General features: G+C 58.8%; 2 protein-coding genes and 3 non-coding genes across 11 annotated transcripts; 1 reads left to right on the plus strand and 4 right to left on the minus strand.

Moving 5' to 3' along the window:
• Positions 1 to 24,814: 24,814 nt before the first annotated feature.
• Positions 24,815 to 81,629, minus strand: MPV17 (mitochondrial inner membrane protein MPV17). 5 transcript variants are annotated; one of them, XM_075126254.1, is made up of 9 exons: positions 81,467 to 81,623; positions 78,142 to 78,229; positions 45,675 to 45,790; positions 32,343 to 32,435; positions 31,502 to 31,597; positions 28,573 to 28,605; positions 28,067 to 28,119; positions 25,792 to 25,857; positions 24,815 to 25,053 (listed from the first exon to the last, which is right to left on the minus strand). In XM_075126254.1, exons 2-9 carry the CDS (start codon positions 78,212 to 78,214, stop codon positions 24,969 to 24,971), a joined length of 615 nt encoding a protein of 204 aa, XP_074982355.1. In that variant the 5' UTR covers positions 78,215 to 78,229; positions 81,467 to 81,623; the 3' UTR covers positions 24,815 to 24,968. The 5 variants fall into 5 exon arrangements, with proteins under 5 accessions (XP_074982355.1, XP_074982356.1, XP_048702112.2 ...); XM_075126255.1 differs by lacking the exon at positions 28,573 to 28,605 and having other exon boundaries at positions 81,467 to 81,629; XM_048846155.2 differs by lacking the exon at positions 25,792 to 25,857 and having other exon boundaries at positions 81,467 to 81,621.
• Positions 81,630 to 83,577: 1,948 nt separating this feature from the next.
• CAD (carbamoyl-phosphate synthetase 2, aspartate transcarbamylase, and dihydroorotase) lies at positions 83,578 to 117,870 on the minus strand. 3 transcript variants are annotated; one of them, XM_075126257.1, is made up of 44 exons: positions 117,819 to 117,870; positions 112,439 to 112,578; positions 111,421 to 111,550; positions 110,898 to 111,040; positions 109,116 to 109,257; positions 108,721 to 108,892; positions 108,008 to 108,193; positions 107,664 to 107,776; positions 106,898 to 107,040; positions 104,716 to 104,847; positions 104,275 to 104,508; positions 103,528 to 103,749; positions 103,013 to 103,201; positions 102,458 to 102,582; positions 101,800 to 101,933; positions 101,478 to 101,590; positions 101,037 to 101,287; positions 100,070 to 100,316; positions 99,875 to 99,973; positions 99,274 to 99,498; positions 98,822 to 99,004; positions 98,029 to 98,247; positions 97,293 to 97,460; positions 97,030 to 97,212; positions 95,695 to 95,799; positions 94,949 to 95,197; positions 93,719 to 93,800; positions 92,831 to 92,997; positions 92,242 to 92,406; positions 91,714 to 91,845; positions 90,022 to 90,223; positions 89,419 to 89,609; positions 88,883 to 89,023; positions 88,645 to 88,740; positions 88,208 to 88,349; positions 87,465 to 87,509; positions 86,874 to 87,028; positions 86,686 to 86,760; positions 86,211 to 86,423; positions 85,838 to 85,963; positions 85,447 to 85,602; positions 85,247 to 85,348; positions 84,637 to 84,731; positions 83,578 to 84,540 (listed from the first exon to the last, which is right to left on the minus strand). In XM_075126257.1, the coding sequence occupies exons 1-44, from the start codon at positions 117,853 to 117,855 to the stop codon at positions 84,438 to 84,440; spliced, it is 6,672 nt and encodes a 2,223-aa protein (XP_074982358.1). In that variant the 5' UTR covers positions 117,856 to 117,870; the 3' UTR covers positions 83,578 to 84,437. The 3 variants fall into 3 exon arrangements, with proteins under 3 accessions (XP_074982358.1, XP_048702100.2, XP_048702101.2); XM_048846143.2 differs by lacking the exon at positions 117,819 to 117,870 and adding an exon at positions 113,432 to 113,574; XM_048846144.2 differs by lacking the exons at positions 86,211 to 86,423; positions 117,819 to 117,870 and adding an exon at positions 113,432 to 113,574.
• A 14,193-nt stretch (positions 117,871 to 132,063) lies between these two features.
• On the minus strand, positions 132,064 to 132,227 carry LOC125635025 (U1 spliceosomal RNA). Its single transcript, XR_007356122.1, has one exon. It is a non-coding gene; the product is annotated as a U1 spliceosomal RNA (small nuclear RNA).
• Positions 132,228 to 133,503: 1,276 nt separating this feature from the next.
• Positions 133,504 to 133,696, minus strand: LOC125635020 (U2 spliceosomal RNA). Its single transcript, XR_007356119.1, has one exon. It is a non-coding gene; the product is annotated as a U2 spliceosomal RNA (small nuclear RNA).
• Positions 133,697 to 138,420: 4,724 nt separating this feature from the next.
• Positions 138,421 to 138,584, plus strand: LOC125635036 (U1 spliceosomal RNA). The gene has a single exon (XR_007356132.2). It is a non-coding gene; the product is annotated as a U1 spliceosomal RNA (small nuclear RNA).
• Positions 138,585 to 138,666: the final 82 nt, after the last annotated feature.

Raw genomic sequence — 138,666 nt, forward strand, 5'->3', positions numbered from 1 at the left:
GTTGATCAATGCAAAGTAATGCTCATTGGAAACATAATCCCAACTATCCATACAAAATAATGGGGTCTAGATTAGGTGTTACCACTCAAGAAAGAGATCTTGGAGTCACTGTGGAGAGTTCTCTGAAAACATCCACTCAATGTGCAGCGGCAGCCAAAAAAGCGAACAGAACGTTGGGAACCATTAGGAAAGGGATAAATAATAAGACAGAAAATGTCATGTTGCCTCTATATAAATCCATGGGACGTCCACAGCTTGAATGCTGCGTGCAGTTCTGGTTACCCCATCTCAAAAAAGATAGACTGGAATTGGAAAAAGTTCAGAGAAGGGCAACAAAAATGATTGTGGGGATGGAACAGCTGCCATACGAGGAGAGATTAAACAAATTGGGACTTTTCAGCTTGGGAAAGAGTTACCTGAGGGGGAATGTGATAGAGGCGTGGAGAATCATGTGGAGAAGTGAATTGGGAAGTGTTATTTACCCCTTCACTTAACACAAGAACCATGGGTCACCCAATGAAATTAACAGGCAGCAGGTTTAAAACAAACACAAGGAAGTATTTCGTCACAGAACGCACAGTCTGTCTGGGGAACTCTTTGTCAGCGGATGTTGTGAAGGCCAAAAGTATAACAAGGTTCAAAATTAGATAAATTCCTGAAGGATAGAGCCATTAATGGCTATTAGCCAAGACGGGCAGGGATGCAACCTCATCCTCTGGGTGTCCCTAAACCTCTGTTTGCCAGAAGCTGGGAATGGATCACTTGGTGATTCCCTGTTCTGTTCATTCCCTCTGGGGCACCTGGCACTGGCCGCTGTCGGAAGACAGGACACTGGGCTGGATGGACCTTTGGTCTGACCCAGTGTGGCCATTTTTAAGTTAAGCAAACAGATGTAAATGTGTTCATCTAGGAACAAAGGATGTGGCCATATGTACAGGATGGGGGACTCGATCCTGGGCAGCAGGGACTCTGGAAAAGCTTTGGTGTGCATGGCAGATAAACGTGAGCTCCCAGAGCAATGCTGCGGCCAAAACAGCTAACACAATCCTGGGACAGATAAATGGGAGTCTTGAGTCAGAGCCGAGAGGTTATTTGGTGCTGATGCACCTGCCCTGGGATCCTGCGTCCACGTCTGATGCCACAATTCTGGGAGGAGGCTGGTCACTTGGTGAGGGGTCAGAGAAGAGCCATGGACTATATGTGTCTACATGGGGAACAAATATTTGCTGTTGGGCTCTTCAATCTAGCAGAGGAAGATCTGACATGAGCCTAGGGCTGGAAGGTGAAGCCAGACAATTTCAGACGGTAAATACGGTGTAAATGTAACTGTGAGAGTAATTAGTCATTGGAACAGGGGCCAGCGGGGTTCTCCAGCACTGGCCGTTTTTCCGTCAAGACTGGATGTTTTCCTAACACATCTGTTCTGGGAATTATTTTGGGGAAGTTCCATGGCCTGTGTTGTGCTGGGTGGGGAGGGGAGGGGTCTGTGTGATGGGGAGGGGTCTGTGTGATGGGGCAGGGAGGGATCCGTGTGATGGGGAGGGATCTGTGTGATGGGGCAGGGAGGGGTCCGTGTGATGGGGTGGGGAGGGGTGTGGGACCCACACGACATGCCCTGGGGCGGTGGGTGTTGTGCCCAGGTTGTGCTCTGTGCTCTGGGACAAGCTCTGGGTTTGGAGGAGCCACCCATGCAGGACCCAGGACTCTCAGGACTCTGGAAAGGGTTTGGTGCCCCTGGGTGCATCGGGACCCCAGCGCCTCAGCTCTCCTGTGGGGTCTTCACCCAGGGTGTGCAGCGGCCAAGCCGGACGTGGCTGGAGGCTCTGAGGATCAGGACCATGGAAGCTCCCACTGCTGTTGCCAGGAACCACAGTGCTGCCTACGCGGCCAAGTCTGCATGGCCCGGCTCAGGCCTCAGCCGCTCTGCCGTGACATGCCTGCAGCTGGCTCTGGGGAGGGGGATCTCCCAGGGCCCTGCAGCTGCAGCCTGAGCGGAGGCTGCGGCATAACGGTCATTCCACCCTCCCATGTGGGCTCAGCTGCTCAGCCCATTCCTAGTCAGGAGCCCTGGAGGCCGTGGGTGAGCTGCGGGGGTCCTGTGACCCACAGAATGGCCTGGCCCAGTCCCACAGAGCCCCCTGCCCCCAGCTCATGCCATCAGCCCTGGTGAGTGAGAGGGGGAAGGGGGATGATGATTTACCCGCGTGAGAATCTGTCACACATACAAAACAAGGGGAACAAAGTTCTCAAACAGAACAGCTCAGCAAGGAAAGGGTTAATCATGGTCCCATGCCAGCCACAGCCTCGCCCCAGCAGGCCACGTGTGTGGGGCACAGGGCGTGGGGCGGAGGGGTCCACAAACAGCCTGCCCACTTCCCTGCTGCGAGACCCTCAAGCATTCCCCATAGGAGCCGCCCGCTCCCGCAGCACCAGCCTCACGCCCCTTGTGCCCAGACCTCCCGCCCCCTGCTCCCCTCTCCCCACAGCCTCTCCACGAAGTCATCCGCCTGCAGGAGCTGGTACCGCCCACCCGTCACCTCTGCCTGCCCCATTCTGCCCTCAGCTCAAGGAGCAGCTCCACTGCCAGCCCCCCAGCAGGCGTCGAGCAGCCGGGCTCCATGGCAGACAGGCTGCGATGCTGGGTGAGTGAATGCTGCCAGCGTTCGACAACTGCAGCAAATCGGGTACAGAGCGCATCACGGCCGGCGGCCCTGGAGAAGTTACGACTGGCTGAGTGCGAGTATCCTGCATGCAGCAGCTTGTAACCGAAGTGATGAGTATTGGCAATGCCCTGGCATCACACACGGGTTGGCTTCCGGGGTGAGACCCGATAGATTACAGCAAGGCCAGACAGCTGCCAGCCCATTAAGGACACATCACGCTCACCATGGGCCAGAAAAGAACATTGTCCTGCCCAGTGAGCCTTCCTGTGGGCACCTCAATGGGTAGCTGGGCAAGGGCTGCCCTGGGAGTCAGCAAAGCATGTAAAGACATGGAATTATGATGTGATTGGAATAACAGAGACTTGGTGGGATAACTCACATGACTGGAATACTGTCATGGATGGATATAAACTGTTCAGGAAGGACAGGCAGGGCAGAAGAGGTGGGGGAGTAGCACTGTATGTAAGGGAGCAGTATGACTGCTCAGAGCTCCGGTACGAAACTGCAGAAAAACCTGAGTGTCCCTGGATTAAGTTTAGAAGCCTGAGCAACAAGAGTGATGTCGTGGTGGGAGTCTGCTATAGACCACCGGACCAGGGGGATGAGGTGGACGAGGCTTTCTCCCGGCAACTCACGGAAGTTACTAGATCGCAGCCCTGGTTCTCATGGGAGACATCAATCACCCTGATATCTGCTGGGAGAGCAATACAGTGGTGCACAGACAATCCAGGAAGTTTTTGGAAAGTGTAGGGGACAATTTCCTGGTGCAAGTGCTGGAGGAACCAACTAGGGGCAGAGCCCTTCTTGACCTGCTGCTCACAAACCAGGAAGAATTAGTAGGGGAAGCTAAAGTGGATGGGAACCTGGGAGGCAGTGACCATGAGATGGTCGAGTTCAGGATCCTGAAGAAAGGGGAACAGCAGAATACGGACCCTGGACTTCAGAAAAGCAGACTTTGACTCCCTCAGGGAACTGATGGGCAAGATCCCCTGGGAGAATAACATGAGGGGGAAAGGAGTCCAGGAGAGCTGGCTGTATTTTAAAGAATCTTTATTGAGGTTACAGGGACAAACCAACCCGATGTGTAGAAAGAATAGTAAATATGGCAGGCGACCAGCTTGGCTTAACAGTGAAATCCTTGCTGTTCTTAAACACAAAAAAGAAGCTTACAAGAAGTGAAAGATTGGACAAATGACCAGGGATGAGTATAAAAATATTGCTCGGGCATGCAGGAGTGAAATCAGGAAGGCCAAATCCCACCTGGAGTTGCAGCTAGCAAGAGAGGTTAAGAGTAACAAGAAGGGTTTCTTCAGGTATGTTGGCAACAAGAAGAAAGTCAAGGAGCGTGTGGGACCCTTACTGAATGAGGGAGGCAACCTAGTGACAGAGGATGTGGAAAAAGCTAATGTACTCAATGCTTTTTTTGCCTCTGTCTTCACGAACAAGGTCAGCTCCCAGACTGCTGCACTGGGCAGCACAGCATGGGGAAGAGGTGATCAGCGCTCTGTGGAGAAATAAGTGGTTCGGGACTATTTAGAAAAGCTGGACGAGCACTAGTCCATGGGGCCGGATGTGCTGCATCCAAGAGTGCTAAAGGAGTTGGCAGATGTGATTGCAGAGCCATTGGCCATTATCTTTGAAAACTCATGGCAATTGGGGGAAGTCCTGGACGAATGGAAAAAGGCTAATGTACTGGCCATCTTTAAAAAAAGGGAAGAAGGAGAATCCGGGGAACTACAGGTCCGTCAGCCTCTCCTCAGTCCCTGGAAAAATCATGGAGCAGGTCCTCAAGGAATCAATTCTGAAGCACTTAGAGGAGAGGAAAGTGATCAGGAACAGTCAGCATGGATTCACGAAGGGCAAGTCAAGCCTGACTAATCTAATTGCCTTCTATGATGAGATAACTGGCTCTGTAGATGAGGGGAAAGCAGTGGACATGTTGTTCCTTGACTTTAGCAAAGCTTCTGACACGGTCTCCCACAGTAATCTTGTCAGCAAGTTAAAGAAGTATGGGCTGGATGAATGGACTATAAGGTGGGTAGAAAGCTGGCTAGATTGTTGGGTTCAACGGGTAGTGATCAATGGCTCCATGTCTAGTTGGCAGCCGGTATCAAGTGGAGTGCCCCAAGGGTTGGTCCTCTGGCTGGTTTTGTTCAATATCTTCATAAATGATCAGGGAGAATGGTGTGGACTGCACCCTCAGCAAGTTTGCAGATGACACTAAACTGGGACGAGTGGTAGATACGCTGGAGGGTAGGGATAGGATACAGAGGGACCTAGACAAATTGGAGGATTGGGCCAAAAGAAATCTGATGAGGTTCAAAAAGGACAAGTGCAGAGTCCTGCACTTAGGACGGAAGAACCCAATGCACAGCTACAGACTAGGGACCGAATGGCTAGGCAGCAGTTCTGCGGAAAAGGACCTAGGGGTGACAGTGGACGAGAAGCTGGATATGAGTCAACAGTGTGCCCTTGTTGCCAAGAGGGCCAATGGCATTTTGTATAAGTAGGGGCATTGCCAGCAGATCGAGGGATGTGATCGTTCCCCCCATTCGACATTGGTGAGGCCTCATCTGGAGTACTGTGTCCAGTTTTGGGCCCCACAGTACAAGAAGGATGTGGAAAAATTGGAGAGTCCAGCGGAGGGCAACAAAAATGATTAGGGGACTGGAGCACATGACTTATGAGGAGAGGCTAAGGGAACTGGGATTGTTTAGTCTGCGGAAGAGAAGAATGAGGGGGGATTTGATAGCTGCTTTCAACTACCTGAAAGGGGGTTCCAAAGAGGATGGATCTTGACTGTTCTCAGTGGTAGCAGATGACAGAACGAGGAGTAATGGTCTCAGGTTGCAGTGGGGGAGGTTTAGGTTGGATATTAGGAAAAACTATTTCACTAGGAGGGTGGTGAAACAGTGGAATGGTTCTTCCTTAGAAGTTTTTAAGGTCAGGCTGGGATGATTTAGTTGGGGATTGGTCCTGCTTTGAGCAGGGGGTTGGACTAGATGATCTCCTGAGGTCCCTTCCAACCCTGATATTCTATGATTCTATGATGTGCCCATGTGGCCCTGGACTCCAGCTTGGGCCAGTAACCTTTCATGCCCCTGGGCTGTGGGCTTGTTTGAGACAGTGAATTTCCAGGCACATGGCAGAGGGTATGAAAGACCCCTAAGAGATCTCCGTTTGGCCCCATTTACTGCCCTAATTCTCTGGACTGTGGATTTACAGCTAAATGGAGCATTTTGAACTACAGTCTGAGGACCTTCTCATCTTTTGGGAGATAGTGGGACATTACCAGCCGGCAGGCTATTCCATCACTGCTGCAAGGACTTTGCAATGATGGGCTTTATAGCATGTTAACTATTAGCAGCGCTCTTCTTGCATTTTATATTAACCCTGTAGCATTTAGTGACTACAGGCGTGGCAGCAGTGTGGTTACTGGGGCAGATCTGAGCTATCTATTGACCTGGCTCAGTGGCTGCTCTCTTGGGATTAGAGGCCCCTATATGTGATGAAACTGGTTTCAGTAACAGTTCATCATAGAGTCCAGTGTCTGGTGGTGAGCACCTGCATGTCTGACTTCCCATTATCCCATGCGGTGAGACAGCATGGGTCTGAATGAATGCTCCCCTGACAGCTAGCTGGCCACTCATTCACCAGCCGCGACCTCTGCACATCCATCTCTTAGTGATTTTTGGCTCTTTGCAGGTGGGGCAGAGACATGGCCCCATCTCAAGTGATTTCAGCTCTCAGTGATGGAGCATTTAAAATAACAAAAGAGGCTCCCAATGAAACTTATTTAGCTCTGTCTTTGAACAGTGGAGGGGGGACAGATCAAACCAGCCTGGGCACCCCAGGCAGAGGCCAGCCACTAACCTCCCAGCTGGGACATCTGTTCCCACTCTCTTATTTTCACAGTACGCTGGCATTCGAGCCCCTGGCTTAACGAGGTCCTTTCAGCTGAAGGTGACCCCCTTCAGTTGGGACAGATTAAGCACAGTTCTGCTTCTCTACAATAATTACAACGTTTTGGTAACAGCATTTCACTCCCCTGCATTCAGTAATAAAATGATTTGTACCCAACACAGGCCAAAACTGATCACTTTGACAGCACTGTCTCTGCTGAATATATAAGTAGAGCAGGAGCAAACTGTATTTACATAAACACACCCAAAGTCTCTCCCCCTCCCAGCTAGCTATCAGGGGAGTGTTCATTCAGGCCTTGTCTACACTGGCAAGTTTCTGAGCAGTAAAGCAGTTTTCTGTGGTGTAACTGCACAGTTGTAGTGCTGTAAAAAAACCACCCAACGAGAGGCGGACAGCTTTCTGCACTGGGGGTTCAGTGCCGCACTGCTAGTGTAGACACCCTGGTCGATTACAGTGCTGTGATTGGCCTCCGGGTAGGTGTCCCACAGTGCCTGTTCTTGCCTCTCTGGTCATTGGTTGAACTCTACTGCCCTGCCCTCATGTGACCAATCATCATCCCCACCCTGTAAATTCCTTGAGAATTTTGGAAGTCCCCTTCCTGTTTGCTTGGTGACACATGCAGTGGTCTCAGTGCATCTTTCCAGGTGGCCACGCCTGCTCCATGCACCAGGCGATCCCCCGCTTGGAGCAATGCCGAGCTGCTGGACCTCGTCAGCATTTGGGGAGAGGAGGCTGTCCAGTCCCCGCTGCGCTCCAGCCGTCAGAATTAGGATACCTACAGACAGATTTCACGATGCATGACAGAAAGGGGCTATGACCGGGACATGCTGCAGTGCAGGGTCTAAGTGAAGGAGCTGCAGAATGCCTACCACAATGCGTAGGAGGCAAACCGCCGCTCCGGTGCTGCGCCCATGAGCTGCCAGTTCTACAAAGAGCTGGACGGGATACTCGGTGGTGACCCCACCTCCACTGCGAAAGCGCCTGTGGATAATTTGGTGGTTCACATGCCAGCTGAGAGTGGACCGAGCCAGGAGGAGGAAATCTTGGACGAGGATGTGGAGGGGGAGGGGGACCAGAGGCAGAGGACGACTCGGAGGTCAGAGATGCATGCAGCCAGGACCTCTTCTCTTCCCTGGAGGAGGCTAGCTAGTCACAGCCATCGGGGCTTGGCAAAGAGCAAACAGGAGAGGAGGCCCCCGGTAAGTGGATCTGATTTTGGAAATCACCGAAGCAAGTTGTTGGGGACAGGTGGGTTGCAGAAAGCAGGCTTGTGTCTGTCTGATGCGCATACCACCACATGCCTAGTCTGAGTGGTGGAACAGGCTGTTGATTGAATCCCTCACTTCATGGGAATCTCCCTCAGAGATCTCCAGGAAACTCTCATGGAGATACTGGGCAATCTGCTGCCGCAGGTTCTTTGGCAGAGCTGCTTTGTTTCTTGCCCCATTAAGGGTAACTTTCCTGCACCACTCTGCCATCACTGTTGGGGGGGACCATTGATGCACACTGGTGAGCCGCATAAGAGCCAAGGAGGAAGCCGCAGTCTTGGAGAAGACCCTCCATTGATTCCCTGCACACCCTCAGCAGCAAGATATCTTCCATAATGAACACAGCTTGTGGAAAATGTGGGGACAGGAATGATTTTAACCCCCCCCCCCAATACTGGCTCTCCCCAAGAGCCATGTGCCCAGTATACAGTATGGTCCTGGAACATTGATTTCCTCTGCCCCTGTGGTTACTCACCATTTTGGGGGTCTTATGGCCCATGTGTGGCTCATGTGTGCCTGGGGTCAGCCAGTTAGTGACAGCTATGTGACTAGTGGCTGTGTTTTAAATCACTGAATCAGTGGTCTCTGTGTTGCAAACAATACTGCTTCTGTAAAATGTTGCATTTTGGCTTCACAGAGATGACCTTAGGTGCCCAGCCTCCCTCTTTGTTATCGCCCAGCTGAGCGGCTGCACAGAATTAGAAAGTGGCCACGGAGGACCTTCTGTGTGATGTCGTGATGCACTCCACGGGCGGAAAACAGGAATTGAAGGAGTGGTGGGACAGTGAGAAGAGGGACTCAAAGGAGAACATGGCATGCCAGAACAAAGTCAAGGAGCGGCTCTTAAACATTATGGAGCGCCAAGCAGACCCACTCCAGGTGATACTAGCTCTGCAAACCAAGCAGTTCCGTGCCTGCCCTCCCCTACAGCCACTGTCACAAAACTTTTTTCTATGCACCCCCTATGCACACCGCCAACACTCTCTTACCAACCTACTGGCTCCAGTCTGTACCCGCTGCAGTCCACTCCTGCCCCATCACAGTCCAGCCCTGCAGACTCCCACTGCCCACTGCACTCAACATCCTTCCCTCTCCAGTTTAGTCCTGATGAAGTACAGACCCACTGCACTGTACTCCAAAGGAGAATGTTGGCTATGATACCTGGTCATACACAAATCTTTAACAGTCCCAGGACCCCCACCTCCTCCTGGGACTCTCCCTTTCTCCATCCCCCTCCCTGCTCATCTGCTCATGTGTTTTTTTGTTTGTCTCTCTCCTCCGGTTGTTGTTTTTTAATAAAAGAATTGTGTTGGTTTGAAAGCAAACTGAGCCCTGCAAAGCAACAGGCAATTTTCTTAAACCTTTCTAGTGCATCATCTGCACCAATCACAATCACCTCCTAGCATTACAAGCACTGCACTCCTGAGCATAGCGACAAATATCAGTGGCTATCAGCTTCAAATTGCTGCCTCAAGGCATCCCTGTTCCTTATGGCCCTGCTCTGTGCCCCTCTAATAGCCCTGGTCTCTGGCTGTTCAAACTCAGCCTCCAGGTGCTGAGACTCTGCAGTCCAGCCCTGAGTGAAAATTTCACCCTTCCCTTCACAAATATTATGGAGCATACAGCACACGGCTATAAGCATAGGAATGTTGTCATCAGCCAGCTCCAGCTTCCCATAGAGACAGCACCAGCGGGCCTTTAAATGGCCAAAAGCACACTCAACAGTCATTCTGCACTTGCTCAGCCTGTTGTTGAACCGCTCCTTGCTGCTATTAAGGTGCCCTGTGTATAGCTTCATAAGCGATGGCATTAAGGGGTAGGCGGGGTCTCCCAGGATCACAGTGGGCATTTCAACTTCCCCCATGGTGATCTTCTGGTGCGGGAAGAAAGTCCCTGCTTGCAGCTTCCTGAACAGGCCAGTGTTCCGAAAGATGCGTCATGCACCTTTCCGGACCAGCCTGCATTAATGTCCGTGAAATGCCCATGGTGAGCCACAAGCTCCTGGAGAAGCATTGAGAAATACCTCTTCTGATTAATATACTCAGAGGCTAGGTGGTCTGGTGTCAGAATTGGAATATGCATCCCATCTATCACCCCTCCGCAATTAGGGAAGCCCATTTGTCCAAAGCCATCGACAATGTCAAGCACATTGCCCAGAGTCACAGTCTTTCGGAGCAGGATGCGATTAATGGCCCTGCACACTTCCATCAACACGACTGATGATGACTGCGGATGATACTAAACTGGGAGGAGTGGTAGATACGCTGGAGGGGAAGGATAGGATACAGAAGGACCTAGACAAATTGGAGGATTGGGCCAAAAGAAATCTGATGAGGTTCAATAAGGATAAGTGCAGGGTCCTGCACTTAGGACGGAAGAACCCAATGCACACCTACAGACTAGGGACCGAATGGCTAGGCAGCAGTTCTGCGGAAAAGGACCTAGGGGTGACAGTGGACGAGAAGCTGGATATGAGTCAGCAGTGTGCCCTTGTTGCCAAGAAGGCCAATGGCATTTTGGGATGTATAAGTAGGGGCATAGCGAGCAGATCGAGGGACGTGATCATTCCCCTCTATTCGACATTGGTGAGGCCTCATCTGGAGTACTGTGTCCAGTTTTGGGCCCCACACTTCAAGAAGGATGTGGATAAATTGGAGAGAGTCCAGCGAAGGGCAACAAAAATGATTAGGGGTCTAGAACACATGACTTATGAGGAGAGGCTGAGGGAACTGGGATTGTTTAGCCTGCAGAAGAGAAGAATGAGGGGGGATTTGATAGCTGCTTTCAACTACCTGAGAGGTGGTTCCAAAGAGGATGGCTCTAGACTGTTCTCAGTGGTAGAAGAGGTCAGGACAAGGAGTAATGGTCTCAAGTTGCAGTGGGGGAGGTTTAGATTGGATATTAGGAAAAACTTTTTCACTAGGAGGGTGGTGAAACACTGGAATGCGTTACCTAGGGAGGTGGTAGAATCTCCTTCCTTAGAGGTTTTTAAGGTCAGGCTTGACAAAGCCCTGGCTGGGATGATTTAACTGGGAATTGGTCCTGCTTCGAGCAGGGAGTTGGACTAGATGACCTTCTGGGGTCCCTTCCAACCCTGATATTCTATGATTCTATGACTCTAAAGGTCGACTTTCCCACTCCGAATTGGTTAGCAACCGATCGGTAGCAGTCTGGCGTAGCCAGTTTCCACAGTGCAATCGCCACTGGGGCAAGCTCATTACACAGTCCCATGGATGTGGCTTTCCTCATGCAAAAGTTCTGCAGCCACTGCTGTTCTTAATGTTTCCTCTGAATATTGTGGGGGTGCCTCAGTTTCCCCTATGAAGTTCTTACGTATCTAGGGGGTGGGATAAGGGTGTATGATCATTGCAGAGCCCTAGAGGGCAGGTGTGTGCAGGGATCTGGACACAGAGAATGGCCGACACCCTGTTTCCTGGCAGCTGATGGCCTGGGCCCTTCCCCCTGCAAGGTGAGAGCTAAAGAGTTGGAGAACAAAGGAATCCGGTGACCTCCTGGCCCGGGAAAGGGACAAAGCCCAGAGGAGGAGGGGCTGGAGGGAATTTCAGTTTGTGGCTGGCTGGGACATGGAGTGAAGTGCAGACGTGGTTGTCTGGCTCACTGCCCCCCAAAATGGACCCAGCTGAGGGGTCCTGTTCTCTGCACCTACAAGCTCTGTATTAGACCATGTTCCTGTCATCTAATAAACCTTCTGTTTTACTGGCTGGCTGAGAGTCACGTCTGACTGTGGAGTTGGGGGGCAGGACCCTCTGGCTTCCCCAGGAGCCCCGCCTGAGCGGACTCACTGGGGGAAGTGCACAGAGGGGCAGAGGATGCTGAGTGCTCCGAGGTCAGACCCAGGAAGGTGGAAGCCGGGTGAGCTGTGTGTCCTGCAGACAGTCTACTCACAGAGAGGAGACTTCCCCAGAGTCCTGACTGGCTTCATGGGGAGCAGGTCCAGAGCATCGCCCGGGGACTCCGTGACAGTAATGTGCACCGCTTATTGCTTTGAGACATTGATGGTGATTTTAAATGAGTTTTAAGTGTGTTGGCTAGAGAACAGACAAAGTGTTTCCAGGTTATTTTCTGTTTGCTTATTTTGGGCAAGGGAAGTAGGAGCAGAAAAATGAGTGAAAGTGAAGCTACCAAAGAGCTGGAGCTCTACAGATTTCAGGAAAGAAAATGAAAAGATGCACCAGAGACAGGTGGAATTTAGACAATTGCAGATAAAAGAACAGGAAGCAGAAGAAGCCAGACAAAAAGCAGCCTGCAAGAGGGCCATGGAAGCCCAGAAGCCATGGAGCTACAAGCCAAAGAAGAAGCAGCCAGGCAAAAAGCTGCCCTGGAACTGCAAGCCAAAGAAATGAAGGAGAGGGAAAAAGTGAGACAGCATTGTGACATTCCTCTCTGGTGTTATCTGGACCAGTGATCTGCTAGGTCACTCCAATCCTTGACTCTGGGAGCCAGCCTGACCCTGCTCTGCTGTGAGACCCCCACTCCTGGGCTGTTCACGCACAGCCTCTGGCATGTAAGCTGCTCCTAGCTACTTGCAAGCAAATGACACTAGCCAATATCTCCGGTCCCAGACACAACCCTAGGAACCTCCATCTTGCAGTGTCCAGTTATGCCTCCTAGATGCAGCAAGCTTATATGACTTGGTCAATTTAACAAAGAAATTGATATGTACCAGGCTTGTTATCCCAAGGGGAGCCTCTGACACACTTCAAACCAAACACACTGCTTCAGGTAGAATAAAAAAAAATAATTTATTAACTATAAAGATAGATTTTAAGTGATTATATGTCCAAACCTAACAAGTCAGATCTGGTCAAATGAAATAAAAGCAAAACGCATTCTAAGCTGATCTTAACACTTTCAATGCCCTTACAAACTTAGATGCTTCTCACCACAGGCTGGCTGGTTGCCCTTCAGCCAGGCTCTCCCCTTTGATCAGCGCTTCAGTCACTTGGTGGTGGTGTCTGTAGATGTAGGTGGAAGCAAGAGAGAGCATGGCAAACGTCTCTCCCTTTTATCATGTTCTTTCTTCCCTCTTGGCTTTGCCCCCCACCCCACCCCTCAAAGTCAGGTGAGCATTACCTCATCACAGTCCCAAACTGACCAAGGGAAGGGGGGTGACTCCCTCGAGAGGCCAACAGATCCTTTATTGCTGCCTAGGCCAGTGTCCTTTGTTCCTGTGAGGTTGGGCTGAGTTTGTCCCATCCATGCCCTGATGAGGTGTGAACTGCCTCTCTGTTCTTGGAGAGTATTTGCCTGGGCTTGCTTTAAGCCATGAGGATACATTTTCAGCCTCATAACTACATACATGAAATTATAACCTATAACATCACTATAACAACAATGCTCAGTGCATCGTGAGCCTTCCAAAGACACCAGACATGACAAACCTTGCATTGGATACCAAACAATCATTTTACAAGGATGAACATGTGGTTGCTGGGTGTTCCCCCAAGGTACAGAGCATCACAAGCATGAACTGGCCTTGTGTGACAGAGTACGGAGTATTAACCTGGTAATGTTGCATGGGAGTTTTACTAGTTTACTGTCTGTATTAACACTAGATGGTGATGGGAAATAAGGGTCTGACTTCACTGAGGGGGTGACACTTGATGGCCAGCATCTAAAGGATGGTGGTTGCCCTGCGTAACCTGAGCCCAAGAGGGGGTTGGGGCCACGTGACACCTGGAGGAGGAGCTGGGGTGTGTGGCTGGGTGAGATGGCTGGAGGGAGTTTCAGTTTGGAGCTGGCTGGGGAGACGGGGGGAGGCCCAGAATCTGGGTCTGGGCTCCCCACCCCCCAGGATGGACCTGACCGAGGGGTCCTGTTTCCTGTACCTACAAGCTCTGTTTTAGACTGTGTTCCTGTCATCTAATAAACCTTCTGTTTTACTGGCTGGCTGAGAGTCACAGTGAATCTCAGGAAGTGTGGGGTGCAGGGCCCTGACTCCCCCCACACTCTGTGACTCCTTGATAGAGAAGCGGAACCAGAACCCAACACCAGGGGGCCCCAGCTCTCCAAAAATCCACAAGTGCGAGTGGGTGTGTCCTGCTTACAGCGAGTCTGGGGACATTGCTGAATATTTCATCACCTCTGAGAGGCTGTGTGCTCCATGAGATTATCATAGAATCAAAGAACTGGAAGGGACCTTGAGAGGTCATCTAGTCCCATCCCCTGCACTCATGGCAGGACTAAGTATTACCTGTTCTAGACCATCCCTGACAGGTGTTTGTCCAACTTGCTCTTAAAAATCCCCAATGGTGGAGATTCCACAACCTCCCTAGGCAATTTATTCCCGTGCTTAACCACCCTGACAGTTAGGAAGGTTTTCCTAATCTCCAACCTAAACTGCCCTCACTGCAATTTAAGCCCATTGCTTCTTGTCCTGTCCTCAGAGGTTAACGAGAACAATTTTTCTCCCTCCTCCTTGTAACAACCTTTTATGTACTTGAAAACTGTTATCATGTCCCCTCTCAGACTTCTTTTCTCCAGACTAAACAAACCCAGTTTTTTCAATCTTCCCTCATAGTCACGTTTTCTAGACCTTTAATCATTTTTGTTGCTCTTCTCTGGACTTTCTCCAGTTTGTCCACATCTTTCCTGAAATGTGGTGCCCAGAACTGGACGCAATACTCCAGTTGAGGCTTAATCAGCGCAGAGTAGAACGGAAGAATTACTTCTTGTGTCTTGCTTACAATACTCCTGCTAATACATCCCAGAATGATGTTTGCTTTTCTTGCAACAGTGTTACACTGTTGATTCATATTTAGCTTGTGATCCACTATGACCCCCAGATCCCTTCCCGCAGTACTCCTTCCTAGGCAGTCATTTCCCATTTTGTATGTATGCAACTGATTGTTCCTTCCTAAGTGGAGTACTTTGCATTTGTCCTTATTGAATTTCATCCCTTTAATTTCAGACCAATTCTCCAGTGTGTCAAGATCCTTTTGAATTTTAATCCTATCCTCCAAAGCACTTGCAACCTCTCCCAGTTTGGTATCATCTGCAGACTTTATAAGTGTACTCTCTGTGCCATTATCCAAATCATTTATGAAGATACTGAATAGACCCAGACCCAGGACAGATCCCTGTGGGACTCCACTTGATATGCTTTTCTAGCCTGACTGTGAACCACTAATAACTACTCCCTGGGAATGGTTTTCCAACCAGTTTTGCACCCACCTCATAGCTCTATCTAGGTTGTATTTCCCTGGTTTGTTTATGAAAAGGTCATGCAAGACAGTATCAAAAGCCTTACTAAAGTCAAGATATACCACATCTACCACTTCCTTCCATCTACAAGGCTTGTTACCCTGTCAAAGAAAGCTATCAGGTTGGTTTGACATGATTTGTTCTTGACAAATCCATGCTGACTGTTACTTATCATCTCATTATTTTCTAGGTGTTTACAAATTGATGGCTCAATTATTTGCTCCATTATCTTTCCAGGTACTGAAGTTAAGCTGACTGGTCTGTAATTCCCCGGTGTAACCATGCTGCTTCTGGTGGGACACAACTCAGAGTATTAATTCAGGACAAATTGCTTAGAGCAGGGCAGTTATAGCCCCAGGCTGAGTTTCCTTTACTATTAAGGCACACCCAACCAGCCAGACAGAGAGGACTTTGGTTTTACTCCACTGGGTAACCAGAAGTCATACAAGCAATTCCCTTAGACACCCATCCTCTCAGCCAGACATTCAGCTCCAGGATGCATCTGTCTCTGCTGTGGCCCCTATCCTTGACTGAAGATCACAGAGAACACTACCTGCGCTCCCAACTCCCTCACCCTTACTCCCAGAGCCCTGCAGTCCCTTTTGATCCGCTGGGGGTCAGACCTCACAGTATCATTAATGCCCACATGGATGAGTAGCAGGGTTAGTAGTCAGAAGGCTGGATGATCCTCGACAATCCCTCCGTAACATCTCGGATATGGGCCCTGGCAGGCAGCATACTTCCCGGGATGCCATGTCAGGGCAACAGATGAGTGCCTCCATCCCCCTCAGAAGAGAGTCACCAACCACCACTACCCTACGTTTCCTCCTGGGGGTGGCAGCTGTGATCCTCCCAGACTTGGGGGTACATGGCTTCTTCTCCTCCTCCTCCTCCGGGGGTGATTCCTCATCGCTCGTTGCCAGGGCAGCATAACAGTTCTCCCTCACCATGGGGGGTGGGTTGGGAGTAAGGGGGGAGCACGGGGAAGGGGTTGGAATGGGGGCTGGGAAGAGGTGGGGCAGGGGCGGGGCTAATGGAAGGGTGGTATCAGTGGAGTGGAGTGGTGGAAGGGCGGGGCTAATGGAAGGGTGGAGTGGGGGCAGGGCCAGGGCAGCAGGGGGGTGTCAGTGATGCGGCCCTCAGGCCAATGTACTAGTCCTCATGTGGCCCTCGTGGTCATTTGAGTTTGAGACCCCTGCTCTAGAATGCAGAGGGAGATGTGTCCTACAGAAAGCCCAAAGGAGGGTGGTGGAATCTAGAAACTTCCCTGGGCTCTGTACCCAGAGGCAGACCCAATTCGAAGAGGGAGGAGGGTACAGTGCTTACCAGTGAACGGACTGATCCAGCTGTTAGCTGTGAGCTCATGGCTGAGTAGGGGCTAAACCCCACTCTAAAGAGCACAGAGATGTGTGCCTTAGAGGGGGGCCCAGAGAAGGAAGTTAGCAAGGGATGTGAGCAAGTACTGGAATGTCTCCTCACTGATTACATGGGAGGGTTTACCCAGGAGAAATTTGCTGGATTGGCACCCATGCTCCCAGGCACCCTACCGGTGGCTCAGGTCTTCAGAGGGAACTGTGTAACTGACCTCCTGGAGGGGAGCCGTCACACAACAGACCTCTCAGGGACAGAGAGAAGAGTCTCAGAGAGTACTCCAATCCAGTTCCCACTTTTGCAAAATGCTGTTCCTGATGCATTTATGAAAACTAACTCTGTCTCTTTAAGGCAGGATGAGGGTCTTTCTAAGAAATGGTGTCAGTGAAAATGCTAATGACCCACCTGACAAAGGGGAGGAGGCAGCCATTTCCCGGGCAGGTAAACTCCTCCCAACAGCTAAGCATAGGTTGCTGAGTAATGGGAGTGAGAAACACAAAGACACACTGGGCGGGGGGATTCTTCTCATGGGTTTAGCCCTGGAGATGAAATGCAATTCCACAGGGGGAGGGCCAGTAACATGCAAGGTCTCCTTACACCCTTTCCTCACCAATGCCCCAAAGATATGCAAGAATTAAGAACCTGTACTAAAGGAAAGAGAAAACCTGTATCTGAACACATACAATGGTACAGGAAGAGGTTGGAAAATGCAATGAATGCTGAACAAACTGGACTGTCTAAACAGAAGCCATGGTATGATCATCAGACTTGGAAGTGCTGCCCTGTCATGAATTTACTGGTAATTTTATGCCTCTTCATTCATTATCTATGGGTTGAGACAAAGAATTTGGTAAATCCTTTAAAAATGTGTAACATGCATGATTTTTGGAAGAAACTTTTGTATGGGCTAGGAGTGGTAAGAAGGACATCCTGTAAGAATACTGCTTCTCAGCTAGTACCTGTGAACAGGCTTAGAGCTGGCACAGCAGAGAAAGCCTAACAAATCTAGACTGCTGGGTTGAAGGGAAAATGGAGGCACACCAGCTCATGGCATTGGTGGCTAAATGCCAAACACCTATGTTCTATAAGGTATTAATATCTACATTGTGTTAACAATTCTGTCCATTCAAAGGCTTTCAGGCAACTTGGAAAAAGAAACCCAGAACTTTGTAAAAACATCTGTACACTACATTTTTTGGTAAAACTAAGGGCTTGTCTACACTACCCGACCACCAGACCAGAAGTTACTAGATCGCAGGCCCTGGTTCTCATGGGAGTCCTCAATCACCCTGATATCTGCTGGGAGAGCAATACCGCGGTGCACAGACAATCCAGGAAGTTTTTGGAAAGTGTAGGGGACAATTTCCTGGTGCAAGTGCTGGAGGAACCAACTAGGGGCAGAGCTCTTCTTGACCTGCTGCTCACAAACCGGGAAGAATTATTAGGGGAAGCAAAAGTGGATGGGAACCTGGGAGGCAGTGACCATGAAATGGTCGAGTTCAGGATCCTGACACAGGGAAGAAAGGAGAGCAGCAGAATACGGACCCTGGACTTCAGAAAAGCAGACTTTGGCTCCCTCAGGGAACTGATGGGCAGGATTCCCCTAGGAGAATAACATGCGGGGGAAAGGAGTCCAGGAGAGCGGGCTGTATTTTAAAGAATCCTTGTTATCGTTACAGGGACAAACCATCCCGATGTGTAGAAAGAATAGTAAATATGGCAGGCGACCAGCTTGGCTTAACAGTGAAATCCTTGCTGATCTTAAACACAAAAAAGAAGCTTACAAGAAGTGGAAGATTGGACAAATGACCAGGGAAGAGTATAAAACTATTGCACAGGCATGGAGGAGTGAAATCAGGAAGGCCAAATCACACTTGGAGTTGCAGCTAGCAAGAGATGTTAAGAGTAACAAGAAGGGTTTCTTCAGGTATGTTGGCAACAAGAAGAAAGTCAAGGAGAGTGTGGGCCCCTTACTGAATGAGGGAGGCAAGCTAGTGACAGAGGATGTGGAAAAAGCTAATGTACTCAATGCTTTTTTTGCCTTTGTCTTCAAGAACAAGGTGTGACATTATTGATTTGAACTGGGATCGTATAGCACATGGTTGCAACCAAGGTCCTGTAGTGGCACCAAATCTTGTACAAAGGGGGGGCAAATAAGGTGTCTCAGACAAGGTTATGGTTTGCTGGTTATTATTATGCTGTCTATATGTGCGTATCATTTTTGTATTTAAAGTTATAAGTATTGGCTCTGTACTGTCTGAAGTTCAAACTTGTGCTATGCTTCTGGGTGACACCCCAGACAAGTCGGTGTCAGCTCTGCCGAGCCTGCTTGATGGCCCATTAAGATATAGAGGGACCTAGACAAATTGGAGGATTGGTCCAAAAGAAATCTGATGAAGTTCAACAAGGACAAGTGCAGAGTCCTGCACTTAGGATGGAAGAATCCCAGGCACCGCTACAGACTAGGGACCGAATGGCTCGGCAGCAGTTCTGCAGAAAAAGACCTAGGGGTGACAGTGGACTAGAAGTTGGATATGAGTCAACAGTGTTCCCTTGTTGCCGAGAAAGCTAACAGCATTTTGGGATGTATAAGTAGGAGCATTGACAGCAGATCGAGGGACGTGATCATTCCCCTCTATTCGACATTGGTGAGGCCTCATCTGGAGTACTGTGTCCAGTTTTGGGCCCCACACTACAAGAAGGATGTGGAAAAATTGGGAAACATCCAGCAGAGGGCAACAAAAATGATCAGGGGGCTGGGAACACATGACTTACGAGGAGAGGCTGAGGGAACTGGGATTGTTTAGTCTGCAGAAGAGAAGATTTGCGGATGATTTGCAGAAGATCAAATTTGCGGATGATACTAAACTGGGAGGAGTGGTAGATACGCTGGAGGGGAGGGATAGGATACAGAAGGACCTAGACAAATTGGAGGATTGGGCCAAAAGAAATCTGATGAGGTTCAATAAGGATAAGTGCAGGGTCCTGCACTTAGGACGGAAGAACCCAATGCACAGCTACAGACTAGGGACCGAATGGCTAGGCAGCAGTTCTGCGGAAAAGGATCTAGGGGTGACAGTGGACGAGAAGCTGGATATGAGTCAGCAGTGTGCCCTTGTTGCCAAGAAGGCCAATGGCATTTTGGGATGTATAAGTAGGGGCATAGCGAGCAGATCGAGGGACGTGATCGTTCCCCTCTATTCGACATTAGTGAGGCCTCATCTGGAGTACTGTGTCCAGTTTTGGGCCCCACACTTCAAGAAGGATGTGGATAAATTGGAGAGAGTCCAGCGAAGGGCAACAAAAATGATTAGGGGTCTGGAACACATGAGTTATGAGGAGAGGCTGAGGGAGCTGGGATTGTTTAGCCTGCAGAAGAGAAGAATGAGGGGGGATTTGATAGCTGCTTTCAACTACCTGAAAGGGGGTTCCAAAGAGGATGGCTCTAGACTGTTCTCAATGGTAGCAGATGACAGAACGAGGAGTAATGGTCTCAAGTTGCAGTGGGGGAGGTTTAGATTGGATATTAGGAAAAACTTTTTCACTAAGAGGGTGGTGAAACACTGGAATGCGTTACCTAGGGAGGTGGTAGAATCTCCTTCCTTAGAGGTTTTTAAGGTCAGGCTTGACAAAGCCCTGGCTGGGATGATTTAACTGGGAATTGGTCCTGCTTCGAGCAGGGGGTTGGACTAGATGACCTTCTGGGGTCCCTTCCAACCCTTATATTCTATGATTCTATGATTCTAAGAATGAGGGGGGATTTGGAAGCTGCTTTCAACTACCTGAAAGGGGGTTCCAAAGAGGATGGATCTAGACTGTTCTCAGTGGTAGCAGGTGACCGAACAAGGAGTAATGGTCTCAAGTTGCAGTGGGGAAGGTTTAGGTTAGATGTTAGGAAAAAATTTTTCACTAGGAAGGTGGTGATGCACTGGAATGCGTTACCTAGGGAGGTGATTGAATCTCCTTCCTTTGAGGTTTTTAAGGTCAGGCTTGACAAAGCCCTGGCTGGGATGATTTAGTTGGTCCTGCTTTGAGCAGGGGGTTGGATTAGATGACCTCCTGAGGTCCCTTCCAACCCTGATATTCTATGATTCTATGAACTGAGAGCAGGGCTCTGTCCTGGGGAGCTGACAGTCTGGCTCGGGCCCATACAGGGCCCCTGGCTCTGCTCTGAGGAGTCCATAAGAATGGCCACACTTAGTCAGACCAAAGGTCCATCCAGCCCAGTATCCTCTCTTCCGACAGTGGCCAATGCCAGGTGCCCCAGAGGGAATGAACAGAACAGGGAATCACCAAGTGATCCATCCCGTCACCCATTCCCAGCTCCTAGCAAACAGAGGCTAGGGACACCATCCCTGCCCATATATGCTAATGCTAATAGCCATTGATAGACAAATCCTCCATAAACTTATCTAGTTCTTTTTTGAACCCTGTTATAGTCTTGGCTTTCACAACATCCTCTGGCAAGGAGTTCCACAGGTTGACTGTGCATTGTGAGAAGAAATACTTCCTTTTGTTTGTTTTAAACCTACTGCCTACTAATTTCATTTGGTGGCCCCTAGTTCTTGTGTTATGAGAAGGAGTAAATAACACTTCCTTATTTACTTTCTCCACACCTGTCATGATTTTATAGACCTCAATCATATCCCCACTTAGTTGTCCCTTTTCCAACCTGAACACTCCCAGACTTATTAATCTCTCCTATATGGAAGCCGTTCCATACACCTAATAATTTTTGTTACCCTTTTCTGTACCTTTTCCAAATTCAATATATCTTTTTTGAGATGGGGCGACCACATCAGCATGCAGTATTCAAGGTGTGGGCATAGCATGGATTTATATAGAGGCAACATGATATTTTCTGTCTTATTATCTATCCCTTTCTTAATTATTCCCAACGTTCTGTTCGCTTTTTTGACTGCCGCTGCACATTGAGTGGATGTTTTCAGAGAACTATCCACAGTGACTCCAAGATCTCTTTCTTGAGTGGTAACGGCTAATTTAGACCCCATCACTGTATATATATAGGTGGGATTATGTTTTCCAATGTGCATTACTTTGCATTGATCAACATTAAATTTCATCTGCCATTTTGCTGCCCAGTCACCCAGTTTTGTGAGTCCCTTTGTAGCTCTTCACAGTCTGCCTGGGACTTAACTATCTTGAGTAGTTTTGTATCATCTGCAAATTTTACCACCTCACTGTTTACCCTTTTTTCCAGATAGTTTATGAATATGTTAAATAGGACTGGGCCCAGAACAGATCCCTGGGGAACACCACTATTTACCTCTCTCCAGTCTGAAAACTGACCATTTATTCCTACCCTTTGTTTCCTATCTTTTAACCACTTACCAATCCATGAGAGGACCTTCCTTCTTATCCCATGACAGCTTACTTTGCTTAAGAGCCTTTGGTGAGGGATCTTGTCAAAGGCTTTCTGAAAATCTATGTACACTATATGCACTGGATCCCCCTCGTCCACATGCTTACTGACCCCTCATAATCTGGCTGCACCCCATACAGAGCACACAGGGCCCCGGGCCCTGCCCTGAGGCCCTTGCAATGGGATACACTGGCTCCTGACTGTGTGGCATTGCCCTGGGTGGGAGTAGCCTCTCGCTCCCTGCCCACATCTGGCTCTATGCCCCAGACCTACCTATCCCTGGCCACCCCCCTCTAGGTCAGAGACTGCGCCCAGCCCCGTATGCAGAGCCACCCGCGGGTGGGAAGGCCAGGGCCTGGATTCCCTCTGGGAAGCTGTGACCAAGCGGGAATTTTTCATAATGTTTTGTATAGCTATTGTGTGGGCCTCAGTTTCCCCTATGGTTGGTGGTGGGAAAAGGTAGGGAGATCCAGGTGTGACTGATGCCTAGCTGCCTGGGATCCAGGCCCATGGACAGGCCCAGAAGACAATGGCCACTCATTGCCTGGACAGTTGGCACCCAACTAATGCCAGGGATGCCTCCCTCTGCTGGGCGCCAGCTGGGTGTGACCCACTGGACAATAACGAGCTAAGGAGGGGCCAGGTGACAGTGTTTGCCCAGGAACGAGGACAAAGGACCAAGGAGGGGCCAGGTGGGGTTGTTACATGGGGGCTGCTGGAAGAAGAGGCTTCTGGGTACTGGGACCACAGAGGGGCCAGAGGGATCTGGACTGACCCAGATGGACCAGGCGGTAACTTTCTGTTCTCCATGGTAACTAAGGACTTTCTACGCTATGGTCCAAACATCTAATAACTCTCCTGCTATTACCCCACTGGCTGGGAATCACTGCAGTATGTGATGAAGTGGGAACGTTCTCTGTGAATAGTGTGTGGGTGCCTCAGTTTCCCCTATGCCTTTCTTAAGTATCCAGGTGGGGGAGCAGGGGGTGAGATTGTGTCAGAACCCTAGAGGGCCAGTGTGATGCTGTCTGCACAGAGAATGGCTGACACCCCGTCTCCTGGCCACTGATGGCCTGGGGCCCTCCCCTGCAAGGTGCCAACTGAAGGAGTTGGGGAACAAAGAGATCAGGTGGCCTCCTGGCCCGGGAAAGAGACAAAGGAGAGGCGGGGCTAGAGAGTTTCAGTTTGGAGCTGGCTGGGGAAATGGAGGGAGGCCCAGATGGGGCTCTGGCCTCCCTGGCCCCCAAGACAGACCTGACTGTGGGGTCCTGTTCTCTGCACCTACAAGCTCTGTTTTAGACCATGTTCCTCTCGTCTACTAAACCTTCTGTGTTACTGGCTGGCTGAGAATCATGTCGGGCTGCGGAGCTGGCGGGCAGGACTCGCTGGCTTCCCCAGGACCCCGCCTGGGTGGACTCACTGTGGGAAGCGCACGGAGGGGCAGAGGATGCTGAATGCTCCGAGGTCAGACCCAGGAAGGTCGAAGCTGTGGAAGCTTCTTGCCCTGGAGACAGTCTGCTCCTAGAGAGGAGGCTCCCTCAGAGTCCAGGATGGCTTCAAATGGAGCAGTTCCAGAGCATCGCCTGGGGACTCCATGACACAGGGTACAGAATGTGGGGGTGCACTGCTCCTTCTGTGGGTACAAGTCTCCCTCGAGTCCAGCTCAGGTGGACTCGCTGCTGGGAGCTTGAGGCGTGACCCAGGGATGCTGAAGGCTCTGAGGTTTGGTCGTGGGAGGTGGGGAAGCCAAGGGTCTCACCCCAGTGAGTGTGTGACCCTGACGGGCTGACACACTGAAGGGGCCCTCCCAGGGACTAGGCCAGAGCCGTGCAAGGGCACCAGGCCTGGGGATCCGTGACAGACGTCCTTTGCCCCCGGGAGCTAGCAGGGCACGGAGGTAACATTCCTGCTGCAGTGTTGGCAGCAGCAGCGGGGCCCCGAGGGTTGGACCTGGCCCACTTGCCCCACACTCACCACGCCACCCATCAGGCCCACCTCCTGCCGGGATCCAGCTAATGCCACGTGCGAGCTGCCAGGCACCAGCTGCCGCAGCAGTGGTTCTGCAGACTCACCCACACACTGACATCCTGACGAGTTAACGCGCTCACTCTGCCCAGAGCGGAGAGGCCAGAGCGCAGCCTCTGCCCACGCGGGCACTGCCCAGGGCCGCTCCAGCTTAGCATCAGTAGTCCTGCTTCAGGGGGAAACTGAGGCACCCAGCAGAGATATGCTTTGCACGTCCCTGCCCAAGACCTTGTGCGTGGGGTGGGGGGAGGTGTAGCTCTCACACGGCACGGCTGGCCCCAGCCCAACCAGGCTGAGGGTAGCAGGGACTGGCGCCCTCCTGCTGGCGCGAACGGCACGAGCATAGCTAGCAATGAGAGCAGAGACGTGGGGCTCCAGCCTGGGCTGGCAACCAGCTGTCTGCCAAGGCTGGTACAGGGACCCAGGCTGCAATGCGAGATCCCCAAACCCGGAGGGACCCGCGTGGTCACCCGGGGTACATCCACACAGAGTTCACAGCCCGGGTTCTGGCTGCAGGGCTTCTTCACTGCGGGAGAGATGTTCGGGCACGAGCTGGAGCTCGGGCTCGAGGACCCTGTGAGGTGGGAGGGTCCCAGCGCTTAGAGCCGAGGGGGCTGGCTGGAAACCCCTTGGTGCAGCCCCTCAGGTCAGTGCTGCCCACGCGCAGGTGGAAGCGTGTGATGGGCCGGCCCAGGGGCATTGCCAGGTGGGCACTCTGTGATCTGGCCAAGGCCCCAGCTGCCCCGTGAGGAGCAGGCTCTGCAGGAAGGCTGCATCCCATCGGCCCTGCCTGCGCTGTGGGTTATGACCATGGGGACCTGCCAGTGCCAAGCCTGGTTGCCGGGGAGCAGCTCCTGTCAGCTGCCCTCGGCTCTTGCGGACCCCATCCCAGCCCCTGGAACAAGGTTCCCCCCAGGAGGCCCCAGCCCCATCCCCAACAGCAGGGCCACGGCAAGGCCAGTCACTGAGTTTATTTCTCCGGTTCCTTCCCAGCGTGTCTGGGCTCCATAGGCAGTGGCTCAGAGGGGCCCGTGCGGGCAGGGGCTTTCCAACCAGGGGTGTGGCTCAGTCTCCCCCCAGTGCCAGGAGTATCCATGGGGCATGGCTCAATCACCCCCCAGCACCGCAGGCATCCATGGGCATGGCTTGGTCTATCCCAGGGCCAGGGACCACCATGGGGCATGGCTCAGTCACCCTGTGGATAGCCATGGGGCAGGAATCAATCTCCCCCTTTGCTGGGGACAACCATGGGGCATGGCTCAGACCCCCCAGCACCATGTATCAGTGGTTCCCTTGCTGAGGCTGCCCAGGGGGGCCAGTTTGATGGTTGCTGTGTGATGTGGCCCCCTGGAGCTCCCCCAAAAGCCACTGCTGAGCCGGCCCCACAGCCATTCGCTATGGCAGTCACAGAGGAGGGTGCGACATGGGGGGGGCCCTGCAGCTGGGTAGGGGGAACGGGGCCAGCCCCATGGCCATTTCCGCAGTGGAGGTGTGGCGCGGGGGGCCCTGCGGCTGGGTAGGGGCAATGGGAAGGGGGTCCGGCTCCACGGCCATTCCCTATGGCAGTCACAGAGGAGGGTGCGGCATGGGGAGGGCCCTGAGGCTGGGTAGGGGGAACGGGGCCGGCCCCATGGCCATTTGCTATGGCAGTCGCAGTGGAGGGTGTGGCGGGGGGGGCTGCAGCTGAGTCAGGGGCATGGGAAGGGGATCTGGCCCCACGGCCATTCCCTATGGCAGTCGCAGAGGAGGGTGCGACATGGTGGGGGGGCCCTGCAGCTGGGTGGGGGGAACGGGGAGGGGGGCCGGCCCCACGGCCATTCGCTATGGCAGTCGCAGTGGAGGGTGTGGCGCGGGGGGGGGCAGGCTGGGTGGAGGGCTCGGGGAGACCGGGCTGGGTGGGGGGTTGGGAGGGGTGCCAGCCCCATGGCCTCACAGCTGGTTCGCCTTCCAGGACAGGTAGGAATTCCAGATGACAGCCACCACCTGCACGACAGCCAGCCTGGGACAGAGGCGGGAGCCGGGTCAGCGACGGGCTAGGCCTGACGTGCACATGGCACAGCAGCCAGGCGAGGCTCTGCCCCTTGCTGGGCAGCCCCCATGCCTCAGGCCACGCTGCCTTGCAGCTCCCATTAGCCTGGGGCGGAGCTGGGCCCTGTGTCCGGGGCTGGCTGGAGGCTCCTGGCCAGGCCCCTTCCTCCCTGGGCAGCGGCTGTGGCCCCAGCAGGGGAAACCCCAAGATGCACGCCCCACTCGGTGTCCCAGCCCCCCTGTGCCCCAGCACAGAGCCTCCCTGGGCTGGGACAGGTGCAGGCAGGGATATTGGGGCAGTTGGGAGGGATGGCACAGGTGTGGGGGGAAGGTGGGGACAGGGAACCAGAGCAGGTGGGGCAGGCAGTAGGGTGACCAGATGCCCTGATTTTATAGGTACAGTCCCGATATTCTGGGCTTTTTCTGATATAGGCGCCTATTGCTCCCCAGCCCCTCCCGATTTTTCACACTTCCTATCTGCAAAAAGAACAGGAGGACTCGTGGCACCTTAGAGACAAACACATTGATTAGAGCATAAGCTTTCGTGAGCTAGAGCTCTCTGCATCGGATGCATTCAGTGGAAAATACAGTGGGGAGATTTATATACACAGAGAACATGAAACAATGGGTGTTACCCTACACACTGTAACCAGAGTGATCACTTAAGCTGAGCTATTACCAGCAGGAGAGTGGGGGGAACCTTTTGTAGTGATAATCAAGGTGGGCCATTTCCAGCAGTTGACAAGAAGGTCTGAGGAACAGTGGGGGGTGGGGGAATAAACATGGGGAAATAGTTTTACTTTGTGTAATGACCCATCCACTCCCCGTCTCTATTCAAGCCTAAATTAATTGTATCCAGTTTGCAAATTAATTCCAATTCAGCAGTCTCTCCTTGGAGTCTGTTTTTGAAGTCTTTTTGTTGAAGAATTGCCACTTTTAGGTCTGTAATCAAGTAACCGGAGAGATTGAAGTGTTCTCCGGGTGGTTTTTGAATGTTATAATTCCTGATGTCAGATTTGTGTCGATTTATTCTTTTGCGTAGAGACTGTCCGGTTTGACCAATGTACATGGCAGAGGGGCATTGCTGGCCCATGATGGCATCTATCCCATTGGTAGAATTGCAGGGGAACGAGCCCCTGATAGGGTGGCTGATGTGATTAGGCCCTGTGATGGTGCCCCTTGAATAGATATGCGGACAGAGTTGGCACAGGGACTTGTTGCAAGGATAGGTTCCTGGGTTAGTGGTTCTGTTGTGTGGTGTGTGGTTGCTGGTGAGTATTTGCTTCAGGTTGGGGGGCTGTCTGTAAGCAGCGACTGGCCTGTCTCCCAAGATCTGTGAGAGTGATGGGTCGTCCTTCAGGATAGGTTGTAGATCCTTGATGATGCGTTGGAGAGGTTTTAGTTGGAGGCTGAAGGTGACGGCTAGTGGCGTTCTGTTATTTTCTTTGTTAGGCCTGTCCTGTAGTAGGTGACTTCTGGGTACTCTCCTGGCTCTGTCAGTCTGTTTCTTCACTTCAGCTGGTGGGTATTGTAGTTGTAAGAACGTTTGATAGAGATCTTGTAGGTGTTTGTCTCTGTCTGAGGGGTTGGAGCAAATGCGGTTGTATCGTAGAGCTTGGCTGTAGACAATGGATCGTGTGGTGTGGTCTGGGTGAAAGCTGGAGGCATGTAGGTAGGAATAGCGGTCAGTAGGTTTCCAGAAGTCACCTACTTCAGGACAGGCGTAACAAAGAAAATAACAGAACACCACTAGCCATCACCTTCAGCCCCAACTAAAACCTCTCCAACGCATCATCAAGGATCTACAACCTATCCTGAAGGACGATCCCTCATTCTCACAGACCTTGGGAGACAGGCCAGTCCTCGCTTACAGTCAATTTCCATGCATCCGATGAAGTGAGCTGTAGCTCACGAAAGCTCATGCTCAAATAAATTTGTTAGTCTCTAAGGTGCCACAAGTCCTCCTTTTCTTTTTGCAGATACAGACTAACATGGCTGCTCCTCTGAAACACTTCCTATCTGGTCACCCAACAGGCGGAGAGGGAGCAGGGCAGGGGTGGGGCAGATGGGAGCCATGGCACAGGCAGAGGACAGGGTAGGGGGGCACTGGGGCACCCAAGAGGGTGGGGGGCAGGTGGGGGTGGGGTCCCAGGGCAGTTGGGGGCAGGGCAGGGACTGACCTGTGGTTCAGGGGGATGAAGTAGAAGTTGGCAATCTGCACTGCTGGCCAGAGCTGAAAGAGAGAAGACAGGGCAGGGTGAGGGCCCCTTAGGCACATGCTGATGGGGACCCTACAGCACTGCCTCAGCCCTCCCCCCAGCCCCTGGCACTGGGGGCACCCACAGGGGTTGGGACACTTGGCTAACTAAAATTCACCCAAGTTCCTGGTGGGTCAATAGATAATAGGGGGAGGTGGAGCCCTGGGCAACCCCAGTCCCCCCTTGCCCCACGTGGGGCAGGAACGCTGGCTGGCCAGTTGGCAAGGCCCTGGTGCAGGGCACGGCCATGCAGACAGTGGGGTGGGGCCCCCACAGGAGATGCTCTGCCAGCCCATTAGCAAAGCGTGGGTGCGGGGCAGAGGGAAAGCCCCAGCCTGCAGGGCCGGCCCTGGAGCAGGTCTCTGGGTCAGGGACTCTGAGCGCCTTGGGGAACCGGCTCGTGGCGTTGGTGCAGCCCCTGCACTTACGTAATAGTTGGTGAGCAGGGCATCCGGGTAATCCTGCAGGGAGTGAACAAGGCCAGTTATTCACAGGGTGCCCCCAGCCAGGCATCAGGGGACATGGGCTGGGCACGCCCCCCTGCCTGGCCTGGGCACGTGGGCTGGGCACACCCCACTTCCCTGGCCTGGGCACGCAGGCTGGGCACACCCCACTTCCCTGGCCTGGGCACACGGGCTGGGCATGCCCCACTCTCCTGCCTGGGCACACCCCACTGCCCTGGCCTGGGCACACAGGCTGGACACACCCCACTCCCCTGGCCTGGGCACACAGGCTGCGCATGCCCCACTCTCCTGCCTGGGCACAAGGGCTGCGCACCCCACTCCCCTGGCCTGGGCACATGGGCTGGGCACACCCCACTGCCCTGGCCTGGGCATGTGGGCTGGGCACGCCCCACTGCCCTGGCCTGGGCAAGTGGGCTGGGCACGCCCCACTCCCCTGGCCTGGGCAAGTGGGCTGGGCACGCCCCACTCCCCTGGCCTGGGCACACGGGCTGGGCATGCCCCACTCTCCTGCCTGGGCACACCCCACTGCCCTGGCCTGGGCACACAGGCTGGACACACCCCACTCCCCTGGCCTGGGCACACAGGCTGCGCATGCCCCACTCTCCTGCCTGGGCACAAGGGCTGCGCACCCCACTCCCCTGGCCTGGGCACATGGGCTGGGCACACCCCACTGCCCTGGCCGGGGCATGTGGGCTGGGCATGCCCCACTGCCCTGGCCTGGGCAAGTGGGCTGGGCACGCCCCACTCCCCTGGCCTGGGCAAGTGGGCTGGGCACGCCCCACTCCCCTGGCCTGGGCACATGGGCTGGGCACGCCCCACTCCCCTGGCCTGGGCACATGGGCTGGGCACGCCCCACTGCCCTGGCCTGGGCAAGTGGGCTGGGCACGCCCCACTCCCCTGGCCTGGGCACACAGGCTGGGCACGCCCCACTGCCCTGGCCTGGGCACGCGGGCTGGGCACACCCCACTCTCCTGCCTGGGCACGCGGGCTGGGCACGCCCCACTCTTCTGCCTGGGCACGTGGGCTGGGCACGCCCCACTCCCCTGGCCTGGTACCCGTGTGCTCCCAGGTGACCTTTGGCGCGGGCTCAAGGAGAAGCGATGGCTGTGGAGCACGAAGCTGCTGATGTCACCCGGGCAGGGGGAGGTTCCGCTGTCACTTTTCTGGCTGGGCTTGGAGTGTATTTTTGTCAGGCTATTTATATCCCGGCGTGCGGGCACAGATCAGCCTCCTGCCCCTCGCTGGGCCACACCAGGCTCTGGAGCGGATCCCCCAGGGTGTGTGGGAGGCCGTGTGCCATGCCAGGGACCTGCCCAGTACTAGGCAGCATCGGGCTGTGCCCCTGCCAGGCCAGCAGCCAAGGCCGGTGCCCGCAAGGAGCTCTTCTGCCCTGGGCAGGGATGCCCAGCAGGGAGCAGTTATGGTCGTGCCAGCCAGGGGGGCCGCAAGCTCCCTGACACACACCAGAAAGCTTGCCCTGGCCCATGGCAACCAAAGGCCGGACCTCCACATGGGCCCGACGTGGCTGGAGTTCCCACCGAGCCGGGGTGCTGGGCGGCACAGCCAGGCGGCCAGTGAGGGGCCAGGGCAGGGTGAGCCCTGGGGCAAGGAAGGCTGTTTAGGGATGGATCCCCCTGGCCAGGCCCCCTCTGCACCCAGGCACGCTCACAGCACTGGGCACCGGGCATGCGGCTGCTGAGGGAATGTGCCAGCCAGCAGGAGCAGGGGCTGCAGGCTCAGAGCCCAGCCTGGGAGCGCTGGGAGGGGAGAGGGGTCCCCCGGTCCCCCCCACACGGAGCTTGGCTCCCTCCAGGCCTCTTTCAGCAACCTCGCCATTGCCGCAGAGGAGGGATGGGGCTCTGTGCCTGGGACCCAGGGCAAGCAGCAGGCACGTGGCCTGGTGCCCCCGGGGCAGCGACATGGATCAACAAGAAGCATTTGCTTCTGAAGGAGGAAACAGCCCGGGCAGAGTCTCCGTGTGCCCTCAGGGCTCCCTGCAGAGGGGCTGGGAGCCCTGCTGGGCCCCATATGCCGGGCAGAGGGGTCCCAGCGGCCCCGCTTGGCTCAGCCAAGAGCCGGAGCATGCTGCCAAGTGGGGGAGCAGCCCCTCCCCGGCGTGGCTGGCCCCGTTCCCGGCTGTGGTGACTCATGGAGGGGGCTGGGCTGCGTGCTGACTCACAGCCGGGGAGCGGCGCAGGGCGCTGGAGAAGGGCTGGGGCACCGGCTCGCCGGGTGATTCACACTCGGCCCTTGCTGACTCAGCCGCTTGCGCTGGTCTGAGACCACGGTGTGGACAAGCCACCTGCTAATGGCTTTAGGGAGCTGCCAACGCAGACAGGTTCCCCCACCCCCGCCCCGCCAACAGACGGGGTCTCGGCACCCTCGTGCCACATGGGCCCTCCGGGCGTCTTGCCAGGAGTCGGAGCCCAAAGGAGGTGCCTGCATTGCGCCCCAGCACCAGGGAGACAGGGACACATCCATGTGGGCTGCCCCTCCCCAGCCCAGGCCCCCCCTGCCTCAGCTTCCCCCGCCCGAGCAACTACCCCGTGACACCCGGCCCCCCAGCGAACCCCCCCGGCTCCTGCCGGGCGCCTCCAGTAACAGCCCCTCCCCCCAGCAACTCCCTCGGGGCTCCCGCCAGGGGGCTCCAGTAACGCCTGCTCCCCATGCTTCCCCGGCCCCCCAGAGAACCCCCCCGGCTCCTGCCGGGCGCCTCCAGTAACAGCCCCTCCTCCCCTGCTCCCCCACCCCCCAGCGACTCCTCCGGGGCTCCTGCCAGGCAGCACCCCCACAGTTTGGGACAGGAAGTGGCACAAGGGCATTGGGGAGCAAAACGCAGCACAAGCTGCAGTTCCCAGGGGCTGTATTGCCCCCGGAACAGCTTGGGACTCACCCGTCGGACCTTGGCCCAGCTCTCCTCGGTGGACAGGCCGTTGAGTGCCCCGGCAATGGCCAAGAAACAGCCCAGGAAGCAAGGTGCAAACCCCGCCTGAAAGGGAGCCAGGAGTGAGTGTCCTGCAGCACCCCCCTCAGGCAACTCTCTGCACCCAGGCTGGGCCCACTCGATAACTTGGCCTTGCTGAAAACCCGTGGCTCAGCCTGGCCAGTCCCTGGACAGGGGCCGGGGGCTCTGGCCTGAGTTCTGAGGGGGCAGGAGCTGAGGGGCTGCACCTCTTTGCCCAAATGCAGCTCCTTGGAGGGCTCCAGCCCAGCCTGCCCCCATCTCTGCAGCAGAACCGTCCCGGGAGACCCCAGCCCCAGCATGCAATGCAGGAGGGCTGCTCCGAGCATGGAACAATGCATGCTGGGACCCATTGTTCATGGCGCAGCCAAGGCGAAGGTGTGCCCGCGGCCTGTTCCCACGGCAACGGCCAGGGCTCTCGGGGGTGTACGGCCTGGGAAACACCTTCCTTTGGCTGGCACCAGCTGTGGGCAGGAGAGCCTGCGGGGGATCTGGGGGCGGGAAGCCCCAGGCAGCGCTGGAGTGCAGGCAGGCCTCAGCTCAGGAAATACATGTGTAAATGCACCCGGCTGCGAGGGCACAGATATACCCCTCTCCCCATGGGGACCCATCTCCTGCAGCCCCGTCCCTCACCCCACCTCCTGGGCACCCACCTCTCGCAGCCCCACCCCCCATTCCCTCTCGGACACTCAACCTCATGTGCCCCCCAGGTACATCCTCTCCGCACACCCAATCCCCAAAGTCCTTGCCCAGAAACGCTTCCTTCACAGACCTGATCCAGCACCATCTTCTTCAACGCCACCATCCTGGTGTTTCCCGGGATAAGTCGGTCCAGGAGCTGGTACCAGCCTCCCACCACAGGGCCCTGTAGAAGAAAGGGAGTCTGGCACCCTGTACCTCAAAGCAGCACCCTGGAACCCCCATATTCACCCTTGTCATATAATTATATTTCATACAAAGCAGGCCACGTAAGATATCATAGGAAAGGTCACGATCTGCTGAAACCCATTGTTCTGTCCAAATACAGATATCGTTCATGTGTAAGAAGTTATGAGATATGCTTATTGTTGTTACTGAAATATGCTGTAAGTTTGCTAGTGACAACACATCCCCACTCAGGAGGATGTTAAATACCCATTAATCAGCAGGGGAGTTGTAGACAAGGGATTTACAATGCTGTAAGATGGCTGCCCAAGCATCATCCAACAGGGGATTGCTCAGCTCCGTGACTCAGCAAAGACCACCACGACATGTCTGGGCTAAAGTTTTCCAGGCACATGGACTGAGGGTATAAAATAAGGGACAGTGAGATCGTGCCTTGGCCTTTCTCCTCCCCGCCTATACTGGAAGCAACAAGAATGCTGAGAAGACAAAGACTTCGACTAAGGAGACTGGTCCCAGCCTTAAGGGGAAGCCTGTGTATCAAGAACTGTAACATCCAGTGAAGTGAGAAAACTAATTTAGACTGTGTGCTCACCTTTTCTTTTCTCTGGTAACTCTCTCTGACCTTTGGTGCCAACCACTTATAATCACTTAACATCTGTCTGTAGTTAATAAACCTGTTTTAGATTTTACCTTAAACAGTGTGTGTTGCTTGAAGTGTTTAGGAAACCTCAGCTCAGGTTACAAAGGCTAGTGTGTGTCCTCTCCACATCAAGGTATGGGTACACCAGATAATGCGCTTACACTCATCAGGCTTCTGACCAGGGCAGGATGGTACAGCTCTGAGGTACAAGGCTGGGAGCTGGTGGGGATTCGGCAGGTGCCTTTCTCTGTGAGATTCATGAGTGGGAGCATTCATGCAATCTAGCTGGGAGCGGGGCTGTGGTTGTGCTGAGTAATCATGTGGTTGTGCTGAGTAATCACAGTGCCTGGAGGGGGTTGCTGCTTGTCACTAGCAAAGCCTTGTGAGGGACAGCCCAGGCTGGAGAGTTAAGCGGGCAAAGCGCTACTCCAGTCCCAGGATCCTGTCACGGGGAAAGCTCAGGAGGGGCCTGCTGTGGTCCCTGGAGCGCCACCTCCTGGGCTCAGATGGGATTGCAGAGAGCATTGGGTTCAAGACTATTGCTTGTGTTCTGCATCCACCGTGCCCCACATACAGCCGGACGGATGGGCCTTCCCTACACATGCTCCCTACAGTGCGGGGGGAGGGGAAGCTGTCCTGTGCCAGTACCCCCTGATGGGCATCACAGAGCTCCCAACAGCCAGAAAATGCCTCCCCTGAACCTGCAGGAGGGTCAGGCCATTCTGCCCTGGTGCAGAGGGGAAACCGAGGCACAGGGAATTGGGGGAGGCTGTGCATGGCTACACTGCAAGCAAGTGGCTGGGAATGGAGCCCTCGTCTCTCTGAGCATAAGGCCGAGACCCAACGTGGGAGACGGCCTGGCGGGCGCTGAGAACTCAAGCAGTGATCTGGAGGTGAGAGTGACAGGCCGGTATGGAGGGTCTGGATCCAGACCCTGGGGCCCAGTGTAGGTCCACAGCCTGGCAGGAGATCCACAGGAGAGCCAGCAAAGTCTTATTCATCTGCGGGCGCTGAGGAGACAACGACCCCCATGATGGCAAAAGTGGATGGGAACCTGGGAGGCAGTGACCATGAGATGGTCGAGTTCAGGATCCTGACACAAGGAAGAAAAGAAAGCAGCAGAATATGGACCCTGGACTTCAGAAAAGCAGACTTTGACTCCCTCAGGGAACTGATGAGCAAGATACCCTGGAAGAATAACATGAGGGGGAAAGGAGTCCAGCAGAGCTGGCTGTATTTTAAAGAATCTTTATTGAGGTTACAGGGACAAACCATCCCAATGTGTAGAAAGAACAGTAAATATGGTAGGTGACCAGCTTGGCTTCACAGTGAAATCCTTGCTGATCTTAAACACAAAAAAGAAGCTTACAAGAAGTGGAAGATTGGACAAATGACCAGGGATGAGTATAAAAATATTGCTCAGGCATGCAGGAGTGAAATCAGAAAGGCCAAATCCCACCTGGAGTTGCAGCTAGCAAGAGAGGTTAAGAGTAACAAGAAGGGTTTCTTCAGATATGTTAGCAACAAGAAGAAAGTCAAGGAGAGTGTGGGCCCCTTACTAAATGAGGGAGGCAACCTAGTGACAGAGGATGTGGAAAAAGCTAATGTACTCAATGCTTTTTCTGCCTCTGTCTTCACGAACAAGGTCAGCTCCCAGACTGCTGCACTGGGCAGCACAGCATGCGGAGGAGGTGACCAGCCTTCTGTGGAGAAAGAAGTGGTTCGGGACTATTTAGAAAAGCTGGACGAGCACAAGTCCATGGGGCCGGATGCGCTGCATCCGAGGGTGCTAAAGGAGTTGGCGGATTTGATTGCAGAGCCATTGGCCATTATCTTTGAAAACTCATGGCGATCAGGGGAAGCCCCGGACGACTGGAAAAAGGCTAATGTAGTGGCCATCTTTAAAAAAGGGAAGAAGGAGGATCTGGGGAACTACAGGCCAGTCAGCCTCACCTCAGTCCCCGGAAAAATCATGGAGCAGGTCCTCAAGGAATCAATTCTGAAGCACTTAGAGGAGAGGAAAGTGATCAGGAACAGTCAGCATGGATTCACAAGGGCAAGTCATGCCTGACTAATCTAATTGCCTTCTATGACAAGATAACTGGCTCTGTGGATGAGGGGAAAGCGGTGGACGTGTTGTTCCTTGACTTTAGCAAAGTTTTTGCCATGGTCTCCCACAGTATTCTTGCAAGCAAGTTAAGGAAGTACGGGCTGGATGAATGGACTATAAGGTGGATAGAAAGCTGGCTAGATTGTTGGGCTCAACAGGTAGTGATCAATGGCTCCATGTCTAGTTGGCAGCCGGTATCAAGTGGAGTGCCCCAAGGGTTGATCCTCAGGCCGGTTTAGTTCAATATCTTCGTAAGTGATCTGGAGGATGGCGTGGTCTGCACCCTCAGCAAGTTTGCAGATGACACTAAACTGGGAGGAGAGGTAGATACGCTGGAGGGTAGGGATAGGATACAGAGGGACCTAGACAAATTGGAGGATTGGGCCAAAAGAAATCTGATGAAGTTCAACAAGGACAAGTGCACAGTCCTGCACTTAGGACGGAAGAATCCCATGCACCGCTACAGACTAGGGACCGAATGGCTCGGCAGCAGTTCTGCAGAAAAGGACCTAGGGTTCACAGTGGACGAGAAGCTGGATATGAGTCAACAGTGTGCCCTTGTTGCCAAGAAGGCCAATGGCATTTTGGGCCGTATAAGTAGGGGCATTGCCAGCAGGTAGAGGGACGTGATCGTTCCCCTCTATTCGACACTGGTGAGGTCTCATCTGGAGTACTGTGTCCAGTTTTGGGCCCCACACTACAAGAAGGATGTGGAAAAATTGGAAAGAGTCCAGCAGAGGGCAACGAAAATGATTAGGGGGCTGGGGCACATGACTTATGAGGAGAGGCTGAGGGAACTGGGGATGTTTAGTCTACAGAAGAGAAGAATGAGGGGGGATTTGATAGCTGCTTTCAACTACCTGAAGGGGGGTTCCAAAGTGGATGGAGCTCTGCTGTTCTCAGAAGTAGCAGATGACAGAACAAGGAGTAATGGTCTCAAGTTGCAGTGGGGGAGCTTTAGGTTGGATATTAGGAAAAACTATTTCACTAGGAGGGTGGTGAAACACTGGAATGCGTTACCTAGGGAGGTGGTGGAATCTCCTTCCTTAGAAGTTTTTAAGGTCAGGCTTGACAAAGCCCTGGCTGGGATGATTTAATTGGGGAATCTATGGCCTTGGGAGAATCACAGACCCATAGAATGTCAGGGTTGGAATGGACCTCAGGAGGTCATCTAGTCCAACCCCCTGCTCAAAGCAGGACCAATCCCCAACTAAATCATTGCGGACTAAACAATCCCAGTTCCCTCAGCCTCTCCTCATGAGTCATGTGTTCCAGTCCGCTAATCGTTTTTGTTGCCCTCCGCTGGACACTTTCCAATTTTTCCACATCTTGTTGACACGGAGTGTGGGGGAGTCAGGGCCCTGCACCCCTCTTCCTGGGATTCACCGTGACTCTCAGCCAGCCAGTAAAATGGAAGGTTTAGTGGATGACAGGAACACAGTCCCAAACAGAGCTTCTCGATACCAGAACCCCTCAGACAGGTCCTTCTGGGGAACAGGGAGCTTAGACCCCGGCCTTGGGGTTCCCTCCATTTCCCCAGTCCACTCCCAACTCAAAACCCCCTCCAGCTGACTCACCCAGCCTGCCCCTGGCTCCTCCTCCAGCCTTTGTCCAGCTTCCCAGGCAAAAGGTGTCATCTGGACTCAACCCCCCTCCTGGGCTCAGGTTACAGGCTCAGGTATCCTCCTTCCAGTGAAGCCACCCCCTGCTATCCCATCCCCAATGCAGACAGTCCCAGTAAAACTCCCCTGCGACATTCCCAGGTCAATCCGCCCCACTCCCTTCTGTGTCACATCTCTCCCCCCTTTCATACTGAACTGAGCGGGGTCACACTGACCAGTGACCTGGGGAAGTTCGGGGCCCCCTCTCCGGGACAGCGCATCCGCTATCAGGTTGGCACTTCCCTTCACGTGGACCACGTCCATGTCGTAATCCTGCAGGAGCAGGCTCCACCTCTGGAGCTTGGCGTTGGCTCCTTTCATCTGGTGCAGCCACGTCAGGGGAGAGTGGTTGGTGTACACAGTGAAATGTCGCCCAAATAGATATGGCTCTAGCTTCGTAAGGGCCCACACCATGGCCAGGCACTCCTTCTCGATGGCCGCATGGTTTTGCTCCCGGGATAACAACTCCTTGCTCAGGTACAGGATGGGGTGTCTCTCCCCCTTTTCATCCTCCTGCATTAACACCGCCCCCAGTCCCGTGTCTGAGGCGTTGGTGAACACCACAAAGGGCTTGTCAAAGTCTGGGTTTGCCAGAACTGGGTCACGGACCAGAGCCTCCTTCAGTGCCCGGAAAGCCTCCTGGCACTGTTCGGTTCAGACCACCTTGTCTGGCTTCCCCTTCTTGCATAGCTCGGTGATGAGGGCGGCGATGGTACTAAAGTGGGGCACAAATCTTTGATAGTACCCACCATCCCAATAAAGGCTTGGACTTTCTTTTTGGTGTGGGGAGCAGGCCAGTCTCTGATCACCTCCACTTTAGCTGGTTCTGGCTTTAGGCAGCCACTCCCCACCCGACGGCCCAGGTAAGATACTTCAGCCATCCCCACCTTGCACTTCTCCGCTTTTACAGTCAGCCCAGCCCCCTGGAGTCGGTCCAGCACTTGTCTAACCTGGGACACATGGTCCTCCCAGGTCTGGCTAAAGACACAGATGTCATCAATATACACCATGGCAAAACTCTCCATCCCCCTCAGGAGCTGATCCACCAGGCGCTGGAAGGTGGCCGGCGCTCCCTTGAGGCCGAAAGGCAGGGTCAGGAACTCGTAGAGTCCCAGAGGGGTGATAAAGGCCGATTTCAGCCGGGCATCTGCATCCAGCGGCACTTGCCAGTAGCCCTTTGTAAGGTCCATGGTGGTAAGGTACCAAGCTCCTCCCAGCTTGTCTAGGAGCTCGTCCGGCCTGGGCATGGGGTAGGCATCAGATACCGTGATGGCACTGAGCTTCCGATAGTCCACACAGAACCGGATCGACCCGGTTCTTTTTGAGGACCAGGACCGCCGGCGAGGCCCAAGGGCTGGCCGATGGCTGGATCACCCCCAAAGCCAGCATATCCCGGACCTCTCTTTCCAGGTCCTGAGCAGTTTTCCCTGTGACTCGGAAGGGGGAGCATCTTATCAGTGGGTGCGAACCTGTCTGCACCCGGTGGACAGTCAGTTTAGTGCGTCCAGGCTGGTTGGAAAACAGCTGTCGGTACAGATGCAGCACCCCCCTGACCTCAGCTTGCTGGGCAGGGGTTAGCTGATCCGAGAGGGGAATTGCTTCCAGGGGGGAGCCAACTCCTGTCTCAGGGAATAGATCTACTAAAGGGTCATCTCCCTGCTCCTCCCACTGTCCACACACGGCCAACATCACATTCCCCCTGGCATAAATTGGAGGATTGGGCCAAAAGAAATCTGATGAGGTTCAATAAGGATAAGTGCAGGGTCCTGCACTTAGGACGGAAAAGGCAGCAGTTCTGCGGAAAAGGACCTAGGGGTGACAGTGGACGAGAAGCTGGATATGAGTCAACAGTGTGCCCTTGTTGCCAAGAAGGCCAATGGCATTTTGGGATGTATAAGTAGGGGCATAGTGAGCAGATCGAGGGACGTGATCGTTCCCCTCTATTCGACATTGGTGAGGTCTCATCTGGAGTACTGTGTCCAGTTTTGGGCCTGTTAGCCGACGGCCAAGGATGTTTGGTGAGGTGCCAGCTATGCCCGTTTATACCATCCGTGACTTTAACCGCTAGGACGCACTGTCCCTTCACGGCGGGCAGCCCGGGCTAGGCTGACGGATGCCCCAAGGTCCTAACCACCCGTGACTTTAACTGCTAGAGCTCAGAGCTCCTTCGCAGCGGGCAGTCAATACTGACTGACAGGTGCCCCAATGGCAGCACTAAGAGCCTCTCCACACCCGTGACTTTAACTGCTAGAGCTCAGAGCTCCTTCGCAGCGGGCAGCCAGGATTGACTGACAGGTGCCCCAAGAGTTTGCCCCGTGGAGGCGGCACAACTCAACGCTAGGCTCTTAGTACTCTCACCTAATGGCCAGGCTTTAGAGCCAAAACGGCTGAGGTTCTTTAATTGTGATGGCTGCTTTACAGTAAACCAGAGAAAACAAGTCAGGCTTATGCATAAATGGTTACCAAAATTTATTAAGCTAGATTCTAATCATGTGGTTACAAAATTGCTAGTGCCTACTTATTTAAATGTAGAGATGTTACACACACACAAACAAGTTACAAAACTGAAGCCACAATCCCAAAGAAAGAAAACAAAGTATAGAGCTGTATTTCAAAATATGTGTACACTAAAGATAGGAGATCAGGTGTGGGTGCTTCTTACCCTCCTTGCATCTCTCGATTCCAGCGGTGCCAAGCCAGGATCGGTCATTCAATTCCGCGGAAAGACGAATAAGGGACAAGGCGTAGGGACCCTCTTAGCTGCAGAAGCCTTGGGAGGCTGTCACTTATCTGACCAGCAGATAGATAGTGAAAAGCACTCAAAAATCATGGTGCTGTAGGTCCCCTACTTATACCTCTGTACTCCTTTATTCTCTTTCTCCTTTCTTATGCCAAATTGAGGCTGGTCTGTCGGGGTGACGCCAGCTTTTGCAAGAGTAGTTTACACTTGCAAGGGAGAGAAACAATAAGTTTCGACTACTGGACATTTCTTTTATCAGGGTAAATATTTTCCCACCTAGGATGTTGGTGTGTGTGCATCACGCTATTTAGTAGGGGCTAAGAGCCATGTCTGTCACAGGGCCTCTGCCTGCTGTGAGCTTAATCGTCGTATCTGTTCCCAGAGGCACATTGTAGCAGCACACCTGTGCTTTCACAGCTTCAAAGGCTGTGCTGGAATATATGTTAAGTGCCCTGTTCCTGCTTCCTCCTGTGTTTCCAGCAATGCTGGTCTGAGGGGGGGGGGGGGGGGGGGCTGGCTGTCTGGCTACAGGGCCCCACACTTCAAGAAGGATGTGGATAAATTGGAGAGAGTCCAGCGAAGGGCAACAAAAATGATTAGGGGTCTGGAACACATGAGTTATGAGGAGAGGCTGAGGGAGCTGGGATTGTTTAGCCTGCAGAAGAGAAGAATGAGGGGGGATTTGATAGCTGCTTTCAACTACCTGAAAGGGGGTTCCAAAGAGGATGGCTCTAGACTGTTCTCAATGGTAGCAGATGACAGAACGAGGAGTAATGGTCTCAAGTTGCAGTGGGGGAGCTTTAGGTTGGATATTAGGAAAAACTTTTTCACTAAGAGGGTGGTGAAACACTGGAATGCGTTACCTAGGGAGGTGGTAGAATCTCCTTCCTTAGAGGTTTTTAAGGTCAGGCTTGACAAAGCCCTGGCTGGGATGATTTAACTGGGAATTGGTCCTGCTTCGAGCAGGGGGTTGGACTAGATGACCTTCTGGGGTCCCTTCCAACCCTTATATTCTATGATTCTATGATTCTATGATAATATGGCTTCATCATATTCACATGGTACACCCGCCAGTGGTGCGCCCGGTTCGACAGCTCCGCCACATAGTTTACCTCCTTGAGCTGCTTGACGACCTTGAAAGGGCCCTCCCAGGTGGCCTGTAGTTTGTTTTTCCTCATGGGGATGAGAATCATCACCTGATCCCCGGTGGCATAGGAATGGGCCCGCGCCATGCGGTCATACCAGACCTTCTGCTTCCTCTGGGCTCTGCCCAGATTCTCCCTGGCCAGGCCCATGAGCTCAGCAAGTCTTTCTCGGAAGGTCAAGACATATTCCACCACTGACTCCTCATCGGGAGTGGCCTTCCCCTTCCATTCATCTCTCATCAGGTCCAGGGGCCTGTCACGGAGTCCCCAGGCAATGCTCTGGAACTGCTCCCTATGAAGCCAGTCAGGGGTTGTCCCGTTGGTCCCCTCGAGCTGGGCAGTTGGTCCTGACGCCGGATGTTCCCCTTGGGAGGGGGTTCTCCATGTTCCCCCTTTGGGAAGTCCTAGGGTAACTCTCCCTCTGCATCATGGTGGGCCTGTTCCTTTCGGACTCCTCCCTGCCACCTCCTAACCAACTGTTCACAAACTCGTCGGCCAGCTGCCCTTTGCATCGCGGGGCCTCTGGCTTTTTGTCCACCAACCACAGCCTCAGGTCAGATGGGCACTGTTCATACAGTTGCTCCAGTACCACGAGATCAAGCAGGTCCTCCTTAGTTTGGGCCCCATCTGCCCACTTGTGGGCATACCCCTTCATCCAGAGGGCCAGTTCTAGATATGTGACCTAGGGGTTTTACGCTGACTCTGGAACCTTTTCCGGTACATCTCGGAAGTCAGACCAAACTCGTGTAGCAGGGCTTTTTTGAACAGTTTATAGTCCCCTGTCTCCGCCCCTTTCATTCAGCTGTACATACCCACGGCTTTGGGGTCTAGTAAGTGGGTGAGAAACTGGAATCTGTCTGCTGGGTCAACCCTGTGCAGCTCGCAGGTGTTCTCAAAGGCAATCAGGAAGTCATCTATGTCCTCCCACTCCTTACGCTGGGCCAGGAAGCACTTATCAAAGCTCCGTGCAGTCCTGGGTCCCCCATCACTCACCGCAGCCGGGGGCTCGCTGCTCCTCAGCCTGGCCAACTCCAGCTTGTGCTGTCTCTGCTTCTCTTGTTCTTCCGGCTCCTCCTTTAGTTTCTGCTGCCTCAGCTCTAGCTCTTTCAGTTTTATCTCCCTCTCCCATTCCAGCTGCCTCAGCTCCAGGGATGGGGACCTCCACTGGGAGGATCCCCTGCTGGCTGTGGGGTTCATGGTGCCCTCGGTATTCTCTGGGCTCCTCCCAGCCCTTCCCTGAGGCATAGGTAGGAGGGGTCCCAGGATGCCCTCGGCAGCCGTCTGACCACTCCCAGCTGGGACAGATACTGGTGCCTGCCCTGCATCTGCCGGGCTGCTTCCCTCAGAGACAGGGATCGGTTCATTCAAGCGATCCTCCTCCTCCAGCTGGGCAATCAGCTGTTCTTTGGTGCACTTCCCACTGCGCAGCCCCCTCTGCCTGCACAGCTCCACCAGGTCACTCTTAAGGCACTTCGCATACATCTTCCTGCTGGCCACTCCCGGGCCTGTGCACTCGCAGCTCCCCACGGTTTCCAGGAGGAACCCCTAGTGTGTCAGCCCTTCTCCAGGTCACTACCTCTCTCCCAGGGTCAAGCCGCAGACTCCTCCGCCCCGAGACTGCTCACCGCAGTTCTCAGGGGGACCTGCAACAGTCCTTCTCGCTGGTCTCACACTCCCAGGGGTTAAGCGTAGCTCCTCCGCCCCCCCGAAACCGCTCCTCTTCGACTCTTCATCACGCCTGGTCCCCATCAATCCTCCTTCGTTTTACTGCTCCCCAGTCACTTACTGCAGGAAGCGCCGTCCACAGGGTGCAGTAGATCCCACCTCTGCCACCAGTTGTCATGGAGTGCGGGAGAGTCGGGGCCCTGCACCCCCACTTCCTGCGATTCACCGTGACTCTCAGCCAGCCAGTAAAATGGAAGGTTTATTGGACGACAAGAATACAGTCCCATGTTAGGATATAGATATTCAGGCCTGTCTGTAAAGGCCCAGACTCTAAGAGTTTAGGTGTATTCTTATCATTTGGCTAGTTCTAGAGGTATAAAAGAAAAGAATCAAAATCACTGTCTTAGGCTAAGGCCTTTGGCTAAGCAGCAGAGGCAGCCATAAGCTGGGAAGTGAAAGGTCACCTCCTCACATTCCACACTAGTCACATTGACAGAAGGTCCTATTGGGCTATTAGGATACAATCCTGTCCTGATAGTGCCTATCGCCTCCAGAGAAAGGGAAGTGCCTAGAAGATGTAAAAGGAAACTTAGTTTGATAGCATCCTGTCTGGCAAGAACTCACTTATCCATAGCTGGGATGTGAAATCCTCATTTCTGTGTTGTTCTATCACTGTAGTCCCCATTTCCCCATTGTTTGTCTGTATAATCTCTGTCTGGTTCTGTGATTGTTTCTGTCTGCTGTATAATTAATTTTGCTGGGTGTAAACTAATTAAGGTGGTGGGATATAATTGGTTACATAATCATGTTACAATATGTTAGGAGTGATTAGTTCAGAACGCAAGTTTTACTACATAGTCTGCAGTCAATCAGGAAGTAAGGGGGGGGAATGGGAACAGGGAATGGGGGTGGGGAAATTGGAATCATGCTTTGCTAAGGGGGGGAATGGGAACAGGGACACAGGTGTAAGGCTCTGTGGTGTAAGAGCTGGGAAGGGGGACACTAAGGAAGGAAACTGGAGTCATGCTTGCTGGAAGTTCACCCCAATCAACATTGAATTGTTTGCACCTTTGGACTTCCGGTATTGTTGCTCTCTGTTCATTCGTAAAGGACCAGGGAAGTAAGCAGGTGAAGGAATAAGCCCCCTAACATCCCAAACAGAGCTTCTTGGTACAACCAGGACCCCTCAGACAGGTCCTTCTGGGGGGCAGGAAGCTTAGACCCCGGCCTTGGGGTTCTCTCCGTTTCCCCAGTCTACTCCCAACTCAAAACCCCCTCCACCCGTTTCCCCAGTCTACTCCCAACTCAAAACCCCCTCCAGTGGACTTCCACAGCCTTCCCCCGGCTCCTCCTCCAGCCTTTGTCCAGCTTCCCGGGCAAAAGGTGTCACCTGGCCCCAACCCCCCTCCTGGCTCAGGTGACAGGCTCAGGTATCGTCCCTCCAGTGAAGCCCCGCCCTGCTATCCCACCCCCAATGCAGACAGTCCCAGTAAACCTCCCCTGCGACATTCCCAGGTCAATCCGCCCCACTCCCTGCTCCGTCACACCTTCTTGTAGTGTGGGGCCCAAAACTGGACACAGTACTCCAGATGAGGCCTCACCAGTGTCGAATAGAGGGGAACGATCACGTCCCTCGATCTGCTCGCTATGCCCCTACTTATACAGCCCAAAATGCCGTTAGCCTTCTAGGTGCCCTGAGAACTCATGCTGCAGCCAGGGCTTGGCACAGACCTCCACCCCACAGTGCAGCCAGAGAGCCAGAGGCATCTTCCCCGGGAGCCAGCAGGGCAAGGAGGAACCCTGCGGAGGGCACCAGGCCCTGGCGGCTGTGACCAATACAGATCCCCGGGGCTCTTGAAACAAACACAAATGGGAGAGACAGAGCTGGATGCCAGGGTGCCAAGGTCCTTTTATCGCTCCATCACTGTCTGCCGCTATAGGCCTTGAGAGAATCCCCAGCTTTCTCTGTGCCTCAGTTTTCCCACCTGAACCTGACTGAGCTCCTGGCTGGGGAGCAGGGGAGCTTATGCAGTATGTTGAGCTCTCAGGTAGAAGGCAAGGCCAACACTGACCATGAGAGGACAGTGCCCCCAGCTGAGTCCCTGCCCCTCTCCCTGCAGCACAGTGCCCCCAGGGCCTTGGGGCCAGCACAGGCTGCAAGTGAGAGCCTCAGTTTCCCCTGTGTGAGGCACTGTTCCCCAGCAGGTGGGAAGGTCTGGGGGCTCTGGGGCAGGTGAAAACACAGGTGTGGATGGCGCCTGGCGGCCTCGGCCCTTAGGTCCCATCTCCATGCAGCTCTTGAGAAGAGAAGGGCAGATCCATGGCCAGGACGTGGACACCTGGCGACCAGCGACCCAGAGAGACGCAGATTCCCAGCCTCGCTGCAGGGCGCTGAGCCCCATCCCCCAGCTCGGGAGCAAAGACTGTGGCGGGGGAGCTCTAAGTGTGGGTTGTGGGGAGCAGTTGGAGGCACCCCGGGAATCTGACAAAGGAGATCAGATAGACGGGGGGACAGAGCTTGAACCCTGGGGGTCGCTGCAGCTGGGCTGGGCGCCGGCTGCCCAGAACGGACTCTGCTGGAACCTTCACTTCTCTGGGCAACCCCAGGGCTGCCTGTGCCGTGTGCCAGGCCAAGGATACACCCGCCTGTCTGCCCGCGCTGGCTGGGCGGAGGCCGAGCTCCGGAGTGAGAACTGCAGGCTGAGTGGGAGCAGCTGGTGGGGGCAGGCGGGGATCTGAGTGCTGGTGACCCTCACCCACCAGCCTTGCTGAGCCCGTCCCAGGGAGCTGCTCCCTCTCCCAGGCTCCTCGGCACTAGGACTCAAGCCAGGAGCTGTTCAACACAAGGGCATGGGAGCGGCACAGCGGCCAAGTGCCACATACTGGAATTGGCTCCTGGCCGGTTCCGGCACCACTCAGCACTTCGCCTGCCGTGGCGCAGACTGCAGGGCCGGGGACCAGCTCCGAGGGCCAGGGCCTAGGCAGTGAGCGGCTGTGCTACACTGATGCCCCCTGCCCTGGGCTCTCCCCCCAGCATGGCAGAGTCCCATGGCTGCCTGCCAGGAGGCACTGACAGTCCAAGGAGCCTGCCAGCCCCAGGGGTAGAATTCTGCAGCCGCTGCCTGCTCCCGGCTCTGCTCCTCGCATGCCTGGCACCAGACCAGCTCTGCATGCTGGCGTGCGTGCAGCCTGCTGCCATGGGTCCCCCGCTCTGCTCCCAAGGGGCCCTGGGGGGGACGGGCAGGGGGCAGCACTCACCACAAAGCAGAAGCCAATGGCCATCATCTTCAGCGTCCTGCGGCTGCTGTGCCCACTCAGGCCCCTTCTCTCCACCAGCTGCTGAGAGATCACGTCTCCGACTCCCACCAGGGACCCTGCGCAAAGCAGCCCCCAGTTGGGTCAGGAGCACGGACCCCTGCTGCCCTCCCCACCCCCTTCCCCAGTGCCCACAGCTGGGTCGGGAGCGCAGACCCCTGCTACCCCCCCGTGCCCCCTTCCCCAGTGCCCACAGCTGGGTCGGGAGCGCAGACCCCTGCTGCCCCCCCCAGTGCCCACAGCTGGGTCAGGCCCCTGGCCCATCCATCCCCGTGTCCCATCTCTGACAGTGGCAGCACCAGATGAGAAGCAGGTCTGCGAATCCCACAGTCACAGAGGTGGGATAATCTGACCCCCCCACACATCTGCTGCTGGTCTCTCAGGGTAGGGCTACATCACAGTAAACGACCAGCGGCACAACTGCGGCTGGCAGGTCAGCTGGCTCGGGCTGGAGCCCAAACATCTATTATAGCCCCACAGGCTGAGCCCTGGGAGCCCAAGCCCCCAAGCCAGCTGAGCGGGGCCAGGGGCGGGTCTCTTCCTGCAGTGTAGACACACCCACGTAGCATAAGCCTGAAGCAGGAGGTTTAGTCTCCTTGCCTGACGTTGTATCATTAACCATCACTCTGGATGTTTCTGTGACCCACAGAAAGGACCAGCCCCTTTCTGAATCCTGCTAATCTTCTTGACCTCAATGACTTGCTGTGGCAGTGAGTTCTACAGATCCCTCATTCAGCTCCTTTCCAAGGTAACAATCGCAATCTCATCACTCTCTCTGCACAGGACAGCTTTCCAGGTCTCCAAACTCCCTCCAGCTCTGCACTATCCTAGGTGAGATGGGGCCTGGCACTGTGCAGTGTCCAGATGGGCTGGCGCCTCTGGAGAATATTCTCCACCATCTCTACCCCATCCTTGTGCATCCGGACCTTGCAGTCGTGTTTCTGCCCAGAGCCGAGGTGCCCAGCACATGGCCCTGGCCTGGAGTTTGTGCAGAGCCTGGGAGATGAACGGCCAGTTGAAATGTTTCCCTCCATTACTCTGCATTTACCGACACTGAATTTCATTCGCTGGTGTATGGCTCAGTCCCCTAGCTTGGTTCAATCCCGCTCAGGGCCTTGCAGGCCTCTCTGGTCCTGACAAACCACGAGCTGCCCCTTCCCAGATCATTAACCACCACACGACCCGCGATGGGATCCAGTCCACCCCATGCTGTCAGCCTTCAGCCACAATGAACACTGGCCGTTTCACTGTCTCCTAGCCAGGCTCTGCTCTGTGACAGCCCTTGGCTTCTCGCCCCCTGGATACCTCAGGAGCCTCTACAGCGGGCCCTTGTCCAAGTTTGAAAGGCTGACGTGATCCTGTCAACCAGTTCTCCTTTATCCCGACGCTACTGACACGCCGGGGGGCACGAAGCAGCAATCATGGCGGGCCCCTGTCAGTACCTGGCCTGGGTAGGGAAGCGAATGATCCAGCCAACGGGCCCGATTTGGGGATGAATCCTGCTCACACGCCACCTGAGGCACGCTGGGCGTACGCTAAGACTGCATGTCCAGAAGCGGAGTGGGTGGAGCCTCTCAGACCCTGATCTTTTGAGGGGTTGCTGCTCTGTTTTACTGATCGTTTCAACAGCTCCCCGGGCTCACCCCGGAGCCTTTTTCAGTACAGGTACAACACTGGCTCCTCTCCAGGGCTCTGCAACAGAGCTGCGTTTAACGAGCATTTGGATAATTCTGCTAGCCACTCGTCCACCCCACACCTCAGCCCTGGGGAATGGAGCAGACAGGCCTGGCCCCTTCTCCTGACCCCTCATTCTCTGACAGCGCCTCGTCTTTCCTACCAGAACGGAGCAGCTCTGGGACCAGGATGTCCCCCCAGCCAGACTAATGCAAAGAAATCATCTAGCTTCTCAGCAACTGCCTTCCCTGCTAGCCTGCTCCCTGCAGCCCCAGCCCGCCAGCGCCCCAGCCTGGCTCTGGGCTGGCGTCCTGCGGCTGAAGACCTTTTCCCAAAGAGGCCTCTGTACCAGATGACTAAAGGGTAGCTAACGTAATGCTGATATTTACAAAAGCTCTCCAGAGGCGACCCTGACAATTACAGGCCAGTAAAGCTAACTTCAGAACTGGGCAAAATGGTTGGAACACAGTAAAGAACAGATTATCAGACACACAGATGGACATGATTTGTTGGGGAAGAGTCAACCCAGCTTTTGTAAAGGGAAATCCTGCCTCACCAGTCTATTAGAATTCTGTGAGGGGGGTCAACAAGCCTGTGGACAAGGGGGATCCAGTGGATAACTTGGACTTTCAGAAGGCCTTTGACAAGGTCCCTCACCAGAGGCAAAGTAAACTGTTATGAGATAAGAGGGAAGGTCCTCTCCTGGATCAGTAACTGGTTAAAAGACAGGAAACAAAAGGTAGGAATTAATGGTCTGTTTTCACAGTGGAGAAAGGTAAAAAGCAGGGTCCCCCAGGGCTCTGTATTGGGACCAGTGCTGTTCAACATATTCATAAACGTTCTGGAAAAGTGGGTAGGCAGTGAGGGGGCAAAATTTGCAGATGATACAAAACTACTCAAGATAGTTACTTCCCGCAGACTGTGAAGAGCTACAAAGGGATCTCACAAAACTGGGTCACTGGGCAAGAAATAGCATGTGAAATTCAATGTTGATAAATGCAAAGTAATGCACATTAGAAATGTCACAGAGTGTGGGGGAGTCAGGGCCCTGCACCCCTCTTCCTGGGATTCACCGTGACTCTCAGCCAGCCAGTAAAATGGATGACAGGAACACAGTCCCAAACAAATTTTGTAGGTACAACCGGGACCCCTCAGTCAAGTCCTTCTGGAGGGCAGGGAGCTTAGACCCCAGCCTTGGGGTTCCCTGAGTTTCACCAGCCAGTCCAAACTGAAAACAAACCCCCTCCAGCAGCCTCTCTCCCTCTCCCCCCAGCTCCTCCTCAAGCCTTTGTCCAGTTTCCCCGGCAAAGTTGTCACCTGGCCCCAGCCCCCTCCTGGCTCAGGTTAGTCCCTCAAGTCAAGTCACCCCCTGCTATCCCATCCCCAATGCAGACAGTTCCAGTAAACCTCCCCTGCAACATTCCCAGGTCAAGCCGCCCCACTCCCTGCTGCGTCACAAGAAAACATAATCCCAACTAGACATATATAATGACGGGGTCTAAATTAGCTGTTTCCAATCAAGAAAGATCTTGAAGTCACTGTGGATAGTTCTCTGAAAACATCCACTCAATGTGCAGCAGCAGCCAAAAAAAATCCCCAAAAAAACCTAACAAAACATTAGGAACCATTATCGATAATAAGACAGAAAATATGTTGCCACTATGTAAGTCCCTGGGACGCCCACACCGGGAATGCTGCACGCAGACGTGATCGCCGCATCTCATAAAAGAGATATTGGAATTGGAAAAGGTTCAGAGAAGGGCAATAAAATGATTAGGGGATGGAACAGCTGCCATATGAGGAGAGATTAATAAGACTGGGACTGTTCAGCCTGGCAAACAGACGACTAAGGGGGGGATATGACAGAGGTCTATAAAATCATGACGGGGGTGGAGAAAGTAACTAAGGAAGTGTGATTTACTCCTCACACCATAAGAACTAGGGGTCACCTAGTGAAATTACTAGGCAGCAGGTTTAAAACGAACACAAGGAAGTATTTCTCCACACAATGCACAGTCAACCTGTGGAACTCCCTGCCAGAAGATGTTGTGAAGGCCAAGACTATAATAGGGTTCAAAAAAGAACTAGATAAGTTCATGGAGGATAGGTCCATCGATGGCTATTAGCCAGGATGGGCAGGGATGGTGTCCCTAGCCTCTGTTTGCTAGGAGCTGAGAATGGGCGACAGGGGACGGATCACTTGGTGATTCCCTGTTCTGTTCATTCCCTCTGGGGCACCTGGCATGGGCCACTGTCGGAAGACAGGACACTGGGCTGGATGGACCTTTGGTCTGACCCAGTCTGGTCGTTCTTATGTTCACAGACCCTGTAGTGCCACGCTGGGGCAGTGGGCCAGCACTGACTGCTGGGGAGAGCACTCCCTGCTGAGACCCCGCTGCTCCCTGCAGTGCAGTAACCCACAGCATGAGGAAGCAAGTGCAATCAACATCCACACACGCGTTGGCCCGCTCTGCAGCGAGCACTGCCCATGCACCGTGAGGCCAGCAGAGCAAAGCAGCCCTTGGGGGCCAGAGCAGGGCTGCTAGTCACAAGGGCTGCCGGGTGGCTCTTGGATGTTGCCCATGTTCCTTTAACACCAGATCCAGGCTCAGGGTCCCAGCGGCTGCGCATACAGCACCCTCCAAGCTCTGCCTGGCGGTCACCCCAGCACGTCATGGGCAGATCAAAGGCAAACCGTAGCAAGCCCTGCCGCCCCCCAGAGGGGACGAGGGACAGACGTGTGTGTCCGCAAGGCTGGAGGCTCCTGGCGCTCAGGCTAACGGCCATACAGGCATTGTTGGACCCAGGCCAGGGGGCTTTTATCGCCGTGCCAAAGTACCCCAAGAGCGGCCGGGGGCTCCTGGCTCAAGCCCAGTGGGTGATGACTCCACCTTCAAAGCCGTGGAGCAGCCCTGGAAGGCCTGAGCCAGCGAGGGCTCATTCGTGGCTCAAACACAGCGTGGGAGCACACCTCTGCTGGGGATGTGCCAGGCCGGAGGCAGCTCTGGCCCCAGACTGCGCAGGTCCCCAGCCTGACTTTGAGGGGGAGCGCTGGTGTTCTCAGGGCCCGCTCTCAGCGCCCCGCTGTGCTCCCCTCCTGCCTGCTGACCCTACAGCAGCCCATGCGCCAACTCCAGCCATAGGCCTGAGCAGCAGCCAGCAGCCTGCGGGTCCCACTCGGGAGTACCCCAAGGGCATGAGCTGGTGGGCAGACCCTGCCCCCTCCCTGCCGTAGCCCCGAGTGCCCAGGTTCCGGAGCCCCTGGGGCCACGCTGCCCGGGCTCTGCCGCAGCCTCTGCTGATGTCAGACCGTGCGTCTCCTCTCGCTCAGCTGGCACCGGCTCGCTGAGCTGGGCCAACTGCCCTGCGGGCCCGGAAGAGCCTGCGGCGTCATTTGGCTTCCAAAACCTGAGCCTCTAAAAGAGGTCACTGCCTTTGGCAGCTCGGGACAGGCTCCTTTCCCAGAACTGCTGCTTCTTTCACACCGTCTGCGGCTCGGGCCTGTGCCACGCGGGGAGCGGGCTCCCATTGGCACCATGCGGTTAGTGCCCAGCCCCGAGCCCCGGTCCAGCTGCTGAGGCCTGCGGATTGGTGCTAGGGGCGTGGAGAGCGGCAGATAGGACCCCGGTCCCACGAGTGGGGCCTTAGTGCTCCGTGCAGGCTCCCCAGGGGCTCAGATGGCCAGGCCTGAGGTGGCCTGGCTCAGGCAGCCGCTCCAGGGAGGCTCCCGGCACCAGCCCCACTAACCCAGGGGTTCGGCTCACCCATTCTGTTCTGCCAAAGCAGGAGACTGCCCGGAGAACAGCCCGGAGAGGCACACCCCGCCGCACCAGCAGCAATTGGCACCTGGGGAACAGCTGGGGCAGATGTTTCCTGCCCCTCCCCGCGAAGGACCAGCAAGCCCTCAGCCAGCCGGGCTCTGGCTTTCCTGTGGGCCCTGGAGTAGGCAGAGCAGCCCTTAGCTTCCAGAGAAAGCCACAGGCTCCCTCCAAAGCCTTGTGACATGTGGAGCCAGGGCCCCAGCCGGGGCTGGGGCAGATGGTGGGGAGACAGCCTGCACTGCTGCAGACCTGGGGCCAGGAGCTCGGCTCTGGGCTCCGGCCTCCAGCAGAACCACCCCTTCCCTAGCCCTCCTGGAGCCCCACTGCTCGAGGAGAGACACGCTGGGACTCTGGCAGCCTGGCTGGCTCAAGAATCAGGACGTGTGGAAGGGGACTGGGGAAAGGCCGGCCAGCGGAAGCCTCTCTCACCCTTGTCCCCTGGGCATGGCCCAGAATGAGCCACTCCCGGCCTCGGTGCCTTGTGGCCAGAACCCCAACACAAGGGGGCAGCACAGTGCCCGGCCAGGCCAGCCCAGGACGTGGGGTCCCGGTGCCAGCCCAGGACGTGGGGTCCCGGTGCCAGACCAGCCCTGCACATGGGGTCCCAGTGCCAGCCTGGCCCAGGACATGGGGTCATGGTGCTGTCCCCAGCCCCAGGACAAAGCCGTGTGTCACTGATCTGCTGGGGCTGGTCTATGCCCAGACTGTGACCAATCCCTTGGGAGCAACCCCTTTGGGCTTCCTCCCCACTTCCACAGGGGCAGGCCCACGGCCTCCGTGATGCCGAGACTGGGCCTTCAGCCCCAGCAACCCCAGTTTGTCTGTGCGGCCCCTGCAGGAGCTTTTCCCGTGCCCCATCCAGGTGCTCCCGGGGTGGATCTGCAGTGACCTGGCCCCTTGGCCAAACACGGGAACCATGGATCAGCCACTGCCTACCGTGTCTGCCAGCCCCTAGCCCTGAGAGGCCAAGGCGGAACCGTGGGCCAGCCCAGGCAAGCCAGCGCGAGGAGCCAGCCGAGCTGCTGTAGGAACCATCTTGCCTCAGTCTCTGTGTATCAGACGGAGGTGAGAACTGCTGTGTCTCTGAGGCCAGATGGGGGCCCTGCTCCCAGGTGGAGTCTGCGCTGTGCCCAGCCCGATGGGGGCCCCACTTCCGGGTCGGGCACTGGGTTGGCTGCCCCATCCCACGAGCTGTGGCTCTGACGCAGACCCCTGAGGAGGGGAGCAGCAAAGGTTGAGGCCCTAGGGACCCTTGCAGCCCCTGCCCAGGACTCTCAGGCCAGCCCCCAGCGACACGCAGGCTCTGCAGATGCACTGGGGACTGCACATCACTCGCCCGCCTGAGCCAGCCTGGCACACAAGTAAGGGAGACGCGGTGCCGGTGCATGGACGAGGGATGAGCTGGGCGTGTGTCACGGAGTTCCTGGGCGATGCTCTGGAACTGCTCCCCATGAAGTCAGTCAGGACTCTGGGGTAGTCGCCTTTCTGTGAGCAGCCTGTCTTCAGGACACACAGCTCACACAGCTTCCACCTTCCTGGGTCTGACCTCGGAGCATTCAGCATCCTCTGCCTCTCCGTGCGCTTCCCACAGCGAGTCCGCTCAGGCGGTGCTCCTGGGGAAGCCAGAGGGTCCTGCACCCCAACTTCGCAGTCAGACGTGACTCTCAGCCAGCCAGTAAAACAGGTTTATTAGACGACAGGAACATGGTCTAAAACAGAGCTTGCAGGTGCAGAGAACGGGACCCCTCAGCTGGGTCCATTTTGGGGGGCAGTGAGCCAGACAACCACGTCTGCACTTCACTCCATGTCCCAGCCAGCCCCAAACTGAAACTCCCTCCAGCCCCTCCTCCTCTGGGCTTTGTTCCTTTCCCGGGCCAGGTGGTCACCTGATTCCTTTGTTCTCCAACCCTTCAGCTCTCACCTTGCAGGGGGGGAAGGGCCCAGGCCATCAGTTGCCAGGAAACAGGGTGTCGGCCATTCTCTGTGTCCAGACTCCTGCACACACATGCCCTCTAGGGCTCTGCAATGATCATACACCCTTACCCCACCCCCTAGATACTTAAGAACTGCCTGGGGGAAACTGAGGCACCCCCACACTATTCAGAGGAAACATTAAGAACAGTCCCACTTCGTCACATCTCTCCCCCCTTCGAGATCGAACTGAGCGGGGTCACTTTAGCCGGTGACCTGGGGAAGTTCGAAGCCACCAACATTCCCATGGATGCCCCAGCATCTCTCCCATTCCTTGGTAGGAGTTACACCAGGCCCTTCCAGTTTCACGCCCTCCCTTAGGTCAGGGGTGGTCGATAGCACTTGCAGGCCGCATGTGGGAAGGTTTATGCAGCCCATGCCCTTTGGCCACCCCAAGAATGTCTCCCCATTGACCATCACCTTCTGCTCCCACTGGAGGTCCGAGGGGCCTGGCCCCAGGAAACTCCACACAGACATATAGGTTGGGGTCAGGAGTGGGAGCCTGTCCACATCCCCAACCATCTGGCTGACGGAGTCTATGGCCTTGGGACCCAGCAAGGGAGCTAGACACCGGGGCTTTTCCGCAGGGTCCCCTTGGTTCAAATCGCCAGCCTGCTCAAAGGCAGTGAGGTGGGCATCCAAACCCCCCCCCTTAACCAGGGGCAGCAATTTAGTCTCGAGGTTCCCTGCGGAACTGGCCCCCCGGGGTCTATCCCCACTCACCCCTGAGGGGTCCCCTAGGCCTCTCCGCTCCCCCACCGCCAGTTCATGCTGCTGCTGCTTCTGCAGCTCTTTCTCGGGCTCTCGCTGTCTCTCACAGTCCTCTTGCTCTCTCAGACTCAGCTCCAATCCCGTCCGTCTCGATCCCCCGATGGGGAACCCGATCGTGAAGACCCTCGTCTGGTCGGGGACAGGAGTCTTGGCGATGCCTGGCTCCTGCTTCAGCTGCTCCCAGATCCTGCTATAGCCCCAGTTGGGGTCAGGAATCTGTTCCTTAGAGCGGTCATCCTCCTCCAGCTGCACGATTAACTCTGCTTTGGTGAACTTTCCAACGCTCAACCCTCTCTTTCTGCACAGGGTTACAATGTCCTTCTTAAGGAGACAGTGACAGGCCATCACTCCGCTCCTCCCAAGTTGTTGTGGACTCACAGGCCCGTGTGTTCTCAGCTCCCCACGGTTTCCAGGGAGAACCCCTAGTGTGCCAGCCCTTCTCGAGGTCACCACCTCTTTGCCAGGGTCGAGCTGCAGACTCCTCCGCCCCTTGGACTGCTCGCTGCAATCCCCAGGGGAACCCTGTTACTGCACAGTCCTTCTCGCTGGTCACACACTCCCAGGGGTTAACCGCCCCCCGAAACCGCTCCTCTCTGAGCCTTCAGCAGGCCTGGTCCTCGGCAATCCCCCTTCGTGTTACTGCTCCCCAGTCACTTACTGCAGGAAGCACCATCCACGGGGTGCAGTACATCCCACCGCTGCCACCAGTTGTCACGGAGTTCCTGGGCGATGCTCTGGAACTGCTCCCCATGAAGTCAGTCAGGACTCTGGGGTAGTCGCCTTTCTGTGAGCAGCCTGTCTTCAGGACACACAGCTCACACAGCTTCCACCTTCCTGGGTCTGACCTCGGAGCATTCAGCATCCTCTGCCTCTCCGTGCGCTTCCCACAGCGAGTCCGCTCAGGCGGTGCTCCTGGGGAAGCCAGAGGGTCCTGCACCCCAACTTCGCAGTCAGACGTGACTCTCAGCCAGCCAGTAAAACAGAAGGTTTATTAGACGACAGGAACATGGTCTAAAACAGAGCTTGCAGGTGCAGAGAACGGGACCCCTCAGCTGGGTCCATTTTGGGGGGCAGTGAGCCAGACAACCACGTCTGCACTTCACTCCATGTCCCAGCCAGCCCCAAACTGAAACTCCCTCCAGCCCCTCCTCCTCTGGGCTTTGTTCCTTTCCCGGGCCAGGTGGTCACCTGATTCCTTTGTTCTCCAACCCTTCAGCTCTCACCTTGCAGGGGGGGAAGGGCCCAGGCCATCAGTTGCCAGGAAACAGGGTGTCGGCCATTCTCTGTGTCCAGACTCCTGCACACACATGCCCTCTAGGGCTCTGCAATGATCATACACCCTTACTCCACCCCCTAGATACTTAAGAACTGCCTGGGGGAAACTGAGGCACCCCCACACTATTCAGAGGAAACATTAAGAACAGTCCCACTTCGTCACAGCGTGCCGTGGGCGACAGGGAAGCTGGTCCCCCGCGGGTGATGCTAAGGGGAGCAGCCAGACTTGTGTGTGTGTCCCTGAGGATGGCCGGAGTGGGAGGCCCAAGTCACAGGAGGGCTTGGGCTAGCAGATCCCACCTGGCTGCGTCTCCCTGGGCAGAGCTTCCGACAGCTCCTTTCCATCCCTCCATTGATAAATGTGCAGCCATTCAGCGCTGCCCTGGCAGGTTTCATTGATTCATTCCCTAGAGCAGCTGGGCCCCCTGCCCAGCCTGCGGGAGCCGGCCCGACTGGAGTGAGTGACAAAGCATCTCACCCCGCCAGCACCTGCCAAGTGTAATAGGATGAGCAGGTCCCTGTGCCAGGAAGCAGCCTGCGTCCCCGGGGAGATTAGATTAATCTTCCCCCGCGATGACTTCACTTGGGCAGCTGCCATCCCCGTTAGCGCTCGGGTCCGCTCCCCTCCCCAGGGGCTGGGCCATAACCCCGAGCGATGGCCCAGCCCCAGGAACTCGGGCCCAGCACACGGCCTGGAGGCGCAGCAGGCCGGCCTCTCATGGGCTGCGCACACCCCTGCTCAGGGCACCAGGCCACATACATGCGCTAGCAGCACGGATGCAGGCTGGGCCCAGCCTCACTCGAGCACTGCATGCCTGGCGCCAAACCCGTGGGGCCACGTGCCAGCCTGCGGCACCCCTGGGGGTCTCCTGAAGGGCAGTGCGGAGAGCAACCAGTGCTGCTCCCTGCCACATGGGAGCCCGACTGTGGGGGGCCAGGGCCCACAGGCACTGCAGCCTGCCCAGCACTTCCCCAGCTTCGGGCTGTCAGGCCGGGGCTCAGGGACCCCGGAAGCAATGGCCCTGGGGCAGCCCCACATGTCCAGACTGACCCAAGAGCTAGGACTCCCAGGGGCTTCTCGTGTGGCAGGATGGGCTAGCGAGACGGTTCAGGCCGTCGGCCACGGAGCTGGCTTCGGTGCCCTCCTTCCTACCCCAGCAGAGGGTGAGCCAGATGTACAGGGCCCAGCTGGCTGGCCGGGACAGGCTGGCTAGCTGGGGTAGGTGGGCAGGCTGGGGCTGGCTAGCTGGCTGAGCTTGCAGGCTGCTTTTCATCCTCGCCTTGGGACTTTGAAACAGGCCCAAGTCTAAGTAGGCGACAGTGTCTGGGGTTCCTGCGTGCCTCTCCAGTGGCTATTAATCCATAATTACACGATCCATTTACAAATTACACTCCTGCCTCCGAAGGCTCCCGTCCAAGGGCAGAGAGCAGCGTGGCTGCAGCCACAGGCCCCTGCTCTGCCCTCTGCCTGTGGGGCTCAGCAGAGAGCCCTGGGCCGAGGCTAGCCAGGAGCTGCTGCTGGTGCTGCGGGACACGCTGCTGTGCACGGAAGTGACCCTTTGCTGGGCGTGTCAACAGCCCCCAGGGCCGGGCAGAGCCATCGCCAGGGATTCCGCTTAAGATTACGGACAAAACCGGCCTGGCCCCACCCAGAAACCTGGCCGGAGATCTCTCCTCACCAGCACTGGGTCCTGTGAGACTGACAGCGGGACCACAGCCACCACAGCTCCCCTCCACCCCACAGCCCCCGGCCCACAGCCTCTGCCTCAGTTTCCCACCTTCCCGGGGACAAATGTCTCCTTAGCACCCCGCTGGCAGGGTCCTGTCTGCACGTGGCAAACTCCCGTAGGCCGCCAGTGCCTGGCCTCCACGCTCAGCAGGGAGGTTACAACAGCACAGCACACGACACCGGCAGTAACCGCTCCTCACCCCACAGCCCAGACGAGTGGATGTAACCCATCGCCCTGGCCCAACGAGCGTCTCTGCTAACGAGCTCTGCTCAGGAATTCTTTCCCGCAGTTCATCAGTAGATGGCAGCAGAGAGCTAATTGCGCCTACTGGCAGAAACCTAAGTGCCCCTTTGTCCCGTAGGCTTCCCCCACCTCCTCCCCTTTTCCCCTCTCTGCCCTCTCCCCTGTCTCTGCCGCTTCCCGCTCTGCCTCTAAAATCCTTCCAGGGCCACTCCCTGATGCAGCCGCCTCCTCCTCTGGCCGCCCGCATCACAGCCGCGGAACATGGCAGCGATGACCTTCCGGCCCCACTGCTCATCCCACCGCCCTGGGAGAGCCTGGCGGGTGTCCTTCCCCCGGCCGTTTTCTCATTCACCCCTCGGAGGCCCAACCCAGCTCTGCTCGGCAACGTTAGGGAGAGATGCTGTTAGCGACCGCAGGTGAAATGCTTACTGCTAGCTGCGGGGCAATCTTCTCCATGCTGTGCACACGGCTAGTGCTTGCCCTGGTCTCTCTGGCTAAACAGTCCCTTAGGTACTGCTGCCTGCTCGCTGTGACCCCATCCCCGGAGTGTCTGAGCACCTCACACGCACACCGCTCTAACGCCGCAGCACCCCTGCGAGGTGAGGAAGCCCAGGCCCCTCTTACGAGTAAGACGCAGTGAGCTGACGTCCCTTGTCCAAGGCCACATGGGGACTTTGTAGCAGAGCTGGAAACTGAACCCGTTTCTTCTGGGTCCCAGACAAGTCGGTGCTCTGTGCCCAGCCCCCTCGCCCTGCAGGACACCTGCCTGGGGCCATGACTCTGCAGGGTGTCAGCAGAGCGGGAAGTGCAGATGCAGCCTAGGAAAGGAACGAGCCAGGATCAGGGAATCTACCCGAGTCCAGCTGGGATGAACTAGGGAATCCTGAGTCTACTGAAGAGACCAAATCTCGTCCCGGACGCACCCCCCAACCCACTCTCCTTGGCTGGCCCCATACCATGACATGCCCTCCCTAGCCAGCCACATCCCCTGCCCTGCCCTCTCCAACCTGGCCTATCCAGCACCCCACGCCCACCATGTCTCCTCTCACATGGCTGGCACACCGCTTCCCCAGCGCTGCATCCCACTCCTCCCCTACCTCAGCCTGGCTGGCCTCCTCAGCATGCCACTCCCCCTCCCGTCTCCTCCTCCTGGCCTGACACTCCCCACCCGCCCCAGCCCGTCACTTCCCACCCGCCCTGGTCTGACCCCCCGGCCTGCTCCGGCCCACCACGCCCCATCCACCACTTCCCACCCACCCTTGTCCGACCCGCCTGGCCTGCCCCGGCCCACTGCTCCCCACCCGCCACTTCCCACGTGCCCTGGTCCGACCCACCTGCCCTGCCCCGGCCCACCGCCCCCCATCCACCACTTCCCACGCGCCCTGGTCCAACCCGCCTGCCCTGCCCTGGCCCACCGCTCCCCATCCACCACTTCCCACCCACCCTGGTCCAACCCGCCTGCCCTGCCCTGGCCCACCGCTCCCCATCCACCACTTCCCACCCACCCTGGTCCAACCCGCCTGCCCTGCCCTGGCCCACCGCCCCCCATCCACCACTTCCCACATGCCCTGGTCCAACCCGCCTGCCCTGCTCCAGCCCACCGCTCCCCATCCACCACATCCCATCCACCCTGGTCCGACCCGCCTGACCTGCCCCGGCCCACTGCTCCCCTACCCGGTCAGCCCGCCCTTCCCCACCCCCCCGGCCTGGCGAACACACTGCTCCCCACCACACACACAGGAGAAAAATAAACCAGGTAAAAAACAGCTGACCACAGTGGCAGCTGCATGGCATGGGAGATGGAGGGCGGGGAAGCACAGCCACCAGCAGAGACCAGCCAGAGTGGCCAGCACACCCATGAGCAGCTGAGGTCTCTTAGCCAGCTCACACTCGCTCACACCCTCAGGGTGTGCGTGTGTGTGTGTGTGTGTGTGTGTGTGAGCCCTCTGGGGCGCCTCACACTCAGGGTGTATGGGTGTGTGCATGTAGCCCTCTGGGGCGCCTCACGCTCAGGGTGTATGGGTGTGTGTGTGAGCCCTCTGGGGCGCCTCACACTCAGGGTGTATGGGTGTGTGTGTGAGCCCTCTGGGGCGCCTCACACTTAGGGTGTATGGGTGTGTGCATGTAGCCCTCTGGGGCACCTCACACTCAGGGTGTATGGGGGTGTGTGTGAGCCCTCTGGGGCGCCTCACACTCAGGGTGTATGGGTGTGTGTGTGAGCCCTCTGGGGCGCCTCACACTCAGGGTGTATGGGTGTGTGTGTGAGCCCTCTGGGGCGCCTCACACTCAGGGTGTATGGGTGTGTGCATGTAGCCCTCTGGGGTGCCTCACACTCAGGGTGTGTGGGTGTGTGTGTGAGCCCTCTGGGGTGCCTCACACTCAGGGTGTATGGGTGTGTGTGTGTGTGTGAGCCCTCTGGGGCACCTCACGCTCAGGGTGTATGGGTGTGTGCATGTAGCCCTCTGGGGCACCTCACACTCAGGGTGTACGGGTGTGTGTGTGAGCCCTCTGGGGCACCTCACACTCAGGGTGTATGGGTGTGTGTGTGAGCCCTCTGGGGCGCCTCACACTCAGGGTGTATGGGTGTGTGTGTGAGCCCTCTGGGGCGCCTCACACTCAGGGTGTATGGGTGTGTGCATGTAGCCCTCTGGGGTGCCTCACACTCAGGGTGTGTGGGTGTGTGTGTGAGCCCTCTGGGGTGCCTCACACTCAGGGTGTATGGGTGTGTGTGTGTGTGTGTGTGTGAGCCCTCTGGGGCGCCTCACACTCAGGGTGTATGGGTGTGTGCATGTAGCCCTCTGGGGCGCCTCACACTCGCTCGCTCGCACACACAGACCCCTCTCGACGAGCGTGGGTGCCCTCTGCAGCCACGGGCCAGTGGTCTGGGCCCTGCACTCCCCAGGCAGGCTGCTGGGGAACGTGGCGGGTGCTCTGGTGGCTGCCGTGCCCTCCCGAAGGAGCCAGGCTAACGGGCCCTACTGACAGCAGCAGCTCTCACACACATCCTGCCGCCTCCCAAAACAGCTGATGGCAGCGCAAGGGGTGGGTGGCAGAGCGTCCTTGAGGCCAAGGAGCCATTTGCGGGATTGCGCTGGGTAAACATGGCCCAGTGCCAGGCTCGCGCCAGGATTTATGCCACCTCCCCCCTCAGCAAACAACACGTCACCAACCCTTTTAGGCAGATTAAATCGCTGCATCCCAGGGAACAGCTGAGCAAAACCACCGCAGGGCAGCACTGCCAGGGGAGCCCAGCCTGCCCCCCAGGAACAGCCCCATGGGCCCCACACAGGCTGCACCTCTGCAGGGCACATGTGCCCGCCAGCCCCCGCCCCCAGCACATGGCATGGGGGTCTGGCTCATTGCTGGCTGACCGGTGCCCCCAGCCTGGGCACTTTGGCCAAACAAGCCTATGTGTGGTGGTGCATGGCAGGAGCCAGGGGCCAGCCCAGGTGCTGTCGGGGGGGATCTGGCTAGACCTGGGCAGAGCTCTTAGCACCTGCCGTACATAGCAGAATCCACAGAGCACAAGCCCCATCTGCCTGGGGCAGGGAGATGCGGGGGGCAGGGGGGGGCGCTAAGGGTCACATGCCCCTCCCCAATCGCCTGGAAGAGGCAAGGGCCCCAGCAGCACCCTGGAGTCAGAGCTTGAGTGTGGAACATAGAGTTCTGTGCTGGGAAAACTTCCACCCTTGGTGCAGAGCATTTGTGTATAAACAGAGGCAGGGTGATTAAGATAACAAAAGGCTGGTCATTAAATTAAATTAAGGATCCTGAGTTGATCCTGAAAGCATTCCCAGGCCCTCCAGTTAAAAGACAGGAAACAAAGGGCAGGAATAATGGTCCATTTTCAGAATGGAGAGAAGTAAATAGGGGTGTCCCCAGGGGTCTGCACTGGGACCAGGGCTGTTCAGCATACTCATGAATGGTCCTCAAAAAGGAGTGAACAGTGAGGGGGCAAAGTTTGCAGATGCTCCTGCAGAACAGGGTGTTAAAAGCAGCCCTGGAGAGGGCTGCGGCTTGGAAATGGAGTGAGAACAGTTGGGGGAAGCTGAGGGAGTAGCTGACCACAGGTGTGGCCAGCAAATTCGGGCCCAGCTGGCCCTGATAAGAGGGCTGGGGGCCAGGAGTTGAAGGAGTCTCACTCTAGCCCTGTATCTTGAGCTCTCAGGCAGAAGGCAAGGCCAACACTGACCATGAGAGGACAGCGCCCCCAGATCAGTCCCTGCCCCTCTCCCTGCAGCACAGCGCCCCCAGGTCAAGGGCTAGCTGCCTGGGAGCAAGGTACCTGAAGCGGAGCAGGGCTGCGGAAGGGCAAAGAGAGCTGGGGAGCTCCAGCCTGGTAAACCCCCAGGCCGCAGGCCTTGAAGGCCTACGAAAGGTACTGGGGCTGCAGAGGGGCAGCCTGGAAATAGGGTGGGGGTACTGCTAGGGCAGAACCCTGAGGGAAAGGGCACCGGGGTCCGGGAGGGACACGGGGCCAGCGCAGGCAAGACACCAGCCTGCAGAGGGCGCTCGGTACGCTGGAAAAGAGCTAGTTCCCCGATGAGCAGTAGGAGGTGCCGCACCGGTGAGTCTTCGACCTGACTATAGTGTCCAAGGAAGTGTGGAAAGATGTTCTCCTCCTTTCCTGCACATGTTGGATATGCTCCTATTCACAGATGCACTGCACTCAATGTTTGGGTCGTGTTCCTCAAACAAGGACATGGCAGCTTCCAAATGTTGAAATGCCTCAGCCAACACTTTTGTTGTCAAGACTTTATGAGGAGGAGTCTCTTCAAAAGTGGGTGCATCTTCTTCTGCCACTTTTTGCTGTTCCAAAGCAATGAGGTCCTCATTAGTTAACTCTTCAGAATGTGATGCCAGCAACTCATCAATATCCTCTGGTGCAATGTCTAAGTTGAGTTCTTTGCCCATTTCAGCAACAGTGTTGGTCACCTGCTCAACAGTGTTTGTGAATCCTTGGAAGTCCGACACAAAATCAGGTCACAATTTTCTCCAAACACCATTCAAATTGGATTGTTTGACTACATTCCATGCCTCACCAGTGTTCTTAACTGCATGGTAAATGTTGAAGCCCTTTCAGAACTCCTTCAGAGTTGGTCCACCTTCCTCTCATTTGCCCTGATGGCCTGGGTGTCACAGAGTCACCGGGCGATGCTCTGGAACTACTCCATACGAAGCCAGTCAGGACTCTGGGGGAGCCTCCTCTCTGTGACTAGACTGTGTCCAGGGCAAGAAGCTCACACAGCTTCAATCTTCCTGGGTCTGACCTCGGAGCATTCAGCATCTCCTCTTCACACCGTGCACTTCCCGCAGCGAGTCCACACCGGCGGGGCTCCTGGGGAAGCCAGAGGGCCCTGTACCCCAATTCTGTAGTCAGACGGGACTCTTAGCCAGCCAGTAAAACAGAAGGTTTATTAGAAGACAGGAACATGGTCTAAAACAGAGCTTGTAGGTACAGAGAACAGGACCCCTCAGTCAGGTCCGTCTTCGGGGCCAGGGAGGCCAGAGCCCCATCTGGGCCTCCCTCCATTTCCCCAGCCAGCTCCAAACTTCAACTCTCCCACCCCTCCTCCAGCCTTTGTCTCTTTCCCAGGCCAGGAGGCCACCTGATCTCTTTGTTCCCCAACTCCTTCAGTTGGCACCTTGCAGAGGAGGCGGCCAGGCCATCAGTGGCCAGGAGACAGGGTGTCGGCCATTCTCTGTGCAGACAGCATCACACTGGCCCTCTAGGGCTCTGCAACAATCACCCAGCTTATCCCACCACCTAGATACTTAAGAACTGCATAGGGGAAACTGAGGCACTCACACAGTATTCAGAGAAGAAAAGGAGTACTTGTGGCACCTTAGAGACTAACCAATTTATTTGAGCATGAGCTGTAGCTCACGAAAGCTCATGCTCAAATAAATTGGTTAGTCTCAAAGGTGCCACAAGTCCTCCTTTTCTTTTTGTGAATACAGACTAACACGGCTGTTACTCTGAAAAGTATTCAGAGAAAACATTAAGAACATTCCCACTTCGTCACACTGGGCAAATGTGCTCCTGAGATAATGGGCCTTGAAGGATGCAATTACCCTCTGGTCCATGGGTTGCAACAGTGAGGTGGTGTTGGGGGGCAGAAATACCACTTTGATGTCAGGATGCAGGTCATCAAGGATGGTTGGATGACCAGGAGCATTGTCAAGGATTAACAATGCGTCAAATGCAAGACGGTTTTTGCTGCAAAAATCCCTGACGCTTGGCACAAAATGATGATTAAACCAATCCTCAAAAATGTTCCGATTGACCCAAGCCTTAGGGTCGGCTTTCCATATCGCTGGGAGAAACGCCTTGGACTATCCCTTGAAAGCCCTGGGGTTTTCCGAATGGTACCCAAGCAAAAGGTTAAGTTTGAAGTCAACTGCAGCATTTGCACCGAGGAAAAGAGTGAGCTTCTCTTTAGCAGCTTTGTCCCCTGGCACGGATTTCTTCTCTTTGGCCACGTCGGTTCTCGGTGGCATTTTTTTCCCCAAAAGAGCCTAGTTTCATCAACATTCAAAACTTGCTGAGCACAATCCTCCCCAGCCCCCTTCAATGCTCTCAGCCAATGTTTCAGAAAAAACACAAGCTGCCTCCCCATCAGCTGCTTCACCTGAGCCCTTGATGTTGTGCAAATTGGCCCTGGCTTTAAACCGCATCAACCAGCCCCTGCTGGCATTAAAAGGCTCAGCATTGGAACTCTCCCCCTGTTGTATCTTTAGATCATCGGAAAGACTTCCGGCCTTCTCCTGAATTCTGCCTGAACTCACCGGAGCCCGGCATTCATTTTGATCTTCCAGCCAAATAGTTAACAGTTTCTCAACTTGGACGATAAGTCCAACGTGTGGCTTAGTTATCACAGCTGATTGCATAGGAGCCGAGCCCTTAACATGTTCCTGAATTCGTACCTGGTCTTTCAGAATGGTCACGATAGTTGTTCGGGGGATATCCAAAGCTTTACCAATTTCAGTTGGCATCTCACCTTTCTTGGACCTGTTAATTATTTCCATTTTTGTTTCCATAGTACTTATTCTATGTTTTGTAGAAGAAGAAACATCACTTGCACCAGATTTTTGCTTTTCTGCCATTATTATGGGCAAAGAAACACTAACGTTTAAGAAAAAGTGCGGCAGCACAGAGAATCAGCGTGTGAAAACGGCGTCGGAACAGCTACGGAGGGTCTTGAGTCAGGGAGAGCGGCGGGGCGGAATGCCAGTGCGCGTGTGAGCTTGTGCGCGGGCGTGCTGTGGAGCCAACTCGAGCATCACAAAGTCAAAGTTGGTCAGAACGGGGTGCCCAAGTATAAACGGCATAAGTGCCACGCGCCGTAACCCGAACGTCGTAAAGCCGAGGGCTGCCTGCATTAGGACACGCTATTTCACTAGGAGCGTGGTGAAGCACGGGAAGGGGTTATCCGGGGAGGGGGTGGAATCTCCTTCCTTAGGAGTTTGTAAGGCCCAGCTTGACAAAGCTCTGGCTGGGATGATTTAGTTGGGGCTGGTCCTGCTTTGAGCAGGGGGTTGGACTCGATGACCTCCTGAGGTCCCTTCCAGCCCTGACCTTTCATGATTCTATACATACAAAATGATGGTGCCTAAATTAGCTGTTATCCACCAAGAAAGAGCTCCTGGACTCATTTTCAGTACTTTGGAAGCACTATCTTTCCAGAGCATTGCAGATGTATAAGAATCCTTCTCATTGTGCCTGTATCATCCTGAACTCATTCACCAGCTTCAGAAGACTTAAAAATTATCTCCAGGAACCAATGGGACAGAAGCACCTGAATAATGTAGCTGTCCTTCACATGCAGGCCACATGGGGGGACATGTGCCCCCCCTTAGCTGGTGCTCCACTTTGTGTCCCTCCAATGTGTTGCCCCTGCCGGGCACAGTACATGTGGGTGAGAGCCAGCCCTGCCCCTCACAGCCATGTCAGCCAAAGGGGGCAGGGAGGGGAAGCAGGTCGCAGAGCAGGTCAGTAGGAGAGCTGGGGTAGAACACAGGGCTCCCTACCCCTGCACCTCACTGCCTCTGCCACGTGATGGGCTAGTGCCAGGAGCAGGGTGGAGCCACTTTGCTGACTCACCCTGACAGCCAGAGCAGGAGGGGCTCACGGGGCCCCACTCAGGACACAGGCAGGCTGGCTGGCTGGCGCTTCGCACTGCCAGAGCTAGGAGAGGAGACTGAGCGGGGGGAAAGCCGCAGGGATGCTCAGAGAACAGAAAGCACAGGCCTGACTCACAGCTGCATTTTGTCACCGTGCTACAGGCTGGGGATCCTGCCATGCCCAGCCAGCAGGCGGCCCTGGGCAGCAGACTCTAGCTTAGAGACGCCATGAGGGCTTGTTTGGAGGACGCTGCTAGAAGCCAGCTCCTCTTCAGCCCATTAGAACAGGGCTCTTGTCCCAGCGCTGCAGATGAGCGGGAGTGGACCTGACGGTCTAGGAATGCCTCCTAACTCTGCACCCGGATGGGCAGCCGAGTCACCCACACCCTTTGGGGTTCATGCCCCGGGAGTTACACAGTGAGGCAGAAGGCAGCGAGTCAGTCCAATAGTATTCTTCCCAGCCTGGGATATGAAGAATCTGGTGCGGGCATAGGAAGAACTGGACAGTACAGAAGCCTTTGCAGTAGTTGACAGATTTTTGCCTGCTTCCACAGGAGACCAAACAAAATGTGTACATGACAATTCCCCCAATTCTTGTCCAAGGTCTCAAAGTGCCGACTCTAAGTGAGCAGCGTGTTTTCCTGAGGAGGAGTTCACTGATTGTCTCCTCTGAGGAGAGCAGCAGTTTGTAACCTGAGTTGGTCACTGCAGAGGGAATCATGTTTTATTGGTCCTTATGTGCCAGGGCAGCAGGGCTCTGCCCCGATGAGCTGTGCTCTTGGGCAGGGGGTTGGACTAGATGGCCTCCAGAGGTCCCTTCCAACTCTGTGATTCTGTGAGTCAAACAGGCTCAGTCACGGGGGCTTCAAACCCAGCCCACTGGAAATGTCTGCCGGGTCCAAGGGCTGGTCCCTCTAGCCAGAGAGCAGCTGGGCTGCAGCATCACCTTCACCGCTGGCCCTGTGCTGCCTTGCAGCGCCCGCCCCCAGGCACGCCCCTGGTCCCGCTCCCTGGCAGACTCACCTTGCCTGCACAGCAGCAAGAGGCAGGACCCTGTGCTGCCCCAAAGCCTGGCACCTGGCCAGCCTTGCCCTCAAGGCAGGTGAAAGCCAAGGGACGGGCGCTGTAGACCCCAAGGCTAGAACGGCTGGAGTGGGAGCAGACCCTGTCTCTGTGCTAACATGGCTCCTGTCACCCAGCTCCCCCCAGCGAATGTGCCCTGCCAATAACTGGTGTTGGGGGAGGGGGTGCTGCTGTCCGGCCAGGCTCTGGCCCGAACCCTCCTGGAGCTGGGAGGCCACAAGCCCAGGCACGAGAGCAGGAAATGCACAAAGACCCCCCGGCCAGGCACAACAAACTGCCAACCCCAGGTGCTGGGGGAGCATGGCACCAGGCATCACAGCCAACACACCAGCCCCAACTCTCCTCCTGGGAAAGGAAAATATTTGGGAAAACGCAGGACCCCGACCTCGAACCAGGAAACCCCCCGCGAGCCCCGGCCGGGACGGCTGAGCAGCAGACAGGGAGCTCACGAAAGCTCATGCTCAAATAAATTGGTTAGTCTCTAAGGTGCCACAAGTCCTCCTTTTCTTTTTGCGAATACAGACTAACACGGCTGTTCCTCTGAAACCGGTCCTAGCCCTGCACTCCGAGCACATCAGGATCCCTCCTCGCTAACGCCTCAGACATCACGGCCACAGCCCGGTGCAGCCTGTCCCCACTCAGCCTAGTCCCTCGCCTACCATCGAAGGGCTGCTCCCTGAGGCCAGCTCCACTGCCCACCTGTGACATTTCTAACAGGCTTTCAGTGCTCCCCCCGGCTGCCCCCATGCGTGGGGCGGCTCCTAGACCCTCCCTGCCCCCCCATTCACTTTGCCACGAGGCCTCCAGAGACCCAGCAGCCAGGCTGGCGGTGTGCAGAGACACTGCCCAGCTGTCTGTCTGTCTGTCTGTCTCTTGGGCCTCACTTGTGCAGTGCCCACAGCGGGTCCCGGGCGCTCCGGTAACACTAATGAGGAGCCTGCCCCAGGGGGCAGCTGCTGCTCTCCCAGGTCTTGTGGTCGGCCCCTGCCCCTTGGCACTCTGAGCCCCGGGCTCCCACTGGCTCCGTGGCCTAGGAGACGGGCGGGAGCCTTTCGCCCCCCAGGATCGCTGCCAATGCAGCCTCAGCAGGGGGCAGTCATACATCTGAAGGCCATAAGGGGCAATTGTGACCGGCCTGCCTGCTCTCCTGCATGGCCCAGGCCAGGGAGCCTCCTGCAGCAGCCCTGGGTCCAGCCCAGCCCTGCTGGCGAGCCAGAGCTGAGCGGGAGGCAGAGCCAGCCAGGCCGGATGTAAAGACCCCAAGTGCTGGAATTACCCCCACGGTGAGACCTCTGCGCCTTCTTTCCAGTCTGGAGTTCTCTAGCTCCGTGCTTCTCGACCCGGGGGGGACGCGCACCCTGGGGGTACCCAGCGCTCGCCAGTGGGTACTTGAACTCCTTTAGATATCGCCATGGTCTTACAACAGGCTGCATAAAAAGCACTAGCCAAGTCAGCACAAACTAACATTTCCTCCAGCCAATGACTTGTTTCTACTGCTCTATGGACACTAGACACTGACCCGTAAGTACGGGAGTTCTGTTCCAGTTGGTTATTGTTCCGTGGTGACAGTGAGACGTCGGTAATTTGTCAGTAACAGTGTGGCTGAGACACTCCTGGATTTTTATGTCTGATTTTATTAGCAAGTGGTTTGTAAGTGAGGTGAACCTTGGCGTACACGAGACAAACCAGCCTGGAGAGAGGGGCACAGTCGTCTGGAAAGATTGCGAGCCGCTGGCCCTTGTTCTGCCTCTGGCTGCAAGGCCCTCTCCCCATGTAGGTACAAAATCACCCCCTAGCCATCTCCTGGGTAAGCTACCCAGCCTGTGCTTGTCCAGTTCATGCCCGCTGCCTCCACACAGACCAGGCCGCTGTGGGCAGAGGGGCACATCACACCTTAGCCTCGAGTCCAGAGATGCCCCCCCACTCCTGCCAGGAGGCAGAAAACCCACTCCAGCTTGGGCATCCAGCAGACCCAACCCCTGCCACACACCCACCTGCTCCAACAAACAGGCAACAGGGCACAGAGCATCCTGCTCACCACACCGGTGGGTCCGTCACTGCTCAGGGAGCTGCCAAGATCTGCACTAAAGCAGGGACTGAGTCTTCTTACGCATGAACAACCAAGCCCCCCATGGCCTCCTGTGTGCCGGGTGGGGAGGAGGGGTCGTCTCAGAGGTTACAGGCCCTGCCTGGTCTGTGCGAGGTCAGCCCACTGAGCTGACCTTGGCAGCAGGGGAGTGCCCGGGGGCAGAAATCTGAACAGCTGTGCTGAATGGGTAAGAAGGGGCAGTCTGGTTCCAAGTCCACTTTCTGGCCCCATCGGCTGTTGCAGAGCCGCAAAGAGACGCCCCCCTGATGCTCCAGGTGGCTTTGGCCAATGGCCTGGTGTCGGCATCTTGCCCCAAGCCCTGCTCCTGCTCCGCGGCACAAAGGGGTTAATCCAGGGTGGCCAGGGAACCCTGTGCCCGGTGCCAGTAACACCCAAGCTTGTCCCAGGCACACAGCCTCACTCTGCTCCCTGCTGGAGGCCCCTGGTGCTCCGAGCCAGCTGCCAGGGTGGGTGCCTGCCCCCCCCCAGTGCCAGGCTGCCCCTCCGCTATCCCACTCGGGGCTCCTGGAGCCTGTCCCTTATCGTCCTCCAGTTCCTCATATTCACCCAAGGTCCCTGCCCCCAGACTTGGCAGGGACTGGGGACCCAGGGCTGCAGCTCTGGGCAGGAGCCTGTTTCTCTGCAGGGGCTGCCCGACTTGACCCCGCTCAGGGCAGACCCAGGAGCAGCAGGAGGGCTGGTGAAAGGGGCCAGGGCTGCTCTCCCAGGTGGGCACAGATCCAGAGCCAAGTTGAGGGCACAGCACTGCGTAAAGGGGAGCAGAGAGCTCCAGGGACCAGCCTGGCAGGTCTCCGGGTGGGACAGTGCCCAGCCTAGCCAGGCTGTCTTGGGCCTAGCTTGGAACAGTCTTGTGCACATAGTCTGGGCCACCCAGCCTGCCTCGGGGCCGAGCCCGAGCCTGCCCGGCGCACATCCCTGGGGAGCTGCAGGACAGGAGTGACCCCTGTAGATAGCTGCAGCCCCAGCACAGCAGCTGAGCTCTGAGGAAGGGCAGGGAGAGCAGGCAGTGCCTGGCCTGTACCAGACGGAGCCCGAGACCCCCTTAGACGCCAGAGACCCCTTTAGACAGGAGCTCAGCCCTGGAGGGCGCCTCAACCTGAGTGTGTGCTGCCCTCTCCTGGCTGCAGCCCGACAGCTCAGGCCTGGCCTGGGGTGCTTAAGGGAGGAACAGTGGGGTGCTGGGGCTGGCAGGGAGGGGACACCTGTGACTGGCCGAAGCTGCTGCCCACCTCAGCGCCCCGCCCCTGCCACTCAAGCAGGGGTGGGGGGAATGCGAATCCGCCAGGGCACCGAGGCTCGTGCCAGAGCCAAACACCCACCAGAAAGTGACTCCCTGCCCTGCTCACTGGCACATGCAGCTGGGGGCTCCTCTTCGCGTGGGGCTGCAGCCCCTGCAACCTCCCCACCCCAGAGCATGCCAGGCCCCACTGGGCACGGCCTCCAACCCCCAGCCCAGCGCAGCCTCCGGCAGAGCACTTCCAGCACCCCAGCCCCACGTCTGCACCCACAGCAACACCCCCACACACAGAGACACCCGCACGCATCCCCACACCAGCAACACACTAACGCACGTGCAGATAAATCTCTGCACTAGGCGTCTTCGCAGAACTTTCATATGACTTTGTATTATGCCTCTTCATATAACCTTGTATTAGTCTTTTCATATATAACCTCTATTTTCATACAACTTTGTATCTAGTCCTTTGATATAGGAACTTGGCATCAAACCCTTATATAGAAACTTTGTATTCAGGATCCTGACGCAGGGAAGAAAGGTAAGCAGCAGGATACGGACCCTGGACTTCAGGAAAGCAGACTTCGACTCCCTCAGGGAACGGATGGCCAGGACCCCCTGGGGGACTAACATGAAGGGGAAAGGAGTCCAGGAGAGCTGGCTGTATTTCAAGGAATCCCTGTTGAGGTTACAGGGACAAACCATCCCGATGTGTCAAAAGAATAGTAAATATGGCAGGCGACCAGCTTGGCTTAACGGTGAAATCCTAGTGGATCTTAAACATAAAAAAGAAGCTTACAAGAAGTGGAAGGTTGGACATATGACCAGGGAAGAGTATAAAAATATTGCTCGGGCATGTAGGAATGATATCAGGAGGGCCAAATCGCACCTGGAGCTGCAGCTAGCGAGAGATGTTAAGAGCAACAAGAAGGGTTTATTCAGGTATGTTGGCAACAAGAAGAAAGCCAATGAAAGTGTGGGCCCCTTAATGAATGAGGGAGGCAACCTAGTGACAGAGGGTGTGGAAAAAGCTAATGTACTCAATGTTTTTTTTGCCTCTGTTTTCACTAACAAGGTCAGCTCCCAGACTGCTGCGCTGGGCATCACAACATGGGGAAGAGATGGCCAGCCCTCTGTGGAGATAGAGGTGGTTAGGGACTATTTAGAAAAGCTGGACGTGCACAAGTCCATGGGGCCGGACGAGTTGCATCCGAGAGTGCTAAAGGAATTGGCGGCTGTGATTGCAGAGCCATTGGCCATTATCTTTGAAAACTCCTGGGAAGCAACTAGTTGGTAACAGTAACAAGCAGAGCGTGCTTCTGTGTGGGCGCAGGAGTGTGATATCGGCCATGTGCCTACGGCACAGTGTTGATTGATGCATGGGTCACCAATAAATGCGGCGCTTGGCCTTATTCCCCCGAAAAGAGCCTGTGCAGGACTTTAAGTAGAACACACACACACACACACGCACAGAGACACACGCACACACACGTCTCCACCCAAAGTCACACACACACACACACGCACAGAGACACGCGCACACACACGTCTCCACCCAAAGTCACACACGCACACAGAGACATGCGCACACACACGTCTCCATCCAAAGTCACACGCACGCACGCACAGAGACACACGCACACACACGTCTCCACCCAAAGTCACACACACACACGCACAGAGACACGCGCACACACACACGTCTCCACCCAAAGTCACACACGCACACACACACACACGCACAGAGACACGCGCACACACACGTCTCCACCCAAAGTCACACACACACACACACGCACAGAGACACACGCACACACACGTCTCCACCCAAAGTCACACACACACACGCACAGAGACACGCGCACACACACACGTCTCCACCCAAAGTCACACACGCACACACGCACACGCACAGAGACACGCGCGCACACACGTCTCCACCCAAAGTCACACACACACACACACATGCACAGAGACACACGCACACACACGTCTCCACCCAAAGTCACACACACACACGCACAGAGACACGCGCGCACACACGTCTCCACCCAAAGTCACACACACACGCACAGAGACACGCGCACACACACACGTCTCCACCCAAAGTCACACACACGCACGCACAGAGACACGCGCACACACACACGTCTCCACCCAAAGTCACACACACACACGCACAGAGACACGCGCACGCACACACGTCTCCACCCAAAGTCACTCACACACACGCACAGACACACACACACACACACACACACACGTCTCCACCCAAAGTCACACACGCACACACGCACAGAGACACACGTGCAAACACGGACACACGCACACACAGAGACACGCACACACACACGTCTCCACCCAAAGTCACACACACACACGTGCAAACACGGACACATGTACGCACAGAGACACACGCACACCACACCACCCACAGCAAGACGCGCACACACACAGACAGATGCACACGCAAACATCCCCACCCACACAGCCACAAGCTCCACCCACTTCCCCACAGAGCAGCTGCATGGGAGGGGGACACCCCTGCCCTGAAGCCAGGCTCCTTCTCAGGGCTCACCTGCCCCATAGCCCCTGACCAGTGCATTCTGCTCTGGGGCAGAGGGAGCCTTTGCCTCCTACCTACATGGGAGGGAACTGGATGGGCTCCAACGGGTAAGGGTGATGCCAGCCTCCCCCGCTGTCCTGTCTGCCACCAGCGGGCAGTACCAGGGGCCCCAGAGGGAATGAACAGAACAGGGAATCATCAAGTGATCCATCCCCTGTCGTCCATTCCCAGCTTCCGGCAAACAGAGGCTAGGGACATCATTCCTGCCCAGTCATGATTTTATAGACCTCTATCATATCCCCCCTTAGTCATCTCTTTTCCAAACTGAAAAGTCCCAGTCTTATTAATCTCTCCTCATATGGAAGCTGCTCCAAACCCCTAATAATTTTTGTTGCCCTTTTCTGAACCTTTTCCAAATCCAAAATATCTTTTTTGAGATGGGGCGACCACATCTGCACGCAGTATTCAAGATGTGGACATCCCATGGATTTATATAGAGGCAATATGATATTTTCTGTCTTCTTATCTATCTCTTTCTTAACGATTCCCAACGTTCTGTTTGCTTTTTTGACTGCTGCTGCACATCGAGTGGATGTTTTCAGAGAACTATCTACAGTGACTCCAAGATCTCTTTCTTGAGTGGTAACAGCTAATTTAGACCCCATCATTGTATATGTATAGCTGGGATTATATTTCCCACTGTGCATTACTCTGCATTTATCAACATTGAATTTCACCTGCCATTTTGACAGGTTTCAGAGGAACAGCCGTGTTAGTCTGTATTCGCAAAAAGAAAAGGAGTACTTGTGGCACCTTAGAGACTAACCAATTTATTTGAGCATGAGCTTTCGTGAGCTACAGCTCACTTCATCAGATGTTTACCGTGGATACTGCAGCAGACTTTATATACACACAGAAATCATGAAACAATACCTCCTCCCACCCCACTGTCCTGCTGGTAATAGCTTATCTAAAGTGATCAACAGGTGGGCCATTTCCAGCACAAATCCAGGTTTTCTCACCCTCCACCCCCCCACACAAATTCACTCTCCTGCTGGTGCTAGCCCATCCAAAGTGACAACTCTTTACATAATCAAGTCGGGCTATTTCCTGCATAGATCAAGGTTTTCTCACATCCCCCCCACCCCCATACACACACAAACTCACTCTCCTGCTGGTAATAGCTCATCTAAACTGACCATTCTCCAAGTTTAAATCCAAGTTAAACCAGAACATCTGCGGGGGCGGGGGGGGGTTAGGAAAAAACAAGAGGAAACAGGCTACCTTGCATAATGACTTAGCCACTCCCAGTCTCTATTTAAGCCTAAATTAATAGTATCCAATTTGCAAATGAATTCCAATTCAGCAGTTTCTCGCTGGAGTCTGGATTTGAAGTTTGTTTGTTTTAAGATAGCGACCTTCATGTCTGTGATTGCGTGACCAGAGAGATTGAAGTGTTCTCCGACTGGTTTATGAATGTTAGAATTCTTGACATCTGATTTGTGTCCATTTATTCTTTTACGTAGAGACTGTCCAGTTTGACCAATGTACATGGCAGAGGGGCATTGCTGGCACATGATGGCATATATCACATTGGTGGATGTGCAGGTGAACGAGCCTCTGATAGTGTGGCTGATGTTATTAGGCCCTGTGATGGTGTCCCCTGAATAGATATGTGGGCACAATTGGCAACGGGCTTTGTTGCAAGGATAAGTTCCTGGGTTAGTGGTTCTGTTGTGTGGTATGTGGTTGTTGGTGAGTATTTGCTTCAGGTTGCGGGGCTGTCTGTAGGCAAGGACTGGCCTGTCTCCCAAGACTTGTGAGAGTGTTGGGTCATCCTTTAGGATAGGTTGTAGATCCTTAATAATGCGTTGGAGGGGTTTTAGTTGGGGGCTGAAGGTGACGGCTAGTGGCGTTCTGTTATTTTCTTTGTTAGGCCTGTCCTGTAGTAGGTAACTTCTGGGAACTCTTCTGGCTCTATCAATCTGTTTCTTTACTTCTGCAGGTGGGTATTGTAGTTGTAAGAAAGCTTGACAGAGATCTTGTAGGTGTTTGTCTGATTTAGAACAACGCTTCCTCAGCTCTCGTCCCCTAAAGCCCCTACTCTACTTGCGCTATATTGATGACATCTTCATCATCTGGACCCATGGAAAAGAAGCCCTTGAGGAATTCCACCATGATTTCAACAATTTCCATCCCACCACCAACCTCAGCCTGGTCCAGTCCACACAAGAGATCCACTTCCTGGACACTACAATGCTAATAAACAATGGCCACATAAACACCACCCTATACCGGAAACCTACTGACCGCTATTCCTACCTGCATGCCTCCAGCTTTCACCCTGACCACACCACACGATCCATCGTCTACAGCCAAGCTCTGCGATACAACCGCATTTGCTCCAACCCCTCAGACAGAGACAAACACCTACAAGATCTCTGTCAAGCTTTCTTACAACTACAATACCCACCTGCAGAAGTAAAGAAACAGATTGATAGAGCCAGAAGAGTTCCCAGAAGTTACCTACTACAGGACAGGCCTAACAAAGAAAATAACAGAACGCCACTAGCCGTCACCTTCAGCCCCCAACTAAAACCCCTCCAACGCATTATTAAGGATCTACAACCTATCCTAAAGGATGACCCAACACTCTCACAAGTCTTGGGAGACAGGCCAGTCCTTGCCTACAGACAGCCCCGCAACCTGAAGCAAATACTCACCAACAACCACATACCACACAACAGAACCACTAACCCAGGAACTTATCCTTGCAACAAAGCCCGTTGCCAATTGTGCCCACATATCTATTCAGGGGACACCATCACAGGGCCTAATAACATCAGCCACACTATCAGAGGCTCGTTCACCTGCACATCCACCAATGTGATATATGCCATCATGTGCCAGCAATGCCCCTCTGCCATGTACATTGGTCAAACTGGACAGTCTCTACGTAAAAGAATAAATGGACACAAATCAGATGTCAAGAATTCTAACATTCATAAACCAGTCGGAGAACACTTCAATCTCTCTGGTCACGCAATCACAGACATGAAGGTCGCTATCTTAAAACAAAAAAACTTCAAATCCAGACTCCAGCGAGAAACTGCTGAATTGGAATTCATTTGCAAATTGGATACTATTAATTTAGGCTTAAATAGAGACTGGGAGTGGCTAAGTCATTATGCAAGGTAGCCTGTTTCCTCTTGTTTTTTCCTAACCCCCCCCGCCCCCGCAGATGTTCTGGTTTAACTTGGATTTAAACTTGGAGAATGGTCAGTTTAGATGAGCTATTACCAGCAGGAGAGTGAGTTTGTGTGTGTATGGGGGTGGGGGGGATGTGAGAAAACCTTGATCTATGCAGGAAATAGCCCGACTTGATTATGTAAAGAGTTGTCACTTTGGATGGGCTAGCACCAGCAGGAGAGTGAATTTGTGTGGGGGGGTGGAGGGTGAGAAAACCTGGATTTGTGCTGGAAATGGCCCACCTGTTGATCACTTTAGATAAGCTATTACCAGCAGGACAGTGGGGTGGGAGGAGGTATTGTTTCATGATTTCTGTGTGTATATAAAGTCTGCTGCAGTATCCACGGTAAACATCTGATGAAGTGAGCTGTAGCTCACGAAAGCTCATGCTCAAATAAATTGGTTAGTCTCTAAGGTGCCACAAGTACTCCTTTTCTACCTGCCATTTTGTAGCCCAGTTACCCAGTTTTGTGAGATCCTTTTGTAGCTCTTCGCAGTCTGCCTGGGACTTAACTATCTTGAGTAGTTTTGTATCATCTGCAAATTTTGCCACCTCACTGTTTACCCCTTTTTCCAGATCATCTATGAATAGGTTGAATAGGACTGGGCCCAGAACAGACCCCAGGGGGACACCACTATTTACCTCTCTCCATTCTGAAAACTGACCATTTATTCCTACCCTTTGTTTCTGGTCTTTTAACCAGTTACCAATCCATGAGAGGACCTTCCCTCTTATCCCATGACTCCTTACTTTGCTTAAGGGCCTTTGGTGAAGGACCTTGTCAAAGGCTTTCTGGAAATCTAAGAACACTATATCCACTGGATCCCCCTTGTCCACATGCTCCCTCAAAGAATTCTAGCAGATTGGTGAGGCATGATTTCCCTTCACAAAAACCATGTTGACTCTTCCCCAACATATCATGTTCATCTATATGTCTGACAATTCTGTTCTTTACTATAGTTTCAACCAGCTTGCCCAGCAGTTAAGTCCGGCTTACCGGCCTGTAACTGCCTCTGGAGCCCTTAAACTGAACAGTCCTGGTCTTTTTAATCTCTCCTCATATGGAAGCTGTTCCATCCCCCTAATCATTTTTGTTGCCTCTCTCTTTGTTTTTCCAATTCTAATGTATCGTTTTTGAGATGGGGCGACCAGAATTGCCCACAGTATTCAAGGTGGATTTCTAGAGTGACATTATGTTATTCATTGTCTTATTATCTATCCCTTTCCAACAGTTCCTAACATTGTTCTCTTTTTTGACTGCTGCTGCATACTGAGTGGATATTTTCAGAGAATTATCCACAAGGACTCCAAGTAAGCCTGTAATTGCCAGGATCGCCTCTGATAATAGCTCATCTTAATTAATTAGCCTCTTACAGTTTATTGGCAACTTCCACCTTCTCTGTATGAATATATATATCTTCTTACTCTATGTTCCATTCTATGCATCCGATGAAGTGAGCTGTAGCTCACGAAAGCTTATTCTCAAATAAATTGGTTAGTCTCTAAGGTGCCACAAGTCCTCCTGTTCTTTTTGCGGATACAGACTAACACGGCTGCTCCTCTGAAACCTTTTTAAAAATTGGCATCACATTAGCTCTCAGTCATCTGGTCCAGAGGCTGATTTAAGCGATAGGTTACACACCTCAGCTGGCAGTTCTGCAATTTCATATCTGAGTTCCTTCAGAACCCTTGGGTGATACCTTCTGGTCCTGGGGACGTATTGCTGTGTAATTTATCAATTTGTTCCCAGACCTCCTCTGCTAACACCACAGTCTGGGACAGTTCCTCAGATTTGTCATGTAAACAGACTGGCTCAGGTGTGGGGATCCTTAGGGAGGGTAGGGGGCCCAGCACCTGCAGGAGGCTTGTGAGCCTACTGAAAGGGTCCCTGAGCCCCCCACCCTCCCCAACACAGCCCAGCAGTCACCGCTGAAGCTGCAGTCAGGGTTGGGCTGGGTGAGTGACAGACGCACACAGGACAGACACGTGTGTGAGCCATGCATACCTGCAGCCCCTCCCGGGGCTGGCTCACATGTCAGACTTGGAACTAGCACCTTCCCCAGCAACCCAAGCAGAGGGGAGGCATGGGGGGAAGGCCCTGGCTCACTTACTGGCGAGGGGACGACCCAAATGGCTGCTCCTAGCCATCCACCAGCTTTGCTCTCGGCCCCGAAGCAGCAACTCTGCACGTTCAGCCAGGTCCTGGTAATACCAGGGCATCAAGGGTAAGGAGCTGGGCCAGCCCAGCCTAGGTAGGCCTCTTGCCTGCCCGTGCCCCTGGCTACAGCCAGCTGCCCAGCAGCGGCACTCAGCCTGTCCCCCTGCCCACCTCTCAAGCCCCTGGGGCGCAGCATTCTCTGTCCCCAGACCTGAGCGCAGACAGCTGCTAGAAGGGTCCCAGCTCCGGAGCATGAGACCCAGCTCACTCCACGCACCTTTGCCTCACTCCACCCTGCAGTTCCTGGGCCTGGGGCCTGCCCCGTGCTCAGCCTCATAGCAACTCTCCTCCAAGAAAGCCCCAGACAGAGCCACTTGAAGGAACAGCCAGAGGCTCTTACCAGCTGTGAGGATCTGCACCTTCCAGGGGTGCTGGGCCATGAGCCGCTGGTACGACCTCCACAGCGCTGCCATCCTGCCTGCAGCCAGCTGCATAAGAGAAGACAGAGGTAAGTCACACTGCCCTGTTCCCCCTCCTCGCCCAGCAGTCCCCTCTGCAGCCTTCCCAGTGGCCGGCATGGCAAGTGAGAGACTGCGTCTGTTTAACGGTGGCACAGACTCCTGGGGCAGGAAGTGGAGGAGAATCAGCCCCCCGCCAGTGTGAGAGCGCCTAGGGCAGGGCCCACATGTACACCAGGTCAGGCTTCAGTCCTGTGTCCTCCTGTAGGCCAGTGCTCACAGCACCACACTGGGCACAGGTGGGTAACTGCCCCAGGACACACTCATCTCCAGCACCACCTGCTCCCCCAGCCCAGTGCCAAGCAGGCCCAAACCAAGGGTGGAGAGCAGAGATATCCATGCCAAGGTGCCAGGTCACACACTTGGGGACTAACAACCAGAATCCCTGCTCTAAGCTGGGGACATCTCCTTTGGAAGCAAGGGAGGAGGAGAGACCCGGGTGCAGGGGTCGATCACAGGGGGACTATGAGCCGCCAGCGTGATGCGGCTGTGAAAAAAGCTAACACAGTCCTAGGGTGCATCAGGCGAGGGATTTCCCAGAGAGACGGGCAGAGTTAGTATCACTCTACCAGGCACTGGTGAGCCCTCAGCGGAGCACTGTGGGCAGGGCTGCTCTGCCACGGGGAAGGACGATGAATCCAGACTGGAAGAGGTGCAGAGAAGGGCGACGAGGCTGATGGGAGGAATGGAGAACCTGCCTTACGGGAGGAGACTCAACGAGCTCGGCTTGTTTAGCCTGACCAGATGCAGGCCGAGGGGAGATGGGATTGCTCTCTCCAAATCCACCCCAGGGATAAACACCGGGCTGGGAGAGGGGTTATTGAAGCAAAGTGCCCATGTGGGCACAGGAACACACGGCTAGAGACTAGCCATCAGCACGTTCAGACTTGCAATTAGATGGAGGTTTCTCACCACCAGAGGAGTGAAGTTCTGGAGCAGCCGCCCAAGGGGAGCAGTGGGGGCAAAACCCCGAACTGGCTTCCAGCCTGAGCGTGATCAGTTTATGGAGGGGGTGGTGTGATGGGGCTGTCTGCGATGGCATGGAGCTGATCTGCGACCGCTAGCAGCAAATCTCCCCAACGGCCGGTGATGGGGCACTGGGGGGGAAGGGCTCTGAGCTGCTGCAGAGAATTCTTTCCCAGGTGTCTGGCTAGTGGGTCTCACCCACGTGCCCAGGGTCTAACTGATCCCTGGATTTAGGGCGGGGAAGGAATTTTCCCCGGGTCAGCTTGGCAGGGACCCTGGGGGGGTCTCGCCTCCCTCTGCAGCCTGGGACCCTGGTCACTCGCTGGTTTGAACTATTGTGAATGGTGGCATCTGTCACGTGAAGTCTTTAAATCCTGATTTGAGGACGTCAGTGACTCAGCCAGAGGCTCTGGGTGTACCACAGGGGAGGGGGGTGAGGTTCTGTGGCCTGCCATATGCAGGAGGTCAGGCTAGATGATCACAACTGGCCTGTCTGGCCCTAAAGTCTCTGAGTCCAAGAGCTGTGGCTGCAGGCAAGAAATCCACCCAGCAAGGCACTTGCCCAGGCTGGCTGCCCTGGCTGCTGGGGACCCTCTAGCAGAGATTTAATGAGAGCCGAAATGCTCTTCACTGGTCTCTCCTCACTCCCCTCCCGGCCTGCATGCCCCAGTGCTGGGGGCTGGTCAGGGGCAGGAGGAGAAGCCAGGGAAGAGGATTTTCTTTTCAAGCTCTTAATGGGAAAGTGTCCAGGTGACTGGCCTTAAACTGCACCCCCTGCCTGAAGCTCGTTACATGGGCCCAGCACAGACACCTCTCACCCCCGGATGAAGGGCTGGCCCTAGGCGGTGTGGGGTTGCCAGACTTCACCTGGTCTCTCCTCTCTGAGAGCGCCAGCGCCTACCAGGAAGAGGTCAGGCCCCTCGTGCCTGGCGCATGCTGAGCCCAGTGCTGGGCCCCCTGGCGCTCTGGGGCAGGTGCTGCCCCATCTCCTGCACAGACACACCCAGCGCCCCGGCCCGCTGTCACTGGCCGAGGACACACGAGGGAAGCGGGGCCACTGAGAGGAGGCACTTTCTGAGCTGTCCCGGACTCTGGGCAGCTACGGGACCCCAGGGAGGGGTGCAGACTCGGGGCGTTGGGGCCAGTCCTGCTCCCCGGCGCTGGGGTGCTGCGCTCAGCTCCCAGGACCTCATTCCCAGCTGGACCCCCCAGCTCACGGAAAGCTCGGAGACCAGCCCCCCCGGAGTGCCACCCCCCAGCTGTGACAGCCCCCCCATGTGACCTGAACCCACCCCCCCAGCTGTGACAGCTCCATGACCTGACACCACCCGCTACTGCCCCCTGTGACTTGACCCCACCCCCCCGCTGTGACAGCCCCCATGTGACCTGACCCCCCCATGACTTGACCCCACCCCCCAGCTGTGACAGCCCCCATGTGACCTGACCCCCCCATGTGACCTGAACCCTCCCCCCCAGCTGTGACAGCCCCCATGTGACCTGACCCCCCCATGTGACCTGAACCCACCCCCCCAGCTGTGACAGCTCCATGACCTGACACCACCCGCTACTGCCCCCTGTGACTTGACCCCACCCCCCCGCTGTGACAGCCCCCATGTGACCTGACCCCCCCATGACTTGACCCCACCCCCCAGCTGTGACAGCCCCCATGTGACCTGACCCCCCCATGTGACCTGAACCCACCCCCCCAGCTGTGACAGCTCCATGACCTGACACCACCCGCTACTGCCCCCTGTGACTTGACCCCACCCCCCCGCTGTGACAGCCCCCATGTGACCTGACCCCCCCATGACTTGACCCCACCCCCCAGCTGTGACAGCCCCCATGTGACCTGACCCCCCCATGTGACCTGAACCCACCCCCCCAGCTGTGACAGCTCCATGACCTGACACCACCCGCTACTGCCCCCTGTGACTTGACCCCACCCCCCCGCTGTGACAGCCCCCATGTGACCTGACCCCCCCATGACTTGACCCCACCCCCCAGCTGTGACAGCCCCCATGTGACCTGACCCGACCCCCGGCTGTAACAGCCCCCCCCGTGACCTGACCCCCCACACATGACCTGACCCCCAGCTGACTGCCCCCCACGTGACCTGACCCCACCCCACCCCCAGCTGTGCCTGCGCCCCACGTGACCCGCCCCGCTGACACCCCCGGGGGCCGGGACCCTGGTGAGAATAACGCCCGGTGACGTCATTAACACCGCCCATCCCCCCCGTACCTGTGCCACCGCCTCCAGCCCGCCCCTCCGCAGCCTATTGGCGCAGCGGGAAGCGACGTCCACGCACACTTCCGGTTACTCGGGCCCACGAGCCCGATGACTTCCGGTCACATGCACAAGTGGGCGGGCCTCATACGTCACGTGACACTCAGGGACCGGCCGCCCCGCCCCCACCTGCCGGGGGCGCGCGACCCTCTGACGCTCCCGCCCCGCCGGGCTCCGGATCTGGCCGCGGGGCGGGGCGGGGCGGGGCGGGGCGGGGCCCCCCCGGCAACGTCACCCCCCCGGGGCGCCCCCCGCCGGCCCCGCCCCGAGCCGGGCCCCCGCCCCCGCCGCCCAGAGCCCTGCGGGGCCGGGACCCGCCCTGGGAGAGGGCGGGCAGCGAGCTCCGGGGGCGGCTACAGGGGCGGGGGGGGTTGCAGGGCAGGAGCAGGCGGGGGGGTTAGGGGGGGTTGCAGGGCAGGAGCAGGCCGGGGGGGTTGCAGGGCAGGAGCAGGCCGGGGGGGTTGCAGGGCAGGAGCAGGCGGGGGGGGGTTAGGGGGGGTTGCAGGGCAGGAGCAGGCAGGGGGGTTGGGAGGGGATTTGCAGGGCAGGAGCAGGCCGGGGGGGTTGGAGGGGGATTGCAGGGCAGGAGCAGGCAGGGGGGGTTGGGGGGGATTGCAGGGCAGGAGCAGGCCGGGGGGGTTGGGGGGGGGTTGCAGGGTAGGAGCAGGCCGGGGGGGTTGGGGGGGGGTTGCAGGGTAGGAGCAGGCCGGGGGGGTTGCAGGGTAGGAGCAGGCAGGGGGGTGGGGAGGGGATTTGCAGGGCAGGAGCAGGCCGGGGGGCTTAGGGGGGGATTGCAGGGCAGGAGCAGGCCTGGGGGCTTAGGGGGGGATTGCAGGGCAGGAGCAGGCCGGGGGGGTTGGGGGGGGATTGCAGGGCAGGAGCAGGCCAGGGGGGGTTGGGGGGGGATTGCAGGGCAGGAGCAGGCCGGGGGGGTTGGGGGGGGTTGCAGGGCAGGAGCAGGCGGGGGGGGGTTAGGGGGGGTTGCAGGGCAGGAGCAGGCAGGGGGGTGGGGAGGGGATTTGCAGGGCAGGAGCAGGCCGGGGGGGTTGGAGGGGGATTGCAGGGCAGGAGTAGGCAGGGGGGGTTGGGGGGGATTGCAGGGCAGGAGCAGGCCGGGGGGGTTGGGGGGGGGTTGCAGGGTAGGAGCAGGCCGGGGGGGTTGGGGGGGGGTTGCAGGGTAGGAGCAGGCCGGGGGGGTTGCAGGGTAGGAGCAGGCAGGGGGGTGGGGAGGGGATTTGCAGGGCAGGAGCAGGCCGGGGGGCTTAGGGGGGGATTGCAGGGCAGGAGCAGGCCTGGGGGCTTAGGGGGGGATTGCAGGGCAGGAGCAGGCCGGGGGGGTTGGGGGGGGATTGCAGGGCAGGAGCAGGCCAGGGGGGGTTGGGGGGGGGATTGCAGGGCAGGAGCAGGCAGGCGGGATTAGGGGGGGTTGGGGGGGATTGCAGGGCAGGAGCAGGCAGGCGGGATTAGGGGGGGTTGCAGGGTAGAAGCAGGCAGGGGGGGTTGGGGGGGATTGCAGGGCAGGAGCAGGCCGGGGGGGGTTGGGGGGGGGATTGCAGGGCAGGAGCAGGCAGGCGGGATTGCAGGGTAGGAGCAGGCAGGGGTTGTGGAAAGTTACAGGGCAGGAGCAGAGGTAGGCGAGGATCACTGGCAGGAGCTACCGGCACCCAAGCCTCACTGCTCGACTGGCACAGGGCCTGGGACTCCTGCACTCTGGGTTCAGAGACGTTGCTCGGGGGCTGCCCTGGCCCCCTGGGGTACTGCTGGGCTTGGGAGCCCCGTGGTGGATGTAACCCCATGTCACCGCAACCTGCCCCTTCACCCCGGTGCTTTTCTCCATCCATCCCTCTGCGAATAAATATTTCCCTTGCCCCTGCCCCTTGTACTCCACAGGGGGGCGCATTCACCCCAGGGCCTTTTCTTGGCCAGAGCCAGCTGCCACGCAAGCGGCCACGAGGTTACCCACAGCACTCCTGGCATCGTACTCAGCCCACGCGCGGCAGGCTCCAGGTGCAGGAACACGACTGAGGGGGCAGCGGCTGCTCTGGACAGACGACACGGGCCGAGGGTGCATCCAGCTCAGTTTATTCAAACCGAGGAAAGCCGGTCAGTTCACAGTGGCATGTGTAGAGAAGTCGCTCTACAGGTGCCCCTCGCCCCCTTGCTATGGGGCCAGCAGTGCCCAGGGCGGAACACGCTCTGCCCCTGCACTGTGCTCGAGGCCAGAGTCACAGCATGGGGGGGGACTAAACTCCTGCTACAAGAGGCTGGGGCTGCTCGGCAAGTGGAGGAAAGGGGGAGGGAGACAGACCTGGAGAAAAGAGCTCCCCCCCCTTCTCCATGACCCCTCTGACTGGCGAGCCACAGCCTTGGGGGCTGAAGCAGGAGGGGCAGAGGAGGCCGAAAGGGGCCCGGGGCAGCTGGAGCCAGAGGGCACGCCCCTGCTGGGAAGGGAGATGGTCCCAGGCCGGGCTAGGAACCGTGGCCGAGGAGGGCTAGTGAGCAGCCATCACCGGAGACCCCTGTGGGGAGCCAGCCCCAGCCCCCGGGCAAGCCAGCAGGCGCCACCCCAACCCAGATACCAAGGAGCTTGCGAGCCCCAGAGGTTTTAATGCCCCAGGGCAGTACACCCCACACCACTCCCTCCCCACAGCACATGCAGGCTGCTCTGCCCCCTGGAATGATACAAGTATGACCTGTTCTGAGCCTCAGCCAGCCAGCTGGCACGCTGCTGCCCCTGCCCAGCCCCAGCTGCCCTGGCAAGCAGTGGGTCAGCAGGAGGCCTTGCTCAGTGCAGGCCCTGCTGCCCGGGGAGGGGGGAGTGGGGTGGGGGGAAGAGGAGCTGGGTCCATCCGTGAGTCCGTCCATCGCTGACCAGGTCTGGAGCACTGGGGTTCCTGCCGCAGCTGCACTGCCCAGGCTGGGGTCTCTAGTATCTGCCCAGCACCGTGGCCAGCAGAGCCATCCGGATGTACATGCCGTTCTCAGCCTGGCGGAAATATGCTGCTCGGGGGTCCGAGTCCACCTCCACACTAGGGAGCAAGGGGAGAGTCACTGCTAGGCGCTTGGAAGCCCCCGCTGGGGTGAAGGGACCCTGGAGTCACAACCCCCAGCCCAGAGCCCCTCACCTGATCTCATTGACGCGAGGCAGCGGGTGCATGACCACCATCCTCTTCTTGGCTCTGGTCATAATGTGCGGGGTGAGGATAAACTGCCCGAAGCACTGGCCGGGGGGAGAGGCTGTTAGCACCCCAGGGATGGGCAGGACCACGGGCATCACTGCTCCTGCCTGGCATAGCCACCCTACCACACCCAGGGCCTTGCCACCTCACTCCCCCCACCTAGTTGCCCTCCTGGGGTCCAGATGCCTGGCCACCCCCCACCCTCCTGCCCCTGGGACTCCCCACCTGGTCACCCTACTGCCCCCGTTCTCAGCCTGGCAGAAATATGCTTGCACCCCGAGGGGCTTGCACCCCACCCAGTCACCCCCCCACCCCACAACCTGTTCACCCCACACCCTGCCCTGCCCCCCCTGGGGCCTGGTCACCCTCAGGGCACTGTTACATTGCTCCACACTTTGCAATCCCCTGGACAGCAGTGAAGGGGGCCTAGAGACACAGCAAGGCTCCTGCAGCCAAGCCCCCCGCCCCCCCCACCCCTAAACCTCGAGGCCTTGCCAGGGCCAGAGCAACCCCAGGAAGCAGCTCGCAGGCCCCCCGGGGCAGCGGCCGCACTTACTGCCTCATACTCCTGCACGGAGTCGAATCGCTCCTTCTGGATGCGGGTGACATACAGCACATCTGTGTCAGGGAGAGCCTCCTCGATGCTGTCGAACTCCTCCTGGGGAGGGCAGGGCGTTAGCGCGGGGCAGGGGCATTGCCGGGCCCGGGGGGCATTGCCGGGCCCGGGGGCGGGGGCCCTGGCACGCAGCGGCTCACCTGCTTGATGCCCTTGGAGGCTACGAAGTGGATGATGTCGGCGGGCATGCCGAGGTCGCGGGGCGTGACGTAGCGCAGGTTGACGCGGTACTGCGTCAGGAGGCAGGCCAGCGAGTGCACGGTGCGCCCGTGCTTCAGGTCCCCCACCATGGTGATCTGGGGAGAGACAGCAGCAAGCTGGAGCCCAGCCAGCAGGGGCCCGCGGCCCTCGCCCCCACCCGCTCGCAGGGCTGCACGCGACTCCCAGCGGGGTCTGGGGCCAGCGTCAGAGCCGAGACCCAGCGCAGCGACGGCCCCCGATCCCCCGGCTGCACGGGCCTGAGCCCCCGGCCTGGGGCCCTGGAGCCAGGCCCGAGACGCGGCACAGCGTGGGTGGGCCCGGCCCCCTTACCGTCATGCCGTTGACGGTGCCCAGCTCCTCGCGGATGGTGAAGATGTCCAGCAGGGCCTGCGTGGGGTGCTCCCCGACGCCGTCCCCGGCATTGATCACCGGCTTCCGGCACTGCTTGGCAGCCAGCTGCAAACGACACACGGGCTGGGCACAGGGGGGCCAGCTCACACCCCGCCCCCCGCCGCCCAGCGCAGCCTAACCCCGCCCCCAGCCCCACAGGGCCCAGCGCAGCCACGGGCCAGCCCCCCGCCCCACGGGGCCGAGCACAGCCTAACCCAGCCCCCCGCCCCCTGCTCCCACCCCACGGGGCTGAGCACAGCCTAACCCAGTCCCCTGGCCCTGCCCCACGGAGCTGACCCCTGGGGCCCCTCACCTCCACAGCCCCCGGCCGGGGGTGGCGGAGCACCAGCACGTCAGCGTAACAGCACATGGTCTGCACCGAGTCGGCCAGGGACTCGCCCTTCTGGGCCGAGGACGTGGACTCGGACAAGGCCAGGACGGAGCCCCCCAGGCGGTACATGGCCGCCGCGAAGGAGCTGCTGGTCCTGGTGCTCACCTCGTAGAACATGGAGGCCATGACCTTCCCCTGCAGGGGAGGGGAGACCGTGAGCATGGCGAGGCCCCAATCCCCCCCATGCCAGTGCTCCGATCCCCCCAGCTCCCTATCCTCCACCCCAGCCCCCATCACGGCAGGGTCCCGATCCCAGCTTTCCCCCCACAGTGGGACCCCAATCGCCCCCAGCACCCACCCTGATCCTGCCCCGCTGTGAGGCCAGGATCCCCTTCCCTGCCTTTTCCAGCCCTGCCCAGATCCCTCCCCCTGCAGTGCCCTGCCGGCCCCAGCTCACCTTGAGGATGTCCAGGCTCCGCTCCTTCTGCAGCAGCATGCGCAGGCTGTGTGCCACGTTAAAGAGGTGGGACATCTGGAACAAGACAGCCTTCAGCCGGGGGCCGCACGCACTCCGCCCCCCCAGGCCCTGCCCCAGCCCCTCTGCTCCCAGGGGAGAGACCCCCGCCACCCCTCGCTGCACAGTACCTGCTCCTTGGTGAACTGCTTGACGGAGAGGACGTGCTGCCCAACGAGCGGGTGCAGCAGCGGGGAGGTCTGCGGGTGGGGTGCGCTCGGGGGTGACGTCTGTCTGGGCAGCAGCCCCAGCGGGTAGCAGCAGCTGTCCTGGGTCACAGCCAGATCTGCAGCACCAAGCGCAGGCATCAGCAAACGCCAGGGCCATGGCGCAGGAGGGAGACATCCCCTACCCCCGCCCCATGGCACAGCTTGGGGCTCCCACCCACACCCCCATCCCAGAGCATGGCCCGCAGCTCCCACCTGCCCAGCTCCTGGGGCCTCCTCCGCTCCGCCAAGCCAGGGGTGGCCCCGGCCAGTGGGGAGCTGCATGAGACGGTCACCAATTGCAGCCTGGTGTGGGGGAGGGGGCCTTGTGACACCCGAAGCACATTCCCAGGGACAGCAACAGCTGCCCTGGCCCCCTGAGAGCAGCATCTGGCGACCCACGCAGGTCCCTGGGCAGGAGATGTTTCAGACCATCTCTCCCTGGCCCTAGGGGCCCCAGCTTGGCACCACCCCGCTGGACCTCGGTCCCCAGACCCCACGCGGGACGGGACAAACCTGGCTCAGTGGCCTTCTTGGTGGCCTTTTCTCTCACGTCCTCAGCTGGCGACAGGCGTGCGGGAACACACAACACGGTTAGACACGCCGGCCACGAGTGCCGCAGCTCCCCACACAGACAGGCCGACAAGGGGCAGGGAGGCTCCCAGGGGCCCCACTCTTCTCTAGCCAGGGGGAGGGGGCGGGCGTCCTGGCGACGCCGAAGCCTGTGTGCTCTGGCCCAGCTGGCTCCATGCAGGACTGTGTGTGTGTGTGTCTGTGTGCGCCAACAGGAGGAGCCGCCCAGCCTCCCTGCCGGGGGGACACCCACACAGGGGCTGGCCCAGTGCTGAGGGCCCCTCCTCACTCTCCAGGGAGGGAGTCTGCGAGGTGCTGGGGCAGAGCTCGATCAGGGACGTGGGCACAACGAACTGCCCCGTCTCTGCCACCTCCCCCTGGATCCCGTGGGAGCAGGAACGGCTGCAGCATGAAGAGGTGCTGGGGGGTGCTGAAGCTCTGTGACCACCCCCCCTCCCCATGGACACCCTGGGGCTGGGGGGGCAGATGGGACACTCATTGGTTGCTGCTCAAGTCACTCCGGGCAGGCCCCACCCCAGCACATTCCATGTGGCTGCTGGGGAGGGGCTGGGATGAGCCACCGGCTGGCTGGATTTGCACAGGGGGCCCTCAGCCCTCTGCCGAGCAAGGGCCCTGGGGCCGGGGAAAAGCCTGGCCCCGCGGCTCTGGCCCTGCATGTGCCTCACCTGGAAGGCCGGGGTCCGAGGCCCGGTGGATGCGGGGCGGCAGGTGGAAGCGCCCGTCTCCCATGGGCCCCGCTCGCCGGGGGCTGGATGCTCGGCTACGCAGGGTCTCACTCTGCACCGTGTGCCGGGGGCGCTCGGGAGTCTGCAACGCCATGGGACGGTGGGGAGAGGTCAGCTCTGCTAGCACTGGGAACACCCCCCCCGGCACCGCCCCACCTCTCCCACCCCAGCCCCCCTCCTTCCCCGCACTGCCAGACCACCCAACCCCATGTGCGGCACCCTCCCGGGGCCCTGGCCATTCCGCCCCCCACTCCTCGGCACACGGTGCCGCCAGGCCCATGCCCATCACCTTGCTGACAGGATCAGGGCACCGGCAGGCTCCTCCCCTGCACAGGGAGATGGTGAATGACAGCCAGGCAGCCCCCGCCCCCCCGTACCTTCAGAGTCTCCTTGGCTGGGGCAGGAGGTGGCATGGTCACTGCCCCCGTGGGCCATTTCCTCACGTCCTGGCCGTAGCCAGGGGGCACCAGCACCTGCAGGATGCAGACACTCAGCGGGGAGGGAGCCGAGACCTGGGCTGAGAGGGGGGGGTCGGGCTCTGCGCCAGCTAGCTCGCCCCCCCAGCCCAGTGTCTCAGGTCACCCCAGAGGCCCCCCGCCAGGCTCCCGCCCTTACCTGCCCATCGATGTAGGCAACCTCCCCACGCAGGATCACCTTCCGCACCGTCCCCTTCACCTTTGTGCCCTCAAACGGCGTCCACTGGCACTTGCTGAAGGCCGTGTGGCTGGGGACGATCCACTCGTGCTCCAGGTCCACCTGGCCAGGGGGGCAGAGCAGGTCAGGCTGGGGTGGGGAGCAGGCCCAGAGACAGTGGGTGGCAAGTCAGGGTCGGGTCCGGGCTCTGGCTGGGAACTCACAGGCGCTCATGTCTGGCAGCTGTTCGGGGTGGGGCTGGGCCCAGGGAAGGCGGGCAGAACTTTGGGGCCAGGCCCAGGAGGGCGGGTGGGGCGGGGCAGGTGGCAGGGCAGGTGGCAGGGCAGGGGGGCAGCTGCACCAGGCCAGGTCTAGGCTCCGGCTGGGCGCTCATGTCTGGCTGCTGTTCGACAGGGCCCAGCCATTTGCCTCAGCTCCCCCAGGGCCCGGCTATGCCAGCCCAGCGCCGTTCCCATGGGGCACAACCCCCCATTGGGCACGCCTCCCCCCGCCCTCACCTCGATGTAGGTGTCGTCCTGCACAGGCAGGGAGAAGATCTTGCGGGGGTTCTCGTAGAGGCGCTTGACCACGTCCTCGATGGCGAGGCGCCCCTCGGAGACGGCCGTCAGCAGCAGGGGCAGCATGGTCTCCAGGCCGGGGTAGCCCGGGGGGGGCTCCTTCCCTTGCTTCTCCTCCACCGTGTGGGGGGCTATGGGCACAAAGGCGGTGCTCAGGGGGCCCGGCCCCTCTCTCCCACTCTGCTGCCCCCCAGGGAGGGCTCCACGGGGCAAGGCTGAGGGAGCTGGGAACCCCCTGCAGGGCCAGCTCCCCCAGTGCCCCGAGGCGAGAGGGGCCAGCCAGGCCTCTGCCCAGACATCCACCTGCTCCATCAGCATCAGCTAGGAGGGACCAACGGACTCACCTGGTACCGGCCCAAGGCGCCAGATCCCATTTCCCACCCCTAGAGCGGGGACAGGCCCCGTGTCCCATTCGCCACCCGCCTGAGCCAGTCCCTGCCCTGGGGCCAGATGGGAGCCGGTGCCCCCTAGCAGGGACAGGCCCTGGATCCCAGGTCCCTCGGGTGCCAGGACGCTCCAGCTGGTGCCAGGGCCTCCCCTCACCATGGTCTGTGGCGAAGCAGTCGATGGTGTCCATGTTCTCCCACAGCGCCTCCAGGTCCTCACGGGTGCCCAGCATGGGCCGCACCTGCGCACGCCCCTCCCCGATGCGTCCTATGTCATCCTGGCACAGGAAGAGGTGGTGCGGCGCCACCTCACAAGTCACCTGGATGCCCTTCTGCTTGGCGGCCTTGATGATCAGGATCTGCAGGCCCAAGCTGAGGGTGAGACACCATCCCCCCATCCCAGACCCCGCTCCTCCCTGCACAGACTCCCTGTGACAAAGTTGGGGATTTTCTTAGTGTTTTGCATGAACACTGTGTGCCTCAGTTTCTCTGGGTGCTGCGTGTGTAACGAGGGAGTGGAAGGGGGGGGTGCGGAGGACCAGGTGTGACCTCGCCTAGCAGCCAGGACCCCGGACACAGTCTGGAACTTGGGGACCCAGTGACTGGTGACCCAGCCCAGCTTGGGAGCCAGCCGGTCTGGCCAGCAGGAGGACCATGGCTGAGGAGAGAGGGGCCGGGGACCGGTCCCAGCCAGCGAGGGGACAAAGGAGGAGGAGAGGAGGCTCAGGTGGCCTGTTTACCTGGGACCGAAGACAAAGGACAGGGGAGGAGCAGTTGGGGGAGGGGATATAGGGGGCTCAGCTGGAAGGAGGGGAGGAGGGGCCTGGGGGGGAAGAGAGCAGCCTGAGCCCCCCAGGAGGCAGGAAAGAGCTAGATGTTCTGTGCTGAGACTGGCCAGGCCCAAGGCCCCTGAGACCGGCCTGGGCTGGGCTCAGAAGCTCAATAAACCTGCAGTGTGACACTGGCTGAGAGTCACTGCAGGCTACAGATCTGGGGGGGCAGGGGAGGGATTCCTCCCTTGGGGTGGAGGCCCCGGGGGCCCGGAGCCAGGGGGCTCCCTGGCAGAGCCAGGCATGCTGGAGGCGCAGGGCCAGAGGGCCTAGCCTCGGCAAGAGCGTGCAACCTACCCGGAAGGCTGTCACGCTGAGGGGGTTACTCCCAGGGGCCACACAGAGCCGAGAGAAAGCACGAGTCCTGTGAGTCCATGACACCCCCATGCCCCCTGCGCAGCCCCCACAGGGCCCAGGCCAAGGGGAAACACCGTCCCCCCATGCCCCTCTGCGCTGCAGCCCACGCTACGCCAGGCGTGCTGCCTTTCGCTCAACGTTTGTCCCTGGCACCTCCGCCAGGCGTTTGCCATTTCCACATGAGCAAACACACGGGGGGTCCCAGCGTCTCTGCAGCGAGTGGGGAGTCGCTAGAAAACCCGCCCAGCCAGCGCCGAGAGCTCTTTGGGGCTTTCCCCAGGCCCGGGCTACACAAGGACATTGGGTCGGTTTAACTCTGTCACGAGGGGTGTAATACCCCCCCGCCAAGTGGGGCAGAGAAACACCCCCCATCTCGCCATTGAGTTGCTGGGGGCAGATTGCTGAGCCCGGGGGGGGGCACCGGCACGGGAGTGCTGCAGCCGCACAGCCGGGGCCTTGCGGGGCAGACGAGGAGCCATGGCAGAGGGCGGGGGTGGGGGGGGTGTTTCTGGGAGCTCACAAAATTCACCCTGAGGTTCGCTGTGCTGCTAAGACCTGCCTTTGCCCACCCGGCCCTTTTCCTAGAACCTCCCCCGGCCCCCCAGCACAGAGGATGACACCGCCTCCCACCCTGCCTGCAGCCCAGAGCCAGGTCGCCCCACCTCCTCCTTGCGAGCCACGTGGCAGATGTGCACGGGACGCTGATACAGCTGGGCCACCATGAGAATCGCCGCCACCGTCTGCTTCTCCGCATGCGCCACGATGGGCAGGTGCCTCGGCCACTGCTCGAAGTGCTGCGGGGGGAGAGCAGTGCTGGGGGCAGGGGCAGAGCCTGGCATGGGGTGGGGGGACAGGACACACGGACAGCGGTGCCGGGGGAGGGTCAGGGGGGCAGAGCACAGCACGTCGGGGGCGGGGAGGGGACAGGACAGACGGACAGCGGTGCCGGGGGAGGGTCGGGGGGGCAGAGCACAGCACATGGAAGCCCGGGTGGGGGCAGGACAGACAGACAGACAGCAGTGCCAGGGGAGGGTCAGGAGAGACGGGCTGCAATGCAGGCTGGGGGAGGAGGGCGTCCCCACCGCAGATGCAGAGGGCAGGCTGGCGCCAGGAACATGGCCGGACAGATAGCGGCACTGGGGGGGCGGGGAGGGGGGCAGCCCTTCTCCAGCCCGTCCCACAGGACCCACCTCCATCCACAGCGAGACATTGTCCATCTTCAGCTCGGAGAAGGTGTCGTTCAGGTACATCTTGAGCCCAGCGGCTGCGTTAGCCACGGGGCCCAAGGAGCCGGCGTTGTCCGACGCGGCCCCCAGGTACAGGGCGAAGTCACAGCGCGCGCACGCCTCTGCCAGCTGCAGGGAGACAGGCTCAGACAGGCCCGCGACAGGGGTGCCAAGCTGGGCCGGGGCCAGCACGTGGATCCCCCCCACGCCCCCCGCCCGGCCTGCAGCCCCAGCTCAGGCACCACCCCCAGATCCTCCAGCAGCCGCAGGGCCCGTGCTGCCTAAGCAGTCCCCAAGGGGCTGAGGCTGGCCTGGCGCAAAGCCGGGAGCTGCCAGCTCCGTGCCCGGGAGCGTCTCTAAGTGGAGCCTGCCAGGGCGGGGAGGGTGTGTGGGCTGGGGCATCAGGGGGGACTCGGTGCGGCCGAGGGAGGGGTCTCTGCTTGGCAGCTTTTGGGGGAGCCGGGGGTCTCTTCGCGGCAGCCCTGGGGAGTATGAGGGGGCTGTCAAGGGGGGGGGCTCTGCACAGCAGCTCGGGAGGGGCAGGGGCATTCACCTTCTGCACCAGGGCAAAGGAGCTGGCGTCAACAACGGCAGGGCGGGTGTTGGGCATGGCGCACACCATGGTGACGCCCCCCGCCAGGGCGGCCGCTGTGCCCGAGGCGAAGTCCTCCTTGTGGGTGCCGCCCGGCTCCCGCAGGTGTACGTGCACGTCGATCAGCCCTGGGGGGAAGAGGGATCAGAGCAGGGGCCACAGAGCCCCTGGCCGCGGCCGCCGGCCTCAGGAGTCAACGGGAGCAGGCCAAGGGGCAGCGTGAAGCCAGACAGTCCCGCTTCTCTCGGCTTTGTCCGCTGGCTGTGTGGTCGCCCCCTCGCGCACACCGTAGGCGGGAGGTCACGCCGGCGGGCGGGGGGGTCACCCCGGGGGGGGAGAGCCGTGGCGTGTTTCACGCCACCCTGCAAGCACCAGAATGCCCGGTACCCCGGGGTGCGTTAGTACCACCCTAGGTAACTGTGCCTGTGGGAGCCCGAGCCCGGCCAGGCTGGCTTTGACCCCCCACTCCATGGCGCAGGGACGCGGTGGGGATCCCAGGGGGCCAAGCAGCCCAGCGCCCGCGTGCACAGGGCTGTGTGGCAACACCAGCCAGCAGCACCCCAGGGCAGGACGGGCCTGAATCTGCCGGAGCCGACAGGTGGGGCCCAGTCCCCGGCCCACAGGGCCCTGGCTGCGCAGATGGTTCAGGCCAGGGACCCTCACTGTCTGGGGGGGGACAGACACCTCCCCACCCTGCCTGGATTTACCCAGGATCTGAAGGGCCCTGCCCAGAGCCACCACATCTCCCTGCTAGAAGGGGAGAAACACACCTTCCTGCCCCTCCCCACTGCTTCCCTGCCAGGGGCAGAGCCCCCAGCCGCCCCCTCCTCTTGCCAGGAGCCCCAGTACCTGGCAGGCGGATGAGCTTCTGGGAGGTCATGCAGTCCACGTGCATCTTCAGCGGGGGGGCCGTCCCGATCTGGCCCAGGGCCTGCGGGGGAGGCAGCTCAGCTGGGGAGAGCAGAGACCCAGCCAAGCGGGGCGGGGGGCTGGGACAGGACAGCTAGCTCTGGGGCTGGGTTTCCCTGGAGCAGCACCCAGGCGCCCGTGCTGCCCTTTCCCCAGGGCCCAGAGCCCCACAGCTCCCTGGAGCCAGGACACGCTCCTCTGGGCAATCGGTGCCTCTCCAGGAGCCCCCAGGCCAGGCAGCCTCCCCCCACCAGTGTCGTGCCCACACATGGCCAGGCCACTCCTCACCAGCAGCCAGGCAGCCCCTACCTGGCCAGTCCCTGCCCCCAAACAGCCAGGCAGCCCCCCACTAGCGGCAAGGCAGCCCCTACCTGGCCAGTCCCTGCCCCCAAACAGCCAGGCAGCCCCCCACTAGCGGCAAGGCAGCCCCCTCCTGGCCAGTCCCTGCCCCCAAACAGGCAGGCAGCCCCCCACCAGCAGCCAGGCAGCCCCCTCCTGGCCAGTCCCTGCCCCCAAACAGCCAGGCAGCCCCCCACCAGCAGCCAGGCAGCCCCCTCCTGGCCAGTCCCTGCCCCCAAACAGCCAGGCAGCCCCTACCTGGCCAGTCCCTGCCCCCAAACAGCCAGGCAGCCCCTCACCAGCAGCCAGGCAGCCCCTACCTGGCCAGTCCCTGCCCCCAAACAGCCAGGCAGCCCCCCACTAGCGGCAAGGCAGCCCCTACCTGGCCAGTCCCTGCCCCCAAACAGCCAGGCAGCCCTCCACTAGCGGCAAGGCAGCCCCTACCTGGCCAGTCCCTGCCCCCCACCAGCAGCCAGGCAGCCCCCCACCAGCAGCCAGGCAGCCCCTACCTGGCCAGTCCCTGCCCCCAAACAGCCAGGCAGCCCCCCCCTGGCCAGTCCCTGCCCCCAAACAGCCAGGCAGCCCCCCCCTGGCCAGTCCCTGCCCCCAAACAGCCAGGCAGCCCCCCCCGGCCAGTCCCTGCCCCCAAACAGCCAGGCAGCCCCTCACCAGCAGTCAGGCAGCCCCCTCCTGGCCAGTCCCTGCCCCCAAACAGCCAGGCAGCCCCTCACCAGCAGCCAGGCAGCCCCCTCCTGGACAGTCCCTGCCCCCCAAACAGCCAGGCAGCCCCCCCACCACACACCCTCCCCAGCTGGCCAGCCCCCACGCCACCTCCACGAAGAGCTTGGTGCACTTGATGTCGATGATGAGGGGCACGGAGTAGTCGACGGCCAGGCGCCGGGTGCGGTAGCCCTTGGTGACGAAGGACGAGAGCCGGCGCCCCCCGGCGTTGCGCATGGAGAGGTTAATGACCAGCTCAAAGTGGTTCTCGGCCAAGTAGTCCATGATGCTGCGCTGTGTCTCCTTGGCCCCGACCTCGCTGCTGTCCGCCTCCTCGAAGTGCCAGTCCACGGCCATCACCTGCCCGGGGGGCACAAGAGCCCCACTCCTGTGACCTGGGCATGAACCGGGGCAGGGGTGGCCCTGCTCCCGGGGTCCAGCCCAGACTGGGGGCGGGGAAAGCGGTTCCTCACTCCAGGGACCCGGGGATGGATGGGGGGGGGGCAAAGGAGGGGTGGCCCTGCTCCCGGGGTCCAGCCCAGACTGGGAGCATGGCGGGGGGTTTCCTAGCTCCAGGAACCTGGAGACGAACCGGGAAGCAAGGGAATGGTGGCCCTGCTCCCAGGACCCAGCACGGAAGGGATGTCACCCCATGCCAGCAGCCTGGGCATTGGCCCCACTAGCCCAGGCCTCTGGTGCAGGTCCAGCAGCCTGGGACACAGGCCAGGGAGCCTCACCCCAACCTGAAACCTGCCCCCCAGCCGCGTGGCTTCAGGAGTGGCTGGGGCCCCCCTCATTGCAGATCCCCCACCCGCCCTGTGCCGGGCACAGCAGCACAGACTGCCCCGGACCGCTACCTTGATGCCGTGCTCGGTGTAGAAGTCAGCGGTGCCCAGGCTGGCATACAGGTTGTAGCCCAGGCTCTCCAGCGTCCGCACTGTGGGCAGCAGCTCGCTCTTGTTCTGCAACAGCCACAAGAGGGGTCAGAGCAGGCCAGGCCTGGGCAGCCCAGCAACCCCCTTCCCCAGGACCCCTCCATCCGCAGGACCCTGCTGTACTTAGCTGTCACTCAGAGTGGGGATTCCTGGGCCTGCTCGCAGCCTAGAGGGCTGGGACACAGTGGGAATTGTTATTAAAGCTTTTTGGGGTCCAGTGCGTGCCTCAGTTTCCCCTGTGTGCGGCACTGTTTCCCAACAGGTGAGAAGGTCTGGGGGCTCTAGGGGCAGGCGAAAACACAGGTGTGGATGGCGCCTGGCAGCCTGGACCCTTAGGTCCCATCTCCATGCAGCTCTTGAGAAGAGAAGGGCAGATCCATGGCCGGGATGTGGACACCTGGCAACCAACCATCATGGATGGTCCCACCCCTCCGCAGGGGGCTGAGCCGTATCCCCCAGCTTGGGAACAAAGGCCTGGGGTGGGGTTAAGTATGGGCTGTGGGGAGTACTCAGGGGCACCCTGGAGTCTGACAAAGGAGATCGGACAGACGCAGGGACAGAGCTTGAACCCAGGGGGTCACTGCAGCTGGGCTGGGCGCCCAGAACGGACTCTGCTGGAACCACTTCTCTGGGCGACCCCAGGGCTGCCTGTGCCGTGTGCCAGGCCATGGATACACCCGCCTGTCTGCCCGCGCTGGCTGGGTATCCCCGCAGAAACTGGTGTGGGGGGGTTTGGGGGGTGTGCTGCTCCCCCAGATGGGACACATCTCCCCCAGGGTCTGTCCGAGACTCGCTGCCCGGAGCTCCCGGGGTGGGGCAGGGGTCTGCAGCCCCAGGGGCCCAGGTCTGCAGCCCCAGGGGCCCAGTCTCAGGAGGCGGCGAGGCCGCGTGGCTCACCCTGGGGGAAGAGTGAGACCCCGGGGAGTCTGGGTCACTGAAGGGCTCCTCCCAGAGACTGTTCCCAGGCTGGGGCATAGCCCAGCCCTGAGGGTCCAGGACAGAGGTGCCTGCCCGTCACCAGTGTGACAAGGGACCTGGACCAAGTCAGTCTGTGAGAAGCCAGCCTAGAGCAAGGTGCAGGGCTTGGGCCTCCCTGCCCAGGAGCAGCCTGCTTCGTCTCCCGCTGCTTTTGGCTGCTGCATGTTAGCGTTCTGGATTCTCAGAGCAAGTCATGCTGCGTTGCAGCCATGCAGCGAGAGGATTTAACCTTCGCATCCAGAATCTCCGAGCACGTGCCACGGCCTGCCCCGTCCTCACCTTGTAGCTGCCGATGGTCAGCAGAATGTTCTTCTTGGGGATCTTGAAGCCAGTGCTCAGCATGGCTTTCAGGTAGGCCTCGCAGCGGTTCTCCCCAAAGCAGGCCACCTCACCCGTGCTGGTCATCTCCACGCCCAGCACCACGTCCGCCCCCGCCAGCCGCGAGAAGGAGAACTGGGGAACCTGGGGGTGCAGAGAGCAGGGTGAGGCTCAGCAAGCCAGACAGCCAAGACCACCCCATCCACCGCTCCCCACCCACTCACCTTGACACCGACGACTCCAGTGCCTGTCATCAGCCCCACCGACTCCACCTCCTCGCCCATGATCACCTGGGTGGCCAGGGCCACCATGTCCACCCCCAGTGTCTTGGAGACAAAGGGGAAGGAGCGGGAGACACGCACGTTGCACTCGATCACCTTCAGCTGGTCGTCCTGCAGAAAGACAGGAGTGTGGGGTGACCCACCCCGGAGCCCATTCCCAATGCCTGGTGAACCAAACCAGCCCTGCCCATCCTGGCCAACAGCCCCTGCCGGACCTATCCTCCAGGATCAGAACGGCCAGGCTGGGTCAGAGCAAAGGTCCCTCTAGCCCACTCCCCTGTCTTCCCAGTGGCCAGTGCAGTTACCCCAAAGGGAACGAACTGAGCAGGGAATCAGCAAGTGAGATATATGGAGCACCAGGGCTCTGCCCCTGGCTCGCTTTGCCCTTCCCAGGGCACTAAGCACCCAGAGAGGCAGGGCAGGGCCAGGCCCCCATAGACCCCAGCACGCTGCTCCCGCTCTCCCACCGCGTCCAGGGCCCAGCCCCCATGGGCCTGCCCCAGGCAACTCTGGCCTGGATGTGACGCGGGCCTGGCTGCAGGAGACGCTGCAGAGCCCAACGCTATCAGCCGGGGAAGGGGTGCAGCCCCCCACAATGACCCCATGACCCAGGGCATTGAGGCCGACTGCTCCCCGGGTCCCTGCTGCCCGCCAGCTTGCCCCCACCCCCCGGCAGTACCTTGGCGATGAGCTGCAGGTTGAAGGGCCCCGTGACCTGCAGCTCCTGCCCGATGGCATGCACAATGGCCTGGATCCGCTCCAGGGTCTTGGGCGTGATGTCCTGGGGCGGCGTGACCAGCGTGGCGTCCCCCGAGTGCACGCCTGCGTTCTCAACGTGCTCCGAGATGGCAATGGCCACCACCGTGCCATCACAGGCCACGGCGTCCACGTCGATCTCCTGGAGGGGGGGGGGATGACCGGACCCCTGAGTGCCCCCAGCCCCCACTGCACCAGAGTGCACCTGCCCCAGCCTGCTCTCCCTGCCGGTACTGCCCTCCTCACTCCAACCCCCCCGTGCACAGACCGCACCGCAGTGCGCCCCCCAGCCAGTACCACCCCCACCACCCCCTACTGCACAGGCCACACCAGAGTGTGCCCCAACCCAGCCCGCCCCCTGCCAGTGCCACCCCCACACCCCGGTGCCCCCCAGCGCCACCTCACCCACCCAGCCCCCCACTGCAAACCTGAGTGGTCCCCACCTGCCAGGCAGCGCCTGACCCCCACCCCTCCAGGCTCTAGCCAGTCCCCGCAGCACAAAGAGCCAGACAGGCACCCTGCCCGGGCTGGAGCCAGAGCCCAGCAGCTCCAGAGGGGACAGTCGGGCGTCCCCCTCAGCGTGACCTGGGACTGGGCCCCGGGGGAGCGGAGGGGGGTGTGCCGGCCCCACACCCCAGGGTGAAGCTCTGCCAGCGGCTGCCCAGGAGGCGGCCCCTTGCGGCCGACCCCCCCACGGAGCCAGGGCCCACACCGACCTTGGCCTCCTGGATGAACTTGGAAATGACGACGGGCTGCTCCTTGGACACGGCCACAGCGCTGCACAGAAACTTCTCCAGGTCGCCGTCGGAGTAGGCCACGTTCATGGCGGCCCCGCTCAGCACGTAGGAGGGGCGCACCACGCACGGGTAGCCCACCTTGCAGCAGAACTGCTGGGCCGACTGCGGGCAGAGAGACAGGCTGGGCAACCCCTCCGCCGCCCCATGGCGCGCGCGGGGCCGGGGCCCAGGCAACCCCTCCGCCGCCCCACGGCATGCTCGGGGCAAGTAACCCCACCCTGCCCCATGGCACGTGCAGAGGGCACTGGGCAGCCCCTTCCCCGTTCGCCCCTCAACACACACCCCCCCCGCCCTGCCCCACAGCGCACACGGGGAGGAGGCCCTGCAGCCCGGCCCACAACACACCCCGGGAGGGTAACGGCCCCACTCACCTCCATGTCGGAGAGCTCCTTCCAGAGGGGCTGGCTGATGCCGATGGTGTCCAGCAGGCGGGAGAACTTGAACCGGTTCTCGGCCGAGTCGATGGCCTCGGGGGAGGTCCCCAGGATACGGCACTGTTGCCGGTGCAGGGCCATGGCAATGTTGTTGGGCAGCTGCCCCCCCATGGACAGGATCACGCCCTCGGGGCTCTCCAGCTCGTAGATATCCATCACCACCTGCCGGGGCCAGGGGCCGTGCAGCCAGCGGGCGGGGAGCCGAGGCAGGCCTCCTGGCTGCACAGCCCCCTCCCTGCTCGCCAACCCCCCCGGCTGCACGGGCCCACCAACAGCATAGGCCCCTCCCGGCTGCCCCCCTGCCCCCAAAGGCACCAGCCCCAGATGGCACAGGCACCCGGCCAGACAGGCCCCTCCCAGCAGCACGGGGCCCCCCACTGCATGGCAGTCCGGCCAGCAAAGGCAGCAGAGCTTCATGGGGCGCCCCCCCCAACCATCTGGGCCCCTCGTCTCCCTGACCACACAGGCCCCTCCGACCCAGGCCCCCAGCACGCACTCGGCCTGGCCCCGGCTGTGCCCACCCCCCGGCGCGGCTCACCTCGAAGGAGATCTCGTCGAAGTAGAGGCGGTCGCACATGTCATAGTCGGTGCTCACGGTCTCCGGGTTGTAGTTCACCATGATGGTCTTGAAGCCCATCTGTAAGAGAGGGGAGCCCTGAGCCGGCGAGGCCAGCGTGGGGGCAGGGGAGCCAGGGTGCGAGGAGCCCAGGGCCAGCCCGGCCTGCCCCCTGACCTTGCGCAGCTCCTGGATGCAGCCCACGGCGCACCAGTCGAACTCCACGCTGCTGCCGATGCGGTAGACGCCGGAGCCGATCACCATGACGTGGGGCTCGCGGAAGGCCAGGTCGTGCTCCGTCCCGTTGTACGTCAGGTACAGGTAGTTGGTCTGCGCCGGCCACTCTGCCGCCACCGTGTCGATCTGCTTCACCACGGGCAGGATCTTCAGGTCGTGCCGCATCTTCCTCACGGCCAGCTCCGTGCTGCAGGGAGGGCAGGGCTGAGAGCAGGCAGAGACAGCCCCCCACCGCACAGGGCAGCCCAGAGAGACAACGACCCCGGCACGCACGTCCGGGGCAGCAGCTCTCTCGTTTCTGAACGCCAGACGTTGCAGCAGGAGCCCCGCCCCACCTCCCATGGCCCCCCCAGAGCCCCCCCCGCCCACGCCCCTCCAGCCCTCGCCCCCCCGCTCACTCCACTCTAGGGCCCTCCACGCCCATGCTCCTCCAGGCCCCATCCCCCCCCACACACACACACACCCCACTGCTCTCTCCCTTCCCCCCTTCCACTCTCCATCCTCTCCACCTCCAACCCCTGCCCCCCCCCTCAGTGGGCTCCCTCTGCCGCTGGCCTGGGACAGGGGCTGCAGCCTGAGGCAGAGCCTGGTGCCTAACCACAAGATGTGGGTCGGAGGCAGCCCTGGCCGAGCAGGGACTGGCGCCGGTTGATGACCCAGCACCACCGCCCCCACTGGGCGGTTTGGTGTCCGGTCAGTACACCGGAGCAGATACCGAACAGGTCCCCTTTCGACCGGACACCTGGCACCCAGCGGATCCTGCCAAGCAGGCCGCAGCGCATCCTGGGAGCTGTCGGCTGCCATCAGCTTGTGCCCACTCAGAGAAGCAGCTGCTGGAGGTCGCCACCATGCCCTGCCCCCTCCCTCAGTGCCAGGCTGACTCCCGCTGCCCTGCCCCAGGCATTACCTGAGCACGGCCAAGGCCACCTGCTTGTCGGAGAAGCCCAGCTGCTTGGCTTTCTTGAGCACGTCGGGGGGCATGGGGCTCTGCCCCTCGCGGTAGGACTCCAGCCGCACCGCGTGGTCCGTGATGTTCTTCATCTTGTGCAGGAACCAGCGGTCGATCTTGGTCAGCTCGTAGAGCCTCTCAATGGGGTAGCCGGCTCGCAGGGCGGCCGCCAGCACGAAGATCCGTTTGTCAGTGGGCGTCTCCAGCTCCTGCCAGGAGGGAGCAGCTCCGTCAGGATCCAAGACCCCAGCCCTGATGGGGGGCCCAGCCTGGGACCCCAGGGCACTCGGGACAGCACGGGGAGCCGCTCAGGCAGCATCAGCTGGAGACATGCCTCCTGCCCCCAGAGCTCATGGGAGCGCCCCACGCCCCAGAGCCCCCCCCAGCGCCCCCACTCACCACGTCGGAGGCTGGCTTCACGGTGTGGTCAAAGCCGACGCAGTTCTCATCCACCATGCGCAGCGCCTTCTGGAAGGCCTCCTCGAAGTTCCGCCCGATGGCCATGACCTCCCCTGCGGGAGGAGAGGGGACAGAGTGAGCGGCCAGGGCCCGGCCTCCGCGAGGGGGCAATCCTCAGCAAGCCGCCCCCCGCCGGGAAGGGAGGGAAGCCCCCAAGGCACCGCCCAAGCCGGAAAGGCCGCGGGGAAGGCGCCTTGGGTCGGGGTGGGGTCCCAGGAGGCCCTGGCGTCTCTGGGTCCATGGGGCCTGCTGTGTCACGCACCCACGCTCTTCATGGAGCTGCCGATCTTGGTGCTGACGCGCAGGAACTTGCTGAGGTCCCAGCGCGGGATCTTCACCACGCAGTAATCCAGGCTGGGCTCAAAGTTGGCCGTGGTGGAATTGGTGACAGAGTTCCTGTGGGGTTGGGGACAGAGCAGGTTCAGCAGCCAGCCCCCACCAGCGGGCACCCCAGGGGCCAGACACCCAGGATGGGGCAAACCCCCGGGGGGAAAAGGGAGATGGAGACCTCGCTGTGAGAGGGGCAGGGCAACTGAGCCTGGGGACCCAGGATGACTCTCCAGGAGACGGGTCCAGCAGGGGTAGCCCAACGGCTAGTACCATCTGAAGCTGAACTGGTCAAAGCTCCAGGAGAGGGAACTTACCAAGCCCGGGGCTTTGCGGGGGGACACGGTCTGGAAGGGGCAGTGACTGCCTGAGGCGTGTCCCCCGCTGCCTGGTTGACCCTCCCAGCACCCCCTGAGGAGGCCTGGACCCAGGGCCTGGCTACAGTGGCTCACGGCCCGGCTGCTGCCCTGCTCGCAGGCCAGGTGAGCAGCGCCCACCCCGCAGGCCGGGAGCCTTCTGGAGTCTGCACCACGCCCTGCCAGGGGACGTCACGCTCAGCAGCTGGCCCACAGGCCCCACCCCAAAGCCATTACCTGAGGACGGGCAGGGGGATGCCCAGAGCCAGTTTGGCTGCCACATAGGCCAGTGGGTAGCCGGTCGCCTTGCTGGCCAAGGCGGAGCTCCGCGAGAGCCGGGCGTTTACCTCAATGATGTAATACTGCGGGCGAAGAGAAGGGCATGAGAAGCTGCTACAGCTGGCCAGACCCCGGCTCCTCCAGCTGCCCTCCGTCTGCGGTGCCGGGCAGGGGCACAGAGCAGGGGCACTGGAATGGGGGGAGGGTCAGGGGGCTATGCCCTCCCACTTTTTACCGGCAAGGAGCAGTGATGGAGGAGGAGTGGAGAGGAGCAAGGAGAGGGCAGGGCCTCAGGGGAAGGGGTCCCGGGGGCAGGGCCTCAGTTCAGGCACCAATGGCCCCCACTTTTAGGAAGTTTCGGCCGCTCCTGGCACAGAGCCGGGCCAAGGATGCTGGGGTGCTCTGCCAGAGCGGGGCGGTCCACGGGCAGCTGGCTGGGGCAGGGAAGGTGGGGCTGTCCCAGAACGCCGTGCCCCAGGCGATGCATGCTGGGGCCTGCTGGCCAGCTCTCACCTGCTCCGACTCGGGGTTCAGCGCGTACTGGATGTTGCACTCGCCCACGATGCCCAGGTGCTGGACCACCTTGATGGCCGTGCGGCGCAGCGTGCTGTACTCTCGGTCGTTCAGCGTCTGGCTGGGAGCCACCACGATGGACTCGCCCGTGTGAATGCCCAGCGGGTCCAGGTTCTCCATGTTACAGACCTGCCGGAGGGAGCGTTTCACCCCACTGCCCCTTGCTGCGGGGAGGCTGCCCACCCGCCCCAGCCTGGTGTAGACTGGGCCAGAGACGCAGGGCCCCAGCCCCAGCCCGGTCTCCAAGGGCCGCTGGCCGCGAGCAGCCCAGTGCACTCTGGGGCCTTTGCCTTCCTCGGACGCCCACAGCCCCAGCACACTGGGCATGGGGGGCACTGCAAGGGGCAGGGCGGCTCCCCAGCCCAGGGGCGTCTGTAACCCTGAGCTCCCCGCTGGGCGCATTAGGGACGCGCCAACTCCCTCCCCACCGCAGCGCCCCCTGCCCCCCTGCTTACGGTGATGCAGTTGTTGTAGGCGTCACGCACCACCTCGTACTCGATCTCCTTCCAGCCCTTCAGGGACTTGTCCACCAGCACCTGGGAGGTGTGCGCGAAGGCCTGGCTCACCAGCGCCGTCAGCTCCTCCTTGCTGTTGGCGAAGCCGGAGCCCAGGCCCCCGAGGGCGTAGGCCGAGCGCACCAGCACCGGGTAGCCCAGCCTCGAGGCCGCGGCCTGAGCCTGCCAGGACCACAACCAAGGAGTCAGGGGGGCCGACTAGGGCTCGGGCCGGGCCACACAGGGCAGCAGCAGGGCGAGGGCTGCACTGTGGGGGAGCAAGGGGCACTGGGGATGGGGGAACAGTGAGGGTGGGGGCTGTGCTACGGGGGGGGGGGGAAGAGGTGCTCGGGGAGGATGGGGGAGCAGAGGGTGTCGGGGTTGTGCTATGGGGGGGACAGGGGAGCCAGTGGCAGTGGGGGGTCTTGGGGACAGTGGGGGGGATGGGGGAGCCAATGGCGGGGAGGGGGGCAGGGGGGCCGTGAGTCTGCTCAGCTGGACTCGCTAGGCAGAGCTCACAGGGTGAGGCAGGCGCCCAGGGGCTCAGAGTCATTGGGGAGCTGGCCCCAAAGGGACAGGGGGACCCCCTGGGGGCTAGCTCACTGGAGGGTTCCTCCGAGGGACTGTCTGAAAGCTGGAGCACAGCAGGGATCCTGGGGATCCCAGGGATCCCCAACAACCGCCCCTCCGGGGAGGGACCCCCCATACCTGCTCCAGGGAGGAGGCTGCCTCACTGGGTGCCACGTGCTCGTTGATCTCCTCCATCTTCTCCACAAAGACCTTGCGATCCTCCGTCATCTCGATGGAGGCCATGGGCGTGCCCAGCACCTGCACCCGGTACCGGGCCAGTACCCCGCCCTGGGTCAGTGCCACCCCACAGTTCAGTGCTGTCTGGCCCCCGAAGGTCAGCAGGATGCCGTCCGGCCGCTCGTTCTTTATCACCTGGGTGCAAGGGAGGGGCTGTGATTGGGGGCCCGGCCCAGAGCCAGCATCCCTCCCAGCCCCCTGACCTCAGGGCAGCTCCTCATGGGCGGCGTGCCAAATGGTTTTCGGGAAGCCGCGGACTCCTGGCCACACCCTGCACCCCACAGGGCGGCTCCCATCAGCCCCAGGCCAGTGCACAAGTCTCCCCACGAGGCTGGGGCTCACCTGCGTGACGTACTCCGGCGTGATGGGCAGGAAGTACACCTTGTCGGCCAGCCCCTTGGAGGTCTGCACCGTGGCGATGTTGGGGTTGATCAGCACCGTCTGGATGTTCTCCTCCTTCAGCGCTTTGATGGCCTGGCCAGGGGGGAGGAGAGCACCGTGACAGCCCATAGTATCCCGCCCCCCGTAACCCTTCACCCCATCACACCAACGCTCCTGCCGCCACATCCCTCCGCCACCCTCTGCCCCTTTGCCCAACCTTCTGCCCCATATCCCTCCGCCACCCTCTGTCCCTTCACACCACCCTTCCTGTCCCATAACCCTCCGACACCCTCTGCCCCAACCCTCCCGCCCCATATCGGTCCGCCACTCTCTGCCCCTACACCATGTGTCTCTGCCCTCCTGCCCCAACCCACATCCCTCCACCACCCTCTGCCCCTTCCTCCAACTTTCCGCCCCGTATCCCTCCGCCCCATATCCCTCCATCACCCTCTACCCCTTCCACCAACTTTCCGCCCTGTATCCCTCTGCCCCTTCCCCCCAACCCTCCGCCCCGTATCTCTCCGCCACCCGCCCCAACCCTCCGCCCATATCCCTCTGCCCCTTCACCCCAACCCTACTGCCCTAGTATCCCTCCACCACCCTCTGCCCCTTCACCCCAACCCTACTGCCCTAGTATCCCTCCACCACCCTCTGCCCCTTCACCCCAACCCTACTGCCCTAGTATCCCTCCACCACCCTCTGCCCCTTCACCCCAATCCTTCTGTTCCAATATCCTTCTGCCACCTTCTGCCCCTTTGCACCTATCCCCTCTCCCCCCTTTGCACTAACTCCGTGACACTGTACCTCAAAATAACCCCCTCTAATCCCCATAGTTCACCACTTGTATACGATTGTGTGTGTTGCACAAATCATGCCTCACGAGGCATGATTTGAGAAGACCTGATCTGTTGAGAGTCACTGTCCTGCTAATACGTGGGCATCAGCATCATCAATGAAGTTGTGAAATCCGCTCAGTTACTGACCCGTGTTGTGAGTCTGGGGAAGGGACGCTGACTAGCCCCTGACAAACAAAGGGACTGAACGCAGGTGTTGAGAAACTGAACTGCTTAATCAGGTTTCAGAGTAGCAGCCCTGTTAGTCTGCATCCGCAAAAAGAACAGGAGGACTTGTGGCACCTTAGAGACTAACATTTATTTGAGCATAAGCATTAGATGCATCCGATGAAGTGAGCTGTAGCTCACGAAAGCTTATGCTCAAATCTGTTAGTCTCTAAGGTGCCACGAGTCCTCCTGTTCTTTTTGCTTAACCAGAGAGCCACCAGCAGGGGATCTGGAAACAAGAAATTGACTATTCCCCTGAAGGACACTTGGCAGCTCACGCAGGCCACGGCACTGCCTGGCCCTATGACCCAGCAGAGACTTTTCCAGGACAAAGGGTCAGAGTAGAAATGGGGGGAATCTCTGCCCAGGCCACGTGACCCCGGAAAGGCAAAGAGCTAATGCTGAACTGGGGGGAGGGGTCCCGGGCCAAAAGGAGACATCGCAGCGTACGGTGAAGCAGCTTGTTCTGCTCTTCCAATGACTCGCCTTGGCAAAGCGTGAGAACTAGATCGCAGCTCTGGCTTCTATTCTTGTTGTAACCACTTCCGACCTTCTAGGCCCATACTGCTCATAATCACTTCCCCGCTATCGGGCCCCAGTTAATACGCTTGGTTCAACGTTTGATCAAAAACAGCGTGAGCAGGGGAATATCCATTGCTCTGTGACGGACTAATTAATGCGCCCGCATTGAGCAGTGGAGACGCACATTTCTGGGGTGCAAGGCTGGAGGGGTTTATGGGTGTCTCCCCGTATACTGGTCATGAGCGGCACTTCACTGGGGAGCCTCTCCATGCAGATGGCTCGAGAGCAAAGCCTGGAGGGGCTGCTGGTCACTAGGAGAGCAGTGCTAGAACCGGCATGGGCTACAGGGCTAAGGGGACACAGCAGTTCCAGTCTAGCTTGTACTCTGGGGGGGTGTCACAGCCCCCCCACCCCCGCCCCCTTTGCACTAACCCCTCTGCTCTCATATCCCTCTGCCACCCTCTCACTCTGCAGCCCCACTGTGTCCCTGCACCACCTCTCCGTGCCTGGAGCCCAAGCAAGGCCATGACCCAAGGGCTGGGAGCAGCCAGGGGACTCACCTGCGAGCCCGAGTAGTCAAACTCTCCGGCCTGCCCAATGGAGAGGCCCCCCGAGCCCAGGATAAGCACCTTGCGGGGCCGGGCTGTGTCCCCGTCCGCCGGGGGCTCCTTGTAGGCCAGCCACTCCCGCAGTCTCTCTCGCACTGGGGAGAAAAGCCAGGCCCGGCTGCCGTTAGCCTGACCAGTGGATCAGGCGCATCCTCAGCATGGCCAAGGCTCGGGCCACACTCCCACTGTGGACACCCAGCTTGGGCAGCACCCAGCCTCCCTCCAGGCCCCTCGTGCTGGGCTCTCCCCCCTGCTAGCGTCACCACACCCCGATGGTGCCACCCAGCGGGGAAGATGGGGCAGACACGCCGCAGCCTGAGACTAGTGCTTCTGATGAGGCGGAGAGGCCAGGAACCTCCATGGAGCTGGGTCTGGCTCCCCGGGGCAAGCAGCCCAGGGGGGCATCTGGTGCCTTTGCCCATGGCATCATGAGGGGCTCAGAAAGACATTCCCTAGAGGTGCCCACATGGCTCCAGTCACTTCCAGAGGCCCCTCATCTGGAGCCTGCTCTTGCCTCAGAGGGTGGCATGGCATAGCAACACCCATGGGGGCAGCACCCTCCCCGCACTGCTCCGACACGAACCACCCGAGACCGGCTGGGCCGCAAAGCCCGGGGGAGTCTCCTCCCAGGGCACAGCCCATGGGCCAGCACCCAGCTCAGAGCACCAAGGGCACTGACCAGCCACAGCCGCCCCCCAGAGCCAGGCCAAGCTCCCACCTGTTCTGGAGTTCTGGCTGCCCGTGCTCAGGTCCTGCACAGTCTCCAGGAAGACATCAAAGAGGCCCACGAGGTCTGTGGGGCCAGCCCGGTGTTCTGGGTGAAACTGAACGCTGCAAGGGAGTAAGAGTACCAGCCCGGGTCAGACATGCACCGCCCCATCCCCCCACCCCCCTGGGCCAGACACGCACTGCCCTGCCCTTGATAAAACCCTGCCACGCGGCACCCCAAGCCATGCCACAACCAGGCCCCTCTGTTCTCTGACATCGCTGGGGGGGCCCCCAGGCACAGCTGGGCCTGACACCTTCCCCTGGGGCACCCAGGGTCCCCCCCGGCACTCCCACCTGAAGAAGGGCTGGGTGTCATGCACCAGGCCCTCGTTGGAGTGGTCGTTGGCGTTGGTGAAGAGCGCGGCCCAGCCCGGGGGCAGGCTGCCCGGCTCCACCGCGAAGCCATGGTTCTGTGAGGTGATGAAGCAGCGCCGGGAGTCCTCGTGGATGCAGGGCTGGTTGTGGCCTCGGTTCCCATACCTGGGGGCGGGAGGGGAGGGGTCAGCGAGGGCCCAGGCCCCACCAGGGGCTGCGGAGACACGGCCCCTGCCCTAGGGAGCTCACGACTAGCTGGCGACAGCCCCCTGCCCTCAGGAATGGGCAGCTGGCCCGAGGCTCCGCCCAGGGAGCAAGGGGCGCGATGGAGCCTCCCCCGGCCGAGTGACCCCACGGGCTGGGTACAGTGTCCGGGGCAGACCGGAGACGGCGCTCCGTGCCAGAGTCTGGTGCTGCGACAGCTCCCCCCCGGGATGCCCTATTCCTACATCCGGGGCACGGGCAGAGCTGTTACACAAAAACAGACCCCTGCGGAAGCCCACGGGAGACCCTCCCCACCATCCGACACCCTTCCGTTCACAGGGACTCGCTGTGCGGGCCTTGGCCCAGCTCTGCCTCCGTGTACGGCGGCTCTGCCGAGCCCACCTTGCTCCAGCAGCCCCAGCGCCACGCCGGGCGCGCTGTGGGGCGGGGGCAGGGCTGCCTGCGGGGCCCAACCCCCACACACTCACTTCATCTTGTAGGTCTTGGCGCCGATGGCCAGCGCGAGCAGCTGGTGCCCCAGGCAGATCCCGAAGACGGGCTTGGGCTGGGGCTCGCCCAGCAGCCGGCGCAGGCTGGCGATGGTCTTCTGGCACGAGAGTGGGTCCCCGGGCCCATTGCTGATGAACAGCCCGTCAAACTCTGCAGGGACAGGACGGGTCAGCAGCAGGGCAGCACCCATGGTCCCCCGCAGCCTCCCTGATATCCCAGCTCCCGCGTTCCCCCACAGCGCCCCAGCCCCCGCCTGCCCCTGCCTCAGCAGCTCCCTGCCCCTTCAGCACCAGGGACCCCACCCTCAGCCATCCCCAGCACCCCACGCATGCCGGGCACGCCGCCCTCAGCTGCTCCCACTGATGCCCCTCACCTGCGCTGTCCAAGGGGTGGTCCCAGGGCACCACGGTCACAGCCGCCCCCCGCTGGCACAGACATCGGATCTGGTTGTACTTCAGGCCACAATCCACAGCTGTGATCCTGACCGAGCCGCCAGGGTTGAACACTCTGGGCTCCTGCGGGGAGATGGGACAAAGGAGGCCAGTGGCAGGCCAGCCAAGAGCCCCACAGCAACCACTGCCCGCGCACTCCCTGCCCCACCCCGGAGCGGAGGGGAGAAGGGGATGGGGTGAGGGGAGGAGCCCAGTGTCACAGATCCACAGGACAGATACTACGCCCCAGCTTGGGAACAGTCTCTTATGGGACCCCCTCAATGGGCCAGAGCCCCCAGGGTCCCACTCTTCCCGAGGGTCGGCCACGCGGCCTCCCTGGCTCCAGCCCCCGGCTTGGCACAGGAGCTGAGCCCGCGTGACCCAGACGCCTGGGAGAGACCTGCCCACTCCTCAGGGACACCCAGCCAGGACTTGGAATGACACCACCGGGCGCTTTGCAAACCAAGCAGGGTTTATTCGCCGCCCGGAAGCAGCATCGGCAGGTCTCAGCTTAGCCTGGAGAAACCCAGGTTAAAACTGGTCCATTCTGGTCCAGCCAGAGCCACCCGCCAGCCAAACGGGAGTGACTCTGCTTGGGGCTCCGTCTCTCCCTCGGACACCTGCTTCAGTGCCCACTTCCTCCGGCATCCCCCTCTTCAGTCCCTGCCTGGCCTGGTCTGCACTAGGAACGTCCCTGGGCGGAGCGGCATCTCTCGGGGCGTGGAAAACCCAGAGACGCAGCTCTGCCGACCCAGCCGCCCGCGCAGACAGCGAAAGGCTTCTCCTGTCGGCCTGCCTCCCTCCCAGCCAGCACTGGGTTTGCAATGGTGCCCATGGCACCGTGGTGCCCGGGCCAGACTCAGAAGGGCCCTGGCCCCCAGACCGGGCCCTGGCCCACACTGAAACCCCGCCCCCGCTCAGCCTCTTCCGTGGCCCCGCCCACCCCACTGCTCTCCACCACCAACCCCCCACCCCCACAAGCAGCAGGCAGGGCCTCGGGGCGCAGCACGGCGGGGCAGAGGGAGGGGACCGAGACCCACACGAGGTCAATCCGGCCCTGCTCCTGCCTGTCGGGCAGTGGCTTGGCCAGACCGAGGGGAAAGCACCACCCCGTGTGAAGCACAGACATTCCCTCAGCCCTTCCTTCTCTCCGGGGGGGCCTTTACTCAGGCGCCCGCTGGGGGGGGCAGGGGGAGGGACCTTCCTCCAGGGCCATGCGTGTCCAGGTCACCGGGGCTTTCCAGCGTCTCCCACGGCGGGTTCCCCGCAGCCACGGGGTCACTCGCAGCACGTGCCAGCGGACCCCATTCACCACGGCCCGGCCAGCCAGGCGACGCCCCCCTCGCGTCCTGCGTGGCCCCAGGAGCCAACATGACGCACCCCGCAGGGGAACGGAGGGCACGTCTGTACCAGTGCAGCCATCGAGGGGTGGGGGGCTTCGTCCAACTCCCGGTAACACCCTCCCCCCCGCAACAAGCGCCATACCTCAGCCCACGGCCAGTCCCAGCGCAGGCCAGCGCTGGGCGAGGCCGGCAGGCGTTACAGAAAACCGCCACATCGGCACCCCCGGCGGGGGGAAGTCCTTGGCTCCTACACTGGACACCCCACGGCCCCCCCAAGGCTAGGCTCAGCCCTGCCCCCATCCATCGCCTTCCCCCGGACAGCCCAGTGCCCCAAGACCCAGCCCCATGCAGGGAGGGGCGACGGGGCGGGCCCAGCTGTACCTTCAATGACACCTCCTGCACCAGGTGCCGCTTGTTGGGGTCCTCGAAGGGCAGGCTCCTCTCTTGGCCCCCATCCAGCACCAGCCTGCCCAGCAGCGTCCCCTTCTCCCGGATCCTCTTCGTCAGAGCCCTGGTGTCCACCCCTGGCAGGGATCCCAGCGTGAGCGCCAGCCCCCGCCCCCCAGCCGGGAGCCCCTCCTCCCCCCGCCCCCTCCCCCCGCTCCCCAGCCAGGAGCCCCTCCCCCCACCACCCCCTGCCCCCGCTCCCCAGCCGGGAGCCCCTCCCCCCACCACCCCCTGCCCCCGCTCCCCAGCCGGGAGCCCCTCCTCCCACCACCCCCTCCCCCAGCCTGGCCCCTCCTCCAGCCAGGAGCCCCTGCCTCCTGTCCCCAACCCCCCTCCTCCTCCAACCTAGAGCCCCTGCCCCCTCACCATCCACCCCAAAGCTCCCATCTCACCCCCTTCCCAGCCCCCAGCCCGCCCACCCGCTCAGCCCCAGCCCTCGCCCCCTCCTGCTCCCCACCTTCCAGCCCGGGAATGTTCTGCTCCTTCAGCCACTGGTCCAGCGAGCACGCGGCACTCCAGTGGCTGGGGATCTGCGAGCACTCGCCCACGATCAGCGCCGACACGTGGATCTTGCTGGACTCGAACCACTGCGGGCGCAGAGAGGGGTGAGCTAGGTGGGAGCCAGGGCGAGCTCTGCGGGACCCCAGCGAATGCCCGAGCATGCAGGGGGCTGCCCCCACCCCAGGCAAGGGCTGCCGTGACCGAGTACTCCCTGTCACCCACAGGCCCCACTCCCACCTCACAGGGGGCCGCCAGCTGGAGTGAGTGCCCCGGGGAGGGAGAACACCGTGTCACGGGGGGGCTCCCACCCACCTGCCCCTGCACGCTGGCCACAGCAGCCTCTGGGAACCCCTCCCCACGCCTGGCACACTACAGAGATGCAGGCTGGCCCTAGCCCCCTGCCAGAGGGCGCTCTGGATGCGGGGCTGCCCCAGGCCCATGTTCTGTCTTGCTGGCCCCATGGGAGACGGGCAGGGCCCTGCTGTCGCAGAGCTGCAAGGCAGACAGCCATGGGCGGGGACTGGGGCTGCCTGGGGCAGCCCATTCCAGGCAGGCACCTCACAGGACTCGGCAGGGCCTTCCCCTGGGGCCCCAGCCTCTCCTTAGCAGCAGGCTGCTCTGGGCCCCGGCACAGCACGGGCACAGGGCGCCCACAAGCCCCACCCGCCAGGCTCAGTTGCCACAGCACCTCTCCCCCCCCCCTCCACCCCCCGCAAGACACTAGCCACCCGCCTGTCCCGGGAGAGTCCAGGGCCTCGCCAGCCCCCAGCCCCACCACTCAGGGCAGGGGAAGTCGGCTGTGCCGGCTGCCACGGGGCCCCTGTGGGAATCAGGACTGCTCTGCCCTATGGCTGTGGGCATGGCTGCTGCCCGGCCCTCAGCAACTTCCACCCGCCCCGCAGCTTCATCCAGGCACCTGCAGCAGCCCCCAGGTGCCAACCGTCCCCGCGCCCCACCCCTGGCCCGGCGCTCACCCGGCTGAGGCCGCACTGGTCGGGCTCATCCTGCGGGACGCCGTAGTTCCCAATCAGAGGGTAGGTCAGCACCAGGATCTGGGATTTGTACGAGGGGTCTGTCAAGGCCTCGAGGTAACCCACCATGCCGGTCTGGAAGACTGCAGCCCAGGGGAGGAAGGAGAAACTGCACTCAGCACGGCATGGCTCTGCCAGGGTGGGCAGGACCCCGGAGCACGACACCGCACCACCCCCCGGCCCTATTGGCACAGCACGGCTCTGCCAGGGTGGGCAGGACCCCGGAGCACGGCACCGCACCCCCCCCGGCCCTATTGGCACAGTATGGCTCTGCCAGGGTGGGCAGGACCCCGGAGCACGGCACCGCACCCCCCCCCGGCCCTATTGGCACAGCACGGCTCTGCCAGGCTGGGCAGGACCCCGGAGCACAGCACCGCACCCCCCCCCGGCCCTATTGGCACAGCACGGCTCTGCCAGGGTGGGCAGGACCCCGGAGCACGGCACCGCACCCCCCCGGCCCTATTGGCACAGCACGGCTCTGCCAGGCTGGGCACAGCAAACGAAGCGTCCCCAGCGACTGGAGCATGCTGCCAAAGGCTGCAGCCTAGCACCAGGAACCCCCTCCCCTGGGCTCTAGAGCTGCCCCCTCCGCTGGGCACCCTGCCCCAGGCACGGGGCACCCCCCGCACCCGGCCTGGGGAGAGGAGGGACCCTGCGCCGCTGGGGCACGCTGCAGTGCTGGGGGGAGCAGTGCGGGGCTGGGCACAGGATCGAATGGAGCCTTTCCCACCCCCCGACCCCCCGGGGCCTGCCCCCCATTCCCGCATCCCCCCACCGGCTCGGCCAGGGCCTGCCCCCCATTTCCTTCCCCCCACCCGGCTCTGCCCCCCCCCGGGCTCCGCCAGGGCCTGCCCCCCATTCCCTTCTCCGCACCGGGCCTGCCCCCCATTCCCGCATCCCCCCCGGGCTCCGCCAGGCCGCCCCCGCCCCACTCACCCACTTCCCCGGCGGCGGAGCGCGCAGCCCCGAAGGGGCGGCCCCGCAGAACGGCCCCGTCCTGCAGCACCAGGCAGCCCATGGCGGGGCCGGGCACGTGGGCGCGGGGCGGGGAGGCCGCGGCGGCTGCGGGGACGCGGCGCCGCGTGCGGGGACTACGCCGGCCTGCGCGGGAGGGGCCGGATGCGGACGGAGCGAGCCCGCCCCGCCTCCGAGCTCCCGAGCCCGCCCCGAGCGAGCCCCGCCCCGCCTCCGAGCTCCCGAGCCCGCCCCGAGCGAGCCCCGCCCCGCCTCCGAGCTCCCGAGCGAGCCCCGCCCCGCCTCCGAGCCCGCCCCGAGCGAGCCCCGCCCCGCCTCCGAGCTCCCGAGCCCGCCCCGAGCGAGCCCCGCCCCGCCTCCGAGCTCCCGAGCGAGCCCCGCCCCGCCTCCGAGCCCGCCCCGAGCGAGCCCCGCCCCGCCTCCGAGCCCGCCCCGAGCGAGCCCCGCCCCGCCTCCGAGCTCCCGAGCCCGCCCCGAGCGAGCCCCGCCCCGCCTCCGAGCTCCCGAGCCCGCCCCGAGCGAGCCCCGCCCCGCCTCCGAGCTCCCGAGCGAGCCCCGCCCCGCCTCCGAGCCCGCCCCGAGCGAGCCCCGCCCCGCCTCCGAGCTCCCGAGCCCGCCCCGAGCGAGCCCCGCCCCGCCTCCGAGCTCCCGAGCCCGCCCCGAGCGAGCCCCGCCCCGCCTCCGAGCTCCCGAGCCCGCCCCGAGCGAGCCCCGCCCCGCCTCCGAGCTCCCGAGCGAGCCCCGCCCCGCCTCCGAGCCCGCCCCGAGCGAGCCCCGCCCCGCCTCCGAGCCCGCCCCGAGCGAGCCCCGCCCCGCCTCCGAGCTCCCGAGCCCGCCCCGAGCGAGCCCCGCCCCGCCTCCGAGCTCCCGAGCCCGCCCCGAGCGAGCCCCGCCCCGCCTCCGAGCTCCCGAGCGAGCCCCGCCCCGCCTCCGAGCCCGCCCCGAGCGAGCCCCGCCCCGCCTCCGAGCTCCCGAGCCCGCCCCGAGCGAGCCCCGCCCCGCCTCCGAGCTCCCGAGCGAGCCCCGCCCCGCCTCCGAGCCCGCCCCGAGCGAGCCCCGCCCCGCCTCCGAGCTCCCGAGCCCGCCCCGAGCGAGCCCCGCCCCGCCTCCGAGCTCCCGAGCCCGCCCCGAGCGAGCCCCGCCCCGCCTCCGAGCTCCCGAGCCCGCCCCGAGCGAGCCCCGCCCCGCCTCCGAGCTCCCGAGCGAGCCCCGCCCCGCCTCCGAGCCCGCCCCGAGCGAGCCCCGCCCCGCCTCCGATCTCCCGAGCCCGCCCCGAGCGAGCCCCGCCCCGCCTCCGAGCTCCCGAACGAGCCCCGAGCGAGCCCCGCCCCCGACTCCGAGCCCCCGAGCCCGCCCCGAGCGAGCCCCGCCCCGCCTCCGAGCCCCCGAGCCCGCCCCGAGCGAGCCCCGCCCCGCCTCCGAGCTCCCGAACGAGCCCCGAGCGAGCCCCGCCCCCGACTCCGAGCCCCCGAGCCCGCCCCGAGCGAGCCCCGCCCCGCCTCCGAGCCCCCGAGCCCGCCCCGAGCGAGCCCCGCCCCGCCTCCGAGCTCCCGAGCGCGCCCCGAGCGAGCCCCGCCCCGGCTCCGAGCTCGCCTTGGCGGGCACGGCGGGAGTTCCCAGGGCCCGCGGGCGAGGCCGCGCTGCTTTGCCGGAGCCCAGTGGTGCCGGGGGAGCCTTGTCGGCTCTGCCCTCCCCCAACTCTCTGCTCAGACCAGACACCCCTGCCCGCCCCTCCTCCGAGGGCCCACCCGCCATCCCCCCATCGCTCGCCCTCCCCCCCCCACTGACTGGCTTAGTTTCACCCCGCTGGCTCAGCTGGGGGTGCAGGCTCTGGGGTGGGGCCAGAAGTGAGGGGTTCAGGGTGCAGGAGGGGGCTCCAGGCTGGGGCTGAGGGTTGGGGTGTGGAGGGGGGTGAGGGCTCTGATGTGGGGCTGTGGGTGAGGGATTTGGGGTGCGGGAGGGGGCTCCAGGCTGGGGCTGAGGGGTTCGGAGTGCGGGAGGGGGCTCCAGGCTGGGGCTGAGGGTTGGGTTGTGGAGGGGGGTGAGGGCTCTGGTGCGGGGCTGTGGGTGAGGGATTTGGGGTGCGGGAGGGGGTTCCAGGCTGGGACTGAGGATTGGGGTGTGGAGGGGGGTGAGGGCTCTGGTGCGGGGCTGTGGGTGAGGGATTTGGGGTGCAGGAGGGGGTTCCAGGCTGGGGCTGAGGGTTGGGGTGTGGAGGGGGGTGAGGGCTCTGGTGTGGGGCTGTGGGTGAGGGATTTGGGGTGCGGGAGGGGGTTCCAGGCTGGGGCTGAGGGTTGGGGTGTGGAGAGGGGTGAGGGCTCTGGTGTGGGGCTGTGGGTGAGGGATTTGGGGTGCGTGAGGGGGCTCCAGGCTGGGGCTGAGGGGTTCGGAGTGCGGGAGGGGGCTCCAGGCTGGGGCTGAGGGTTGGGGTGTGGAGGGGGGTGAGGGTTCTGGTGCGGGGCTGTGGGTGAGGGATTTGGGGTGCGGGAGGGGGCTCCAGGCTGGGACTGAGGATTGGGGTGCAGAGGGGGGTGAGGGCTCTGGTGCGGGGCTGTGGGTGAGGGATTTGGGGTGCGGGAGGGGGCTCCAGGCTGGGCAGTGGGCATCCCCTGGCAGGCCCGTCGGGGCCAGTGCATTACAGCGTCTCCCAGAGGCTCTCAGCACCCTAGGGCTGGACGGGCCCTCCAGAGGCATCTGCTCCTGTCCCCCGCAGCGAGGCAGGACCACGGACTGTCTGAGCAGCCCTGACGGGGGGGTGTCCAGCCGGCTCTGGGAACCTCCAGTGGGGACGGGGGCTCCACGGCCTTCCTGGGCAATCCGTCCCACTGCGTCACCCCCCGGGCAGGACGCTTTTCTGGGGTCCAACCGAAACCGCCCTGGCTGCAATTGAACCCATGGCCTTTGATCCTGTCCTCAGTGGTTAAGGAGAACAATTTATCCTCCTCCTCTTCAAAGTGTAACCACACACCTCCTGGCGTGGTGCTGGGGCACCCAGAGCACTAGAGAGTAATGAGTCTGCCACAGCTTTTAGCTCATGCAGTAGAGCAGAGGTGGGCAAACTACGGCCCACAGGCCACATCCAGCCCTCAGGACCATCCTGCCCAGCCCTTGAGCTCCTGGCCGGGGAGGCTACCCCGGCCCCTCCCCTGCAGCTACACCGCTGCATGGGCAGTGCGGCTGGCTCTGGGTGGCAGGACCGCGAGCTCCTGCTGCTCTCAGCTGCATGGTAAGGGGGCGGGTGTTGGATAGGGGCAAGGGGTCCTGGGGGGCAGTTGGGTGGGGCAGAGGTTCTGGGGAGGGGGTGGTTGGATAGGGGGTGGGGTCCGGGGGGGTGGTTAGGGGTGGGAGGTCCTGGGAGGGGGTGGTCAGGGGACAAGGAGGGAGGGGTGGTTAGGGGTGGGGGGTCCCGGGAGGGGGTGGTCAGGGGACAAGGAGCGGGGGGGTGGATGGGTCAGGGGTTCTGAGGGGGGCAGTCAGGGTGTGGGAAGTGGGAGGGGGTAGATAGGGGCAGGGGCCAGGCTGTTTGGGGAGGCGCAGCATTCTCTGCCCGGCCCTCCATATAGTTTCGCACCCCGATGTGGCCCTCGGGCCAAAAAGTTTGCCCACCCCTGCTGTAGAGGCTCATGCATTTAGCTGCAGAAGTCCTAGGTTCAATCCCACCCACTGGCATCTGTTGGCATTACAAAAACTTCTTACACACTTTAAATCTGTTACCATGCCACCCTCCGTCATCTCCAGATGAAACAAACCCAATGTTTTCAATCTTCCCCCAGAGGTCATGGGTTTGAGACCTTTAATGGGTTTTGTTGCTCTTCTCTGGACTTTCTCCAACTTCTCCAGATCTTTTCTGTAATGTGCCCACAACTGGACACAATACTCCAGCCTTATCAGCATGGAGAGGCGGGGAAGAATTACTTCCCATGTTTCGCTTACAACACTCCTGCTAACAATCCCAGAACAGCGTTTGCTTTTTTCGCAACAGTATTGCATTGTAGACTCATACTTCGTTTGGGAGCCACTCTAAGCCTTCGATTCTCTGCTGCAGTGCCCCTTCCTAGGCCGTCCTGCCCCATTTTTTGGCTGTACATGCTATTTTTTTCCCCAGGTCATTTATGGTAAAGGTTTTATTGTGCACATCGAAACACCACCCATCTACCACGAGAAAGAAAACCAATACAATTACATTGAGGATGGGAGAGCATGCAGAGGGACTGCTGCAAGAAGCCAGCTTTCTCTTTCTTCCCTTGACCAAATGCTGGGGGGAAATGCAAACACAGCCCCCCCACCACAAATGATGCAGTCCAGTTCTGCTCTGTCTTATACCAAAAGCAGGGGCCAGAATGCCTACCAGCTACGAGGTGAGACAGCATTTTTGGACAGGCCATCTTCCAACTTGCATGGCGAGAGCCAAAGGGAGTGGTCCAAGAGGCTGCAAAAGCAGAAAGTGCAATAATAATGGGTGATTTCAACTATCCTCATAATGACTGAGTAAATGTTATCTCAGGGCGTGTCGCAGAGAGAACATTTCTAGACCCCATAAAGGCCTGTTTCTTGGAGCAGCCTGTCCTGCAACCCCTAAGGGACGAGGCAATTCTTGATTTAGTCCTAAGTAGAGCACAGGATCTGGACCAAAAAGTGACTATAACTGAACTACAAGGTAAAAGCAACCACAATGTAATTAAATTTAACCTCCTTGTATTGCAAATAATACAAAAACTCCAGCATGGTAACACTTCACTTGGAAAAGGGGAACAATACAAAACTTAGGAAGGGTACAGGGAGTCCGGCGGCACCTTAAAGACTAACAGATTTATTTGGGCACAAGCTTTCGTGGGTAAAAAACGTTTTTTACCCATGAAAGCTTGTGCCCAAATAAATCTGTTAGTCTTTAAGGTGCCACCGGACTCCCTGTGGTTTTTGTGGATACAGACTAACGCGGCTGCCCCCTGATACTTAGGAAGGCTGTTAGAAGTAAAAAGGCACTGTTCACAAGGGTTACTTGCCGGCAAGCAGCTTGGGGACTATTTACAAACGCCGTAGTACCGTCTCAGACTAAACGTGTACCCCAAATCAGCAAAGACAATGAGAGGACCAGAAGAATGTGACCATGGCTTAACAGATGGGTAGTAGAGGCCACTAGAAGCAAAAAAAGAGCATCCTTTCAAGTCTGGAAGTCAAATCCTAGTGAGGCTAATAAGAGGGAAAGCAAACTCTGACAGGTAAGTTTGAAAGTATAGTATGGCAGGCCATGAAGGAACTTGCTAAAGACAAAAAACTAACAGTAAGTTTTTTTTTAAGTACAGGCAGTGGGGCCACTAGATGATGAAGGTGTTAGAGGAGCACTCAAGGACGACAAGGCCATTACAGGGAAGTGAAATTAATTCTTTGCAGCAGTCTTCACTGCAGAGGATGTGGGGGAGATTCCCCACATCAGAGCTGTTCTTTCTGGGTGACACATCTGAAGTACAGCCCCACACATGTGTCAGTAGAAGAGATTATAGAACAAATTACTAAATTAGACACTAATTTAGTTACAAGGACCAGATGGGATTCACCTCAGAATTTGGCAGGAACTCAAATCTGAAATGGTAGGGCTACTAGCTGTGGTGTGTAACCAAACACTGAAACTCACATCTGTCCCAGATGACTGGGAAGGTAGCTAATGTAACGCCAGTTTGAAAAAGAGGTGATCTTGACAATTACAGTTGGGTAAATCTAACTTCAGTTTAAGGCAGATTGGGAGAAATTATATTAAAGAACAGAATTATCAGGCACACAGATTAACACGATTTGCTGGGGAAGAGTCAACACAGCTTTTGTAAAGGGGAATTGTGCCCCAGCAACCTAGTAAAAATTTTTGTGGGTGTCAGCAAAAATGGAAACAAGGACCCTCAGTAAAGACTTTTAAGGCAACTAAATAGAATCATAGAAGATCAGTGTTGGAAGGGACCTCAGGAGGTCATCTTGTCCAACCCCCTGCTCAAAGCAGGACCAACCCCCAACTAAATCATCCCAGCCAGGGCTTTGTCAAGCCTGACCTTAAAAACCTCTAAGGAAGGAGATTCCACCACCTCCCTAGGTAACGCATTCCAGTGCTTCACCACCCTCCTAGTGAAATAGTGTTTCCTAATATACAACTGATGTTATTGACATAAACTGTAACCGTATACAGCATTGTTGCAGCCACTGTTATATATTTGCAGCAAATATTGTACAAAAGTTGTCATGTGAGGTGTCTATGACAAGGTGATGGTTTGCTGGTTAGGATTATGCCGTCTGTATGTGTATATCTTTTTTGTATGTGAAGTTATGAATATGGGCTATGTATTTGTATCTCAAATGTGGTGAGGGGGTGAGAGAACCTGGATTTGTGCAGGAAATGGCCCAACTTGATTATCATGCACATTGTGAAGAGAGTTGTCACTTTGGATGGGCTATCACCAGCAGGAGAGTGAATTTGTGTGGGGGGATGGAGGGTGAGAAAACCTGGATTTGTGCTGGAAATGGCCCAACTTGATGATCACTTTAGATAAGCTATTACCAGCAGGACAGTGGGGTGGGAGGAGGTATTTTTTCATATTCTCTGTGTGTATATAAAGTCTGCTGCAGTTTCCACGGTATGCATCCGATGAAGTGAGCTGTAGCTCACGAAAGCTCATGCTCAAATAAATTGGTTAGTCTCTAAGGTGCCACAAGTCCTCCTGTTCTTTTTGCGAATACAGACTAACACGGCTGTTACTCTGAAACCTGTCAAGGAGCCTCAGTGAAGCATTTGGTCAGCTTCTTGAGAAAGGACTGTTCTCAGTAAGCGCACAAACAAGAAACACTTAACTGACAATCAGGTTAGTCTGTATTCGCAAAAAGAAAAGGAGGACTTGTGGCTCCTTTGGGTATGTCTACACTACGGAATAAGGTCGAATTTATAGAAGTCGGTTTTTTAGAAATCGGTTTTATAAATTCGAGTGTGTGTGTCCCCACAGTAAATGCTCTAAGTGCATTAAGTGCATTAACTCGGCGGAGCGCTTCCACAGTACCGAGGCAAGCGTCGACTTCCGGAGCGTTGCACTGTGGGTAGCTATCCCACAGTTCCCGCAGTCTCCGCTGCCCATTGGAATTCTGGGTTGAGATCCCAATGCCTGATGGGGCTAAAACATTGTCGCGGGTGGTTCTGGGTACATATCGTCAGCCTCCCGTTCCCTCCCTCCCCCCGTGAAAGCAAGGGCAGACAATCATTTCGCGTCTTTTTTCCTGAGTTACCTGTGCAGACGCCATACCATGGCAAGCATGGAGCCCGCTCAGGTAACCGTCACCCTATGTCTCCTGGGTGCTGGCAGACGCGGTACGGCATTGCTACACAGTAGCAGCAACCCCTTGCCTTGTGGCAGCAGACGGTACAGTACGACTGGTAGCCGTCATCGTCATGTCTGAGGTGCTCCTGGTCGCCTCTGTGAGGTCGATCAGGAGCGCCTGGGCAGACATGGGCACAGGGACTAAATTTGGAGTGACTTGACCAGGTCATTCTCTTTAGTCCTGCAGTCAGTCCTATTGAACCGTCTTATGGTGAGCGGGCAGGCGATACGGACTGCTAGCAGTCGTGCTGTACCATCTTCTGCCGAGCAGTCATGAGATGTGGATGGCATGCAGTCCGTCTGCTGCCAGCCAAAGATGTAAAAGATAGATGGAGTGGGTCAAAACAAGAAATAGACCAGATTTGTTTTGTACTCATTTGCTTCCCCCCCCTCCCCTGTCTAGGGGACTCATTCTTCTAGATCACACTGCAGTCAAGATGCAGCGAGGTAAATCTAGCCATGTATCAATCAGAGGCCAGGCTAACCTTCTTGCTCCAATAAGGACAATAACTTAGGTGCACCATTTCTTATTGGAACCCTCTGTGAAGTCCTGCCTGAAATACTCCTTGATGTAAAGCCACCCCCTTTGTTGATTTTAGCTCCCTGAAGCCAACCCTGTAAGCGCCCCTCCCAGCGTCAGAGCAATGGCAAACAATCGGGCATCTGAGAGTGCTGTCCAGAGCAGTCACAATGGAGCGCTCTGATGGGGCTAAAACATTGTCGCGGGTGGTTCTGGGTACGTGTCGTCAGGCCCCCGTTCCCTCCCTCCCTCCGTGAAAGCAAGGGCAGACAATCATTTCGCGCCTTTTTTCCTGAGTTACCTGTGCAGACGCCATACCACAGCAAGCATGGAGCCCGCTCAGGTAACCGTCACCCTATGTCTCCTGGGTGCTGGCAGACGCGGTACGGCTTTGCTGCACAGTAGCAGCAACCCCTTGCCTTCTGGCAGCAGACGGTGCAATACGATTGGTAGTCGTCCTCATCGTGTCCGAGGTGCTCCTGGCCGCGTCGGCTGGGAGCGCCTGGGCAGACATGGGCGCAGGGACTAAATTTGGAGTGACTTGACCAGGTCATTCTCTTTAGTCCTGCAGTCAGTCCTATTGAACCGTCTTATGGTGAGCAGGCAGGCGATACGGACTGCTAGCAGTCGTACTGTACCATCTTCTGCCAGGCAGGCAAGAGATGAGGATTGCTAGCAGTCGTATTGCACCATCTTCTGCCAGGCAGGCAAGAGATGGGGATGGCTAGCAGGCGTACTGTACCATCTTCTGCCAAGCAGCCATGAGATGTGGATGGCATGCAGTCCTTCTGCACCGTCTGCTGCCAGCCAAAGATGTAAAAGATAGATGGAGTGGGTCAAAACAAGAAATAGACCAGATTTGTTTTGTACTCATTTGCCTCCTCCCCTGTCTAGGGGACTCATTCCTCTAGGTCACACTGCAGTCACTCACAGAGAAGGTGCAGCGAGGTAAATCTAGCCATGTATCAATCAGAGGCCAGGCTAACCTCCTTGTTCCAATAACAACGATAACTTAGGTGCACCATTTCTTATTGGAACCCTCCGTGCAGTCCTGCCTGAAATACTCCTTGATGTACAGGCACCCCCTTTGTTGATTTTAGCTCCCTGAAGCCAACCCTGTAAGCCGTGTCGTCAGTCGCCCCTCCCTCCGTCAGAGCAACGGCAGACAATCGTTCCGCGCCTTTTTTCTGTGCGGACGCCATACCACGGCAAGCATGGAGCCCGCTCAGCTCACTTTGGCAATTAGGAGCACATTAACCACCACACGCATTATTCAGCAGTATATGCAGCACCAGAACATGGCAACGCGATACCGGGCGAGGAGGCGACGTCAGCGCGGTCCCGTGAGTGATCAGGACATGGACACAGATTTCTCTGAAAGCATGGGCCCTGACAATGCATGCATCATGGTGCTAATGGGGCAGGTTCATGCTGTGGAACGCCGATTCTGGGCTCGGGAAACAAGCACAGACTGGTGGGACCGCATAGTGTTGCAGGTCTGGGACGATTCCCAGTGGCTACGAAACTTTCGCATGCGTAAGGGCACTTTCATGGAACTTTGTGACTTGCTTTCCCCTGTCCTGAAGCGCATGAATACCAAGATGAGAGCAGCCCTCACAGTTGAGAAGCGAGTGGCGATAGCCCTGTGGAAGCTTGCAACGCCAGACAGCTACCGGTCAGTTGGGAATCAATTTGGAGTGGGCAAATCTACTGTGGGGGCTGCTGTGATGCAAGTAGCCCACGCAATCAAAGATCTGCTGATATCAAGGGTAGTGACCCTGGGAAATGTGCAGGTCATAGTGGATGGCTTTGCTGCAATGGGATTCCCTAACTGTGGTGGGGCTATAGACGGAACCCATATCCCTATCTTGGCACCGGAGCACCAAGCCGCCGAGTACATAAACCGCAAGGGGTACTTTTCAATAGTGCTGCAAGCACTGGTGGATCACAAGGGACGTTTCACCAACATCAACGTGGGATGGCCGGGAAAGGTACATGATGCTCGCATCTTCAGGAACTCTGGTCTGTTTCAAAAGCTGCAGGAAGGGACTTTATTCCCAGACCAGAAAATAACTGTTGGGGATGTTGAAATGCCTATATGTATCCTTGGGGACCCAGCCTACCCCTTAATGCCATGGCTCATGAAGCCGTACACAGGCAGCCTGGACAGTGGTCAGGAGCTGTTCAACTACAGGCTGAGCAAGTGCAGAATGGTGGTAGAATGTGCATTTGGACGTTTAAAGGCGCGCTGGCGCAGTTTACTGACTTGCTTAGACCTCAGCGAAACCAATATTCCCACTGTTATTACTGCTTGCTGTGTGCTCCACAATATCTGTGAGAGTAAGGGGGAGACGTTTATGGCGGGGTGGGAGGTTGAGGCAAATCGCCTGGCTGCTGGTTACGCGCAGCCAGACACCAGGGCGGTTAGAAGAGCACAGGAGGGCGCGGTACGCATCAGAGAAGCTTTGAAAAACAGTTTCATGACTGGCCAGGCTACGGTGTAAAAGTTCTGTTTGTTTCTCCTTGATGAACCCCCCCGCCCCTTGGTTCACTCTACTTCCCTGTAAGCTAACCACCCTCCCCTCCTCCCTTTAATCATTGCTTGCAGAGCCAATAAAGTCATTGCTGCTTCACAGTCATGCATTCGTTATTCATTCATCACACAAATAGGGGGATGACTACCAAGGTATCCCAGGAGGGGTGGTGGAGGAGGGAAGGAAAATGCCACACAGCACTTTAAGCACAGCACTTTAAAAGTTTACAACTTTAAAATTTATTGAATGACAGCCTTCTTTTTTTTGGGCAATCCTCTGTGGGGGAGTGGCTGGTTGGCCGGAGGCCTCCCCACCGTGTTCTTGGGCGTCTGGGTGTGGAGGCTATGGAACTTGGGGAGGAGGGCGGTTGGTTACAGAGGGGCTGCAGTGGCAGTCTGTGCTCCAGCTGCCTTTGCTGCAGCTCAACCATACACTGGAGCATACTGGTTTGGTCCTGCAGCAGCCTCAGCATTGAATCCTGCCTCCTCTCATCACGCTGCCGCCACCTTTGAGCTTCAGCCCTGTCTTCAGCCCGCCACTTACTCTCTTCAGCCCGCCACTTACTCTCTTCAGCCCTCCACCTCTCCTCCCGGTCATTTTGTGCTTTCCTGCACTCTGACATTATTTGCCTCCACGCATTCGTCTGTGCTCTGTCAGTGTGGGAGGACAGCATGAGCTCGGAGAACATTTCATCGCGAGTGCGTTTTTTTTTCTTTCTAAGCTTCACTAGCCTCTGGGAAGGAGAAGATCCTGTGATCATTGAAACACATGCAGCTGGTGGAGAAAAAAAAAGGGACAGCGGTATTTAAAAAGACACATTTTATAAAACAGTGGCTACACTCTTTCAGGGTAAACCTTGAAAGTTAACATTACATACATAGCACACGTGCTTTCGTTACAAGGTCGCATTTTGCCTCCTCCCACCGCGTGAACGGATTTTGGTTGAATGCCAGCAAACATACACTGCAATGCTTTGTTCTACAGTGATTCCCCAGTACGTGTTGCTGGCCTGGAGTGGTAAAGTGTCCTACCATGAAGGACGAAATAAGGCTGCCCTCCCCAGAAACCTTTTGCAAAGGCAGAACCGCAAATGCCAGGGCAAAGTAATCCTTTCACATGCTTGCTTTTAAACCATGTATAGCATTTTAAAAGGTACACTCACCAGAGGTCCCTTCTCCGCCTGCTGAGTCCAGGAGGCAGCCTTGGGTGGGTTCGGGGGGTACTGGCTCCAGGTCTAGGGTGAGAAACAGTTCCTGGCTGTCGGGAAAACCGGTTTCTCCGCTTGCTTGCTGTGAGCTATCTACAACCTCCTCCTCATCATCTTCTTCGTCCCCAAAACCTACTTCTGTATTGCCTCCATCTCCATTGAAGGAGTCAAACAACACGGCTGGGGTAGTGGTGGCTGAACCCCCTAAAATGGCATGCAGCTCATCATAGAAGCGGCATGTTTGGGGCTCTGACCCAGAGCGGCCGTTCGCCTCTCTGGTTTTCTGGTAGGCTTGCCTCAGCTCCTTCAGTTTCACGCGGCACTGCTTCGGGTCCCTGTTATGGCCTCTGTCCTTCATGCCCTGGGAGATTTTCAGAAAGGTTTTGGCATTTCGAAAACTGGAACGGAGTTCTGATAGCACGGATTCCTCTCCCCAAACAGCGATCAGATCCCGTACCTCCCGTTCAGTCCATGCTGGAGCTCTTTTGCGATTCTGGGACTCCATCATGGTCACCTCTGCTGATGAGCTCTGCATGGTCACCTGCAGCTTGCCACGCTGGCCAAACAGGAAATGAGATTCAAAAGTTCGCGGTTCTTTTCCTGTCTACCTGGCCAGTGCATCTGAGTTGAGAGCGCTGTCCAGAGCGGTCAGAATGGAGCACTCTGGGATAGCTCCCGGAGGCCAATACCATCGAATTGTGTCCACAGTACCCCAAATTCGAGCCGGCAACGTCGATTTAAGCGCTAATCCACTTGTCAGGGGTGGAGTAAGGAAATCGATTTTAAGAGCCCTTTAAGTCGAAATAAAGGGCTTCATTGTGTGGACGGGTGCAGGTTTAAATCGATTTAACGCTGCTAAATTCGGTCTAAAGTCCTAGTGTAGACCAGGGCTTAGAGACTAACCAATTTATTGGAGCATGAGCTTTCGTGAGCTACATCCGAAAGCTCATGCTCAAATAAATTGGTTAGTCTCTAAGGTGCCACAAGTACTCCTTTTCTTTTAACTGACAATGGACTTTGGGAGATGCCAATCCACATCTGAGCTTTCCTGGGAACCTTCAAACTAACATGTAAACAATAGCGTTGGCCTGCAAACTGAGTCATGCATGGACATGTGACTCACCCATGTGACTCCAGACTCCATCTTGCTGCTGTGATTTTCCACAGTAAGAACAAAGGGGTCCTTCCACATGGCAGAGAATATAAAAGACCCTGGAATCCCCTCCATTTTGTCTTCAATCCTGCTTCTTACCTCTGGAGGGACTTGGCTACCCTGAAGCTTTGAACTAAGGACTGAATGACCCCTCCCAGCTGGGGATGTTCTCCAGAGACTTGATTTGAACCTGCCATTTATTCCATCACTGCTGCAAGCCTGAGCCAAGAACTTTGCCATTGCTGTGTGTCATTGATTCCATTTCACCAACTCTAGCTCTCGTCTCGATCTTTTCCCTTTTATGAATAAACCCTTAGATTTTAGATTCTAAAGGATTGGCAACAGTGTGATTTGTGGGTAAGATTTGTATATTGACCTGGGTCTGGGGCTTGGTCCTTTGGGATCAAGAGAACCTTTTCTCTTTTACTGGGTGTGACAAAGTGGGGGATTTTCTTGTTTTTTCCTTGTTTTCCAATGGTTTGCATGCAGAGGGGGTGACACTCAGTTTCCCTGGTTGTTACGGGTTTAATGAGGTGATGGGAGAGGAAGTTTGTTGGGACACAGGACTGGCGAGGGAACTTGGGACCCCAGCCAATGGCCTGGAGAATGGAGACCCCAATGACTGGTGACCTGGCGACCAGGAGGCCCAGCTCAGGAGTCCCAGCCGGTTCTGGCCAGCGGGAGGACAATGGGCTGCAAAGAGGGGACCCCGGTGACCTGACCAGCCGGTTCCAGCCAGAGGGGCCAGAGGACAGAAGAGGGGAGAGGAGGCCCGGGCAACCCTGTTTACCTGGAGAGAAGACAATGGACAATAATGGTGGGGGGATTTCAATTATCCCCATATGGACACGTCACCTCAGGACGAAATGCAGAGACAAAATTTCTTGATACTTTCAATGAGTGCCTCTTGGAGCAGCTGGGACAGGAGCCCCCCAGGGGAGAGGCAACTCTCGATCTAGTCCCGAGTGGGGCGCAGGATCTGGTCCAAGAGGTAACTATAACAGGACCGCTTGGAAATAGTGACCATAATATAATAACATTTAACATTCCTGTGGTGGGAAGAACATCGCAACAGCCCAACACTGTGGCCTTTAATTTCAGAAAGGGGAACTATGCAAAAACGAGGAGGTTAGTTACACAGAAATTAAAAGGTTCAGTGACTAGAGTGAAATCCCTGCACGCTGCATGGACACTTTTCAAGGACACCATAATAGAGGCCTCAACTTAAATGTATACCCCAAATTAAAAAACACAGTAAAAGAACTAAAAAAGAGCCACCGTGGCTTAACAACCATGTAAAAGAAGCAGGTTTCAGAGGAACAGCCGTGTTAGTCTGTATTCGGAAAAAGAAAAGGAGGACTTGCGGCACCTTAGAGACTAACCAATTTATTTGAGCATGAGCTTTCGTGAGCTACAGCTCACTTCATCGGATGCATCGGGTAGCAGGTTTAAAACAAACAAAAGGAAGTTCTTCTTCACTCAGCGCACAGTCAACCTGTGGAACTCCTTGCCTGAGGAGGTTGTGAAGACTAGGACTATAACAGGGTTTAAAAGAGAATGGATAAATTCATGGAAGTTAAGTCCATTAATGGCTATTAGCCAGGATGGGTAAGGAATGGTGTCCGTAGCCTCTGTTTGTCCGAGGGTGGAGATGGATGTCAGGAGAGAGATCACTAGACCATTCCCTGTTCTGTTCACTCCCGCTGGGGCACCTGGCATGGGCCACTGTCGGCAGACAGGATACTGGGCTCGATGGATCTTTGGTCTGACCCCATCAGGCCGTTCTTATGAGAGAGGTCCCATGCCTGCCAGGGCCGGAGACGTGCGCTGGGCTGGGGGCAGCAGCACGGGGTGGGGGGAGCTGGGCCGGCGCTCGCTGGAGGGGAGAATTCTGCCAAGGCCGGAGCTCCTGCCTGGGGCGGGGGCTGCCCACGGCCGGGGAGCGGCCCCGCAGCAGAGGCAGCATCTGCATTGAAGCTCTGCAGTGGGCCAGCTTTCTACAGGTGAGCGCCAGCCTGGTCCCTTTCCCTGCCCTGGGGCTGCAGTGCGGGCGGGGACGTGGATGAGCGTTCATGTGTCCCTGCCTGGGCCGGGAAGCTGAGGATCCAGCCAGCGGCCTGCATGCGGGGGTGAAGCCTGGGCCCGTGCCACCAGCCCCATGCCGTGCATGCACGAAGAGGAAATGCCGTGCGCAGGGAAATGTAGACGCGGGATGTCTAGCAGATGTTTCCACTTCCACAGCTGGGTGGCCTGGAGCCTGCCTCCTGGAGAGGTGCCTTGGCCCAGCCCTGCAGCTCCTGGGGAGCAGGGTGACCGCGGGAGCTGCTGGCCCCCATTCTCCTGGAGGGGCCAAGAGCTGGGCCTTGCCCTGCCCCACAGTGTGAAATTGCCACAGGCTCCTGGCCGTCGGGCCATGCTGCCAGGCCAGCTCTCTTGGTGGGCTGGCGGGCACAGCCTGCTGCTGGGCACTGCCCGTTGGACTCTCTTCCCAGGGGTCGGGCAGGGGCTGAGCCGGGTTTCCCAGAGAGCTAGCGCGATACAGGGCCTTGCTTGCTGTGTAGCCGGGTCCATGGCACATCAGCTGAGTGGGCCCGTGGGGCAGAGCACTCCCGGAGCCAGGCCCTTTGCAACAGCCAGCAGTGGAGTGGGGGGCTGACGGGTGTCCCAGGGCAGGGGGCCCAGCTGCCATCGTGTCTGGGGAGAAGTTCTCAGCCTGGGGTTTCATGCTACTTAGAAGCATCAAGAAATGCCAAGTGCAGCCAGCCCTGGCACCTGCTCCGGGAGCTTGCAGCACTGAGCGCCCTGGGCAGAGCCCCTGTGCTTGCCCCCCGCATTGCGGGGTGGCGCAAGGGAGGGCCCCAGAGACCATGACTGGGGCCAGGAGCCCAGGGGCTTCACCCTCCCTGTGTGACACAGGGTGGGGTCCCCCCAGGCTGGGCTGAGGGGCTCCCTGATCCACGGCCTGGTTCCGCAGAGAAAGCGGGACCGGGGCTGCCCGGCACCTGGATCAGGCAGGTGCCGGAGTCAGAGAGACACTGGCTGGGCAGGGAGCCGCACAGGCCTCCTCTGCCCAGTGCACAGGTGCCCCACACCCCAGCAGTGCCAGGGGTTACGAGGGCAGCGGCGATGGGGGAGGGCTCCTTCCCTGCCCCAGCCAAGGGGCTTCCTGGCCAGCGGGTGGGCTGAGAGTGAGGGGATCCCAGCACTGGCCCAGCCTCCCTGTCGGTGCTGTGGGGAGCGAGCAGCGCAGCCCTGGGAGTGGGGTCCAACGACTGAACCCCAGGGGCTGAGTGGGGGACCGGCTGCAGCTACAGGAGAGTCGCAGCGTGGCCCAGCCTGGCCCCGCTGCAACTGCTACAGGCCTGGCCTGGGGAGAACAGGCCCAGTCCGTGCTGCCCTCTGCCCCACCGTCTGCCCTCTGCAGGGCCCAGCACCAGCCTCAGAGCCCCCGGCTGCCTTTGGAAACCTACGGGCAGGAGGAGAGGGCGACGGGTGTGTTTCTGGGACCGGGACCCCACTTACAAAGGGGGCTGAGGCCCCAACTCCTGGGACGGCTGGTGCAGCCTGGTGCATTGAGGGCATTCGGGAGGTAACCTAGCTCCCTCCTTTCACTGCACTAACCCCGTCACGTCATCCCACATCCCCCGGAGCCAGGCTGTTCCCCAGTTACCCCCTGGCCCCTCTGGGCAGAGCCTAGCTGACCGCGTGGGGTCTCTGTACCTCCCTAGCTTCCCAGCACCTGTGGGGCTCTGTCCCGGTGCTTCTAACAGGGCAGGGACGTCCCTGGGGTGCGGGGCCTCAGTCAGCAGCAGAATGTTCCTTTTTGGTCAGGGTTAGTGGTGAACTCCCTGAGGTTCACCCAGGGCTGGTTTAATAGTGGGGGTGTGGGGACTGAGCAGATCCCCTTTGTGGGACCCCCGGGGGCAAAGAAGCACAGCACGGGGGGGGGGGTCAGTCCCCAGAGCAAGAGGCCGGCCAGGGGCAATGGGGCATGGCATGGTGGGGCCTTCCCCGCTCCACCCAGCCCAGTGCAAGGGCACTGTATACGAACCAGCAGTTGCCAGACGCTCACTGGCCCACCCGGCCCTGTGCTACCAGCCTGCCCCTTCCCCTGGGGGGTGGGCCCAGGCCGTGCCACACAGCCCCGACTCCTGATGCCCAGCGTTCCCCGGAACTGCTATGCCCAGCAGCTCCCCACACAGACCCTCCACCACTGCCCCCCAAGAGACCCCCACACTGGCCAGCAGCCCCCCACACACCTCCAGAGACCCATTCCCTCACACCCTGCCCCCTGGCCACACTCACTGGCCCTGCTGGAAGGCGACGGTGTCTGCCAGGCTGAGCTGGCAGTGCAGCCGGGGCCGATCCAGGGCCAGGGCGGGGAATCGCTCCGGCCTCTCAGGCGTGGCGGGACTAGCCGGGTAGGGAGCACACACCGTACGTGTGCAGTGGTTAGACAGGAAACAGCAAGGAACTGGACTGGGATTGAGTGAAGCTGTACGTGGCGTGTGTGTGCCAGAGGACTGTACGCTGGAGAGAGTTATGTGGGAAGTGGAGGTTTTAAGTGGGCTTTTAGAGGAAATGGAATGGAAAGGCAGCAAAACCGGGATCCCAGCTTTTTAAACAATCCTCCGACAACACACCAAAAAAGCTCATGTCTAGTTACTCATTCAAAATGAGAACAAAGGCACAGCAAGATTTCATCATAAATGAAGTAAACTCCTAAAGATTTCAGAACACAACGGCTCTGAGGAGACACCAGGGACGCAATACAGAGTCCACCTTGTCACAGAGAAACACAGTTAGACTCGTTTCAGAGTAACAGCCGTGTTAGTCTGTATCCGCAAAAAGAACAGGAGGACTTGTGGCACCTTAGGGACTAACCAATTTATTTGAGCATCAGCTTTCGTGAGCTACAGCTCACTTCATTGGATGCAGTTAGACTAGTCCTCTTTTTTGACCCAGCATAGTCTCCCCAAACAGAAGGGCACTGTCCTGGAGAGGGTTTTTCTTGTTGGCGTAGGCCATCCACCTCCCCGAAAGGTGGGAACGAGGTGGAAAGAAGAATTCTTCCGCCCACAGCCCGGACTTATGTTCCCCGTGCAGACTAGACCTGAGGGTTGGTGCGTGATGAACAGTTAAGTCAAAATAGCTCCGTCCGTCAGGGGTGTGTAAAAGGGAAACCCGCTCCTGGGCGACACAGCTACACCGACCTAACCCCCAGCGTAGCTAAGGGCATTCGGGGAGGCGGTGGGCCTAAAGCGAGGGAAAGACCTCCTCCACCATGGGGTTGTGCCGGCCTAGTCTCCGTAGCACAGACTGGGTTGGCAACCCAAGAGAAAGAACAGAGAGCAAAAGCCAAGGCGGCCCTAGGGCAGGGGGTAAGCCTGCACGTTGGACAAGGGGACCAGGTGAGACAGGCATTTCCGACAGGCCGCCCTCCCGTCAGAGGAGGAAGAGCCCAAGAAGGAGGGAAGGGAAAAAGCTGCAAGCAGGGAAAGAGACAGAGCAGCCAGGCAGCTCCCCTTAGGGCAAAAGGCGGCACTGGTCCAATGCCCCCCAAGGCAGATTCGAGAGCAGGCCAGATCCAAAGTCCCAGGGAAGGACACGACAGGACTAAAGAAGCCAGCGGCCGAAAGCCCAGAGTGCTGTAAGCCGAAGTCTCCGAGCTCTGCTCTCCTTCATTGCACCGAAGCAAGGCCCCAGGCGGGTACTCGGCAGAACAGAGCCGCCAGGAGCAAACCCGACAGGAACACACAGGGCTCCACTTTCGCTCACCGAGAACGTGCAGCGCCGCGCACGGCCCGTTTCTCTGACTTTCACCGCACGCCAGGGGAGAGCGCGAACGCAGTCCCCCACTACCACAAATTATGCAGTCGAGTTTCCCGCATTTGGGGAAATCGCAGGGGTCAGCACACCCGCAGTGCAATGGATGAGCCTCGCCCTGGGAAAACCACCTTCCTGATCATGGTGTCTCCCCTGCCAGGTAAGTATGACTCGGGCCGCCCCGGCCGCCGCCCGCCCTCGCTCGCCCCCCACTCTCAACCCACGGTGGGGCCCGCCAAGACACGCCCGCCGGCCCCGCCCGCGCCGGCCCCCGCTGCTGCCACCTGCCCCGGGGTGTCCCCGGGCCCCACCCTTCTCCCCGCCGAGCCCCGCTGCCGAACTCGGGCCCCGCTGGCAGCCGGCTCCCGCTCCCACAGTGCTCTGCTCGCACACAGATCTGCATACGGGCTCACGCGGCTCCGCCCCCTCTCGGGCCCCGCCCCCTGCCTGCCCGGGCCGGGCGCTCTCCCCAGGCCCGCCCCGCCTCCCCCGCGCTCCGACCCCGCGGCCGCCCCTCCCCCGCCAGGCGCCCTGGCCCAAGGGCCGCCCGGTCCGGCCGGGCCCGCTCCCCGCGGCGGGGGGGCCGAGCCGCCCCCGGCCTCAGTAACGCGCCAGAGCCCGGCGGCCCGAGAGCCGTAGCCGGCCCGGCCCCGGGTCCAGGCTCCCGGAGAGACCCGGGCACAGCCGGGATCGGGGCCCCGCCTCTGCCGGGGGGGGGGACGCTGCGTTTCGCTTCCCCCCCCAGGGGATGGTACGAGACCCCACTGACCCCCCACTGACCCCGCCGAGGGGGGTGCGAGACCCCAGTGACCCCTCAGTGACCTCCCCCCCGAGGGGGGTGTGATACACCAGTGACCCCCCACTGACCTCCCCCGAGGGGGGTGCGAGACACCAGTGACCCCCCACTGACCCCGCCGAGGGGGGTGCGAGACCCCAGTGACCCCTCAGTGACCTGCCCCCGAGGGGGGTGTGATACACCAGTGACCCCCCACTGACCCCGCCGAGGGGGGTGCAAGACACCAGTGACCCCCCAATGACCCCGCCGAGGGGGGTGCGAGACACCAGTGACCCCCCAGTGACCCCCCCCCGGAGCTGGGTGCGATACACGAGTGACCCCCCGGAGGTAAATGTCTCTTCACCGGGGAGAGGAGGGAAAGAAGGATCCAAACCACGCGGTCAGTTCTGGGAAGTACCCGAAGGCGAGCAGCTGAAGAACAAACTGGGAATAGGCTGAGAAAGCCGCTGTTTAACTGACCTGCAAACAATGAGAAAGGAAAAGCTGCAAGAGCAGCCTTGCAACTCAGAGGCCTAAGAATAAGACGTTACTAATCGCGAACCAAAGAGTTACAAATGACTCAAAACCATCCGCTTAGTACAAACCAAATGTTAACACAGCCAACCGCACATTACTTCGCTGCTCTTCGACCATGAGATTCTCCCCATCGGGAGGTCCACCGTCCCTGGGGAATCAGTCCTGCAGCAACAGGGCGATGTGTGCTGTGGGTGGAGCAAGCTGCTATTCCATCTCCCAATTCCAAAAATCAGCTGAATAGATAGTCCTCGGATAGAGGAAGTAGCCACTATTAAAGTGATAAGAACAGATTTAAAATTTATATTCAAGCTACTGTTAAAATGATCTAAAATACAGGTTAATAAAAAACATTTCTAGTCCTCTGTGTCTAATGCTTAAATTATCCAAAAATAGCAAGTTTGGTTTAAAAGGTCCTAAAAGGCCCATCATCCATAGTCCGATACTTGGTGAAACCTAGGGACAGAACACACACCAATGTGGGGATTGTGCCCTGCTTCTTAACAGTCTGCCCTGAGGTTGGCACTCCCAGCCACGAGCTACTGCAGACGGCTGGAGCCCTCTGATGGAGCAGTAGCTGGGTAGCAGATAGGACACAACAGATAGGAATAGATACTTTTCACAATGGAAAGGGGTAAATCGCAGGCTTCCAAAGTATGAGACGAGAGGACAGACCTTAGGGCTGGTCAGTTTAGACAAGAGATGACTAAGGAGGGTGTGACGGAGCAGGAAGTGGGGCGGATTGACCTGGGGATGTCGCAGGGGAGGTTTACTGGGACTGTCTGCATTGGGGGTGGGATAGCAGGGTGGGGCTTCACTGGAGGGACTGATACCTGAGCCTGTCACCTGAGCCCAGGAGGGGGGTGGGGCCAGGTGACACCTTCTTCCTGGAGAAGAACAGGAGGACTTGTGGCACCTTAGAGACTAACCAATTTATTTGAGCATAAGGTTTTGTGAGCTACAGCACCTGGGAAACTGGACAAAGGCTGGAGGAGGAGCCGGGGGGTGTGGCTGGGTGAGACAGCTGGAGGGGGTTTCAGTTTGGAGATGGCTGGGGAAAGAGAGGAAGGCCCAGAACTGGGGTCTGGCCTCCCTGTCTCCCAAGATGGACCTGATTGAGGGGTCCTGTTTGCTATAACTACAAGCTCTGTTTTGGACTGTGTTCCTGTCATCTAATAAACCTTCTGTGTTACTGGCTGGCTGAGAGTCATGGTGAATCGCAGGAAGTTGGGGGTGCAGGGCCCTGACTCCCCCACACTTCGTGACAACTAGGGATACGATACAGCACTGGTTCTCAGCTGGTCATCTGCCAAAATAAACCTTGCCTTGACCCACCTCCAACTCACCTCAGCAGGCCACCAAGCCCGTTTGCCTGGTTTGCGGGGGGGAGGGTCACAACAAAAAATCGCAGTATCCTTGCAGAAGAGAGATCTCCCCCTGCCATCGGTGAGGATTGTCTCACAGCCACTGACCCCACGAGCAGGCAGCAGCTAGCCAAGGAGACAAGACACTGCTCTGCCCTGCTACATTAGCAGGGGGAGGGGGAGCAGGGGACCCCGTGTGCTACCCCTGCTTCACGTCTGGATGGGGATCCGCAGGGCTGTGTATTTAATTTTAGAGGCCCCTGGTAAAAAAAGGGTTGAGAACTATAAAAGCATGAATGAGGTGGCTAAAATTAAGAGTGAAGTGTTATTTACCCTGTCCCACAATAAAGGTGGGGGGGACCCACCTGATGAAATTAATGTGCAGAACTCCCTGAGGGTGAAAAGTATCACTGGGTTCCACAGAGCATGAGATAAGTTAATAGAGACTAGGTCCATCAAGAGTTATTAGTGAAGTGGGTCAGTGATTCAATCCCATGCTTGAGGCAAGCCCTGAATCTGGGACTACACAGAGACCAGGAGTGGAAGATGAGGGTGGATCACTTCAAATTGTCCTGTTCTGTACACTCCACTGGGCTAGACGGACCATTGGTCTGACCCACTCTGGCCTTCTTACAGGAAATCATGGAGGTGAAAGAATTAATTGCTAATGAGCTCTGCTGCCTAAGGTCATCTAGAATAACCAGTATGAATACCCTTTTTGTACCATTAAATATTAACACAGAAAACATGGGGATTCGTTATTCTAATTCCTTCATTTGGGAATAAATTTATGCATGAAAAAAATGAAACATGAAAATATATCTGAAATTTATTTTCTACATTATATAAGCCTTGCCTTGGCAAATCACTAATGCCAAAAACATATGAAACCAAACCAATAGATCAGTGGTTCCCAAACGTCAACAACCTGTGAACCCCTTTCACTAAAATGTCAAGTCTTGCGACCCCCCTCCTAAAAACGAATATTTCCAGGGATTTTCTCCTTTACCTGAGTATAAATTAGAAAAGCAGTGATCTTAGAAATAGAAAATTTGTTTTTATGACATGCTTATTGCATACCATTTATTATTATTATTCATCATTTCAGTATTTTTATTACGTTATGAAAACGGCAACACTCTTCCAAGAGCTCACTTTCGTAGCTTGTATCACTTGGAATAAGTCTGTTGTAGGACAAGGCTTGTACGTTTCCTCCAGGAGTATCCGATGTGAAACAGCAGGAAGGGATTTAAGAAGCCAACTCAAAGAGTCCCCCTGCACAAGCAGTCAGGTCTTGAGCAGTCCAGGCAGACAGCGCACGTGACAGCAAAGCTGAAACTTGTTCTTCAGAATAATTTTAAAAACAACACTAGCTGCCTATTCAATTTTAAAAACAGCAAAAATATCCACCTCCTTTTCCATTTCTTCTAAGGAGTCTTGAAGTTTAGATCTCCTCAGTGCAATAGAGATGCTTGCTTTGACCTGCTCAGCTCTTGGAAGTCCCGGGGCCCAGGCTGCTGGCCCTGGGCTGCCCGGGGTCCCTAGGGACAGCTCTGTCCGCCATGAGGGAATTTTCCCCAAGAACCCCCTGTCACATTTCACAAAGCCCAGGCTGGGAACCCCTGAGCTCGATGAATACAAAATAGCCCCTCGCCGGAGAAGGCCTCACGAGCACAAGCCCGAAACAACTGTCAAGTGCAGGCTTCAGAGCTCCGGTTTCCTTTTGACAACAGACGCGGCACGCCGTGAAGAGCAGAGCCTGCTCCTCTCACACCCAGGGAGAGCAGCCCCACCGAAGCGACGTCTCGGAACCTGGGGTAGACACTCGCAACTGCTCCTCTCCGCAGAACCCTTCGCTGCAGAGCGAAAGATCGACACGGGCTGCAGGAAAACCAGAGCCTGTGAAACGCGCCGGGGAGGCGCTGCCAGGGCCCCAGCGCGTTTTACCAAAGTCACGGTGAGGAGGCGGCCAGCCCGCGACTCCTCCTGCTTGCAGAGGAAATGTCACTGACCCGCTTCAGATCCTGAGTTTGCTCATCGGAACCGGGGACACTGGGAGCAAAACGAGCCCCTGGCCCCCTGCAGTGACACGGGCCAGGCAGGGACTAGGCGGGGGGTCACTGGTGTCTCACACCCACCTCGGCGGGGTCACTGGGGGTCACTGGTGTCTCGCACCCCCCTCGGGGGAGGTCACTGGGGGGTCACTGGTGTCTCGCACCCACCTCAGCGGGGTCACTGGGGGTCACTGGTGTCTCGCACCCCCCTTGGGGGAGGTCACTGGGGAGTCACTGGTGTCTCGCACCCACCTTGGCGGGGTCACTGGGGGGTCACTGGTGTCTTGCACCCCCCTCAGGGGGTCACTGGGGGTCACTGGTGTCTCGCACCCCTCTCAGGGGTTCACTGGGGGGTCACTGGTGTCTCACACCCCCCTCGGGGGCGGTCACTGGGGCGTCACTGGTGTCTCGCACCCCCCTCAGGGGTTCACTGGGGGGTCACTGGTGTCTCGCACCCCCCTCGGAGGAGGTCACTGGGGGGTCACTGGTGTCTCGCAGCCCCCTTGGCGGGGTCACTGGGGGGTCACTGGTGTCTCGCACCCCCCTCGGGGGAGGTCACTGGGGGGTCACTGGTGTCTTGCACCCCCCTCGGGGGAGGTCACTGGGGGGTCACTGGTGTCTCGCACCCACCTCAGCGGGGTCACTGGGGGTCACTGGTGTCTTGCACCCCCCTCGGCGGGGTCAGTGGGGGGTCACTGGTGTCTCGCACCCCCCTCGGGGGAGGTCACTGGGGGGTCACTGGTGTCTCGCACCCCCCTCGGGGGCGGTCACTGGGGCGTCACTGGGGTCTCGCACCCCCCTCGGCGGGGTCAGTGGGGGGGTCACTGGTGTCTTGCACCCCCCTCGGGGGAGGTCACTGGGGGGTCACTGGTGTATCACACCCCCCTCGGGGGGAGGTCACTGAGGGGTCACTGGGGTCTCGCACCCCCCTCGGCGGGGTCAGTGGGGGGTCACTGGGGTCTCGCACCCCCCTCGGCGGGGTCACTGGGGGGTCACTGGTGTCTCGCACCCCCCTCGGCGGGGTCAGTGGGGGGTCACTGGGGTCTCGTACCATCCTCTGGGGGGGGAAGCGAAACGCAGCGTCCCCCCCCCCGGCAGAGGCGGGGCCCCGATCCCGGCTGTGCACGGGTCTCTCCGGGAGCCTGGACCCGGGGCCGGGCCGGCTACGGCTCTCGGGCCGCCGGGCTCTGGCGCGTTACTGAGGCCGGGGGCGGCTCGGCCCCCCCGCCGCGGGGAGCGGGCCCGGCCGGACCGGGCGGCCCGTGGGCCAGGGCGCCTGGCGGGGGAGGGGCGGCCGCGGGCTCGGAGCGCGGGGGAGGCGGGGCGGGCCTGGGGAGAGCGCCCGGCCCGGCCCGGCAGGGGGCGGGGCCCGAGAGGGGGCGGAGCCGCGTGAGCCCGTATGCAGATCTGTGTGCGAGCAGAGCACTGTGGGAGCGGGAGCCGGCTGCCAGCGGGGCCCGAGTTCGGCAGCGGGGCTCGGCGGGGAGAAGGCTGGGGCCCGGGGACACCCCGGGGCAGGTGGCGGCAGCGGGGGCCGGCGCGGGCGGGGCCGGCGGGCGTGTCTTGGCGGGCCCCACCGTGGGTTGAGAGTGGGGGGCGAGCGAGGGCGGGCGGCGGCCGGGGCGGCCCGAGTCATACTTACCTGGCAGGGGAGACACCATGATCAGGAAGGTGGTTTTCCCAGGGCGAGGCTCATCCATTGCACTGCGGGTGTGCTGACCCCTGCGATTTCCCCAAATGCGGGAAACTCGACTGCATAATTTGTGGTAGTGGGGGACTGCGTTCGCGCTCTCCCCTGGCGTGCGGTGAAAGACAGAGAAACGGGCCGTGCGCGGCGCTGCACGTTCTCGGCGAGCGAAAGTGGAGCCCCGTGTGTTCCT

Source organism: Caretta caretta, chromosome 3, assembly GCF_965140235.1.
Source record: "Caretta caretta isolate rCarCar2 chromosome 3, rCarCar1.hap1, whole genome shotgun sequence".
NCBI classification, from domain to species: domain Eukaryota; kingdom Metazoa; phylum Chordata; order Testudines; family Cheloniidae; genus Caretta; species Caretta caretta.

Excerpts from the sequence above, each read along its gene's own strand:
- MPV17 (XM_075126254.1), bottom strand. The coding sequence starts at position 78,214 with ATGGCAGCGCTGTGGAGGTCGTACCAGCGGCTCATGGCCCAGCACCCC. Across the intron at positions 32,436-45,674 it reads CCATTGGCTTCTGCTTTGTG|GGCCCTGTGGTGGGAGGCTG; the intron begins GTGAGTGCTGCC and ends TTTCTTCTACAG. Across the intron at positions 31,598-32,342 it reads AGAAGATGGTGCTGGATCAG|GCGGGGTTTGCACCTTGCTT; the intron begins GTCTGTGAAGGA and ends GCTCCCTTTCAG.
- CAD (XM_048846143.2), bottom strand. The coding sequence starts at position 113,513 with ATGGGCTGCCTGGTGCTGCAGGACGGGGCCGTTCTGCGGGGCCGCCCC. Across the intron at positions 90,224-91,713 it reads ACGTGGCTCGCAAGGAGGAG|ATCCTGATCATCAAGGCCGC; the intron begins GTGGGGCGACCT and ends TTGGGCCTGCAG. Across the intron at positions 84,732-85,246 it reads CCGTGCAGGAGTATGAGGCA|TGCTTCGGGCAGTTTATCCT; the intron begins GTAAGTGCGGCC and ends CCCCCCGGCCAG.